The sequence below is a fragment of the Saimiri boliviensis genome, chromosome 19 (genome assembly GCF_048565385.1).
Source record: "Saimiri boliviensis isolate mSaiBol1 chromosome 19, mSaiBol1.pri, whole genome shotgun sequence".
NCBI classification, from domain to species: Eukaryota; Metazoa; Chordata; class Mammalia; order Primates; family Cebidae; genus Saimiri; species Saimiri boliviensis.
Window position 1 is genome coordinate 26,670,643 of NC_133467.1, and position 101,092 is coordinate 26,771,734.

The window sequence follows — 101,092 nt, forward strand, 5'->3', positions numbered from 1 at the left end:
TAAAAAAAATTTAGAATGAAAAAATCTCAAAAAATATATATATAGAGAGAGAATATATGTGTATATATATATATATATATAGAGAGAGAGAGAGAGAGATAGAATGAATAAACACCTAGGTACCCATCCTCCACCTTTGACAATTATCAACTTGCTAATTTATGTCATCTCTAATCCCACTTGCTTCTGCCCTTTCTGTATAATTTTAAAGTAAATCTTAAAATTTATCTGTAAATATTTCAGAGCTTTAAAAAATGTGTATAATCTTAATACCATTTTTACACATAAGAAAATGAACTCCTTCATATTATAAGTTGTCTATAGATGTCAAAAATTTTTGCAGTTTTTTTGGGATCAGGAACCAGATAAAGTACTGAATATTGCAGTTGGCTGATACACATCCTAAATATCTTCTATTATTGTGGTCCTTAAACTAGAGTGTATCAAAATCACTAGAGCCTTGTTAAACTGCTGGGACCCACCCCAGAGTTAGTGATCTGTAAGTCTGTTGTGGAGTCTGTGAATTTGCGTCTCTAACAAATTCCCAGGTGATGCTGAAGCTGCAGATTTGGGGTTTACTTATGTATTGGTTCATCACCATCTCTCTGCCCTCCACAACATATTTCTTGAAGAAGTTGTGTTGTTTACCTTGTAGAGTTTTTCTTAGTTTGGATTTTGCTGATTGCATGCTGTTGGTTGTCTCTTTGTAATGTGAGCAGCTTTTGATCTATTAATGAGTTATTAAAAATGATGGTATTCTAATTATAGTATTCCTTCATTTATTATCTAAATACCTCTGTAGATAGAAACTTCTCCTCATCTACTTTTTGGGGGAAAGTTAAGAATAAATGTTTAACTCCTTGGTCTTCAAAATAATGAGTTGTTTATTAATATCTTCCAATAGTGAATAATTAATGTGTATGTCATTAGCAATTCATGCATTTAAACATATTTGATGTACTTCAGTCCACTGAAACTATTTCTCTTATGAATGCTCAAATTGTCCCATTTTTGGCCACCGAGAGCCTCTTTAATTGGCTCCTGAGTCCATCTGCATGACCCTTGTTGTCACTGGTAGCATCTTTGCTAAGTGATATTACAAGATGTTCTAAGGCTCATCTTGTGTATTTCCTGCCTGACCTGAAAACAGTTTATCCAAAGAGGCTTATTTCCTCTTTACTGGAAAATGGTATTTGGAAATTGCAATCAGAGCACTAGAAATGTTCATTGAGACTGGGTTTGGAGGTTTCTAGGCCTTTCTGTGAACTAACATGGTATTATTTCTTGTTTTAATATAAAATACAGCGTGAAATTATACTGATACGGTCGGGCGCAGTGGCTCATGTCTGTAATCCTAGCACTTTGGGAGGCCGAGGTGGGTGGATCACCTGAGGTCAGGAGTTCAAGACCAGCCTGGCCAACATGGTGAAACCCCATCTTAAAAAAAAAAAAAAAGAAAAAAATTATACTGATACTCAGTGCTACAGAATTTTTACTTAATTTCTTTGGTCTGTGTCTCCTTATCAAACCATACTAAATTCCAGTTTTCAGCACGTGACTGATAGAATATTACATAATTATTCATTAGTATAATAAAAAACACACTCAGAAGTCTCGGAATATTAACGTAAATATTACCAACAATATAGTTACTGGAAATAGTTTAAATTTTGTTTTTTGGGGGATAGAAGAGAGGGAGGATTGTGTAAGCTATATATATCACACTATGGGTTCACAGTCCCAATACTGAGATTTCAAGTTATCTGGAATAGTTTCTTTAAGGTTATTGCCAACAGAATATACATTTACATTTGTTTGATTTTACTTCCAATTGTTAGAGATAACTCTTTAATCTTACTTTATATGTTTTGATGGGTTTCTAGGCTTTGCACAAAAAAGCATACTTAAGCTACATAGAGATGGGCACCCATTACCACACTTCTCTTATGGGTTTGACCCCACTCATAAGCCCTATAATGTGTGAAAAGATGGGCAGGTAAAATTCTTACCAGAAACAATTTAATTTTAAGCCAATAGTGGGGCTGGCAGGGTCACTCTGCAGTGACATTGCCCCCTTACATTTCACATTTGTTGGCTAAAGGGAGGAGACCTACTGGGACAAGAGTATTATGTTAGATGTCACCAACACTGACTCAGGTCCTTACCACTGTCCCCTTAAGTTTTCTGCAATAGCCTACCAGGAAATCTTTATTCTAGTTTCCCTGACTCCAGTTTACCTTCTATTTTGCTGTGGCAATGTTTTTTTTGTTTTGTTTTGTTTTTTGAGATGGAGTGTTACTCTGTCTCCCAGGCTGGAGTGTAGTGGCATGATCTCGGTTCACTGCACCCTCCACCTTTTGGGTTCAAGTGATTCTCCTGCCTCAGCCTCCTGAGTAGCTGAGATTACAGGCGTGCACCACCACATCTGGCTAACTTTTGTATTTTTGGTACATATGGGGTTTCACCATGTTGGTCAGGCTGGTCTTAACTGCAGGTGATCCACCCGCTTCGGCCTTTCATATTGCTGGGATTACAGGCATGAGACATGCACCCGGCCTGGCTATGATCTTTGTAAAGTATAAATCTGATTGTGTTGCTCCTCTAAGGAAAGTTATCCTGTGGCTCCCAGTAGCTTTTAAGTAAATTTAAACTAATTAGCACACAAAATCATCCCAACCTATATCTCCATCCTCTTCCTATCTCTGTACCCCACTATACCTTGTCCTCTAACTAAGATTTATTAAACAAATTATGCATTTTTCATGTTCTTTTTTATTTTTATTTTTTAAGATAGAGACTGGGTCTCACTATGTTTCCCAGGCTGGTCTTGGACTCCTAGGCTCAAGTGATCCTCCCACCTCAGCCTCCCAAAGTGCTAGGATTAACGGTGTGAGCCACAGTGCCCAGCCTTTCATGTTCTTTTTGGACTTTACTACCTTTGTTTTCTCTGCCTGGAATATTCTTTCTCTTATTTGCCTGATTTTCTTCTACTTTTCCTACTTAGCATCACCTTTTACATGGTTGGGTTAGATTTATCCTTCCTGTATTTCTGTTAGAGCCTTTCCTATATGAGTCATTCATTTAAAAATTGACAATTAACTTTCTAAGCTTCAATAGTCTCATCTAGAAAACGGAGTTAATGACTCAGTCAAAGCTTGCGTATCTGATTTCCACTTATCTGAGTCTTCAGATGGATCCTCCCAGTTCCCTATGAAAAGGTAGATGACCAACATCCACATCATGCTGAATGCTCTCAACCAGGAAGCACTTCCAGTCAATTGTATAACATAATTTATCTTACTTGTTATTAAATGCATTGATTAAATATATTAAGTTATGAAATATGAATACAAAAGGATTATTTCTATGAAAATTAAGCTGAATGACTTGGAATAATAAAAAAGTTTCTAAAAATAATTGCTGTTGGTGAAATAACAAAGACTAAAAAAAGTAACAAAACATGTAGAAAGATTCAGCACTATTTCTTAATGTCTTAATTCATACTCCACTTTAAAGAAACCAAAACTAGAAATTAGAGATGATGGGTTTGGTTTATGCAGAAAAAAACAACAGTATTTCAATCAGTAGACTCATACTCAAGGAAAAGGCCTTGGCCCTACATCAAAAGTGAACAAGTATATATTTGTATGTTTTAAGTTAAAATAAACATGTCTAAAGTATGTATATATGTATTTTTTTCATAATCTGACCCTTTAATTAACTTTTTAGATTAACCTACAAATTACTGGTTCTAGTTCATATCAGATAAATAGGTTTTTACCTTATAATGTTCTTGATGGATTCTGTAGAGCAATTGATACTGTATCTGGCATATTGAAGTCATCTGCTCTTCAAACAGAGAAATCCTATGAGGGAGATAGGATATCTTTTTATTATTTACATTTTATAGGTGACAAATCATGATTTATCTAAGATCATACACTAGTAAGTGACAGAACCAGGAGGAACCCAGATCCTTAGTTTTCAGGGTCCATGCTTTTTCTACTGTAGCATCTAATAGGGCTGCCTCCACTGGGGCTACAAGGTAAAACTGCTCAACTTGAATCCCATCTGGACCTGTTACCCTACATGCAAAAGCTCTTCAGAATATCTTTACATAAGACCGGTTGGGGTCTTCAGAGTATCATTTAGATGATTATCACTGTCTCTATTCCATTTTTTGTAAAACTTTCTCACATTACCTTCATTGTCTAAATAGTATATTTTAACGACTTTTTGAATCTTAGAAGAAATTTAAAAATTATTCCACTGTCACCAGATAAGTCAGGAAGAGGATAAATGTAAGTCTACTTAAGCCTACTAAGAGATGATATTTCAAATTTCAAATGGCCCTCTGCAGATGGAGGCTAAGCACATTTTAAAACCCAGAAACTTATATTGGATCCAAAATTCATCTAGCTGCTCAGGAATCCTTCAATATAATCAAAACTTTTTTTTTTTTTTTTTTTTTTTTTTTTTTTTTTGAGATGGAGTTTCGCTCTCGTTACCCAGGCTGGAGTGCAATGGCGCGATCTCGGCTCACCGCAACCTCCGCCTCCTGGGTTCAGGCAATTCTCCTGCCTCAGCCTCCTAAGTAGCTGGGATTACAGGCATGCACTACCACGCCCAGCTAGTTTTTTTGTATTTTTAGTAGAGACGGGGTTTCACCATGTTGACCAGGATGGTCTCGATCTTTCGACCTCGTGATCCACCCGCCTCAGCCTCCCAAAGTGCTGGGATTACAGGCTTGAGCCACCGCGCCCGGCTTTTTTTTTTTTTTTTTTTAATACAAAAGTGATCTTTAGGTTTATAGCTATGTTAGCCATTTGCTCAACCGTCAATTGGATCTTAAACAGGGGTCAGACATATCAAGAAAGTAGAAAAAGCCTGAAACCTTGATCTGGTAATAAATTGTTCCATTCTAGAGAAAATTTTACAGTTTTAAGCAAAATGGGGCAATACTTTAGTGCAGTGGTCTTCAAACTTTTTTGACTGTAACCCCACAGTGAGAAATACATTTTTATTATTACATCCCAGATATAGAAGTCCTATGAAACAATATTTACCTCTTATATGCACTTTGATATTTTATTTCATTCTTCAAAAAATTTGGCCATAATACACTAATTTTACCACTCACTAATGGGTTGCACCAAGTAGCAACCTTTTGGAAAAAAATAAAGTTCTCTTTGGAACTTGAAGAATAAGGAAATTTGGGTGAAATCAAGTTTGGAGCACTAGAGGACACTTTAAATTAGATGTGGTGGACTTATCTAAGATTTTGACTATATTATAGTAATGAATAACTCAATGAAAAAAATCAAGAACAACTAATTTTCTAGAAAGGCATTAGCCAAGAGTATGACTTCTTTCCTTAGATATACTTTCTGGAAGACCAGAAAGTGCAAGAACCTAACATTTATATCATGATATAATTGCATATATTTGTTCACCTATTCACCAAGCACATTTAAAGCACGACCTATGTGCAAGACCCTGTGCTAGGGGCATTGTGGATGCAAAGGTGAGTTGAGTAGAATCTGCTCAGAAATCTGACAACTGGTAGCTACTGTGAGCATCAGTTTTCCTTATCTAACAAAAGAGGACAATAAGTCCTGCAATGGCCTGCATACTCATAAAATTGTTACAGAGATGAAATGAGAATAATATATATAAAGACCCTTTGTAATTGAAGGGAACATTACTAAAAACAGTTGAATAGCGAAGTGTTCAAAAAATTTAGATTCATATCCTTTCTATATACACTAAGCAACCATTTGACAATTTGTTTTTCTTTTTTCCCCATAATCATTATTTTATAATGACTCTAGAATGGAGTTAGATTATTTTTGTTAAGATTATTTTCATTTGTCGGAAAGCTTGAACTTTATCAAGTAAAGTCTTGCTGATAAAGCGCTAGATTTCTGGATGAACACATTTCATTTTCTTCTAGTCTTGGCTGTGCTCCATGTTCACTGAGTAATTTAAGGTATATCATTTAATTTAAAATCTTATCTTCTACACCAATAAAAATAAATAATAAAATCAATTTTCTGTTTATCTTACTAGATAGGACTTATTGATGCATAATAAAAATTAAAACATTCAGACGACTTCAAATAACACAAAGTACTCTTATGTCTACTCAAAAAATGACAGGACTACAGGTACAGGGATTGTAATCTCTGTAACTGATATGATGCAATCCTTAAACATCCTAGTGATATGAATGTCACCGCCCCATTGTGATTCTTCACGGTGATGTCAGAGCAACTCAATAGCACCAGCGTAGGTGCAGGGATGGATAATAACAGTCTGTATCCTCTAGGAGCAAGGGAAATACACATTAATGATTGTGATGTATACTGCCATAGAGGTAGGTACACAGAAGGAAACCATTGATTCTATTTGGTGAGGACTTTGGGTACTGTGTGAACAAAAGTTTGCAAAACAAAACCCTTGCTTTCAAGGATCTTAGAGTATAGATGGGATGGCTCTTGGATGAACCAACAAAGTATGGTAAGCAGAGATGAATACTGTGTTACAGGAGCATAGAAGACATCTGACAGGTCCAGGAAGGGTTTCTGAAAGAGGTGACAAAAACCAAGTTCTGAAGGCTTTATTGAAATTGGCAAAAAGAAAACTGAAGGAAAAGCATTTGAGACAGAATGAATAATATACACAAAAGTAAAGAGGCAGGAAACGTAGTTTAGGATGGTTGATGAAGCATGGGGGACACGTCGGGAGGTGGTAAGTAGTGAGGCCAATCAGGATAAGTGAAAAGGTTTAGTTTGAAATCTCTGAGAAGTCACTGACTACAAGCAGGGAAGTGGTATAATTAGGTCTACATTTTAAGATCACTCTGGTAGCAGGATGGACACAGATCAGGAAAAGACAAGGCTTTGCAAAGGCTAGGAGGATTTTGGTCAATGTTAAGTATGCCAGGGGATACCATGGTCCATCTCGACCTCGTGATCCACCTGCCTCAGCCTCCCAAAGTGCTGGGATTACAGGCTTGAGCCACCGCGCCCGGCCAAGGTGGGCAGATTATGTGAAGTCAAGAGTTCAAGACCAAGCTGGCCAATATGGTGAAACCCCGTCTCTACTAAAAATAGAAAAATTAGCCAGGTGTGGTAGTGTGTACCTATAATCCCAGCTACTCAAGAGGCTGAGGCAGGAGAATTGCTTGAACCCAGGAGGCGGAGGTTGCAGTGAGCCAGGATCACCCCACTGCACTCCAGCCTGGGTGACAGAGCAAAACTGTCTCAAAGAAAAGGGGAAAAAAATGACTTTTGGATAATATAAAAATACTAAAGAATATGCACAATGATTTAGAGAGACCATTCAAGATAGAAGTGGGCTGCTCAAAAGGGTGATTAGGCTCTTAGTTCCTTTGGCTTGTTGGCTTCTCTTATTCTATATTTTGCTTTTTGCTGCCACCTGGTTCAGGGATAGTTCTTTCTATCATGACCAAGTAAATACCCTGCCTCAACTTCTGGGGCACCAGAAAAAGCAAGATGGTGATAAAGATTTCAAAAAGGCAATTTAAATGTTTACCTCATTCTTTTTTGTTTGTTTTGTTGTTGTTGTTGTTGTTTTTAGGCAAAAACCGCATACTAATTTACCTCATTCTTGAAGTTCCTTCTTTGTTGTTGAATGAGTTTGCTTTTTCTAGTTTTCCTTTATCTTTTTTGCAACTCAACTCACTGCTTATATGTGCATGCCACCTAGTGACAAAAATTGGCCCTGCCTGCTTCTTAGGGAAATGAGGAGTTTTGTATCCACTGTTCAGGGGAAGGGAGACAGAGTAGATCACACACTGAGAAAACTTGAGAATGGGTCCCCTGGGCTAGGATTATAGCTCACACCTGTAATCCTAGAACTCTGGGGGGCCGAGGAGGGCTGATTGCTTGAGCCCAGGAGTTTGAAACCAGCATAGGTAATATGGTGAAACTCTGTCTCTACAAAAAAAAAAAAAAAAAAAAAAACACAAAAATTAGCTGGGTGTGGTGGTTGGTGCCTATAGTTCCAGCTACTCAGGAGGCTGAGGTGGGAGGATCACCTGAGCCCAGGGAGGTCGAGGCTGCAGTGAGCCGAGACCATGCCACTGCACTCCAGCCTGGGTGACAGAGTGAAACCCTGTCTCAAAAAATTAAAAAATAAATAAGAATGGGCTCTGAAGGGGTCAATGGGTGGCTTCCTGTGGTTGAGCATGAATACACAGACCTGGTAAATGCACAGCAAGTATTATTACAGTTTTTTATTCCTAGACTCTCCTTGTGCCACTCCTCAAGCCTCTCAATCTCCTTCCATGCAAAAACAAAACAAAACAATAAAAGAGCTTTGTTTCCCCCTTGACAAGGTAAGAAATCTTAAAAATAGGAGCGAAAGAGGGCAGGTAGATCTGGGAAGGTCTCTCTGGCATGCCTTTTGATCCGCTTGTCCCTCTTGTCCTGGGACCACTGCCTTTCCTCTTACCATGTCTTCAGTCTGCCAAGGCCTTCCTCCTTCCTGGCTCGCCTTTGCTCCGTGTTTAATTTCCAGTGTGTCCTCTGCGGCCCTGTTCTTTGCTGAGACTTTGCTAGATTCTCCATTTTATTATAGAATGCTCCTACCACTTGAACTAAAAACCTAACTTTCTCATGAGGGAAATGTCAATGTAATTACATAAATATATCTGATAATCCAAGATAATTCACAACCATCTTGAGCAGATGCTGCTATTTCTTTGCTCCTCTTGTCTTCAGACCAACAGGTGGGGGTGATGCACTCTTAGCTACTCATTGCCTCATCCTTTTTTACAAAAAAGCCTTTTTTTTGGCCGGCTGTGGTGGCTCACACCTGTAATCTAAGCACTTTTTAGTTTAGGAAAACACCTGGGTTCTATTTGTTTTTCCTGTTTTTAGGAAAAGAACTGGGAAACTTGAAGAGCTTACTTTGTTGCCCTTCTCTCAGCAAATTCACTGTGCTTCCAGGGCCCCTTTCCCCATTCTTCATGGTTGGCGAGGCTAAGAACCTCTTCAGAACTGGGAGCTGAGTACTCTCCCCAGGTTACATCTTTTGGCAAGCCAGCCAGAAGAAAGTTGTACTTCAGAGTGGTAGGTGATACTGGACCCCTTTCACTTGCTAATCTGTCCTTTCCCCTCTTCTAAATTTGTTAAGGAGGTAAAAACCAGGTGCCCATCAGCCATCTAAAAGCGAATAGTGTGGTCGCTGGTCTAAAGACTCAGGTGTCAGGCTTTCTGGGAACTGACTCTTCAACAGCCCCCCGGCTCTTTGGAACTGGGAGAATTGGTCAGCCCTGAACCAGCTTCCCTCTCTCACTGTTCTTTCTCTGGGCCAAGCCGAGGGCTGGCCGGATGAAAGGGCAGTGGTTCTGAACTCCCCATTTCAGTCTGGTTGAGGTTAGAGCCCTGCTTAGACCTCCTAAGAAAAAGCCGCCTATGCGAGCCACGCCCAGCCTTTCAGCCCCCAACCTCCTGGGTCCAGATTTCCATAAGGTAAACTTCTTCCCGGCTCTTTCCTTTAAGATATTTCCTACACAGGAGGCCATTACCCTTCTTGCTAGGACTTTGAGGCCTTTGGGGTGGCAGTCCAGGGTCCTTTGACAGTGGTGCCCTTGGGCTTATGCCTATGAGGACCTGCTATAGTATAAATACACAGGGCCAGTTCCCTTAGTCCTAACAGAGCCAGAGTCTATCAGTGGGTACTGGAGGCTATAGGACATTGTGTTTTTGTCACCTGCAATTTCCCAATCCAACTGAGTGGTGCCAGAATCTAATAACATACAATTTGTCTTGCCTAGGATTGGATCTCCATACAGCAGAACTTCTCCATCTAGAATACCATAGCCAGACCTGGTCTGAAGCTCAAATAGTTAATTACAGGCCCTACAACCCTAGGGCATATTCTTAGAATGGAAAGTGGGGTGGGGGGCCCAGGTCCCCAGGGCACAGTTCCCGCTTCGCTTAGGCCCTGCGGCCAGCCATTACCTTCTTTAAGATTGTTGTGCTTAGAGGCCCCTCTCAAGGAGTTTATCTTCCTAGGGCAGTTTTATGGTCAGGCCTATGTTAATTGAACCCTTGTTAGGGAATATTGGCACCCATTGCCCAAGGCTCACTGGCCTAGTTCTTCAAGGACATGCTGGTAGGTCCACTAAGCCTGGCAGTCCCCATGTCCTTAAGGTGGCCGTAAGGACATTAGACAGTGAGGGTGTGCCCATGATGCCAGTAAGCATGATTAAATCGGCACATGGGGGGACCCAGAAGATGATCACACATCTAGGGTGCAAGGAAACTGCAAGGTGCTATAACTGGGGGACACTCCAGGGCTAGCAGTTACAAGGAATAACCAGGGATGTGGGCATCCCTATGTTCAATTTCAGATGGATGCTACTCTTCCCAAGGCAAAAATCACCCTTAAAGTGTGTCCTGGATAACTGGGACCAATTTGACCTACGATTTTTGAAGAAGCAGCAGCAGTTCATTTTTTTCCCTGCCAAACAGCGTGGCCATGATATCTTCTGCCAAGTGAAGAAACCTGGCCTCCTAAGGGAAATATAAATTATAACACCCTTCTACAATTAGACCTTTTCTGTAGGAGGGAAGATAAATGGATTGAGGTCCCCTATGTGCAAGTCTTCTTTTCTCCAAGGGACAATCCTCAGCTATGTAAGGCTTGTTTCCTATGCCCTACTGGCCCCTCCTCAGGACTACCCCATATTTAGGAATCCCTGTGGCTCCTTCCTCCACTGATCCTGACCAGGTCTCCTCAGCTCCTATTACTCAAGAGGAGTCAGGGAAGGCCAAAGCGGGCAAGGCACCTCAGGTCACTAGGGTGCCCCATCTCTGCCCCCTACAGGCAGTAGGAGAAGAATTTGGCCTAACCAAAGTACAATCCACCTTTTCACTTTCTGACTTAAGGCAAATCAAGGCAGACTTAGGAAAATTTTCATATGACCCAGACAAGCACATAGATGTTCTGCAGGGCCTGGGTCAGTCCTTTGAATTGGATTGGAAAGATATCATGTTATTGCTTAGTCAGATCCTAACCAGCAATGAGAGAGAGGCTGCTCTAGCAGTGGCTCAACAGTCTGGGGACACCTGGTACCTTAGTCAAGTACATGACCAAATAATGTCAGAGGAGAAGGATAAATTCCCTACAGGTAGACAAGCAGTCCCTACCATGGACCGTTGCTGGAATCCTGACTCAGAACATGGGGACTGGAGCCATAGGCACCTATTAACCTGCATACTTGAGGGATTAAGGCAAACTAGGAAAAAGCCCATGAACTATGCAATGTTATCCACCATAACTCAGGAAAAGAAAGAAAACCCAACAGCTTTCCTTGATCAGTTATGAGAGGGCTTAAGAAAGTATACTCCCCTGTCACCAGACTCCATCGAGGGTCAGCTAATACTAAAAGACAAATTTATTATGCAATCAGCAGCAGACATCAGGAGGAAGCTCCAGAAGCTGGCCCTGCTGCCAGAACAGAGTCTAGAATCTAGCAACCCCAGTTTTCTATAATAGAAACCATGAGGAACACGCTGAAAGGGACAGGAGGGACAAGAGAAAGCCCACAGCCCTAGTCATGGTCTTCAGGCAAGCAGATCCAAGGGGCTTGGAAGAGGGAAAGGCTTGGGTTAGCCGCCAGTCTGGCAAAGCTTGCTACCACTGCAGCCTACCAGGACACTTTAAGAAAGACTGACCCCAGGGGAATGGACCACCTCCTCATCCTTGCCCACTGTGCCAAGGGGATCACTGGAAGGCACACTGTCTCAGGGGACAAAGGTTCCCTGGGCCTGAGGTGGCTAAACAGATGACCCAACAGTAGGACTGAGGGTACCTGGGGCAAGCGCCAGCACAAGCCATCACCCTCACCAAGTCCTCGGTAAAGCTAACTACAGAAGGCCAAGACGTTAATCTTCTTCTGGACACTGGTGCGGCCTTCTTAGTTTTGCTTTCCTGCCCTGGATGGTTGTCCTCCAAGTCTGTAACTGTCTGAGGAGTCCCAGGACAAGCAGTCTCCCGATATTTCTCCCAGCCCTTAAGCTGTAACTGGGGAGATATATTCTTCTCCCATGCCTTCCTCATCATGCCAGAAAGTCCCACTGCCTTACTAGCACGGGACCTGTTAGCCAGAGCAGGAGCCATCATCTATATGAACATCGTCAGGGAGGAAATCCCTCTCTGCTGCCCATTATTAAAGAAGGAATTAATCCTGATGTTTGGGTAATGGAGGGACAATTTGGGTGGGCAAAGAATGCATGCCCCATTCGAATAAGGCTAAAGGATCCCATCTCTTTTCCTTACCAAAGACAGAATCCCCTAAGACCAGAAGCCAAAAAAGGGGCTACAGGATACTGGAAGGAAATTAAAAGCTCAGGGTCTAGTGAGACCCTGTAACAGCCCTTGTAATACTCCAATTTTAGTACAAAAACCTAATAGACAATGGAGGCTAGTGCAAGACCTCAGGCTTATTAATGAAGCTGTGATCCCTTTATACCCAGCCGTACCCAACTCGTACACCTTGCTCTCTCAAATACCAGGAAAGGCAGAATGGTTTACAGTCCTGGACCTTAAGGATGCCTTTTTCTGTGTTACATTACATCCTGACTCCCCGTTTCTGTTCACCTTTGAAGACCCTTTAGACCATAATTCTCAGCTCACCTGGACAGTGTTACCCCAGGGCTTTTGAGATAGCTCCCACCTGTTTGGCCAGGCTTTAGCTCAGGACCTTAGTCCTTTTTCACATCCAGTTACCTGGTTCTTCAATATCTGGATGACTTACTTTAACTGCTAATTCAGAAACCCAGTGTCAGCAGGCCACCCATGACCTCCTAAACTTTCTAGTCACCTGTGGATATAAGGTTTCCAAATGAAAAGCCCAACTTTGTAGGCAACAGGTAAAATACCTAGGGCTTGTCTTGTCTAAGGGCACTCAGGCCCTTGATGGAGAATGTCTCCAACCCATACTGGCCTCCCCCCATTCAAAGACCTTAAAACAGTGTGGGGATTCTTAGGACTAACTGGTTTCTGATGACTGTGGATTCCCAGATTCGGTGAAATAGCCAAACCCCTATACACTCTGATTAAGGAAACTCAAAAAGCTAACACTCATCTAATACAATGGGAGCCTATAGCTGAGGCAGCCTTTCAGACCCTAAAGCAGGCACTACTGCAAGCTCCAGCTCTAAGCCTTACTACAGGGAACAACTTCTCCCTATATGTTACAGAGAAGTCGGGAGTGGCACTGGGGGTTCTCACCCAGGCTTAGGGGACCATACCACAACTGGTGGCATACCTAAGTAAGGAAACTGATGCAGTAGCAAAAGCCTGGCCACACTGCTTGGTGTTGTAGCCGTGGTGGTTATACTGGCCTCAGAAGCTGTTAAAATAGTGCAAGGGAGGCCGGGCACGGTGGCTCACACCTATAATCTCAGCACTTTGGGAGGCCGAGGAGGGTGGATCACAAGGTCAAGAGATCGAGACCATCCTGGTCAACATGGTGAAACCATGTCTCTACTAAAAATACAAAAATTAGCTGGGCATGGTGGCGCGTGTCTGTAGTCCCAGCTATTCAGGAGGCTGAGGCAGGAGAATTGCTTGAACCCAGGAGGCGGAGGTTGCGGTGAGCCAAGATCGTGCCACTGCACTCCAGCATGGGTAACAAGAGCGAAACTCTGTCTCAAAAAAAAAAAAAAATAGTGCAAGGGAAAGATCTAACTATGGACTTCACATGATGTAGCTGGAATTCTGGCCTCTAAAGGAGGCTTACAGCTGTCCGACAATCGCTTACTCAAATATCAGGTCTTAATGCTTGAAGGACCTATACTTCAGCTGCGCACATGCACAGCCCTCAATCCAGCTACTGTTCTTCCTGAGGAAGGGGAAAACAGAGAACGTGACTGTCAGCTGGTTATAGCCCAGAACTACGCAGCTTGAGAGGATATCTTAGAAACTCCTCTGGCCAATCCTGATCTTAACCTATACACTGGCAGAAGTTCATTCATGGAAAATGGAGTTCGGAAGGCAGGATATGCAGTACTCAGTGATCAAACAGTGCTTGAAAGTAATTCCCTTCCTCCTGGAACTACTTCCCAGCCAGCAGAATTAGTAGCCCTCACTTGAGCTCTAAAATTAGGAAAAGGAAAGAGAATAAACATACACACCGATTCCAAATATGCTTACCTGGTTCTGTATGCCCATGCTGCCATATGGAAGGAAAGGGAGTTCCTAACCTCGGCAGGAACTCCCATAAAATATAAGGAAATTTTAGACTTATTACAAGCTGTCCGAGAACCCAAAGAGGGAGGATTCTTACACTGCTGAGGTCACCAGAAAGGAGATGAGAAGGAAGCAGAGGGCAATCGCTGAGCTGACCTAGAAGCAAAAAGGGCAGCTAGACAAGAATTTATAGAAGGACATTTAATATGGGAAAACCCTCTCCAGGGAACTAGACCTCGATACTCATCAGAAGAGGTAGAGTGGACAATCTCCTAGGGACATAATCTTTGTCCTTCAGGATAGCTAGCAACTGAGGAGGGAAAAGTGCTCCTATTTGCTGCCAGACAGTGGAAAGTACTTAAAACCCTACATCAAACCTTCCATATGGGTATACAGAATACATATTGAATGGCCAAATCTATATTTACAGAAAAATATCTCTTCAAAGCTGTCCAACAAATAGTCAAAGGATGTGAAATATGCCAGAAAAATAATCCTTTGGCATTTCACAAAGCTCCTCCTGGGGAACAGCAAACTGGTTATTACCCAGGTGAGGACTGGCAAATGGACTTTACCCATATGCCTAAGTCTCAGGTATATCAATACCTGTTAGTATGTGTAGATACCTACACAAATTGGGTTGAGGCTTCCCCTGTAAAACAGAAAAAGCCCAAGAGGTAATAAAAGTCCTGATCAGTGAAATAATCCCTAGATTCGAACTCCCTGCTTTTAAAGCGATAACGGCCCTGCCTTCAAAGCTGCAGTAACCCAAGGAATTTCCAAAGCGTAAGGAATACTGTATCATCTCCACTGTGCTTGCAGGCCTCAGTCCTCAGAGAAAGTGGAGAAGATGAACGAAATTCTTAAGAGACACTTAAAGAAACTGGCACAGGAAACCCAGCTCCCGTGGCCTTCTCTATTATCAACAACACTCTTAAGGGCTCAAAACTCTCCTCAGAAACAGGACTCAGCCCCTTTGAAATGCTTTATGGATAACCCTTTCTTACTAATGATCTCATATTAGATAAGGGAAAAGCAGATCTAATAAACGATATAACCTCCTTGGCTAAGTACCAACAGGCTCTTAGGAACTTACCTGAAGAACACCCTAGGGAAAAGGGGAAGAGGTGTTCTGCCCTGGAGACTCAGTGCTTGTCTCTCCCCTCAGACTCTCCCTCTCTAGGTCCATCTTGGGAAGGACCATTTTCAGTTATTCTGCCTATCACAATGGCAGTTAAGGTGGTGGGAATTAACTTGTGGATCTATCACACTCAGCTGAAGTCTTGGACACCTGAAGGAAATCATAGGCTCTCCACTCCACAGCCTGAAGTTCCAGGAGACGACCCTTCACACACCTGCGAGCCTTTAGAGGCTCTACATTTGCTCTTCTGATGAAATCCCCATGAAAGTACTGAGTCTAACTTACATCCTGGCATTAACAGGACTATCACTGTTAACTTTACTATTTGCAACCAGAGTCTATGTGGTTGCCTCTACGGATTGGCCTAATAGCTCTCTTTCTCTAATATTACTACTCCTTCAAATCATATGGGGCTTACAGGTCCCTTGGTCACCATCTACAAATTCCATCTACCTCAAACTTCACTTGTGTAAACTCTCTACTAACAACTCCAATGCTTCCCTATGCCAAAACTGGGTCGCCTGATCCCCAGACCTCAGCTGCCTAGCACCACGCTTATTCTTTGTGGCACCTCAGCTTACTGCTGCCTGAGCAATACCCCTGGGAAAATATGCCTCCTCTCCTTCCTAGTGCTCCTCATGATAATTTACACCGACTCTCAGGTGCAGAGTCTTCTCTTGCAAAGGCCACGCCATAATCGAACCCCAATTATTCCTTTCATAGTGGGGCGGGAATAATAGGACGACTTGGTACTGCCATTGGAGGAATTACTACCTCTATTCAGTTTTACTACAAGCTATCTCAGGAGTTAAATGATAACATGGAAAAGGTTGCCAATTCTCTCTGCAGAAGCAGCTTAACTCTTTAGTTGCCGCCGCTATTCAGAGCCTTGGATCTGCTAACAGCAGAGAGAGGAGGAACCTGTCTCTTTTAGGAGAAAAATGCTGCTACTTTGTAAACCAATCAGGTATTGTCTTAAACAAAGTTAAAGAACTCAGGGATCAATCAAACACAGGGCTAAAGACCTTCAAAAAACAGGATTGCAGAGCTTAATAACTGGCTGTCCTGGCTCTACCCTCTTCTAGGCCAGTTTATAACCATTCTATTATGCTGGCCTTTGGGTCTCTCTCATCTTTAACCTTCTTGTCAAATTCATTTCTTCTAGAATTGAGGCCATGAGACTACAAATGGTCCCTCAAATGAAACCCCAAACATACTTGGCTCGTGAGTTCTATCGTGGAGCTCTGGATCAACCTGCACCCCTGGAAGACTCCCCTCTGGAGGAAACCTCAACTACACGGCCCCTTCTATGCCCCAATTCAGCAGGAAGTAGTTAAAGAGCAATCAACACCTGTGTCCCAACAGCAGGTGGACTTTCCTGTTCAGAGGACTGAGGGACTTCTCTTCCTGGGTCCATGAAGGGTGTGGTTTCAAAGGCAGGAGTTTCCCAGCTCCACGCCTCCATCCAGGAACCAGAGGGGTTGCAAATGTAAAGTTCTCTGTCTGGGTTTCTCATGGGTGGGTGAGGTAGGGAAATCCAGGTGAAGCTCCTTTGTCCCAAAAGCCCACTGAAAGTTCTGGGAGGAGGGGGCTCTGTAACTCAGGGCTGTGGACCAAGTAGCCAATCCGGTATCACACTCAAAGATCGATCACTCCGCAGGAAGTTTGAAAGAACTCCTCTCATTGGATGAGGACATAAATAGGGTGGGAATAACTCAAAAGTTAAAACTCCAGCTACTCCTTATCTACAGGTATTCCTTTTCTGGGTCCCCTCCCATGACAGCCTGGGAGCTGTCTTTCTTTCTCTCTCTGTCTAATAAATCGCTTTTTGGCAAAACTCTTTGGGTCCACAATATTTATTTGAACGGCAAACTCACTGTGCCTCCAGGGCCCCTTTCCCCATTGTTTGGGATTAGGGAAGCTAAGAACCTCTTGAGAACTGGGAGCTAAGTATGCTCCCCTGGTTACACTGGCAATTCCTCTTTTAGGATTCTGCCCTAAGAAAACAAGCCATATGGGCAAATTCAGCTTGTAAGTGTGGCAAAACTCCACCTCTGTTCTCTTAAGACTCCTGATTGGGCTGGATAATCAAAATAACATAAAACAGATTAACAGGAGAAAGCATCCTAATTTTTTTTTATTAGTGCTTTTCCTTTTTCTTTTTTGGAGACAGGGTCTTTCTCTGTCACCCAGGCTGTAGCACAGTGGCTCGATCTCGGTTCACTGCAACCTCTGCCTTCCGGGTTCAGGTGATTCTCCTGCATCAGCTTCGAGTAACGGGATTACAGGTGTGCGCCACCCTAACTGGCTAATTTTTGTCTTTTTGGTAGAGACAGTGTTTCACCATGTTGGCCAGGCTGGTCTCGAACTCCTGACCTCAGGTGATCTGCCTGCCTGGGCCTCCCAAAGTGCTGGGATTACAGGTGTGAGCCACTGCACCTGGTCTCTTTGAGTTTTTAATTTTTTTTTTTTTTTTTAAGAAATGGGGTCTCACTGTGTTGCCCAGTCTGGTCTTAAACTCCTCAGCTCAAGTGATCCTTCCCCCTCAGATCCTCTCACCCCAGACTCCTAAGTAGCTGGGACTTCAGGTGAATGCCCAGAAAAAACATATATACAGACGATGGCTCACACTTGTAATCTCAACAATCTGAGAGACTGAAGCAGGAAGACTATTTAAGCTCAGAAGTTCAACACCAACCTGGGCTACATGGTGAGACCCTGCGACCTGTATTTCCTGCTACTGAGGAAGGTGAAATGGGAGAATTGATTGAGCCCTGGAGCTTGAGGCTGCAGTGAGCAGTGATCACACCACTGCACTCTAGCCTGGGTGACAGACTGAGACCGTATCCTAAAAAGCAAAAATCATATCCCTTTAAAAAAAAAACAAAACAAAAATAAAAACAAAAAACCTTCGGAACCTCTCATTTTTATATCTTATACATTTTTATATCTTATACATTTAAAAGAGTTGGAATAATTTCTTTTTTTTTTTTGAAAAGGGGGGGTGGGGGGTTGTTGCTTTGAGGGAAGTTACGCTTATTTATTTTTTGTCTTTTTGTTTTTTTCCTTTTTGTGGAGAACGGGGTCTCGCTATATTGCCCAGGCAGGCCTCGAACTCCTGGGCTCAAGCTATCCTCCCGCCTCTGCCTCCCTAAGAGCTGGGATTACAGGCGTGAGCCACAGCGCCCGGCCGGAATAATTTCTATATAATGCTACTGTCTTACATAACAGACAGATTCTAAATTTTCCTGTAAGGTCACTAACCTTTCATCTTTAGCTGATTATCAACTCCAAGAACAAATTCCAAAGTCAATGACCCTGAATTTCATTTGAGAAAAACAGGAAAGCACTACAAACTATGAACATTGTTATTATATAGCAATTGTATAGTGCCTTCTAATTTTTAGAACACTTTCACATACTCTGTTTCATATTACCTGAGGTTTATAAATTAAACCTATTTTTGAAAATATGAGTATTACAGCCTAAAAAGCTGTTAAAAATGAAAAAGACTAGATTATCCAAGCAGAGATGCCTAACTAGCATTAGAGGGAACATCCTCATCAGGGCAGTGATTTCAAAGTCCAGGTTTGTAAAACCTGACTTGAATTACTGTTCGTGTGTTCACTCAACAAATATTTATTATGGACCTAATCCTAGTGTCAGGCTGCCTATATTAGGAAACCTGTTAGGTCTTCAGCAAGAAAATTATATTCTATATATGAAGAATGTGAGGACACTCAGGCTTAAAATCAATCTATAAACTATGGTTAAGTGAAAGACCCTGTTAAAATGGGCAGGAACAGGATTTTGAATAATTTTTTCCTTTCTTTTTCTATGGATGGTTTTCCGGCTCCCGGATGTAGTAGTTATAAGAGTAGTAGACATAATATTGTTCAGGTAATAAAAATAAATGTGGTGTGTGCATGCGTGTTTAATGTATTAATAGTTCTAGAGGACAAAGGTAATCCCTAAAGATCTTTTCTTTCTTCTTTTTTATTTATTTATTTATTTATTTATTTATTTATTTATTTATTTATTTTGAGACGGAGTTTCGCTCTTGTTACCCAGGCTGGAGTGCAATGGCTCGATCTCGGCTCACTGCAACCTCCGCCTCCTGGGTTCAGGCAATTCTCCTGCCTCAGCCTCCTGAGTAGCTGGGATTACAGGCACGCGCCACCATGCCCAGCTAACTTTTTGTATTTTTAGTAGAGACGGGGTTTCACCTTGTTGACCAGGATGGTCTTGATCTCTTGACCTCGTGATCCACCCGCCTCGGCCTCCCAAAGTGCTGGGATTACAGGCTTGAGCCACCGCGCCCGGCCTTATTTATTTTTTTGAGACAGAGTCTCGCTCAGTCACCAGGTGTCAGACTGGAGTGCAGTGGCACGATCTCGGCTCACTGCAACCTCCACCTCCCAGGTTCAAGCAGTTCTCCTGCCTAAGCCTCCTGAGTAGCTGGGACTACAGACACGCGCCACCAAGCCCAGCTAATTTTTGTATTTTTAGTAGAGACAGGGTTTCACCATGTTGGCCAGGATGGTCTTGATCTCTTGACCTTGTGATCCGTCCACCTCAGCCTCCCAAAGTGCTGGGATTACAGGTGTGAATCACCACGCCTGGCCCTTTCTTTCTTTTTTGTTTTTGGAGACGGAGTCTTGCTATCACCCAGGCTTGAGTGCAATGTTGCAATCTTGGCTCACTGCAGCCTCCCCGGTTCAAGCAATCCTCATGCTTCAACTCCACTAGTAGCTGGGACTACAGGCGTGTAGGTGGGACTACAGGACCACGCCTGGCCTTTGTGTGTGTGTGTGTGTGTGTGTGTGTGTGTGTGTGTGTATTTTTAGTAGAGACACAGGGGTCTCACCATGTTGTCCAGGCTGGTCTTGAACTCCTGAGCTCAGGCAATCTGCCCACCTCCACCTCCCAAAGTGCTGGGATTACAGGTGTGAGCAACTGCACCCGGCATTTTCTTTTACTCTGAAGGTTGTACCCAATAAGAGTACTCCTAATGGTGAAACTAAGCCAAATCAACCAATTGGCAACTGGATGACCTGAGGGAGAGGCCAGTGAAGGACCCTGGATGACACAGTATGAGTTCCCAAGGACTTCCGTCTTTGGGAGGCTTGGAGATTGGGAAAGGGGATCCAGTTGCGTTTCTTTTCCTCCTCTGGTTGTCTGGGGAAGGAAATGTGGAAATGGTGGGGGCTTTAGTGGCAACCAAGCTCGGCTTTAAGCAAGTTGTGAGGTAGGCAGTTTCTCCTTGGATCTTCTACCCCATTAGCAATGATTCCACTCCTTTTCTATCTCATTCTATCCCCACGTCTGCCCTCCAACACACACACACCTAAGGGGTGCTTCTCTTTTGGCATTCTTTCTGCTCCTTGTGGCATGTTTGTCCCTTTGAATTTCACCCTGAACTTGTAAACTGGCCAGCATCCTCTGTGGTTTCAGGGCTGCTTACTGGGTAGTGCTGATAAACATCCTAAGAAGTTTACATGTCCTTCAAATCTTCTCCCTAGAACCAGATCTCTGGGTTTTCTCAGAGATATCCACTAAATGAGAGTGAATGTTTATAACAATCTTCATGGGGTCAACATCTGGATCTGGTACAGTAAGAGGAAATTGACTTTGGATTTGCACAGAGCTAGACTCCAGCCTTATCTCTTCTATAGGGAAGCTCTATGATCTTTCTACCAGTTACCTCATCTGTACCATGGGAATGATAAAACCTATCTTGTGTGATTGCCACTGAGATATTTACCAAAGTGCCACATACTACCTGCTAGCTCAATCTGTGTTAGTTCTCTTTTCTTTTGTAGGGTTATTATGAGCATCATGTGAGAAATTAAATGTGAAAGGGCTCTGTAACCTATAAAGCTCTTTCTACATGTTGGATTTTGTTAATGAAAAATACTATGTTAATAATCTAATAATAAGGGTGGAAGGAAGAAGAGGATCAGGAAAAAATAACTAATGGGTACGAAGTTTAATACCTGGGTGATGAAATAATCTGTACAACAAACCCCCATGACACAAGTTTACCTGTGTAACAAATCTTCACATGTACCCCTGAACTTAAAAGTTAAAACATAATAATAAAAGCACAGATATGTAAGAGGAACAGCTAAATATTTTGGAGATCTGTTCTTTGGGGAGGAAAGGTCTCACTCTGTTGCCCAGGCTGGAGCAGTGGTAGCTCACTGCAATCTTGAACTCCTGGGCTCAAGTAATCCTCCACCTCAGTCTCTTGAGTAGTTAGGACTACAGGCTTGTGTCATCATGCTTGGTTAATTTTTTTTTTTGAGACGGAGTTTCGCTCTTGTTACTCAGGCTGGAGTGCAATGGCGCGATCTCGGCTCACCGCAACCTCCGTCCCCTGGGTTCAGGCAATTCTCCTGCTTCAGCCTCCCCAGTTGCTGGGATTATAGGCACGCGCCACCATGCCCAGCTAACTTTTTGTATTTTTAGTAGAGACAGGGTTTCACCATGTTGACCAGGATGGTCTCGATCTCTTGACCTCGTGATCCACCTGCCTCGGCCTCCCAAAGTGCTGGGATTACAGGCTTGAGCCACGGCGCCCGGCCCTAGCGTTCTGTTTTTATCAATATTTGTCATTAATAGCATTTACATTGCTCCTTCAGAATTTATTTTGAGACAGGGTCTGGCTCTGTTGCCCAGGCCGGAGTGCAGCGGCACGATTATGGCTCACTGCAGCTTGGAACCCGGGCTCAGTGGATCCTCCCACCTCAGCCTCCCAAGTACCTGGGACCACAGGCATGTGCCACCACGCTTGGCTTTTTTTTCTTTGAGTTTCGTTATTGTCGCACAGGCTGGAGTGCAGTGGCGCAGTCTCGGCTCACTGCCTTTCTGGTTCAAGCGATTCTCCCGCCTCAGCCTCCCGAGTAGCTGGGATTATAGGCGCCTGCCACCACACCCATCTAATTTTTGTATTTTCAGTAGAGACGGGGTTTCACCATGTTGGCCAGGCTCATCTTGAACTCCTGACCTCAGGTGATCTGCCCACCTCGGCCTCCCAAAGTGCTGGGATTACAGGCGTAAGCCACAGTGCCCTGCCCAGCTGGTTAATATTTAATTTTTTTTTTGGTAGAGACGGGGTCTCTATGTTGCCCTCAAACTTCTGGGCTCAAGCGATCCCGCAGGCTTGGTGAGAGCCACCGGGCCCAGCCACTCTTTAAGAATTTAAAAAGCAGTTTCACATCACAATATCGTCTATCTCTTCCACAGTCCTCTTGCTTTTTACTGTCACCCTTTAAAAAGTATTATGCAGATAAACGGTGGTTTGTCAGTGAAGAAACCACCAAAAACTCTTGGCACTCCAAACCTCTGCCTTCTTCAGGCGATAGGATTAAGAATGGGATCCTAGGATGCTTACATGCAATGAAGAATCCGAAAACGCTTGCTAAGTGGCGCAAATACTGATTACGGAGAAAGAGGTCTTCTTCCCGCCTAGAGACAGCGTGAGACGTGGCGTGTGAGGCGGGGAAGGGGCGGGCGGAAGAAAGGAGACAGCGGGGCGGGCGGGGTGGAGGGGGGACGGAGAGGAAGGGGCGGGGATAGGGAGCGGGAACGGAGAGGAAGGGGCGGGGATAGGGGGCGGCAACGGAGAGGAAGGGGCGGGGATAGGGAGCGGGAACGGAGAGGAAGGCGCGGGGATAGGGAGCGGCAACGGAGAGGAAGGGGCGGGGATAGGGAGCGGGAACGGAGAGGAAGGCGCGGGGGAGACCGCTGTCTTGCCCCACCTTCCTGGAGAGGCGAGGGCCTGACCTGGACCGTGGAAGAACCCAGTGACTGACTGCCCCTAGAATCTCCTAGAACAGATTCTCGCGGCCCCTCCCCTCCCGCGACCCCGCCCCTCCGAGGCCCCGCCCCTCCCGCGACCCCGCCCCTCCGAGGCCCCTCCCTTCCGAGGGCCTCAGCGTCGGCCCGGGAGCCGCGCCCTCGTCCTATGTTTGTCCTAGCGGGCCGGGCGGCGGTTTCTCCGTTTCTTCGCAGTCTTCTGCTGTCTCCTGTGGTCACCATGAGCACCGGCACCTTTGTTGTGTCGCAGCCGCTCAATTACCGTGGCGGGGCCCGCGTGGAGCCGGCGGACTCCTCTGGCACGGAGAAGGCTTTGGAGCCGGCAACCGGTAACTGCACGGAGCCCGGGGAGGCTGGGGCGCCGCGGGGCCGGCGCGCGGATTTCCCGGCCAGCCCTAGTTCCCTTGTGTTCTGCAGGTTGACTTGAGCACAGTGACGGTGGAGAATCTAACGCTGTGCCTGTAGGCAGCTAGAGATTCTGGGGCAACGCGAGTTCCTCTGGGCGGGAAGGGAGGAAAAGGAAAAGCTGGTCAGCTGCGTGGTGGGATCGTTAGTTTTACCCGGGCCAGAACAGAATTCGCAAAGTCCTTGTGCGGAAAGTCGTGCCTCTGTTAACTGTTCCTTTTTGTGTGTGTCGTCCAGACTGGCGTGACCTCAACTCACTTGCACCCTCGACCTTCCGGGCTCAAGTGCTCCTCCCGCTTCAACCTCCCGAGTAGGATTACAGGCGCCCACCATCATGTCCTGCTAACTTTTGTATTTTTAGTAGAGACAGGGTTTCATCGTGTTACCCAGGCTGGTCTCGAACTCCTGAGCTCAGGTGAACCTCCCGCCTCAGCCTCCCGAAGTTTTGGGAGTACAGGCGTGAGCCACCGCACCCGGCCAACTGTTTCCTTTTAAAGCTAGGGCTGATGTATTATTGTTTTCAAATGTGTACGTAGGAGAAGATTTCTAGAAGAACGGGTTGGGGGAGATAATCATCTGTGTTGGGAATGGAGGAGCGCTCACAGATAGTTTCTAATGGCTACGAATGAGGACTTTGTCTCCACATTCTAATATTAAAATATTTCTACACATTAATCAGAATTGGGAAATGAAAAAACCCCACTCTTATTCAATACTTTCTTCTCAAGCTTTATTGAAGTGTAATTAACAAATAAAAATGGTATATTCTTAGGGTGTAAAACGTGATGTATGTATACCTTACAAAATGATTACCACAATCAGTCTGATTATCCATTGCTTCTACATAGTTAAGACTTTTTTGGATAGTGAAATATTTAAGATTTTTTTTTAGCAAATTTCAAGGATGCGATGCAGTGTTAGTAACCGTAGTCATTTATTCATCTTCCCTAAATAAAACTTTTATCCAGTGCTTAATGTGTGCTAAGCACTGTGCTGGGCATTGGATTTGCTCTGGGAACTCTGAGGGTTGCAGCGATAAGGAGGAAGAGGCTTTTTTTTTTTTTTTTTTTTTTGGTTTTGTGTTTATTTTGCTGGGTTTTATGGAATATATGTGGCGAGAAAAATGTAAATATTCTGTGTAAAATGTAGCTAGAGCAATAAAACTGGATTGCAGGGGACTGGAGAATTTAGTATTTGACCATCCACACTAAATCAGCGCAGTGACTTGGCAGAACCAGAAGGCATTATCACATTTCTTCTTTATGTAGGAGGAAACAGCTTCTATACTACGACCTAATCTTGGTACAAAAGGAAGAAAAATTGCTCTTTAATTGCCTGGGGTGTGTGTGACTCTCAGCCACCGCCTTTACCAGCTGGCTATTCAAATTTGTAACAGAAGTTGCAGATTTGTGAAATCTCTTTGGAAAGAGTCCCAGGAGTTCTTGTGAACAGGATTTGTTGATTTGGCAAACTTAATGAATTCTTGTTGGTAGAGGCAGTACAATCCTTGGGATATGGGTCCAGAATAATTGTTTTGTAATTTGCACCAGAATAGGGAGGGAGAGTAAAGGTGGAATAAGAAAAGGAGATCTTGGGTTTTTTGAGGGGAAAAAAGTTCTTTTACGGATGCCTTATCCTGATATTACTGCTTATTAACTAGATCTATCAAGTACCAATAGTATAACATACTTAGAACATTTTAGATGAGGGATTTACAGTCAGAGTTCATAACCCAATAGACTGATTACTTTTGACTTTCATTTTGCAAGACCCCTGAAATTGTGAGATAATGTTTAAGAGTGTTGCAAAACTTTATAGGAAGTTAACGTTAATAAACTCAATTGTAAAATAGTAGAGAACAGGGGTTCTTAACCCTAAATCCATGATGAATTTAGGGCCGGGGACATGGCATCCCTGTAATTCTGTTATGTGTTTAAGTACATTTTTCTGGAGAGAGGTCTGCAACTTTTATCAGACTCCTGAAAGGTGTCAGTGACTGCAAAATACAGTTAAGAACTGCTAGGCTGGGCACGGTAGCTCACACCTGTAATCCCAGCACTTTGGGAGGCTGAGGCGGGTGAATCACTTGAAGTGAGTACCAGACCAGCCTGGCCAACATGATGAAACCCAATCTGTACTAAAAATACAAAAATTAGCCAGGTGTGGTGGTATGCACCTGTAATCCCAGCTACTCAGGAGGCTGAGGCGGGAGAATTTCTGGAACCTGGAAGGCGAAGTTTCAGTAAACCAAGATCACGCCATTGCACTCCAGCCTGGGCAGCAAGAGTGAGACTCTGTCTCAAAAAAGAACTGCTAGTATAGAGGTGGTCACTAAATCAAACCATACTGAAAAACAAAAAGGGAATACTAAGAGAATTTTGATACATAATATTTTATTTAAATATGTGGCAACAATTTGAGATAAAACTGACTTTTCCCCTCTTTATAGGCCGAGTGATAGCTACTTTCACATGTTCAGGAGAAAAGGAAGTAAATTTGGCTGTTCAGAATGCAAAGTCTGCTTTTAAAATATGGAGTCAAAAATCTGGCATGGAGCGTTGCGGAATCCTTTTGGAGGCTGCCAGAATAATAAGGGTATGTTCCAATTTATTCCCTTCCAGAAAACTCAGACATTGCTCTGAGGGTTCTTTGTGATGTTTGCAGTTTGACTTTGGTGCAACAGTCAGAATGTTTTTATGAAACAAAATAATTTCTACATGCTCACCTTAGTATACAAAACAAGTTTTTGTTCAATACTTCCCATCTGGATCTTGGCTCTTGGACATCTCAGGTTTTCATGTTTGTCATTGTTTTGAATTATAATGCACTCTTTATAGCTCATCTTTCTTTGTTATTTTTATTTTTTGAGATGGAATCTTGCTTTGTCACCCAGCTGGAGTGCAGTGGAGTGATTTCACTCAACTGCAACCTCCGTCTCCCCGGCTCAAGCAATTCTCCTGCCTCAGTCTCCCAAGTAGCTAGGACTACAGGTGCCCACTACCACACCTGGCTAATTTTTGTATTTTTAGCAGAGACAGATTTCACCATGTTGGGCAGGCTGGTCTCAAACTCCTGACCTTGAGTGATCCACCTACCTCGGCCTCCCAGAGTGCTGGGATTACAGGCGAGTTACCATGCCTAGCCTTCCGTTTCTTTTTAACCCATGTTGTTTACTTGTTTCCTTTTTATTCTTTGTGCTGATGACCCTCAAGTCTACCTTTCTTTTTTAGATTTCTTTTCAGATAGGGTTTTAAGTAAAGTTTTGTTGCTTTAATTGTCTGGGAAGATTTCATAAATTTGTGGATGTTCTCTTTAAAAAAAGAAAGTTAAACTTTATATTGTCTTAAAGATCGGAAGTACCAGATGCTCATTATAGAAAGTTGGAAAATTCAGGGCCGGGCGCGGTGGCTCAAGCCTGTAATCCCAGCACTTTGGGAGGCCGAGGCGGGTGGATCACGAGGTCGAGAGATCGAGACCACTCTGGTCAACATGGTGAAACCCTGTCTCTACTAAAAATACAAAAAAAAAATTAGCTGGGCATGGTGGTGCGTGCCTGTAATCCCAGCTACTCAGGAGGCTGAGGCAGGAGAATTGCCTGAACCCAGGAGGCGGAGGTTGCGGTGAGCCGAGATCGCGCCATTGCACTCCAGCCTGGGTAACAAGCACGAAACTCCGTCTCAAAAAAAAAAAAAAAAAAAAAGAAAATACATCAAAATATGCATCTTGGATATCTGAGTGGTAGGTCTGTGATGACTTTTCGTCATAAGCATGTTAAGTCAAACTGTGAAGGGTCTGAGAGTTACCTACTTTTAAGAGTGTGTGTGTATGTGTGTATATATATATAGTACACACATATGTAATGTATGTATACGTAACTATACATGTATAATTATAATCTATATAATATACATATCTGTTATATGTGTATATTATATAATTATGTATAATATATGTATATAATATACATACATATCCTGGCAAGAGACAGGAGGCTTTTTGGATATAAATAATAAAAAAGTTAGTTTATTATTCATAGCAAAATGCAGCAGCCATAGCAATACCTTAGCACTAGTTTCTGTGTTTTTTTTTTTTTTTTTTTTTTTTTTGAGATGGAGTCTCACTCTGTTGCCCAGGCTGGAGTGCAGTGGTGCAATCTCAGCTCACTGCAACCTCTGCCTCCTGGGTTCGAGTGATTCTCCTGCCTCAGCCTCTTGAGTAGCTGGGATTATAGGCATGTGCTACCACCCATGGCTGTTTTTTGTATTTTTAGTAGAGATGGGGTTTCCCCATGTTGGTCAGGCTGGTCTCAAGCTCTGGACCTCAGGTGACCTGCCCACCTCGGCTTCTCAAAGTGTTGGGATTAGTGACGTGAGCCACCATGCCCGGCTTAGTTTTTTGTTTTCAAAGCACCAGTCCCCACGGTAGGTGAGGGGATGTGGTGAGAACCAGGTGAGATCCCTGTGCATGCAGAAAGTTGCAGCAAAGAAGAACCCTAAAATTCTGAGATTCATTTAAATAGAGGCTACTGGCACGTCTGCCTATCCTCTCCTTTAGGGAGAAAGAGAGAGATTGAGATTACTTACTAAGCAAATCTCCAGGGTTGAGAGGGAAAGTGTCACTAAGTTCATTATCGTGGAGTGTAAGCAGATGTTTCCAAGAACAACAAATATGGAGGTTTACAATTCTACATTTCTCCAGAGTTCTCTATCTTTAGGGAGATACTGTCTCTGCCTTTCAGGGCCTTTGCTATTCAGTCAGCCTGTCAGTGTCCTTTGCTCAGAAGGCCCTGACCATTCAGAAATACCAAAATATTCGTGCAGAATTTTCTCCCAATGAAGTATTTTCCCCTGTTATTAAAAATTTATTTTTGGCCGGGCGCGGTGGCTCAAGCCTGTAATCCCAGCACTTTGGGAGGCCGAGGCGGGTGGATCACAAGGTCAAGAGATCGAGACCATCCTGGTCAACATGGTGAAACCCCATCTCTACTAAAAATACAAAAAATTAGCTGGGCATGGTGGCACGTGCCTGTAATCCCAGTTACTCAGGAGGCTGAGGCAGGAGAATTGCCTGAACCCAGGAGGCGGAGGTTGCGGTGAGCCGAGATCGCGCCATTGCACTCCAGCCTGGGTAACAAGGGCGAAATTCCGTCTCAAAAAAAAAAAAAAAAAAAAAAATTATTTTTAATTCAATAAACCAAAGTTAACTCACGGCAGATAATTTAGTATTTTCATTTGTCCATTTTTTTTTTTCCTTTGAATGAGCAGTATTGTAAGGCTGTTAAGAATTGGCTCCTTTATTGTTAAGAAATGACTTTTATTGATCCTAAATAATATCTAATAATAGTTTTTGCTCCGAAATCTATTGTCTGATACTAATTTTCATTGCTTTTTACTTTACCCTCCCCTTTGTATTTCCTTTGATACCTGTGTGGTGTTTTATTAATCAGAAACACACTGCTACCTTTCTTTAAAGCGCTTGTCTGATGATCATGTTCTGGTCCTGCCTTCACCTCAGTTTATTCTGTAACTGAAGAGATCCTACTCTGTGACCATACCTATAATCATATTAGCTCTCAGTTTTCTTTGAGTGATTTTTCTAGTTAAGATCTGCAGTTCTTTGCTCCTTCCTTTTTTGACGGGGTGTTGCTTTGTCACTCAGGCTGGAGTGCAGTGGCACAATCATGGCTCACTGCAGCCTCAACCTCCTGGGCTCAAAGGATCCTCTTGCCTCAGCCTCCTGTAGGTATGCACCATCATACCTGGCTAATTTTTGTTTGTATTTTTTGTAGAGATAAGGTTTTGCCATGTTTCCTAGGTTAGAATTTAAAAAAAAATTACTGCTCTAAACAGTTAATTATTTTTTTTTAAAGATTTTAAGAATAAGGCCGGGCACGGTGGCTCAAGCCTGTAATCCCAGCACTTTGGGAGGCCGAGGCGGGTGGATCACGAGGTCAAGAGATCGAGACCATCCTGGTCAACATGGTGAAACCCCGTCTCTACGAAAAATACAAAAAATTAGCTGAGCATGGTGGCGCATGCCTGTAATCCCAGCTACTCAGGAGGCTGAGACCGGAGAATTGCCTGAACCCAGGAGGCGGAGGTTGCGGTGAGCTGAGATCGCGCCATTGCACTCCAGCCTGGGTAACAACAGTGAAACTCCGTCTCAAAAAAAAAAAAAAAAAAAAATTGCAAAATTTATTTAAAATATGCTAACTTGCCCTTTTTTTGTTTACTTGTTTGTTTTTGAGACAGAGTCTCACTGTCACCCAGGCTGGAGTGCAGTAGCATGATCTTGGCTTATTGCAACCTCCGCCTCCCGGGTTCGAGAGATTCTGCTGCCTCAACCTCCCAAGTAGCTGGGATTACAGGCACACGCCACCACGCCCAGCTGATTTTTGTATTTTTAGTAGAGACGGGGTTTCACCTTGTTGGCCAGGCTGGTCTCAACCTTCTGACCTCGTGATCCACCCATCTCAGCCTCCAAAAGTGCTGGGATTATAGGTGTGAGCCACTGTGCCTGGCCTGAATTTTTTTATCCTTAGTAAGTTGTGGAGGCCAGAACTAGAAACGGTATTTGAAAAACAGTATTGATTGAGTGCTAAGTATTAGAAAGTATTAGAGTATATGTTGCAATTCTTTGGGTGAATTAAAGTGATGCATATTACAGCCTCTTAAATACAATTTCCCTAAGAACTGTTTTCTCTTACCGTATATGAGCAAACATACTTAGATATTTATATACATATATGTATTATGTTCATTTCCCAAAATGAATTACTGTTCCACTTGTGAGCCACCCATTCTCTCCGCATTCTGTACCCCTCACCTCTTCAGTAAACACATACTTCAAATCAGAATGAGCCTACCCTGTGACATTCAGAGCCTCAGAGAGCATGGGTTCATTCCTGCCTGGTCTTGCCCCTTCTTTTACTAACTGATTTTGGCATAAAGTTGTGGTCTTAAATCTCTGTCAATTAATTAATGAGGGAAGAACAGGGCTGCTGTTCAGCTATAAGCTTTATCTCTTCTAAATGTAACACTGCCATTTCTTCCCACTTGAAGTGAAAACTATTTCTAGCTTTAAAAATTGAGCAGTGTATTCTGTTTAAGCATTAACTAGATCAAGTCATACTGGAATATGTCTTAAATCTAGTCTCCTGTTTTATCCAAAGGAACGGAAGGATGAAATTGCCACTGTGGAGTGCATCAACAACGGCAAGTCCATCTTTGAGGCCCGCTTGGACATCGACACTTCCTGGCAGTGCCTGGAGTATTTTGCAGGCTTGGCTGCATCCATGGCTGGTAAGTCCTCATCTGGTGTCTGTCACCAGCTGACAATGAGGCAGAAGTGGTAAAGGGCAGAAGGGCCTAGTGGTAAAGGGCAGAAGGGCCTAGTGGTAAAGGGCAGAAGGGCCTAGTGGTAAAGGGCAGAGATTTTAGAATTAAGACAGACCTGGGTGAACCTATTGGGTTTGTCACTTTCTACCTGGGTGACCTGGGAAAAATGTTTCCTAATCTAGACTGGAGATAATAATTCCTAGCTTCTTGGGTTGTTTTAAGGATTAAATGAGATAGTGCATATATAGCACTTAGCATGATACTTAAGCTTTAGACCAAATTTCTGAAAAATCCGTTTTTACAAGACTCATTTTGTCATATTCACCACTTTTATCTATTTAGCAAACTTTTTTTTTTTGACAATATATAAAGTTGTCAACAATTGATATTGGATGGTTTATAGGGCCTAGGAAGGTTGCAGGAAGCTCAGAACCTTCTCCTCCTGTTGTGTCTTCCTCTCATTTCCATTTTGTTTCATCTAAGCTATCTAATGGAGGCTCAGTAAATTCTTAGAGAATTAAATCAAGTTGGGTGAACATGTGTTTGAAGGATAGGCAGGATTCTCTATGTGGAGAGAATATGTGGAAACCAGTGGAAGAATGACTGGAAAAAATAGAATAATGGAGACAGGGTGAGCCTGGTGTACTGGGAGCAGTGGGGAGGCTGCGCTGACTGGAGTACAAGTCAGACTGCTGCAGACGTTGGTGAAATCTTGGGGAGGACAGACCTGCATCCTGCTTTACTCCTGTTTTCCCTGTAGGTGAACACATCCAGCTCCCAGGTGGATCCTTTGGTTATACCAGAAGAGAACCACTTGGGGTATGTGTGGGAATAGGAGCGTGGAACTACCCCTTTCAGATCGCCTCTTGGAAGTCAGCTCCTGCGTTAGCCTGTGGTAAGAATGAATTATCCCTCCATTTGAGAACCATTTGTTCTCTCCACATTCTCTACCCTTCACCTCTCTATGAATTTAAATCAGAAGGGACCTGCTCTGGGATATTCAAAGCCTTAGAGGTCATGGCTCATTCCTGCCCTGTCTTGCCCCTCAAGGATCTTACAGTTTAGATTATACACAATCATGTCTAGATGGTCCCAGTTTTTATTTATTTAATTTTGTATGTGAAAAGGAAGAAATATAATTTTCTTTTTAAATTGAATTAGATTTGTGCTACTTACAAGTTCTCTTCCTTTCTGGACAAGAATTTTAATGTATGAGTTAGCACTTAGGAGTTTGACTTCATTTACGAAGCAGAGGATAAACTTCTTTCTTCATTTGGATCTTAAGAGAAATAATAAACAAGGCTTCCATCAGATGAGCTTTGGCTGATTCGCATCAAACAGTTTTCCTGCAGTATTTAAAGAGAAGAATCTGTGGGGAAAGAAGACTAATTATATATTAGAATAAAACCATAATGTTATAAAGCATTACTGTTAGAACGTTACATTGAAATGCAGCTTTTGTCCTTTTGCCATTGCATGTTCTTGTTTTAGCCTGTTTCTCTTTGAGAAACATCTGTGAAAGAGTCAAAATAGTCCCAGAATTAAGTCACTAGCTTTGAGGACTCTCATCAAGTGAACCTTTCTGGTCTTCAATGTCAAGTTTTATCAAACGGAGCTAATTATACCTACTTCATACTGCTGTCGAAAGTGTTAAGTGAAATAATATACGTGAAAAGGCCTAGATAGGCAAGTGTGAGACTGGGCAACGGTAGGGTTTGGGATCCGTATGAGAGAAATCAAGATGAAAAGGACAAGATTTGTTTATTGATTAGGTTTGGCTGTGTCCCCACCCAAATCTCAACTTGAATTGTATCTCCCAGAATTTCCACGTGTTGGGAGGGATCCAGGAATCAAATCATGAGGAAATCAGGAATCGTGAGGGCTGGTCTTTCCAGTGCTATTCTGGTGATAGTGAATAAGTCTCATGAGATCTAATGTGTTTATCACATTAGATAAACAGGAGTTTCCGCTTTTTGCTGCTGCTTCATTTTTCTTTTTTTTTTTTTTTTTTTTTTTTTTTTTTTTTTTTTTTGAGACGGAGTTTCGCTCTTGTTGCCCAGGCTGGAGTGCAATGGCGCGATCTCGGCTCACCGCAACCTCCGCCTCCTGGGTTCAGGCAATTCTCCTGCCTCAGCCTCCTGAGTAGCTGGGATTACAGGCACACGCCACCATGCCCAGCTAATTTTTTGTATTTTTAGTAGAGACGGGGTTTCACCATGTTGACTAGGATGGTCTCGATCTCTTGACCTCGTGATCCACCCGTCTCGGCCTCCCAAAGTGCTGGGATTACAGGCTTGAGCCACCGCGCCCGGCCATGCTGCTTCATTTTTCTCTTGCTGCCGATATAAGAAGTGCCTTTAACCTCTTGCTGTGATTCTGAAACCTCAGCCTGGTGGAACGATAACTCCAATTAAACCTCTTTCTGTTCCCAATTTTGGGTATGTCTTTATTAGCAGTGTGAAAACGAATTAATACACTTATTAATAACATTTGGTCTAGGATTTGATAGGGGAAGAGGAAACAATTGGAATCATTCTTTTTTTTTTTTTTTTTTTGAGACGGAGTTTCGCTCTTGTTACCCAGGCTGGAGTGCAATGGCGCGATCTCGGCTCACCGCAACCTCCGCCTCCTGGGTTCAGGCAATTCTCCTGCCTCAGCCTCCAGAGTAGCTGGGATTACAGGCACGCACCACCATGCCCAGCTAATTTTTTTTTGTATTTTTAGTAGAGACGGGGTTTCACCGTGTTGACCAGGATGGTCTCGATCTCTTGACCTTGTGATCCACCCGCCTCGGCCTCCCAAAGTGCTGGGATTACAGGCTTGAGCCACCGCGCCCGGCCGGAATCATTCTTTTTATTTTTATTTTTATTTTTTTTGAGACAGTTTCTCTCTGTTGCCAGGCTGGAGTGCAGTGGCACAATCTCGTCTCACTGCACCCTCCACCTCCTGGGTTCAAGCAATTCTACTGCCTCAGCCTCCCGAGTAGCTGGGACTACAGGTGCACGCCACCACGCCCAGCTAATTTTTGTATTTTCAGTAGAGACGGGGTTTCACCATGTTGGCCAGGATGGTCTCGATCTCTTGACCTTGTGATCCGCCCACCTCAGCCTCCCAAAGTGCTGGGATTACAGGCTTGAGCCACCGTGCCTGGCCTGGAATCATTCTTGAATTGTCCTCTAGTCCTATTTTCCGGGGATCATTGGTCTTAAGAAGTCTTTTTATGTTTGTGTCTTGGGTTTATGCAGGTAATGCCATGGTCTTCAAACCTTCTCCCTTTACACCTGTTTCGGCATTGCTACTAGCTGAAATCTACACTGAGGCTGGTGTGCCTCCTGGGCTCTTCAATGTGGTGCAGGGCGGGGCTGCCACAGGCCAGTTTCTGTGTCAGCATCACGATGTGGCCAAAGTCTCCTTCACTGGAAGTGTGCCCACTGGCATGAAGGTGAGGATGAAACCAGTATTGATCAACACAAACGGCATTTGGATAGGGCAAAGCCGGTCCTACTCAGAGTATATTTTGGAAGCTTCTGTTTTGATTTTGCCTAGCTTGTATTGGAAATGGGGAAGGAGTTTTTATTGGGCAAAGGTGTGAAGTTTCCTGTAAAAGTGTGAAGGGGCAAAGGGAGTACACATGGGGTGATTTGTGGTAGGCCAGGTAGAGGTGGAAATACCAGTTCCAGCCTAAGGAGAGGATGTGTCTGAGTGGATGGGGCGTAGGCTGCCACTTGTATTGTTTGGTGATTTAATTTTTTGTATAGAAGGAAGGATTTTTACTCAGGCTATTTCAGATTTATTATTTTGACATTAATTTGTGTTCTGAACTCTGTCAGCCTTATACACAGTAACAGTAACACAAAAGAATTTCTGACCATGATAGTCCTGTGAATTCACAATATTTTTTATTTTCATTTTTTTGAGACAGAGTCTCACCCTGTTGCCCAGGCTGGATTGTCGTGGTGCAATCACAGCTTACTGCAGCCTTGAACTCCTGGGCTCAGGCAATCCTCCTGCTTCAGCATCCTAAGAAGCTGGGACTATAGTCATGTGCTACTGTGCCTGGCTAATTTTCTTTTTTTTCTGTAGAGGTAGGGTCTTGCAATGTTGCCAAGACTGGGACAATATTTTTTAAATGAACTCCCTCTTCCAGTGTCAGTGCAACTCTGTGGATTCTCTTCAGTTTTCTGGAAAAGTATATTTTAATAGACAAAATGCAAAGGATATAGACAAGAATAAGGCTACAGGTCACACACAGTTCAAGATGATTTTGTAGGTTCAGGGTCTCATTGACCTCGCATGTGATATAATTTTGTGTTAAAGTTCTGAATACCTTATCCGTGTTCTGTAAGATCATGGAGATGGCATCTAAAGGAGTCAAACCTGTTACCTTGGAACTTGGAGGCAAATCTCCACTCATCATCTTCTCAGACTGTGATATAAACAATGCTGTGAAGGGGGCGCTGATGGCCAACTTCCTCACACAAGGCGAGGTATGTACCTGCCCCTGGAAGAGGTGTAAAAGGAATCTCCACCTCCTCATCTGACAGCATGTTTTAAAGCTTTTTAGTTTGTAATACTTTCTGACTTACAGAAAAGTTGCACTAACAGCACAAAGAATTCCCAGGTACCTTTGAACCAGATTTCCCAAATAGTAACATTTTAACACATTTACTTTATCATCTTCTTTATCTGCCTGTACATACCTAGGCATATTAAGTTTTTCTGAACTTTGAGAGTAAATTGTAGACATAAGGCCTCTAACCTCTAAATATAAAGTTCCTTAAAACAAGTGCATTCTTTTACATAAGCACAGTACACTTAGTAAGATTTAAAAAATTAACACTGATATCATACTGTTACTCAGTCTATGGGCCTTACTCAATCTATAGCCCCTATTCAAATTTGCCATTTGTTTGACTAATGCCCTTATAGCAAAATAGAAAAAAATGTTTTTTTCTGGTCCAGGATCCAGTCAGAGAGGATGAATTGCTTTTAGTTGTATTGTCTTTAATCTCCTTTAGTTGAGAACAGTTCTTTTCTTATAGAACCTTGACGTTTTGGGAGAACAGACCATTCATTTCGTAGAATGTTCTTTAGTTTGGGTCTGTCAGATGTTTCCTGTTAGATTCATATTTTGAATTTTTGGCAAAAGTACCACAAACATGTTGTATACTACTCACTGGTGACTTAACTTTGATCACTTGCTTTAAGGTGAATCTTCACTGTAAAGTTACTGTGTCTTTCTTTGTACGTAGTTAGTAAGATCTTGTAGGAGTATTTTGAGACTATCAAGTTCCTCATCAAACTTTCATGCAGTAAATACCTTTATCGTCACTGATATGTCTTGCTAAAAGCAGTTTTTATTATGGTGGTTGCAAATGGTGTTTTCCAATTCCATCATTTCTTCTATATTTGTTAGTTAACCTTCTACTGTAAGAAAGAGCTTGCCTTTCGCCGGGCGTGGTGGCTCAAGCCTGTAATCCCAGCACTTTGGGAGGCCAAGGCGGGTGAATCACGAGGTCAAGAGATTGAGACCATCCTGGTCAACATGGTGAAACCCTGTCTCTACTAAAAATACAAAACGTTAGCTGGGCATGGTGGCGCATGCCGGTAATCCCAGTTACTCAGGAGGTTGAGGCAGGAGAATCGCCTGAACCCAGGAGGCAGAGGTTGCGGTGAGCCGAGATTGCGCCATTGCACTCTAGCCTGGGTAACAAGAGTGAAACTCCGTCTCAAAAAAAAAAAAGAAAGAAAGAGCTTGCCTTTCATCCCTGTTTGTTTTTCATTCATTTATTCATACCAGTGTGGACCCATGGATTCTTACTTCAGTCTATGGGTTGTAATCCAGTACTATCATTATTTATTTATTTATTTTTATTTTTATTTTTTTTATTGAGATGGAGTCTGGCTCTGTGACCCAGGCTAGAGTGCAGTGGCACCATCTCGGCTCACTGCAACCTCCGCTGCCTGGGTTTAAGCAGTTTTCCTGTTTCAGCCTCCGGACTAGCTGGGACTACAGGTTTGCACTACCATGGCCCTCTAAATTTTTTTTTTTTTTTTTAAGATGGGGTTTCACCATGATGGCCAGGCTGGTCTTGAACTCCTGACCTCAGGTGATCCACCCACCTTGGCCTCCCAAAGTGCTAGAGCCACTGCACCCGACGGCCCTCTTTTTATTATTTTATTTTTTTGAGATGGAGTTTCGCTCTTGTTACCCAGGCTACAGTGCAATGGCGCGATCTCGGCTCACCGCAACCTCCGCCTCCTGGGTTCAGGCAATTCTCCTGCCTCAGCCTCCTGAGTAGCTGGGATTACAGGCATGTGCCACCATGTCCAGCTAATTTTTTGTGTTTTTAGCAGAGGCAGGGTTTCACCATGTTGACCAGGATGGTCTCGATCTCTTGACCTCGTGATCCACCTGCCTCGGCCTCCCAAATGCTGGGATTACAGCCATGAGCCACTGTGCCCGGCCTATTTTTTTGTATTTTTAGTAGAGACGTGGTTTTGCCATGTTGGCCAGTTTGGTCTCGAACTCCTGACCTCAGGTGATCTGCCCACCTTGACCTCTCAAAGTGCTAGTATTACAGGTGGGAGCCACCATACCTGGCCTCAATATTTATTTTGATGCTCAAATAATTGCGTATTGGCTAGTGGGAACCCCTTTCTGTGACCTTTTGTAATGTCCTCATTATTCTTTGAATACTTCATTACTTTCTGGCATAGCAAAGTGTTCTAGACTCATCTCATACTTCCCCTGGCTGTGCTCTAGAATCAGCCGTTTCTCTAAAGGAGCCTTGTTTCCATTATTGTTTGTTTGTTTGTTTATTATTGTTATTTTTGAGACAAGGTCCTACTCTGTTGCCCAGGCTAGAGTGCAGTGGTGTCTTCTTGGCCCATTGCGACCTCGGCCCCCACCAGCTCAAGCGATCCTCTCCGCTCAGCCTCCCGTGTAGCATGCCATCACAGCCAGCTAATTTTTGTATTTTTTGTAGAGATGGGATTTCACTGTGTTGGCCAGGCTGGTCTTGAACTCCTGGTCTCAAGTGATCCATGCACCTTGGCCTCCCAAAGTGCTAGGATTGCAGGCATGTTCCACTGTGCCCATCCTGTTTTTTTATATTTTGTAATTTTTTTAAATGACTATTTAGAAGGACTATCTTCAAACCAGTTATTTCATAAATAACATGTTTGTTTGTTTGTTTTAACAAGTTGAGTAAATTGTTGCACAATAAGCCACCTCACATCCTTCAGCAAGAAAAACACTAAATCCGAACAGTAAAGATGTTCATATGCAGCCAACACCACTGATCATTAGGGAAATGCAAATCAAAACCACAATGAGATACCATTTCATATCCATTAGGAGGATGACTAATGCCACTGCACTCCAGTCTGGCGACAAAACCAGACTCCATCTCAAAAAAGAAAGGCAATATTGTACACATTAAAGGAATGTGTACTGTTCAAAAAGGGATACCCTACAAGCATTACCACAGAAAACTGGAAGAGCCTACACTGTTACCCAGCATGTTGTTGGCACTGTTGTAAACAAATAAAGGCAAAATTCTGGTCAAGAGAATTAATGTGCACATTGAGTATATCAAGCACTCTAAGAGCCAAGTTGGCTTCTGAAATGCATGTAAGAAGATGATCAGAAAAAGAAGGAAGCCAAAGAGAAAGGTACTTGTGTTCAGCTGAAGCACCAGCCTACTCCACCCAGGGAAGCACACTGTGTGAGAACCAATGGGAAGGAGCCTGAGCCGCTGGAGCCTCTTCTCTATGAGTTAATGGCATGATAGGTGCAAAAAATTAAAAGACCTCTGGACTGCGAAATTCTTTCTCTTCATTGAGTAGAGAAGTATGGTGTCCTTTCCCTCCAAGAAATATTTAAAGCAAATTTTAATTGTGTCCCAACTCATTGTGAGATTGTCTCGATCTCTTGACCTTGTGATCCACCCATCTCTGCCTCCCAAAGTGCTGGGATTACAGGCTTGAGCCACCACGCCCGGCCTGCTATAGTCATAATTCTAAATTTTTACCAGATAGATAAGACGTGGTATTTCAGCATAGTTTTAATTTCACTTTGTCTGTCTATCCGTCAATCAATCAATCAATCAATCATCTGTCTAGCTTTGAGATAGGGTCTTGCTCTGTTGCTCAGGCTGGAGTGCAGTGGTACAATCTCGGCTCACAGCAACCTCAGTCTCCCAGGTTCAAGTAATTCTCCCACCTTAGCCTCCAGAGTAGCTGGGACTACAGGTGTGCACCACCACACCGAGCTAATTGTATTTTTAGTAGAGATGAGGTTTTGCTGTGTTAGCCAGGCTGGTCTTGAACTACTGACTTCTAGTGATCCACCTGCCTCAGCATCTCAGAGTGCTGGGATTACAGGGTAAGCCAGCATGCCCAACCTAATTTCAGTTTTATAATTATGAATGACATTGAACATCTTTTTCAAAATTCACATATAATGTTCACATTTTTGGTGTGTTATACTATGAGATATAATTTTCCATTAATTTTTAAGAATTTTTTAAAATTAGTGATCATAGCCTTTTATTTGATATAAATGTTGCAAATAATTTTATGCCAGTTTTTCAATAGTCTTGACTTAGTTTAAGGTATTTGCCATGCAAAAGATTTTTATTTTTTGTAGTCAAATTTATCGATTTTTTTTTTCTTTAATTTTGTCTAGATTTGGGATAATTGAAAACTTTTTTCTACACCTAGGTTTTAGAGGAATTACCTGTATTTTCTCATTTTTTTTTTCTTTAAAAAAAAAAAGTCTCACTTTCTCACCCAGGCTGGAGTGCAGTGACGCAGTCATGGTTCACTATATCCTTAATGTCTTGGGCTCAAGTGATCCTCCCAAGTAGCTGGGACCACAGGTGCATGTCACCACACCTGACTAATTTTTGTATTTTTTGTAGAGATGGTGTTTCACCGTGTTGTCTCAGTTGATTTTGGACTCCTGAGCCCAAGTGATCCTCCAACCTTATATTCCCAAAGTGCTGGGATTACAAGTGTGAGCTACTATGCCTTGATTTCTTATGTTATATTTTGATTTTTGATACATTGGGAGTATGTATGAAGTAAGATACGTATCTTATTTTATGTTTTCCAGATTACTAATGATTTGTTCTGGAACCATTTATTTAGTCCATCTGTGTCTTAATGGTTTAACTTTCACCTTTGTTATAAACTAGATTTTCATGAGCACTTGGATCTGTTTTTGGGCTTTTGTGTTCTATGTTCTTACAACATTTGAACAGTGTTTATGTTCCTTTCTATAGGAGGGTCTGAATAGTGATTATTAATGATTTCAAAGACAAGCATGGATTGAAGTCAATTTTTTAACACTTAGATTTAAGACCACAGTTCTTAATACAGTTTTACTCTTCAGTTCCTTGCCATCCTTAAAATACACACCCAGATTGAGCCTCTGATAGGGGGAAGTAGGAGAGGTGCTGTGGGTTATATGGATCTAGCAATGGCCTTAACAAAATTTAAACAAGCAAAATAAGAACTTTTACCTCAAAGGTCAGATTTTGCTTATGGAGTGATATGTCCACAATTATGTGTGTGATCCTTCTTATTCAGTATGGAGACAATTTTTTAGAAATGGAAATACCCTTTTAAAAAAATGTATAGTGTCTCTTTTCAGTTTAAAGTTTTTAGATTGCGTTCCTTTTTCCTTTTCCCTTTTTTCCCTTTATACACATAGAAATTGATGTCTGTGTTTGTCCTTTAGGTTTGCTGTAATGGCACAAGAGTATTTGTGCAGAAAGAAATTCTTGATAAATTTACAGAGGAAGTGGTAAAACAGACCAAAAGGATTAAAATTGGAGATCCGCTTCTGGAAGACACAAGGATGGGTCCACTCATCAACCGACCACACCTGGAGCGAGTCCTTGGGTTTGTTAAAGTGGCAAAGGAGCAGGTAAGAAATAATTTGTAGTAGGGTGGGTTGGGGAAGATTAAACTAGTCCTAAATCACTTGCTTTGTGCCCTTTTCATGTTAATATTCATTTGACTGTTAGCATTCCTGGCTGTGTTCTGCTTTGTGCCTGCACTGTGAAGACTAAGTATGCATTTGTTCAGGATACACTTAACGTTTCAGGAATGCATTTTGGGATTGTATTTTTAATACAAAAGTTTTTTTTTTTTTTCCCCTTTTCGGCAGGGTGCTAAAGTGTTATGTGGTGGAGATATATATGTACCTGAAGATCCCAAATTAAAGGATGGATATTACATGAGACCTTGTGTATTAAGTATGTCTTCTTTTTGCTTGCTTTTAGATTATTTGAATTAAATACTGAATAGATAGAGGTGAATATTTATAAAATATGTATATGGTATAAAGCAGGGACTGGCAAATTATGTGGTCCTGCTACCCAGGTTTAAGAAGTAACTATGGCAAGGTGCAGTGGCTCATGCCTGTAATCCCAGCACTTTGGGAGGCCGAGGCGGGTGGATCACGAGGTCAAGAGATTGAGACCATCCTGGTCAACATTGTGAAACCCCATCTCTATACTAAAAATAAAAAAATTAGCTGGGCATGGTGGCACGTGCCTGTAATCCCAGCTACTCAGGAGGCTGAGGCAGGAGAATTGCCTGAACCCAGGAGGCATTGGTTGCAATGAGCCGAGATCGCGCCATTGCACTCCAGCTCGGGTAACAAGAGTGAAATTTCATCTCCAAAAAAAAAAAAAAAAGTGAACTACATACTCCATTACCTTCAAATCCTTCTGTGTGCCCCCTTTTTAGGGCACCCATATGTATTAATTTATACAGGACCACAACTATCATTCTGGAAGCAAGGGACTAAAAAATATTAAAGTGCATATTTGACTTAAAAAATTAAGTAATTTGCCGGGCGCGGTGGCTCAAGCCTGTAATCCCAGCACTTTGGGAGGCCGAGGCGGGTGGATCACGAGGTCGAGAGATCGAGACCATCCTGGTCAACATGGTGAAACCCCGTCTCTACTAAAGGTGCAAAAAATTAGCTGGGCATGGTGGCGTGTGCCTGTAATCCCAGCTACTTAGGAGGCTGAGGCAGGAGAATTGCCTGAGCCCAGGAGGCGGAGGTTGCGGTGAGCCGAGATCGCGCCATTGCACTCCAGCCTGGGTAACGAGAGAAACTCCATCTCAAAAAAAAAAAAAAAAAAATTAAGTAATTTAATTCCTTGAGAAAGTATAGAATGTTTTTCATGTGACATATAGGTCATTGTATTAAACATTTTGCATTGCTATGAAGGAGTATTTAAGATTGGGTTAGTAGAAAAGATGTTTATTTGACTCATGGTTCTTCAGACTGTACAGGAAGCATGGTGCCATCATCTGCTCTTGGTGAGGCCTCAGGAAGCTTTCAGTCGTGGTGGAAGGTAAAAGGGGAGCAGGCGAGTCACATGGTGAAAGAGAACAAGACAGGTTGCAGGCTCTTTCAAACAGCCAGGTCTGTGTGAACTGACAGAGCCAGAATGCACTCATTACCATGCGGAGGGCATCAAGCCATTCATGAGGGATTTGCCCCTGTGACCTAAAAACCTCCCACGAGGCTCCACCTCCAACAATGGGAATCATACTTCAACATGAAATTTGGAGGGGAAAAGCATCCAAACTGTGTCAGTCTTCAGTATAACAAAACCAGTTTGTCAGATAATGTATTAGTCTTTTTAGAAATTACATAATAATTTTTAGTACCTCCAGTCAGTCTTAAAAATCGAGTTTTGACAGTCAAGGTATATATAGTCATCCCACTCCCAACCATCTACTACCTCCTTCAGAGGTAACTACTATTCTAAATGTTTTTAATCATTCTTGGCGTTTTGTCTATCATTTTATAGTGTATGTTAGTATCCCTTACAGAAATATTGATAGTTTTGTAGGCTGTAAACAATTATACATAGATTGAACCATGTTGTATAATGTCTTACATCTTATTTGGAGATAAATTAAGCTGGGTTTTGCCCCTAAGGTTGATAGTGGTGTCAGTTTTTAACAGCTTTATATTTGATGCAATGTATAGCCTTTCACCCTCACTAAAAAGAACCACTGATGTTTAAAAGCTGAGAAACCTAATGTCCATACTATGAATTAGATTGCAGTTATTACATGAGTAGGAAAAGCTTACAATATATTGTTAAATTAAAAATACTGGGGCCAGGTGCAGTGGATCACTCCTTTAATCCCAGCACTTTGGGAGGCTGAGACACTTGAGTCCAGGAGTTTGAGGCCAGGCTAGGCAACATAGTGAAACCTCATCTTCGAAAAATTAGCCGGGGGTGATGGTGCACGCTATGGTCCAAGTTATTCAGGAGGTTTTTATTTTAATGTTTGCAGCTAATTGCAGAGATGACATGACCTGTGTGAAAGAAGAGATCTTTGGGCCCGTTATGTCTATTTTACCATTTGACACTGAAGCTGAGGTTCTAGAAAGAGCCAATGATACCACTTTTGGACTAGCAGCTGGCGTCTTTACCAGGTATATGGAGAGGGACACTGAGAGCAGTTTTGGAGTGGGGCTACAGTATCTGCTCAGATATATAATTTTTTTTTTTTTTGAGACGGAGTTTCACTCTTGTTACCCAGGCTGGAGTGCAATGGCGCCATATCGGCTCACTGCAACCTCCGCCTCCTGGGTTCAGGCAATTCTCCTGTCTCAGCCTCCTGAGTAGCTGGGATTACAGGCACATGCCACCATGCCCAGCTAATTTTTTTGTATTTTTAGTAGAGACAGGGTTTCACCATGTTGACCAGGATGGTCTCGATCTCTTGACCTCGTGATCCACCCGCCAGCTACTCAGGAGGCTGAGGCAGGAGAACTTCCTGAACCCAGGAGGTGGAGGTTGCGGTGAGCAAAAATCGCGCCATTGCACTCCAGCCTGGGTAACGAGTGAAACTCCGTCTCAAAAAAAAAAAAAGAAAAGAAAACACACATCAAGGAATTAAGAAACCTCTAAGCATATAAACTGTGGGCGGTATTCTTCAAAAACATGATTTTTAGTGGCATTATTGTAGCTCCTAACTGAAATGCATTATAACTCATGTAGCTATATTTTCTGTGGCTGGATATTTAGGATATTTTTTCCAGTTTTAACTGTTACAGTAATGTGATTAATACCTTTGTGCATAAACTTTAAACCTCTGCTATTGCAAGTGAAAATGATTTGGGAGTACAATTTCTTTGAAATTAATTGCAGATTGCTTGGTTTTATGCACACTTTGATTAGTCTTTGGCAGTAGTAGGCAGTTTTCTAAAGCTGCTTTACACTGGGGATTATGCTGTTTCTTTGGTGATACATTAAAGTTAAAAAAATTTTTTTTATAACTTTATGGTGGGAACTTGGGAAGAAAGCCCAGGTCTCAATTGAGGACCTGATGTAATTGCTTCTCTTTGAGCTCTGAAGAAAAGATTGAGGAGCTGGTCTTTTGATTTGGGGATTGAGCAGGTTAAGTGCTCTTTCTTTGCTTTGCCACCCTAGCACAGACAAAGTGCAGCTACAAAGGAGGGGAACTCCAAGGTGCTATTCCTTTTCTCTTACCAGCTTTGCTGGGATAATGAACATACAATTCACCCACTTTTTAAAGCGTACAGTTCAGTGGTTTTTAGTATGTTCATGGAGTTGTGCAACCATCACCATCATCTAGTTTTTAGGACACTTTCATCATCTCAAGAAGAAACTTTGTGCCCATTAACAGTTGCTCTTCATTCCTGCTCCCCACCCTCAGCCCCTGGCATCCATTAAACTACTTTCTATCTCCATGGATTTGCCCATTCTGAACATTTTATGTGAATGGAATCATACAATATGTATTCTTTCATGACTGGCTTCTTTCACTTAGCATAATGTTTTCAAGATTCATTTTTTGTGGCATTTATCATATTATTCCTGAATAATATTCCATTATATAGATATGTACCACTTTGTATTCATGCATTCATCCGTTACAGACATTTGGGTTGTTTTCACTTTTTGGCTATTATGAATAATGATGCTATGAACATATATGTATACAGGTCTTTGCGTGGACATATATTTTCATTTCTGTTGGGTATATATCTAGTAGTGAATTGCTGGGTCACATGGTAACTTTATGTTTAACTTTTTGAGGAACTGCTAAACTGTTCCAAATTGGCAGTGCCATTTTACATTCCTCCCACCAACATATGAAGGTTCTAATTTGTCCGCATCCTCACCAGCCCTTGTTATTATCTGTCCTTCTGATTTTAGCCATCCATGTGGGTGTGAAGTAGTATCTCATTGTAGTTTTTATTTGCATTTCTGTGGGTTTTCTTTTCACTTTCTTGATAGTCTTATTTGTAGCACAAAATTTTAAATTTTGTCCAATTCTGTTTTGTTTGTTACTTTTGATGTCATGATCTAAGAAGTCTTTCCCTGACCCACAGTCGTGAAGATTTATTCCTGTTTTCTTCAAAGATTTTTATAATTTTCAGCCTGACCTTTTTAGGTCTATGATACATTTAATTTTTGTGTATGGTGTAAGAAAGGGCTCCACCTTTTTTTTTAGCATGTAGATATCTACTTGTTTCAGCACCATTTGTTCAACAGACTGTTCTTCCCCCACTGAATTTTGGGTGCCCCTATTGCTGCTACTTATTTTAAAGATGCCTTGTGTATGGGACTATAAAACCTAGTCCATGTCTGTTTTGCCTGGATGATAAAAGATTTTAAAACATTTTGAAGGAATGAGAATTTACTAAGATTTGAGAACCTAGAACTGGCCATGTAACTTCTCCTGTTAAAGTAGTAGCCTAAGAAACTCTGAATAACCAACACATTTTTTTTCTTCATAGGGACATCCAGCGGGCTCATAGAGTGGTAGCTCAGCTTCAGGCTGGAACCTGCTTCATTAACAACTATAACGTCAGCCCAGTGGAGTTGCCCTTTGGTGGATATAAGAAGTCAGGTAAGGAGCTGGGAGGTGTGAATGCAAACCAGGTCTCTAAAGATAGGTCATAATTCAGACCTTACAGACTAGTGTTCCTAAACCTGTTTGCCTATTGGAATCATGCAGGGAAATACAGGTTCCTGGTCCTTCCCCAGATCCACTGTAGCAGTCTCTGGGAATGGAAGTCAAGCATCTTCCCCTACCCAACACCCCTAGAAGGTTCTAACCTATAGCCTGGCTTGTGAACTGCTGATATATATCTCAAAAAGGTTTAACTTATGGGTAGAATTACTTCTTCATAACCTGTGATTACTATAAGCATAAAATCACTCCCTTAGGGGTTCTGTATCAGGGATGTCCATCATCATCCACTGTGGAGTTTTTAGATTCCATTTAGGTAAAGTGTCTCTAAAGTAATATCTCAGTAATTTTGTTTCCTCTGTTATGTCAAATTAACAAAATCTTTAAATTTATCATTAAGTAATGAATTATAATTGTTTTCATTACACTTGATGGCATATGGGATTGTTTTTCCTTAGCCACTGCTCATTCATTTCGTTTATTCAGTAGTCAGACATACGTTACCACAACATACAAATGTGTAAGTCTGGTATAGTGTATCAGGAGAAGTTTTGAGGCATCGGGAGTATAGCCAGAACCTTGAGGTTCTTTCTATGGAGTTTGTTGCCTGTAAATATTCATTTACATATTTCTCATACCGTTCTTCTAGAGTGAAAATTGGTTTGAACTTTGTTGAGGCACCATTCTGAGTCTGACCTCTAGTTTCTGTGGCACATATTTACCATCATCACAGTGTTGGTAAATATATAAACCCTGATGAACACTGATGAGATGGTGGGTGTTAATTTGACAGTCTTATTTATCCTTGTTGGGTACTCAGAGGAGCCACATACAGAGGCACGAGTGTTGGTGGGAACCAAGGTGCATCTTATTAACATGTAATGTCAGTGCAGGGAATTATTTTTTGGAATCGGCAGCTTAGGCCTTTGGAGGGTCTTCTAACTTTCCCTTTCCTTTGGACCAGGCCATGTTATGTGGGATGAGAGAGCAAGAAGGATGGTCAGATGTGCAGAGCAGCACCTGGCCTAACATGCCTGACCAGCTGTGTCCTTAGAGGATTTGGAAAGGAACAAACGTCAGAGTGAGGTCTTCCCAGGACCTTGTGTGTGATTCCATTTGAGTGGTGCTCCCTGGAAATGTGCCTTTTTGGGACCCTGGCCTTGCCCTTAGAAGGCAGAGCCTACCAAAGTCTAGCGCAGGGTGTACAGGCAGGGCCAAGGGTGGGATACTACCCTTTTAGCACAGTAACCTCCCCCACTAGTAATTGGCAGTGTCTTAGACTCTGAGTAATCAGAGAGACGTTCAGTGCCTCCTCCCCAATATGAGTTGGTAGGGTAAGATAGTAGGTTAATCTTACAGCTGTAGAAGAAGTGGTGAATAAGCCTATTGTGTGGAGTTAAGTTTTAAATTAGCATCAGCTTTCAAGAGTGTCAAGTTGATTGTTGTAGAGATTGCCTTTAACACTTGATATAAAATCCGAGCATTTTTTAGACCTCAACCCAGAATAGTAGGTACTTGAAGTTAAGATTTATATTGGTGGTAAGAAATGAGACCTGTATATTTTCCTATCCCCATCCCCAAAGGCCACTGGGTCATTTTTCCCCATGCCTAGCTCCATCCACAGCTAATACGTGGATTGAGGACTTTATTCCAAAACATTTAGGTTCTGTGTTCTTCTTCCCTAGCTCTGATAAGCAGTGCTCATCTTTAAAGATCATTATGACTTTTGACTGTTGTAGTGATGGCTCATCCCGACCCCTTCTTCTCCTTTCAGGATTTGGCAGAGAGAACGGCCGTGTGACAATTGAATATTATTCACAACTGAAGACTGTGTATGTGGAGATGGGCGATGTGGAATCTGCTTTTTGAAAACCTGCAGTGAAACCTGTTGACATGGCCAGGCTGTGGAATGATGCAGTCGGTCCTGTTGACAGAGGCAGTACAACTAAATGCCATTTTAAATCCGGAATTTTGGCATTCAAGATAAGAGAATGGTTCGGTTCATGTTACTCTTTTTCTCTCAATCAGCTTCCTCATTGAAAATGTGCGTAAGTGCCTTATAGATACTAATCAAGAAAGTTGTGATTTTCCTCAAAGTATATTTTTGTGAACTCTAAGTGCCAGTAATGTACTTCTAGGGAATAGGAAAGGGGACTATACATCTTCCACACATTTGGCCAGTTGTCATTATTAATTCTCCGGTGTTTTTCAAGGAACTTGGTCCTGGCTGATCCAAGTGCGGTGTTATTTACAACTAATTGATCTCAGTCAGTTTGTAGATTTCTTTGTTCCTTTTCCATTCCCACTTCTTCACTTGACTAGTCTTGGGGAAAAAAAAACAAAAAACCAACTTTTGTTTTTTTGTAGGTTCTTGGTAGAATCAGTAGAGATGGTTTCAGCTTACTGACATTTTTTAAAACTGTATTTCCCTTGTCACTCTATTGTGAAACCTGACAACTGGGATAGAGAGGGGATTAGATAATAGATGGGGTCAAATTCTGTGTGAAAGGTTAATCTGCCTAGTCAGCGCTTTGTCTCTGTTCACTACTGTGATGGGAAACCTATCTCCCTATCTTGGGCCCTTGAACTACAGCCTGCTGTCTTACACCAGCAGAGCTACCCTTTAAATGTACAGATTACTTGTATGCCAATGTAATATAGTGAAATTAAAATCACGCTGTTAATTCTTTTGCGTTAGTGTTTTGAAACTAAACATATCTTAAGGTTATGAAAGGACAGAGAATAGGGCTGATGTGAAAAGCACAAGACGGGGAGATTTGATCTTTGCAGTAAGAACAATGGGCAGATTTAGTTGTGGTGATGAACTTTTTATGGTCCGCATAAGCATTTAGGCTCCACGTTCATTCTCACCCAGAATAAGCAGTGCCTGCCTGTGAAGAGCATTCACATCACTGGCTTTTCAGCCTGTTGCAGTCATGCCTCACTCTGCCCCCTTCTCTTCCTTTCAGGGGAATAGTTTATAAATAATAGATAATTTAGTAGTCAGAGATAAGGGATGCTTATCACTGGGCCTGGATCTAATTACGTATTATGATGAGCAAGTACTGCAGTTTTAGAGCATAGGAACCACCAAATCAGCCTTCTTTGGTGTTTCTTTGCACAGAGGACACATGTGGTACTGGACAAAGCCAATGGCATTATCTTAACCCTGTGTCTGAGGGGATCCTATGTACCTTAAACAGTAGGAGCTGCCTGGGAGAAGATAAGTTTCTGATAGTCCCTCTAAAGCAAGCTTGTCTAGTCTGCAGCCCACAGTCCATAGGCAGCCCAGGACAGGTTTGAATGCAGCCAAACGCAAATTTGTAAACTTTCTTAAAACATGAGATTTTTTTTTTAAAGCTCATCAGCTATCGTTAGCGTATTTTATGTGTCTATGTGTGGCCCGAGACCATTTTTATTCTTCCAGTGTAGCCCAGGGAAGCCAAACGATTGGACACTCCTGCAAGAGAAAATAGCAGGGGAAAGGGAAGCAACATTTAAGTGCTCACTGTGCTCCTACTGCTACATTCCTTCTCATTTAATGCTCACAGTAAGCCTAAGAAAGGGATTATCTCTGATTTTCTTTTTTTGCATTTTAGGTTTTGGGGTACATGTGAAGAACATGCAAGATTGTTGCATAGGTACACACATGGCAGTGTGGTTTTCTGCCTTCCGTCCCCTTGCCTGTATCTGTCCTTTCTCCCCATGCTATCTCTTCCCACCTCCCCACCCCCCGTCCCTCCCCCATTTCCCCCCAACGGACCCCAGTGTGTAGTGCTCCCCTCCCTGTGTCCGTGTGTTCTCATTGTTCAACACCCGCCTATGAGGGAGAACATTCGGTGTTTGATTTTCTGCTCTTGTGTCAGTTTGCTGAGAATGATGGTTTCCAGGTTCATCCATGTCCCTACAAAGGATGTGAACTCATCGTTTTTTGATAGCTGCGTAATACTCCATGGTGTATATGTACCACATTTTCCCTATCCAGTCTATCATCGTTGGGCATTTGGGTTGGTTCCAGGTCTTTGCTATTGTAAACAGTGCTGCAGTGAACATTCGTGTGCATTTGTCCTTATAGTAGAATGATTTATAATCCTTTGGATATATACCCAGATTTGGAGACGTCTTGGTCCCAGGCAAGCGTGATATTTTATGCCTACATATAAAATTATGTATCTTTCATCCATGATTCCTGGCTCATAACTCCCTTGGCACTGTTTTTTGTTACTATGTTAGGGCACTCTAGGACTCAGAAAACAGAACATCTCTCTCTGACCTTCTGCCCTCCTTTTCACCTGCCCAAGCCAGGGCTCTAATCTTCCACCACTTTTCTGATTATGGGTCTTAAGACGCTCATTTCAGAAGGGGTCCTGCCTGCTGCCCTGCAGGAAGAAGTGGTGCATAGAGAGGCCAAAAATCTGAAGACAGGCGTTGCTGGGTTTCCCCACTCAGTCTTCTTTGTATTAGATCATACCCCTTTAGTCTAGTCACATTTCTACCTGGTGCCCATGCTTCAGTCATGACTATCTGATGAAGTCTTTATAAGAGGCTCAAGAGAACAGGCTTCAGGGAGCTTCTGGAGAGCTGAACATGTGTGGGCTTACAGGAAGGTAACTAACACGCATGTACCAGGAAGATGGTGTACCCTAACCGCATGGGAACAGAGGCTCCTATGCTTGGGACCCTTCCAGACCTAGCCCTGTGTATCCCTTCATTTAGTTATTTGTATCCTTTAAAATACTTTTTTTTTTTTTTTTTTTTTTGAGATGGAGTTTCGCTCTTGTTACCCAGGCTGGAGTGCAATGGCGCGATCTCGGCTCACCGCAACCTCCGCCTCCTGGGCTCAGGCAATTCTCTTGCCTCAGCCTCCTGAGTAGCTGGGATTACAGGCACACGCCACCATGCCCAGCTAATTTTTTGTATTTTTAGTAGAGACGGGGTTTCACCGTGTTGACCAGGATGGTCTTGATCTCCTGAGCTCGTGATCCACCCGCCTCAGCCTCCCAAAGTGCTGGGATTACAGGCTTGAGCCACCGCGCCCGGCCTAAAATACTTTTTTTTTTTCTGGAAACAGGGTCTCGCTTTGTCACCCAGTGTCTTGCTCTCTCATGTCACTGTACAGTGGTGTGATCATGGCTTACTGAAGCCTTGACCTTCCCGGGCTCAAGTGAACCTCCCACCTCTTAGCCTCCCCAGTCGCTGGGAGTACAGTCATGTGCCACCAGTTCTGGCTAATTTTTGTATTTTCTGTAGAGACAGGATTTCACCGTGTTGCCCAGGCTAGTCTTGAACTCCTGGGCTCAAGTGATCCTCCAACTTCGGCCTCTTAAGAGTGCTGGGATTACAGGTATGAGCCACTGCACCGGGCCTAGGATATTCTTTGTAATAAACCAGTAAATGCATTTCTGAGTTCTGTAAGCCACTGTAGCAAATTAATTGAACCTCACCTTCAAGCCAGTGGGTTGAGATCCAGAAGCGTGGACTGGCAGCTGGTTGGGTGGGGGACAGTCTTGTGGGACTGAGCCCTTAACCTATGGGATCTGATGCTCTCTCCAGGTAGATAGTGTCAGAATTTAATTGAAGGATGCCCAGCTGGTGTCCTGCAGAACTGATTGTCTGCTTGATGTGTGGACAGAAAACCCCAACATTTGGTCACAGAAGTCTTCTGTGTTGATTATTGTATGAGAGCAGAGGAAAAACAGTTTGTCTTTCACATCAGCAAGTCTCCAAGTTAAGTGGCAACTTCAAGCCCGTTGTGAGCCTCCAATTCCCGTGTTTTCTGCTACCCTCCCTATTTCCTAGAACTGAACCCAGTATATTAGTTTCTATGCTTGCGGTAACAACTTACCACCAACTTAGCAGCTTAAAAGAACACACATTTATTATCTTACAGCTCTGGAAGTCAGAAGTCCCAAAATGGTTTTACTTGGCGAAAACCAACAAGTTGTCAGGGCCGTACTCCTTCAAGAGGCTGTAGGAGAGAATCCTTTTCCAGCTTCTAGAGTGGCATTCCTTGCAATCCTTGGCTGGTGTCCCCTACCTCTTAGATGCCAGCAGCTTAGCATCTTAAAATCTCCCCCCTCCGGCTGCCTTCTTCCCTGTGTAGTCAAACTTCCCTTTGCCTCCCTCTTAGAAGAACACTTAAAGGACATTTAGGGCCTACGCCTATGATCTCAGCAGTTTGGGAGGCCAAGGTGGGAAAATTGCATGAGGCTAGGAGTTTAAGACCAGCCTGGGCAACATAGTAAAACCCTGTCTCTAAAAAATAAATAAATAAATAAAAGTGTGGCAGCAAACGTGTAGTCCCAGCTACTTGGGAGGCTAAGGCTGGAGGATCACTTGAGCCCTGGAGTTTGAGTCGCAGTGAGCTAGGATCATGCCACTGCACTTAGCTTGAGCAACAGAGTGAGACTCTTCCTCCAAAAAAAGAAACGAAGACTTTTGTTTCCCTCCTCAAACCTATGAATCCGAATCTGCATTTTAACAAGATCATCAGGTGACTACTCATAAGCACAAGAGAGTCTGCCAGCACTGCTTTTTAGAGCAGTGGTTCTCCACTTTCACTGCACATTAGAATTGCCCAGAGAGATCTCTAAAATACTAAGATTGTGATTTAATTGATCCGGGCATCTGGATTCTTAAAAAGTCCCCAGGTGAGCTTAACAGGCAGCCGACGTTGAACACTGTTGCTTTAAGAGCTGTGCTATCCAAGTATAGTAGCCTTTGCCATATGTATCTAGTTAAATTTAAACTCATTAAAGATTTAGCTCATCAGTTGAGGTAGCCACGTTGAGCTCTTCAGTTGCTCAGCCACACATGGGTAGGGGTTGTATTTTATTAGACTGTGCAGACAATATTTCCATCATGTCAGAAGGTTCTGTTGGATAGTGCTGCTTACGTGGGAAGGGACTGAGAGACTACTGAGTTTTTTATTAAGAGCACCTTTGGAGGCAAGTGCTATTTAGGGCTAAAACGGAAAGCTGGGCAAACTCTGTGGGTCCTAAGAACATAAAGAAGAGATAAATTAGTTCAACCATTGTGGAAGACAGTGTGGCAGTTCCTCAAGGATGTAGATATAGAAATTCCATTTGACCCAGCAATCCCATTCCTGGATATATACCCAAAGGATTATAACTTGTTATATTATAAAGACACATGTACATATATGTTTATTGCAGCACTGTTTACAATAGGAAAGACATGGAACCAACCCAAATGCCCATCAGTGAGAGACTGGACAAAGAAAGTGTGGCACATAAATACACCATGGAATACTATGCAACCACAAAAAAGGATGAGTTCGTGTTCTTTGTAGGGACATGGATGAATATGGAAACCATTCTCAGCAAACTGAGACAAGAACAGAAAACCAAACACTGTATGTACTCACTCATAGGCGGGTGTTGAACAATCAGAACACACGGACACAGACGGGAGCATCACACATTGGGGTCTGTTGGGGGGGCTAGGGGAGGGACAGCAGGGGTGGGGAGCTTGAGGAGGGATGACATGAGGAGAAATGCCAGATATAGGTGATGGGGGGTGATGGAGGCAGCAAACCACATTGCCATGTGTGTACCTATGCAACAATCCTGCATGATCTGCACATGTACCCCAGAACCTAAAGTATAATTTTAAAAAAAAGGTAACCTGGTTGCTGACTTTTGCTGTACAAGCTACACCAGCAGGTGGCTTTTCATGCTTCCTACCACAATTTGTGTGGCTACAGGACTCCTGGTAGGCGCTGTGCATGTATTATCATTTGATCCCCCCAAATTTTATACGCTAAGTATTTTTTTAATTCTCAACTTAAAGCTGTGTAAATTGAGGCTGTTTGCTCAAGGGCACACAGCTACCTGAAGGTGGGAATACTTAAGGGGTTCGATATGGATCAATTAGGCATTTATAGGTTGGTATGGCTGATGTTCATCTAGCAAAACTCGGAATGTTCCCCTTATACAAATAAATAGACACTTTGGAACATACACTGCCAACAGATTAGTATTAAATCGTTAATTAGTATTAAATCGTTAATGGTAGCTGTACTTATGTCAAGTTTTTCTCCACAAGACAAAGGACTAGCCTGTAAGAGAGTTACTCTCTGAGCAGTCTTTACCAATTGGATTCTGCCAAGCCCTAAGATTCCCTAGAAGTACAGTGAGCAGAGATCTAGAAACTGAAAGGCAGAGCTCTCGGTTCTGCACTTGAACCACAGCGCCCTTTATGTACTGAGCTTCCTTACAAAAATCTGAGTCCAGTGTGCAATACCAAAATGACAAACGGATCACATGAAAGACGCGCCTCGACTTACGATGGGGCAACATCCTGAGAAAACCAGCCTAAGTTGAAAATATCCGAAGCCGAAATTGCACTTAATACACCTAACCTACTGAACATCATAGCTTAGTCTAGTGACCTTAAATATGCTCCGAACACTTACATTAGCCTACAGTTGAGCAAAATTATCTGACACAAAGCCTCTTTTATAATGAAGTGTTGAATATCTCATTTAACTTACTGAATACTGATAGTGAAAAACAGAATGATTGTATTGATACTCCAAGTACGATTCCTATGGAAAGAGTATTGGTTTTTTTTTTCTTTTTTTGAGGTGAGTTTTGCTCTGTCGCCCAGGCTGGAGTGCAGTGGTTTGATCTTGGCTCACTGCACCCTCTACTTCCTAGGTTCAAGTGATTCTCCTTCCTCAGCCCCCCAAGTAGCTGGGATTACAGGTGTGCACCACAACACCTGGCTAATTTTTGTATCTTTAGAAGAGATGGGGTTTTACCGTGTTGACGAGGCTAGTCTCGAACTCCTGATCTCAGGTGAGCCACCCGCCTTGGCCTCCCAAAGTGCTGGGGTTAATAGGTGTGAGCTAGAACACCCAGCCTGATTATTGATGTTGCACCATTGTAATGTTGAAAAATTATTAAGTCCAACTGTCATTAGTTGGGGACCATCTGCAGTTTGCAAAGTATACTCTGTTAAGACTTTTAAAGGTGAGAAAGCCAGCTTCATCTCCAGGTCTTCCTCGGTCTGCTTCACTGACGCCTGCTGTTCTCTGTGCAGTGAGACAGGAAACCTCAGCAAGTTCTCTGGCCTCTCTAAATGTGTTTCTTAGGAAGCAAAAACCAAAAACCTGTCTTATTACAAATTCTCAATTATATCATTTTTTCAAGTCAGGACCAGAAATCCTTACCATTCATCATAACCATCATTTCATAAAGGAACATTTTAATGTAAAAAATACAAGTGAAAACTTAAGAAAAGCAGTCTTCCTTTTCCTTATTTTCCTCTCCATTGGTGAAACTTTCTCATGAACTAACACTGGAGTGTGTGCTGATCTGGTCCAGCCTCCTCATCAGATGCCCCAAGAGCTCCCGGTGGCCATTTGGCCAAGGCTGACCGTCTTCAATGGCTGGCCGTGGCATTCTACCTTAAATGCTTCATCTTCAGAGCTTATGCAATGAACTGGTCCGAATGAAAATGCATGGGTTTTAGAGTCAGAACTACGTTCAAATACTGTCTCTTATCCTCACAGGCTATTGAGCATTTGAAAAAGGGCTAGTACATGGCCGGGTGCGGTGGCTCAAGCCTGTAATCCCAGCACTTTGGGAGGCCGAGGCCGGTGGATCACGAGGTCGAGAGATCGAGACCATCCTGGTCAACATGGTGAAACCCCGTCTCCACTAAAAATACAAAAAAACTAGCTGGGCGTGGTGGCGCATGCCTGTAATCCCAGCTACTCAGGAGGCTGAGGCAGGAGAATCGCCTGAACCCAGGAGGCGGAGGTTGCGGTGAGCCGAGATCGCATCATTGCACTCCAGCCTGGGTAACAAGAGTGAAACTCCGTCTCAAAAAAAAAAAGAAAAGAAAAAGGGCTAGTACAACTGAAGAACTGCTTCCTTGTTTTATTTAAATTTTATTAATTTAAATTTAGATGACCACATGTGACTAATTGGACAGCGCAGGTCTAGACATTATATTTCCTATTAGGGTAGTTTATGGCCACATCTGTGTTTGCAGTAACTGCCTTATTCTGCCAACTTGGCAGTGTTCTCTAAACCAACTGAAATCTAAGTCTTCCTCATTTGTACCCATGCAGTTAGATCTTTGTTTCTAAATGTATAAAGTTACCTTCATCTCTAAATTTCATCTTACATTTAGTCTGTTGCTTCAGTTTTTAAGCAACAGAAACAATTTTCAATAGAAACTGAATTTTTTTTTTTTTTCTGAGGCAGAGTTTTGCTCTTGTTGCCCAGGCTGGAGTGCAATGGTGTGATCTCGGCTCACCGCAACCTCCACCCCCAGGTTCAAGTGATTCTTCTGCCTCAGCCTCCCGAGTAGATGGGACTACAGGCATGTGCCACCATGCCCAGCTAATTTTGTATTTTTAGTAGTGATGGGGTTTCTCCACATTGGTCAAGCTGGTCTTGAACTTCTGACCTCAGGTGATCCACCCACCTCGGCCTCCATAGTGCTGGGATTATAGGTGTGAGCCACCGTGCCCGGACTAGAAACTTAATTTTTATTTGTTTGTTGGAGACAGGGTCTTGCTCTGTAACCCATGCTGGAGTGCAGCAGTGTGATCATAACTCACTGCAACCTTGATGTCCTGTGCTCAAGTGATCCTCCCACCTTAGCCTTCCAAGTAGCTAGGACTACAGACGCTTGTCATCATGCCTGGCTAATGGTTGTATTTTTTTGTAGAGACGGGGTTTTGTCATGCTGCCCAGGCTGGTCTTGAACATTTGGGCTCAAGCATTCCTTTCGCCTTGGCCTCACACAGTGCTGGGATTACAGGAGTAAGCCACTGTGCACAGCTGACATAAAAAAAAAAAATCTTTACTGTTAGCCTAAGTATCTGTAGCAAGTATCTCCTAAGAGCTACAAGATTTTTCTTTAATTTCTCATCACTGGTATAACTATACATATATCACTACAATCAGACTTTTTCTCAACTTCACATACTATGAAAGCATCTGCTGGCAGGATGAGGAGAGGGCACAATGCTTGTGGCTCCTCTCTCATCTAGTAGGACTGGGCTACTGACTTCAGATACAGACTCAAACAGAAACGAGTGGTAAGAGTCAGGAGGTTTAGCTAGGAGGCTGACGCCACGTAAGTTTATTATATTTAGGAAAAAATATAACTGGAAATAAAGGTAAGTCATTTGAATGAGAGTTTTGAAAGCCCTATAATCTTTAATGGCAGCACTTGGATCCACTGCCCAAGCCACTTTTAACCCAACCAAGATGCTGGAAAGCAGAACACACAGTTGTGCCCATCAAACCCAGGAGGGCGATGGACCCCAGGGCTCCTCGACTACGCTTGCTGGGGTCTGAAAAAGAAGAAAGAATGGAAGTTACCAGGAATGCTCCAGAATTAGGATGCTTTCAACATCCACAAGCCAATCTATCATGGCATCTGAGGTTGTACATTAGACAAACTAGCCTTAGGAGGTTAACTAATTATTTAGCCTGAAGCTATCGGCAAGTCAGATACTACATGCCAAGTAATGTGTCATGGTAGCATTACCTGGACCTTAGAAAATTATGGGATGATCATTACAGCAACTTTGCTCTAGGACCTTTGAAAGTAGTTCCCTCTTTTTCAAAGAAGTACAGCCCAAAATGGTTTTCCCTCCTCCTCACTCAGATATAGCAGGTATAGTAATGGTTAGGCTCTAGAGTCAGACTGCATGGGCTTAAATCCTAGTTTATGCCTAATAGCTCCGTGATCTAGGGCTTTATTCGTTCTGAGCACCAGCTTCTTAATTTGTAAAGTGGATGATATCTGCATTATGGAATTGTTGTAAGGTTAAAAAACATATGCAAAATTCTTAGTGTAGTGGTTGGCACATAGAAAATGCTCAATGAAAGTAAGTTTTGTTACAATTGAAAGATTAGTCAAAAGAAAACAGACCTTTCACTTACAAGAGACTTCCCCTTTTCTCAAGTTTCCAAGAAGAAAAATATAGCAGCATAAGATTTTATTTAGTTTTTTGAGATAGGATCTTGCTCTGTCTCCCAGGCTGGAGCGTAGTAGTGCAGTCATGGCTCGCAGCAGCCTGAAATTGCTCGGCTGAAACAATCCTCCAGCCTCAGCCTCCAAAGTAGCTGCGACTACAGGTGTGTACCACACATCCAGCTAATTTTTGTAATTTTTGTAAAGACAGGTTTTCACCATGTTGCCCAGGCTAGTCTCCAACTCCTGAGCTCAAGCAATCTGCCTGCCTTGGCCTCCCAAAGTGCTGGCATTACAGGTGTAAGCCACTGTGCCTGGCCAGCATAGGACTTAAAATTTAAAATCTGTTTTCTTGGCAAATGTCAATATATACTTACCTCCCGTGTAATAGCCATAAGCATAAAGAACTCGTCCAACAATCCAGGCCAAGCCCAAGCCAGACACTATACGCTAAGAAAAAAGGGCTACATTAGTGTTTGCATGAAAGAAACAAGCGTACCTTTATTAACGACTTGGGTTGATTATAGAGTATGTTAGCAAAAAGTCAATAATTTCATGGATCTGGCCAACTACTCCCCACCCAAATTAGGTAGAATTAAGTTACTTGTTTCAGTCAGGAAAATTAAAAAATCTGTGATTCTTCTAAGAACAGCTTGGCTTGTGGACCCGGGAGATGAGTACCGGCCTTCTCCTCGACAGGTGTGATGGAAGGAATCCCTCCACTTGCCCTGGGCATCTTGGGGGACTTGTGCTAGAGCAAGAGAAGGACGTGTGGGCCGGGGGTCTCAGGGTAAGCCAGAAGAGAGAACTGCCCCAAACTCGGGACTAGGGGAAATGCCCTGTTTTCTCAAATGGGCCTCTGAGCATGAGATTGACTGAAGACTCAGTTGCTGTTCTGTGTGAAGTCAGTCACTGGCAGGGCTGGGAGCAGGCGCTTCTGCAGCCTACACTAGGGGTACATGGTCTTGGAGGGAAAAGTCTCCCTATGCCCACCCAATGCCCTTGAGAAGACAGAGTAAAAACTTAGATTAAAAAAATCCATCCCTTCGGCCACCATGCAGGGGTGAACAATGAGAGTGTGCGAGAAGGCTGCCTTCCCCAGTGTTTTCCAGTGCTACCGGTAGGGACAAAGTTACTGCATCAGGGTTTTTATTTGAGTTGATTTGGGGTAACATTAAATATCAACAGGACGGTGAAACAAAAGAAAATAAGCGCCAGTCCTTGAGTCACGATTCAGTAGCTCTAGTCTCTGCCAGGCCCTTCTTTACTATAATGTTGCCTAACGATTGGTAACCTAGGAACAACTGTTAAGTGCTTGCCCCCAGACTGGCTCTTATTTTTCAGAACTACCCACAAGAAATGGGATCCAGGGATGTGGGACAGGAATGGGGATGGAGTCGGAACACAAGTGAGGCCTAATCTAGAGAGACCTGGGCTATTCAGATCAGCTAGTCTGGTCAGTTGCTAGGAACAGGGATTTTTAGAGGCATCAGAAAGATACCTTTTCTACGAGATACAAGAGCAGTAGATGTTTCTTTGAAAAAAAAAAAAAAAATGCAGGCCTTCAAGGTCATGAGCAGTAGGTGTGGCATTCTGGCAGCTTTTTAAGAAAAGTACAAGGCATTCAGGTATGGACCAGATGGTTAGGAAAGCCTTAGAACCAGAAGTCTGAAGGGCCACTGCTCTGGTCAGAACTGTTTCAGGAGATAATCTGGCCTCAGAGAAGGAAACACTTCTGTCCAAGACAAGACCCCAAATGACAATTAATTAGAGGCAGATAAACTTGCTTTAGTTGGATATGTTTAAGTGCAGACGAAATCTGCAGCCCACAGGGCCATGTACATTGCAGAGGCCGGCAAGGCCCTGGTGAGCTGCCTCATCACCCCTCTGCCCTCTGTAGCTGCCCCTCTCCTGGCTCCACGGGCTTCTCACTGCTCACCAAACAAACCAGACAGGAGCTTGCCTCAGGCCTTGCTCTTCTGGCTGGAGGTCAGGAGACACATGCAGCACCTTCTCCCTCACCTCCTTCTATACTTGCTTAACTATCATCTCAGCAAAGCCCTCCTCCCTGACCACCCTATTGAAAATTACCCCACTCCACACCCCCTTTCCAACTTCCCTGCTTTGTTTTCTTCTGTGCGCTCACCACCTCCTAACACATGATGAATTTACTTAGGTTGCTCTTTGTCTGTGACCACCCCACACCCGGCAACAAAAAGACAACCTCTGTGAAACCAAGAGTCTTTGTCTGCTTTGCTCACTGCTGTGACCCCAGGTGGTGAGTAAACGTTTGTTGTGTGAACGAATGAATATGACAAATGAACTCTTACAGACATGAAACTAGAACCAGACAGACCTGGGTTCAAATTCTGTTTCTCCTACTCTGTAGCTATTTGACCTTGTGAAGTTTAAATAGTATCTGAGAGGCTTTTCCTTATGTATAAAAAATGAGGAAAATCCCACCTACTTTAAAGAACTCTGTAAGAAATAACTGAATAAAATCATTTTAAATATATAGTGCCTAGACACTGAAGATATTCCTTGAAAGTTTATTTCCTCCTTCTAACTACATCCAAATAGATGAACACTTCCTGGAAAACTTACCGGGTGGTAAACACCTCCAACAGCTAGAAAAAATAAGAAGGGAGGATACACTTCCAACCTGGAATTGACAGAAAGAAACTTTTAAAAAGTGCCCCTTTTAAGGATGTCTCTGTAGAATTAAAAATCTTTTTTTTTTTTTTTTTGGAGACACAGTCTGTTGCCCAGGCTGGAGTGCAGTGGCATGATCTTGGCTTACTGTAACTTCCGCCTCCTGGGTTCAAGCAATTCTCCTGCCTCAGCCTCCCAGGTAACTGGGACTACAGGCACACACTACCATACCTGGCTAATTTCTCTATTTTTTTTTTTTTTTTTGAGACGGAGTTTCACTCTTGTTACCCAGGTTGGAGTGCAATGGCGCGATCTCGGCTCACCGCAACCTCCGCCTCCTGGGTTCAGGCAATTCTCCTGCCTCAGCCTCCTGAGTAGCTGGGATTACAGGCACGCACCACCATGCCCAGCTAATTTTTTGTATTTTTAGTAGAGACGGGGTTTCACCATGTTGACCAGGATGGTCTCGATCTCTTGACCTCGTGATCCACCCGCCTCGGCCTCCCAAAGTGCTGGGATTACAGGCTTGAGCCACCGCGCCCGGCCTTAATTAATTGATTTTTTTTTTGAGACAGAGTTTCGCTGTTGTTACCCAGGCTGGAGTGCAATGGCGTGATCTCGGCTCACTGCAACCTCCGCCTCCTGGGTTCAGGCAATTCTCCTGCCTCAGCCTCCTGAGTAGCTGGGATTACAGGCACGCGCCACCATGCCCAGCTAATTTTTTGTATTTTTAGTAGAAACGGGGTTTCACCACGTTGACCAGAATGGTCTCGATCTGTTGACCTCGTGATCCACCCGCCTCGGCCTCCCAAAGTACTGGGATTACAGGCTTGAGCCACCGCGCCCGGCCATTTCTCTATTTTTATTAGAGATGGAGTTTCACCACATTGTCCAGACTGGTCTCAAACTATTGACCTCGTGATCCATCCGCTTCAGCCTCCCAAAGTGCTGGGATTACAGGTGTTAGCCACTGCACCCAGCCAGCATGATGAATCTTTACATCTTCCTTGCCAAGTTAGAAACTTGAGAGTAAAAATAAACATTGACTGCAGGGAGAAGAGCTAGTCACTAACATCCACCCTCCTTTGTTCTGCATGGGATTAGTGGTCACTTGGAACATGCTGAGTAAAAGGACCTCACATCTAACAAATGGAAGTGGAAGGTCCTGGTGAGTCAAAGTGGGTTCCCTTACAGCACTCAAAACCTCTCCACTCCCTGGGCCTGCAAGAGGCTTAAACATCAGTTTAGATGGGTCATGCTGCAAAACAACCATGAAAACGTTTTTTGAAAAGAATAGTAAGAAATCCCACCATTCCAACCACTCTTAAGTTTGCTTAATAGTCAATCTGTTCACATACACATTTTTTTTTTTTTTTCTGAGATGGTGTCCCACTCTGTCGCCAGGCTGGAGTGTAATGGTGCAATCTCGGCTCACTGCAATCTCTGCCTCCCAGTTTCAAGCGATTCTCCTGCCTCAGCCTCCCAAGTAGCTGGGACTACAGGTGCGCACCATCACACCCAGCTAATTTTTGTATTTTTAGTAGAGATGGGGTTTCACCATGTTGGCCAGGATGGTCTCAATCTCTTGACCTCATGATCTGCTCATCTCAGCCTCCCAAAGTGCTGGGATTATAGGCGTGAGCCACCACACCCAGCACCCATATATAATCTTTAAATACTTTTGATGAGGTGCCTATGTCTGTCACCATCACTATAACTCAGCAAATACAGAGCACTAAGGGATGAGGTGTGAGACAGAAAACACCCACTCTCAGATGTCTTTGGTGCCTGGCAGGGCCAATACTCACGTGTTCTGGTGGGCTCGCTGAATGCAGTTGAATAGGTGTCCATTTTCAGGGTCCGTGCTGTACATGGTAGGATACTGTCACAACAAAGCACATATTCATCAGATGGTCAAGAATAGTGTTCACTGTTGAAACTTAAAATCAACCTTAAAAATAATATATTGCAAAGTATCTTCTTTCACACCTTTGATAGATGACCATTCAATTTTTGCTTAAATGTTTATAGTGGCAAGGTCTCAATTCTCGTAAGCAGACCCAATGTTTCTATTAAATACCCAGGAATAAGAATGTATGTCTGTGCTGTAGTTGCACAAGCCCAAGGGGCAGCTTTGTGCCAAACTCAGTTCTTTTCACTGATGTTAAGCATCAATGGTGGATTTACAATGATACTGTAGGGAAATAGAGCCTTCCTAAGAGTCATCAAATACCACATCATTTTAAGATTTCCCTTAATGGAAGAACAGAAATAGAGTATGTAAGAATCGTAATGGAAGTGTCGATTGGAAGGAAAAAAAAAAACCTAAATATAAAAACATAAAAGAAGCTCTAGTAAGGGAGTTTAATTATTAAGTTGCTAAACAGAAACAGACATTTAAAATTGCTCACCAGGGACAACTTTAGTAATTATCCCTTCTAGATCCCCTAAAACTAAAGGAAGTATTTAATAGACCACCTTCCTATGTCTAAGTCCAGGATGACCTCAGCACCCCATACCTCTTTTCTACTTGGAAAACAGGAAAATCACCTTAAGACATCATTTTTAAAGTGGCACACTGTGAAACAATGTAGCCATGTAACCTCTATAGAAAATGCAGTAACTCTCTTCCTAGCAAACAGCTCCAGCCAAAAGTGTACTATTTGAATCCCAGCATACCTGGTCCTTCCATAGAAAAGACAAAGTCAAACAAGATGGAAACCACCCCTAGCAGGGCCTCATTATTTCCTGCCTCTTTGCTATCATGAAGAAGCAGAATCGCTAATAGATAGTCCTGAAACTGTCACTTTTCACAACTAGTTCCTCATCTCTCCCCTAATGGCTGAAAACAAGCTCTTGGCTAAGCCTGTAGCCCCCAGACAAGCTTACTCAGGGCGCCGGCCTGTGTTCCCACTTACCTCCACTTTGTACTTCTTGCGGGCCTTGGCAACATTGATGGCTAGGTGAGCCACCATGATAAAGCTGGCAGCACCAGTTAGAAGCACGAAACCATATTCCTTAGAGAGGACAGCCATCTCGTGTCTGTAGAGGGAAGAACATGTTGAGACAGGGCCCCCAGCACTGTGGCCATTTCACAGTGTGAAGCCTTAGGGAGCAAGAAGCTTTACTACTGGCAAATGCATAAATAGAGACCAAAAAAAGGTGTGAGTCAACCTGACGTTTCTAAGAAGTCCTCAGAGATATTACCATATAAAATGATTTGGCTGGGTATGGTGGCTCACGCCTATAATCCAAACACTTTGGGAGATGGAGGCGGGCGGATCACCTGAGCTCAGGAGTTTAAGACCAACCTGGCCAACATGGTGAAACCCCACCTCTACTAAAAATACAAAATTAGCTGGGCATGGTGGCATGCGCCTGTAATCCCAGTTACTCAGGAGGCCGAGGCAGGAGAATCGCTTGAACCTGGAAGGCGGAGGCTGCAGTGAGCTGAGATCACGCTATTGCACTCCAGCCTAAGTGACAGAGTAAGACTCCATCTCAAAAAAAATAATAATAATTTATAAATTACTCAACTATGCAGTCTATATACAGAAAAGTATACAATCATGTATCACGTTTTTCTCTTTTGTGCTTGGGAGATTTTGATCAACATCATGAGATTTATTTACACCACTGTGGTAGTCATTGCTATAGAATAATATAGCCAGCAAAAAATCACATCATTGAAAAAATATCGGCCGGGGTGCACTGGCTTATGCCTGTAATCCCAACACTTTGGGAGGCTGAGGCAGGAGAATTGCTTGAAACCAGGAGGCGGAGGTTGCAGTGAGCTACTGCACTCCAGCCTGGGTGATAGAGCTAGACTCTGTCTCAAAAAAAGAAAAAATATTTAACATGGCAAAATGCTTAAGTAGGCCGGGCGCGGTGGCTCAAGCCTGTAATCCCAGCACTTTGGGAGGCCGAGGCGGGTGGATCACAAGGTCAAGAGATCGAGACCATCCTGGTCAACATGGTGAAACCCCGTCTCTACTAAAAATACTAAAAATTAGCTGGGCATGGTGGCGTGTGCCTGTAATCCCAGCTACTCAGGAGGCTGAGGCAGGAGAATTGCCTGAACCCAGGAGGCGGAGGTTGCGGTGAGCCGAGATCGTGCCATTGCACTCCAGCCTGGGCAACAAGAGCGAAACTCCGTCTCAAAAAAAAAAAAAAAAAAAAAAAAAAAAAGCTTAAGTATACATCATAGGGAGGGGGAAGGGAGGTAGGGAGTGATGGGGGAGAGGGAGGGGGAAGGAGGGAGGGGGAGACAGAGAGTGTGAGAGAGCACATGAGCAAGAGAGAAACAGTATCCAAAAATAGCTACATGTACAGTAGCAGACATCTCACACAGGTTAAGTACTTTGAAAGCGGAGCATGGCTCCTGAGCCCCTGAGGCTTTGGGCAGCTCCTGAGGAACTCAGATTGCCCATCAAATCATCACTTCAAAACCAGCCCCATGTAGTGTTCTGATGGCTACAACTTATTTTGAAATGCATTTTAAAAAGGATGATGCAAATCAATACAGCGAAGTGTTTGCTGTAGACTTTAGGTGGTCGCTATATGGATAGTCAATGTCCAATTCTTTCAACTTTTCTGTGTGTTTGAAAATTTTCATGATAAAATGTTTGGAAAAAAAGGTAATCCCAGCTCATTTCCCAGCGTTTAGCAGTTTTGGCTAGGCTATTGTACTGTCCCCTGGAGGGAAGAAGAGAGAAAGAAAGAAAGAGCCTGGGCAGCGAGGAGAACAGAACTTGGCAGGTGGGAGTGACAACAATCCCATGGTATACCGGTGCTGCCCCTCCAACCTCTTTGAGCTTTGACCACCAGACAGAAGAAGGGTCAGAGCATGGCAGGGCCCAAAGGAGCAGTCAGCATGCTTCAAGCGATCGCTCATGCGCTGCCTATGGTGGGCAAAGCGCCCACGAGCCCGCAGCTCCGGTGTGTGTTCTGCCTTCAGCTCTAAAATTTCCACCCCTGGTAACAGACTGGCTTCAATCCTTGCTTTTAACCTAGGAGGGTTACCCTGCTTTGGAATGTATCTAGTCATCCTTACAAATCAACCAACAAGATGGTAAATCCTGCCAGGCACGGTGGCTCAAGCCTGTAATCCCAGCACTTTGGGAGGCTGAGGCGGGTGGATCATGAGGTCAAGAGATCGAGACCATCCTGGTCAGCATGGTGAAACCCCGTCTCTACTAAAAATACAAAAAATTAGCTGGGCATGGTGGCGCGTGCCTGTAATCCCAGCTACTCAGGAGGCTGAGGCAGGAGAATTGCCTGAACCCAGGAGGCGGAGGTTGCGGTGAGCCGAGATCGCGCCATTGCACTCCAGCCTGGGTAACAAGCGCAAAACTCCATCTCAAAAAAAAAAAAAAAAAAAAAAAGAAGGTAAATCCTTATTTTCAAAAGAGGTTAAGTAATGTTCCCAAGGTCTAAAACAGACAGCGACAGACTGGGGATTCCCATTCAGATTCGTTTGGTTCCAATGCTCCCCTTCAGCCTCACTTGAAAAGTTAAAGCTGAACTGACAATGTGGTCTAAGCATCTTCCTTAAAAGAGAATTTGGGGTAAGCATGTAGCTCAGTCAATAAAAATAAGTTTCTCTTAGCTCAGCAAAATAGGCCTCACTTTTTTTTTTTTTTTTTTTTTGAGACGGAGTTTTGCTCTTGTTACCCAGGCTGGAGTGCAATGGCACGATCTCAGCTCACCGCAACCTCCGCCTCCTGGGTTCGGGCAATTCTCCTGCCTCAGCCTCCTGAGTAGCTGGGATTACAGGCACGCGCCACCATGCCCAGCTGATTTTTTGTATTTTTAGTAGAGACGGGGTTTCACCATGTTGACCAGGATGGTCTCGATCTCTCGACCTTGTGATCCACCCACCTCGGCCTCCCAAAGTGCTGGGATTACAGGCTTGAGCCACCGGGCCCGGCCTCACTTTTTTTTTTTTTTTGAGTTGGAGTTTTGCTCTCGTTGCTGAAGCTGGAGTGTAATGGTGCGACCTCAGCTCACAGCAACCTCCATCTCGTGGGTTCAAGTGATTCTCCTCCTCAGCGTCCCAAGTAGCTCAGATGATAGGTGCCCACCACCATGCCCAGATAATTTTTGTATTTTTAGTAGAGACAGGGTTTCGCCATGTTGGCCAGGCTGTTCTCGAAGTCTTGACCTCAGATGATCCACCTGCCTCAGCCTCCCAAAGTGCTGGGATTATAGACATGAGCCAACAGGCCTAATTTCTAAAAACTCCTCCTCGCCACCATGGTTCACAATAACTCTCATCAGTTTTCTCTTTCTACAGTCTTCATCCTGGGCTGCTCTCTGAGGCACACCTGCTGTTCCTCCAAGGGCTGGAGGCACACACTGCAGTGGGCTGGCTCCATCAGTCAGCGGATCCTGGCCTGTCTGTACAGCTGCAGAGAGCAAGGAGTCGCTGGGTGCCTTCCAAGCTTCCCTGCCCACATTCTCTTCCAAAGTGTAGAAAGTCAGCATGAGGAGGAAGCCACCGTAGTTATTAAAACAAAAAGAGTGTGAATTCTGAACACTTCTTTGAAAATAAATAAAAATGACTGACCCTCCAGCCTATCCTTGAAATTCAACACATTTGGGGCAAACAGGCCTTTTAAAATTAAGCCACCACCTGGGCATGGTGGCTCACACTTATAATCCCAATATTTGGGAGCCAAGATGGAAGGATCACTTGAGGCCAGGAGTTTGAGACCAGCCTGGGCCACACAGGGAGACCCCTCATGTCTACTTGGGAGCCTGAGCCCAGGAAACTGAGGCTGCAGTGAGCTATGATTGCACCACCGCACTGCAGCCTGGGGCAAAGGAGAAAGACTCTGCCTTAAAAAAAAAAAAAGAAAAGGGGCCGGGCGCGGTGGCTCAAGCCTGTAATCCCAGCACTTTGGGAGGCAGAGGCGGGTGGATCACAAGGTCAAGAGATCGAGACCATCCTGGTCAACAAGGTGAAACCCCGTCCCTACTAAAAATACAAAAAATTAGCTGGGCATGGTGGTGCGTGCCTGTAATCCCAGCTACTCAGGAGGCTGAGACAGGAGAATTGCCTGAACCCAGGAGGCGGAGGTTGCGGTGAGCCGAGGTGAGCCGAGATCGTGCCATTGCACTCCAGCCTGGGTCACAAGAGCGAAACTCCGTCTCAAAAAAAAAAAAAAAAAAAAAAAAAAAGAAAAGAAAAAAGGTATCTCTGCCAGAAGCTACCTGTTTACAGACAATAAACTTAAGGATACAGTATTTGCTTTAGGTCAAAGTTTACAAATCACAAGAGTCAGCTTCCAGACTCTAACCTTTGGACGGGATGCTGGGCTCTCTGGCCAAGTACAGGGTTACCTTGTGTCGGCCCAGCAGTTTTCAGCTCACTTTCACTGTTCACAAGAATCCTATTAGCTCCACTTTATAGAAAAGGAAATGGAGGCTCAGGTAAATGACTGCAGAGCTAAGGCCAGAGCAGGTTTTAGAATTCTCCCCCAAACCACTCCAGGTAGCCCAGAAAACACATTCATATTTGGTGGCTTAGTCACTGACTTCTATTTTTCTTTTTTTTTTTTTTTTTTTTTTTTTTTTTGAGACGGAGTTTCGCTCTTGTTACCCAGGCTGGAGTGCAATGGTGCGATCTCGGCTCACCGCAACCTCCGCCTCCTGGGCTCAGGCAATTCTCCTGCCTCAGCCTCCTAGGTAGCTGGGATTACAGGCACGCGCCACCACGCCCAGCTAGTTTTTTGTATTTTTAGTAGAGACAGGGTTTCACCATGTTGACCAGGATGGTCTCGATCTCTTGACCTCGTGATCCACCCGCCTCAGCCTCCCAAAGTGCTGGGATTACAGGCTTGAGCCACCGCGCCCGGCTATTTTTCTTAATGTAAGAGGCTAGGGTAGGTAGGTAGGAAGACAGAGAAGTGCCTTTTGCATAGATGTCTCTGTCACAGCAAAGTGACTGCTCCACAATCTACAGTTAGAATCTACAATTAGAAATTAATATTTCCTACTGAACTCTTCTTTTAAAGTATCAATGCATTAGGTTAAACCTGATGGGCATTTGCACCCTAGTGAAAGTTACTCTCCTCATACTGTGTTAAGTTATCTATGGCATATGAATCTGGATGGGGACAAACAGAGTCAGGAACAGTTAAGGCCTTGGAAGGGCAGTGAATTCACAGTAAGGGAAGTCAGAGGCTGATGCTAAAGCAATGGTTTGCAGAGGGTGCACACTCAGTCATAGGGACAGTGGGCGTGCCTGGGGCAGCAGTGTGCCTGTTCTCCCTGAGGGTCCCCCGCACAAAGCCTTGAACACATCTACAGAGGTGCAGGAGCAATGCCTGAAAAGATGTCTTCGAGAAGGGTGGCAGAATAGCCCTCTCTGACACCTCCTTGCACTCCTACCAAGTGAGGTGTCCTGCTTCATACACCGTAACTACCTGCATGTAAAACAGAGCAGGACCACGTTTGTCTGCCATCTTCCATGCCAAGCACAGCGTGCATGCTCATAGATACTTATGGAATAAATGATGGGAGCGGCAACTCCAGGTGTCTTTCAGAATGACCACCACCAAGCACCCCATCCCCTGAACACACACCTGAGATCATCTCCATCATCTGGCACAGTGTCTGGTATAAAGTACACACCTAACCAATTTTTTTTTTCTTTTTTTTTTTTTGAGACGGAGTTTCGCTCTTGTTACCCAGGCTGGAGTGCAATGGCGCGATCTCGGCTCACCGCAACCTCCGCCTCCTGGGTTCAAGCAATTCTTCTGCCTCAGCCTCCCGAGTAGCTGAGATTACAGGCGCACGCCACCATGCCCAGCTAACTTTTTGTATTTTTAGTAGAGACGGGGTTTCACCTTGTTGACCAGGATGGTCTCGATCTCTTGACCTCGTGATCCACCCGCCTCGGCCTCCCAAAGTGCTGGGATTACAGGCTTGAGCCACCGCGCCCGGCACACCTAACCAATTTAAGAGTCTGTTTCTTCCCTCAAAAGTATCCGTTGAAACCACAGAAGACACTGGATGTATTTAAGAAAGACTGGTTTATGACTAATCCAGAAAGAGAAATTCTTAAGAGGAATTCAGAACACAGAGAAAACTGTCATAGTTGCTGAAAAATATAAATGCAATAGGGAGAGAAAAGTTGTTACACCTTCTCTTTCAAGGAAAGAATCAGCTCAATTAAATCAGCATTCAAAAAAACCATCATTTGCTAAATCATTATTTTCTGACGATTCCAAGGTCAAGAGATGGACATTCCCACTCCTCAGAGAGTGGCTTTTGTGTGTGCGGGTGTGTACCAGGAAGGGGATACAGCTCTGCTCATGGTGGCCACACCCTAGGCAACCACAGCCACACCCTGGGTTGTGCCAGCCCCAGAGGTAGCAGATAGCCTCCAAGGACAGGGTGGAAGAACTGATAGCTGGCACCCAAACGATCTCTGGCGTGAGCACGCATGTGAACTTCACACCACATTTTGCTGATTATATACCTGCTCTGTGTCACCAGAAACCCTTTTATGGACCCAATAAGATAAGGTTCTTCAGAGTGGGACATTTGCCCTCAACTTTCTCTCTTACATAGTGCCAGATACACAGTCCAACAGTCCTTCCTGAGCTGAACTTTAATACAAGTGTAGAGTACTTTGCAATTCACTTGGTTATATCACAGCATTTGTTAATCATTATGCAGTTTTCTAGATTAGTCACAAACCAGCAGTATAAATTATTATTTATGAATTGAAAGCTGCTACCACATCAGTCATGCGTTTCAGTGATGGACTCCATATTTAACAATGGCCCCATGAGATTGTAATGGAGCTGAAAAATTTCTATTGCTTACTGACATCGTAGCCACTGTGCCATTGTAACATCATAGTACAATGCATCATTCACGTGCTTGTGGTGATGCTGGTGTAAAAAGACCTACTGCTCTGCCAGTCATATAAAAGTATAGCATGTAGAATTATGTACAGCACATAATACTTGATAATGACATAAACTACATAAATGACAGTTACTGGTTGATGTAGTTACTATACTATATTTTTTAGCATTATTTTGAGTGTATTCCTTCTACTTAAAAAAAAAAGTTAACTACAAAATAGCTGCAGGCAGGTCCTGCAGGAGGTATTCCAGAGGTATTCATAGACGAGGACAGCGCACACATGGCAGGTGTGTCCATGTGACTTTCCAGTGGGGCAAGATGTCGAGGTGGAAGACAGGGATACTGATGATCCTGACCCTGTGTAGGCCTAAGCCAATGTGTGTGTTTGTGTTTGTGTCTTAATTTTTTTTAACAAAAAAGCTTAAAAAGTAAATATGAAATAAAAATAAAAGCTTTACAAATAGAAAAAATTTCGACAGAGGCTATCAGCTCAAAGACAGTGTAAGTGTTCTGAACTGAATGCTGTGGCTTCTTTAGAAAATAAAAAAAAAGCCGGGCGCGGTGGCTCAAGCCTGTAATCCCAGCACTTTGGGAGGCCGAGGCGGGTGTATCATGAGGTCAAGAGATCAAGACCAACCTGGTCAACATGGTGAAACCCCGTCTCTACTAAAAACAAAAAATTAGCTGGGCATGGTGGCACGTGCCTGTAATCCCAGCTACTCAGGAGGCTGAGGCAGGAGAATTGCCTGAGCCCAGGAGGAGGAGGTTGCGGTGAGCCGAGATTGCGCCATTGCACTCCAGCCTGGGTAACAAGAGTGAAACTCCGTCTCAAAAAAAAAAAAAAAAAAAAAAAAAAAGAAAAAGAAAGTATTTAAAACATAGAAAAATCATCTTACAGAATAAGGATATGAAGAATCAATTTTTGGCTGGGTGCGGTGGCTCATGCCTGTAATCCCAGCACTTTGGGAGGCTGAGGTAGGCGGATCATGAGGTCAGGAGATTGAGACCATCCTGGCCAACATGGTGAAACCCTGTCTCTACTAAAAATACAAAAAGTCAGCTGGTGTGGTGGTGCACAACTGCAGTCCCAGCTACTCGGGAGGCTGAGGCAGGAGAATTGCTTGAACCTGGGAGGTGGAGGTTGCAGTGAACCAAGATTGCACTGCACTCCAGCCGCGGTGACCCAACACGACCCTGTCTCAAGAAACAAAACAAAACAAAAAACAAAGAAACAATTTTTATACAGTTACAATGTGTGTTTTAAGCTAAGTGTTATCATAAAAGATTAAAAAGTTTAAAAATTATAGTAAAAAAGGTTCAGTAAGCTAAGGTTAACATTATCGAAGAAAGAAAAATATTTAAAAATAAACTTAGTGTAGCCTAAGTGTACAGTGTATGTAACGTCTGCAGTAGTGTACAGTAATGCCCGAGGCCTTCACTCACCACTCACTCACTCACTCACCCAGAACAACTTCCACACCTGAAGGCTCTGTTAACGGTGAGTACCTTCTACGGGGGTACCATTTTTTGTCTTTTATACCATATTGTTATTATATCTTTTCTATGTTTTTAGATATGTTTAGACACACAAATACCACTATGTTACAATTGCCTACGGTATTCAGTACAGTAACATGCTGTGCAGGTTTGCAGCCTAGGAGCAACAGGCTGTACCATATAGCCGGGGTGTATAGTAAGCTATACCATCTAGGTTTGTGTAAGTACCCTGTACGATGTTCCCACAATGACAAAATCACCTAACACATTTCTCAGAACATATCACCATCATGAATGAACACATAACTGTAGTTAAAGGTACCTAGTTTTCCCTCTTACACACTGTTGGGGGAAGTGTAAGATAGAACCATCTAGAGAACAGCCTGGCAATAGGTAAATTTTTTTTTTTTTTTTTTTTTTGAGACGGAGTTTCGCTCTTGTTGCCCAGGCTGGAGTGCAATGGCGCGATCTCGGCTCACCGCAACCTCCGCCTCCTGGGCTCAGGCAATTCTCCTGCCTCAGCCTCCTAAGTAGCTGGGATTACAGGCACGCGCCACCATGCCCAGCTAGTTTTTTGTATTTTTAGTAGAGACGGGGTTTCACCATGTTGACCAGGATGGTCTCGATCTCTCGACCTCGTGATCCACCCGCCTCGGCCTCCCAAAGTGCTGGGATTACAGGCTTGAGCCACCGCGCCCGGCCTTTTTTTTTCTTTTTTCAAGACAGGGTCTCACTCTATTGCCAAGGCTGGAGTGTGGTGGTTCTATCAGAGCTCACTGCAACCTTGATTTTCTGGGCTCAGGGGATCCTCCCAACTCAGCCTCCCAAGTAGCTGCGCTACAGGCACGCACTGACATGCCCAGCTATTTTCTGTATTTAAAAAAAAATTTTCTATTTAATTTTAATTTTATTTATTTATTTTGAGACAGTCTCACTCTGTCGCCCTGGCTGGAGTGCAGTGGTGCAATCTCAGCTCACTGCAACCTCTGCCTCCCAGATTCAAGGAGTTCTCAATGTCTCATCCTTCCAAATGGGATTACAGAGGCCCGTCACCACACCTGATTACTTTTTAAAATTTTTTTAGTAGAGATGGCATTTTACCATGTTGGTCAGGCTAGTCTCTTAACTCCTGGCCTCAAGTGATACACCTGCCTTGGCCTCTCAAAGTGCTGGGAGGCCAGCCTGTATTTTTTTGTATTTTTATTTTTTTAAGAGATAGGATCTTCCTGTGTTGCTTAGGCTGGTCTCAAACTCCTGACCTCAAGTGATCCTCCCACCTCAGCCTCTCAAAATGCTGGGAATACAGCCATGAGCCACAGCACTCAGCCGGTAACATTGTTCATGTTCTTTGGCTCATTAATCCTACTAGAAATCTATCCTGAGGTAACAATCAGAAATGTAAACAAATTTGGTTTACATTTCAGAAACATTCACTTCAGCAATATTTTGCCAGCAAAACCAGACACACTACATATGTCCAATAATAGAGGGCCAATTAAATGAATAATATCCCCATTAAATAGAACATTATACAACGATTAAAAATGGTGTGTACAAATATTAAGGATGTTAAAACAGGCTCAATACACAGCAGGTTAAATGCGGAAAAAAGAAAACAAAGTGTATGTTGGATAATCTTGGCTTTCTTAATAATAGAAAAAAATTAAGAAAGTATTAAAACCATAAGCATAGTTATTTCTAGATGGCTAGATTATAGATTTTTCTTTGATATTTTCTGTAATTTCCAAAATGAGCAGATATATATTTTTAAAAGTTATATTAAAAGTGGCCTGACAGCCGGGCGTGGTGGCTCAAGCCTGTAATCCCAGCACTTTGGGAGTCCGAGGCGGGTGGATCACAAGGTCAAGAGATCGAGACCATCCTGGTCAACATGGTGAAACCCCGTCTCTACTAAAAATACAAAAAATTAGCTGGGCATGGTGGCGCGTGCCTGTAATCCCAGCTACTCAGGAGGCTGAGGCAGGAGAATTGCCTGAACCTAGGAGGCGGAGGTTGCGGTGAGCCGAGATCGCGCCATTGCACTCCAGCCTGGGTAACAAGAGTGAAACTCCGTCTCAAAAAAAAAAAAAAAAAAAAAAAAAAGTGGCCTGACAATAATTATTCATTGAGAAGACAGAAGAACAGGCAGTATGGAATGATGGAACCGAAAGATCAGACCTGACTTCTGTCACTTATCTGCTTGCTATGTGCAGTGTACACAAGACAGCTTTGCAGCTGAATATGGTTTTGGAATCAAATCATCTGCATTCAGAACATGGTTCTCATATTTCCTAGTTGAGTGTCCTTGGGAATATTATTCAATAGCTTTCAGCAGCCTCAGTTTCCTCCCTTGCGACATGGAGATAATAATCACCTTGGAAACATGCTGAGGGAATTAGATGGACATACTGTCTATAAACATTCATCATGGTGCCTGACACATAGGAACGACTCAATAAATGTTATATATTATGTTACATCTATTACACATGTTAATGTTTGGTTAACTGTCCTTGACCTAACTCAGTGGGGATATTTGGCTGAATGATAATGAATATACATTTAGAATTTATAACCGCCATTTTAAAATAGCAGCACTCAGAACCACATATATCCCCCTCTTTTTCTGAACTCTCAGGAGCCAGTCATGTTGAAATATATACTATTAGGTGAAAGGCACAAGCAGCCAGAAGGAAGGAGGACTTTAGCACTGACTATGACAATTGCAGTCATTCAAACCCCTCCTGCAGCCAGAACTGCTCAGCACTGCATGAGGGTGACCGTGCATTCATTTACTTATTCAGGCTTACTGAGTGCCTGCTATGTGCCACGGACTGGGCTAGTGCTGGAGACGAACAAGGAACAGCAGAGGTTGGTTCTTCCTGACACTCATTGTCTAGCAGGGGACGCAGGCAAATAAGTAAACAAGTATCCTGTTCCAGATTTTCCCCTTCCTAGCAATGATCACAAACTAGGTATAACAGAACAAAACAAAAACAAAATAAATAGGTAGGGAAAGGCAGAAATAGGATGAAAGAGTTTCTATTCTTACTTTCCTTATTAGCCATTGCAGAGGTAGCCACTCCTAGTTAACTGTCTGTCGGCAGTCTTAAGTCAAAATAGATCAGTCAAGAGAACATTAAAAGGTTTAACAGGAATTTGAATTATCTATTTTTTTTAATTAGAAAATTTGTCACTTATTTAAGAGTAGAGATCCTTTTGGAAATGTTTTTACTCCTAGTGGACTTCAATACTGTTTTATGATTCATTTTTCCCTGTGGAAAACCTACAAGACTAGAGATAGCAGGAATAGGGGAGTCAGACAGACTGGATTCATAATCGCCTCTGCAAGCTTTAGGATGTATCTAATTTCTCTACAAAACAGGGTAAACACTATCGACTTACATCACAGTGTGGTTTGGAGAATTAAATTAGATAAACTAGATATGTACCTGGTAGAAACACCTAATAAATGTTGGTCCAAATATGAAGAAATAAATACTGGTAAGTGTACACGTCTGTCTACATATATAACAGTTCCTAAATGAGGAGATATTGGTTCTTCTACACATCAGTTGTATTCTCTGACTTACATATTAGTTCTGATATTGTTTAAAATAATTCAAATTTGGGCCGGGTGCGGTGGCTCACGCCTGTAATCCCAGCACTTTGGGAGGCCGAGGCAGGTGGATCACCTGAGGTCAGGAGTTCAAGACCAGCCTGGCCATCATGGTGAAACCCCATCTTGATTAAAAAAAACAACAATATACCCCAGTTCCAGAGTTTCTGGTTCAGTCATGTTAGGTGGGGCCTGAGAATTTTCATATCTAACTCGTTCCTAGGTGATGCTGATGATACTGGTCAAGGACCACATTTTAAAAACCACTGTTCTGAGCAAAAGCAAAATTTGCCGGAGGTGGTGATTCTATACGATTCAAAACCACAGGCAGCGTCTTGTCTTGGTGGTCCATATTCTACCATTATCTTTGGAGGCTCCTGAGGTGTTCCTTCTGTACCACTCCTGAGAACAGAATGGAGCTGATGAGATCAGAGGCTGTTGTGCAGAGTAAGCTCCAGCTAAGCCCTTCACAATTACACACTGACAGTGTGCCCAGCAGAAGCCTGATTTCTTCTTTCAGCTTTAACAGAGGCTCAAGACAACAAAGCAAGTATGTAAGCCAGCTCAGTATCTTCAGAGTCTTTATTCTGTGACCACCATTGGGTTCTCAGATCTAACTTCATGGTCATGGTCACTCACCAGACCAGATTTTCCCAGAGTCAAATGAGTCAGAGTTCTAGGCGCTCCATCCTTCAAAAGTAATGCTCATTATGCTACAGAATGATCTCTCTGGGATCATCACTTCTAATACCATGGATCAGGCATACCTCAACTTCTGAACAATCAGCGACATGACTTCAAATGAAAGGCCTGTTTAAGGATTCAGTGGGACTTCCAACTAACTTCTCATGGCATTTTTCATTCCATCTGGCAGAAATAGTAAAACTGAAAATATCACTACTACAAATATAACACCTAACTATAAGAACTGGTATCCATAGCATGCTTCTATTTTTTTTTTTTCTTTTTGAGATCTGTCTCACTCGGTTCCCCAGGCTGGAATGTAGGGGTTCGATCTCAGCTCACTGCAGCCTCTGTCTCCTGGATTCAAGCAATTCTCATGCCTCAACATCTGGAGTAGCTGGGATCACAGGCATGTGTCACCATGCCTGGCTAATTTTTATATTTTTAATAGAGACAGGGTTTTGCCATATTGGCCAGCTGGTCGGAACTCCTGACCTCAAGAAGTCCACCCTCCTTAGGCTCCCAAAGTGCTGGGATTACAGGTGTGGGCCACCGTACCAGGCCTAGAGTGCTTCTTTTATGACAGGCACTGTAATAGAGTTCAGAAAAATTAACATTTTCCATCCTTACAACAATCCCATTTGGTAGTTACTATTATCATCCCCATTCTATGGATGAGAAAAATGAGGCAAAGAGAAATTCAACAAGTTGCCTAAGGTCCCACAGCTGGTGAGTGCACAGTTGGGGTCCGAATGTAGGCAGACTGATGCCAGTGTCCATGCTCTTTGCTACTAACCCATTGCTGGGTTTGTCCCTTACTCTGAAGTTAAGTTACCTTTTCCCATGGGAAGCACAGAGGGGGAAGCCCTTCGAAACGTTCCATTCAGGGGCAATACTGCTGCACCCTGGGCTTCTACTCCAGGAGCAAAGGGAAAGAAATAGCCAGGACACAAGAGTCTAGGGGAGGGGCAGATCCACGATCTTTGGAATACTTTACATATAGGATCATACAAAGAGAGGCAGTTTTACTTTCTCCTTTCCAACGTGGATGTCATTTATTTATTTTTCTTGATTAATTGCCCTGTTTAGGGGCAATGGAATGTTAAATGCAAGTGGCAAGTGCAGACATTCTTGCCTTGTTCCTCATCTTAGGGGGAAGCATTTATTAGTCTCTCACCTTTAAATATGGTATTAGTGGCTGGTTTCCACAGATGCGCCTTTTAATAATTTTTTTTTTTTTTTTTTCTGAGACGGAGTTTCTCTCTATCACCTAGGCGGGAGTGCAATGGCACGATCTTGGCTCACTGCAACCTCCATGTCCCGGATTCAAGCGATTCTCCTGCCTCAGCCTCCTGATTAACTGGGATTACAGGCATGCACCACCATGCCCAGCTAATTTTTGTATTTTAGTAGAGACAGGGTTTTGCCATGTTGGCCAGGTTGGTCTTGAACTCCTGAACTCAAGTGATCCACCTGCCTTGGCCTCCCAAAGTGCTGGGATTAACAGACATAAACCACCGCACCTGGCAGGGATTTTGTTTTGTTTTGAGACAGGGTCCCCCCTCTGTCATCCAGGCTGGAGTGGAAGTGGCCCAATCAGGGCTCACTGCAGCCTCCTTGACCTCTGGGCTCAAGCAATCCTCCTGCCTCAAAAATATCTGGGATTACAGGCATGCGCCACCAAGCCTGGCTAATTTTTTTGTATTTTTAGTGCAGATGGAGTTTCACTGTGTTGGCCAGGCTGGTCTCGAACTCTTGAGCTCAAGCAATCTGCCTGCCTCGCCTCCCAAAGTGCTGAGATAATAGGCATGAGCCACTGCTCCTGGCCCTATGATGTTTTTTAAAAACACTTCTATTTGTAAGTTTTAAATGTATCAGTGTATTACTTGCCAAACATGATTGTTTTGGAGGACATTCTCAGGTTAGGGGAAGAAAGCAAGGTATAGGTTGTTGTGGGCAGCAAAAAAGCCCTAGGCCATGGTGGGTTTTCAGGTGTAGATTAGGAAATATGCTCTGGTAAGCAGCAGGGCCCCAAGGTCTGTGGGTGGTAGAATAACCCTCAGGGCAAAAACTTCAGTGTAGCCAGAGTCAGCGGACATCCACTGGGTTTTAAGTAAGCTACAACACACTCTTACAAAGTTTCAGTTTAGGAGTGATCAGAGGTGGGCTTAAGATGAAGCAATGTTGGTCTAACTCCTAAAACATATGCTCCATTCCAGTGTTTGAGTTAGCAACACAGGGGTTCATTATGGCACCTGACTAAGGTACTTACCTCTAGAAATTTAACTGACAGAGTTTCCTGGGAACATAGCTATTCTAATGCCAAAACTTTGCTCAACCTTTCCTCTAATTCTTGCTTCTGCTACCATTTGCCTTATCTCACTGAGGCAGGGTTCCTTCAGTTACAAGGCTTACCCAGAAAGCTTCCTGAACTACATTGAACAGAACACTCTTGGGGTAAAGTTCTCCTTCACTACTTTCCAAGTCCCTCTTGGCTGCCCATCAGAAATCCCCCAGGGCACAATCAGCATTTCACAAACAAAGCAAAGGGCAGGCTTTATGGGTTTGGGTACTTGCCTCAAATAATTTACCACTTCTGAGCCATGAGGTGACACTACCTTTTATTTTACTAAGTGACAATGAGATTGGGGAGAGAAGATTGTCTTTCAGCTCTCTCTCCTTGTTCCCACATACATAAAATCCAGCTTGGACAATGGTAGTCCCTATTTCTGTGTGTGATTTGCTCTCCTCAAATTGTACTGAAATGTTTAACTTTTTTTTTTTTTTTTAATGTATCCAGGGATGGGACAATGACAGAGCATTCACAGATTAACTTGAAGCCATTCTCCAATGTTTCATTAAAATCCTTATTTGACTGCCTGTGCTATTCCAATCTTCCTTACATGGCAAAAATCAACATTTTAATAAGAGTAACACAAAAGGATGGTAACATAAAGGGCTGGTCTGATCATACCAAATGGACTTCCCTGAGTCCCAAACACCAGATGGTAGATCTGAACACTCTGAGGTGGTGCTGGGGGTCCACCTGGCTCACTTAAAGCTCCCCTGGATGGTTGTCCAGCCTCACTTCTGCATCCAGATGTTTCCACCAAGGAACAGGCCTCAAAATTATCTCCAGCCAGGGGAGCTGACCCTCCATATAATGCTCAATGGAGCTCATACAATGCTCAATGGAGAAATTAAAGAGCCTAGAGGGAAGAAACATAAAAACAATTCTTCTTATTTTCTGAGACAGAGTCTCACTCTGTCACTCAGGCTGGAGTACAGTGTTGCCATCTCAGCTTATTGCAACCTCTGCCTTCCAGGTGCAAGTGATTCTTAGGCCTCAGCCTCCCGAGTAGTTGGGACTACAAGTGTGTGCTACCATGCCTGGCTATTTCAAAAGAGATGAGTTTTCGCCATGTTGACCAGAATGGTCTTGAACTCCTGATTCAGGGGATCCACCCACCTTGGCCTCCCAGAGTGCTGAGATTACAGGCATGAGCCACCACGCCCAGCCCATAAAAAGCAATCCTCTTGTTCACTGCACAATGTATATATGTACTAAAACATCACACTGTACCTCATGAACATGTCCAATATTAAATGTCTACTAGAAACAAAACTTAAGCTGGGCACAGTAGTGCATGCCAGTAATCCCAGTTACTTGGGAGGCTGAGGTGGGAGGACTACTTCAGCCCAGGAGTTTGTCACCAGTCTGGGCAACATGGTGAAACTCCACCTCAGAAGGACAACACACACACCCACACACAACATCTTTAAAAATGTAATTATCTGTTTCTATGATAGGAGAGAAAAGGGAAGTCATGGGGTTTCTTTGGGTTCAGACTACATTTTCAAAATGCTAGTTCCAGTCCACTTCTGCATTAAACAGATGCTAAAATCTGTTTGAGTGTCAAACTTTCACATGACTGCCAGATTTCAATTACATTTAAAAGAAGGAAAAATAACCTAGGTGATGAGAAGTAACTATCCCCCAACAATTGCACTAAATATTCTGTAGATTGTTTTCTAAGGGCTAAAAACAAAAAGTTGAGGCTGGGTGCAGTGGCTCACGCCTATAATCCCAGCACTTTGGGAGGCCGAGGAGGGTGGATCAAGAGGTCAAGAGATCGAGACTATCCTGGTCAACATGGTGAAACCCCATCTCTACTAAAACTACATAAAAATTAGCTGGGCATGGTGGCGCGTGCCTGTAATCCCAGCTACTCAGGAGGCTGAGGCAGGAAAACTGCCTGAACCCAGGAGGTGGAGGTTGTGGTGAGCCGAGATCGCCCCATTGCACTCCAGCCTGGGTAACAAGAGCGAAACTCCATCTCAAACAAAAAAAACAAAAAACAAAAGTTGAATAGAAATCATATTACTGACCCAGCACTTGGTTACTGGGTTCAAGTGAGGCAAACCGCAGCAAGCAGGTCATAGAGTGGGTCTTTCCCAATATCTCATAGTCCATAGTCTTCAACATGCATCAATGTTGCTTGTGGAATATCTGAAAAGTGGAAGCTAACTATACATTAGGAGGAATGGAAGATCTGTCCCTTTAAGAGGTAAATGTGTTGTTGGCTGGGCGCAGTGGCTCAAACCTGTAATCCCAGCACTTTGGGAGGCTGAGGTGGGCAGATAACAAGGTCAACAGATCAAGACCATCCTGGCCAACATGGTGAAACCCCGTCTCTACTAAAAATACAAAAATTAGCTGGACCTGCTGGCACACGCCTGTAGTCCCAGCTACTTGGGAGGCTGAGGCAGGAGAATTGCATGAACCTGGGACACAGAGGTTGTAGTGAGCTGAGAGCAAGACTTTGTCTCAAAAAAAAAAAAAAAAAAAAGAGAGAGAGACAGAGATAAATGTGTTATAATCCAAATATATTCAGCTGTATAGTTAAATAGCCATAGTTTGACCTTATAAAATTTTCAAGTTTCAGATGTCATTTTTATTCCAACACTTGGGTAAATTGTTAGTACTGAAAACAATTGCTTAATACATGGCTGCACTGGCTGGGAGTAGGGGAGGGAAGATCAGCAGGAGCTCAAGTTCCAGTGAATGGTTCTTGGTTACAGAGCACAAGCTTGCACTCATACAAACTCTGTTAAAGCCAAATAAGCAAATTACCTGCTTTCTTCTTCTCCGGAGTGTGCCTTCTGTGTAGTAAGGCACTAAACACACATGCCTGAATGGAACTGAAATATCCTTTGAGAAAAAACTGGCAATAATGTTCTTCAGGAATCTAAGAATACTAGATTTATAACAAGAGAGAAGAAATCCCAGGTTCCCCTGCAGGTGTGAGGACAAACTTTCCCAGATTCCTGACACAGAAGGTTTTATGGGAGAAGGTCCCCTGACACCTAACCTAGAAGCCCTGGGCTTTGCTAGACCCTTTGGAGCTGAGCTTCCCAAGAGATGTGATCCCAGGGACAGTCCACTGGATGATTCCCATGGTCTGAAGGCAGGAACCTCAGAGGGCAGATTATGTGCCCAAGGTCATACAGTGATCACAGAGCAGAGCCCGGATCCTCACACCCCCAGGGAGTCTGGCTCCCGTTTGTGCTCTCAGCCCTTTGCTATGTTGTCTCTCAATGAGGTTGAAAAGCAAGTTTGACCACACCTGACATCTTCTAAAACATTTCTCTTTTTTTTTTTTTTTTTTGGAGATGGAGTTTTGCTCCTGTTACCCAGGCTGGAGTGCAATGGCGTGATCTCAGCTCACCGCAACCTCCGCCTCCTGGGTTCAGGCAATTCTCCTGCCTCAGCCTCCTGAGTAGCTGGGATTACAGGCACGTGCCACCATGCCCAGATAATTTTTTTGTATTTTTAGTAGAGATGGGGTTTCACCATGTTGACCAGGATGGTCTCGATCTCTTGACCTCGTGATCTACCTGCTTTGGCCTCCCAAAGTGCTGGGATTACAGGCTTAAGCCACCGCGCCTGGCCATCTTCTGAAACATTTCTACTTCTCCAGACCCTCTACTGAGTACAAAATGTATTAACAAGAAGATAGAGCAAATAATTAACTTCAATTTTACCATTGATTAAAGTCTAAGATGTTTCTAATTGGAAGAAGAAGAAAAAAAAACCTTTGGGAAAGGAGAAACATTTTCTTTTTAATGATGTCAGCACTGCAGTATGACTATAGAAAGGAAAAAACTTCCTCCAGTCTTTCAGGATATAGGTTTGCAAGGAGCAAAGTATCAGAAACTGGCACTTCATTTATACATCATGATTCCCATATAGCTGTCCCTTAACTGGCATTACACACATTACACAGGAACCAAGAGTTATTGAGAAACTAAGCTATGACTTCCAGAAGGGAAAAAAAAAATCTCGAATGAGTCACATTGACACCACTTGGTAATTTTCTGTTACAAGAAATACAGGCAGACTGTAGTTAATTCATAGCAGCTGCTGAATCCGTTAGGGTACCAACCACTCCAAAGGAAGGAACCACCTAGGTTTGACCTTTTCATGCCTGTCTACACTTAGAATGAAGCTGTGGTACAACTGCTCACATTGCTTATTTGTTTTTAAAATAAAATATCACTTATTTATTTTTAAAGAGTGAAATAAGGTAACTAAATCTTAGAACTCAAGTTACAGTTCATGAACAGATTAACTCTAGAAAGAACTCAGAGGGTAACAGCAAGATCTATGATTCTAAAGGATAAAAATCCTTAAAGGCATTTGTGAATACATGTGAAAGAAAGTACAGTTTTCCTGTTGCCTCATTACAGTGTTTCTCCTCAAAGACAGAAAGGCAGGTAGGTAGGTAGATAGATTGGTAGGTAGGTAGGTATTGTAAGAGAGAGTGAAGGAAACTCAGTCAGGAATTTTATTATACATAGCAATAATTTACCTGCTGCTAACTGCTAAATTCTTTTTGTTTAGCAAGATGGTATGCTCATAGTAGCATTAACAAATTGGGATGCAAAAAACAAAAACAAAAACAAAAACAGTAGCAGTATATTCTTCTAAACAAATATTGCTTTAAAGTGTGAAATGGTTCATGGTCAATTGTGGTCGGTAATGGTGTTCCAAATATAGATTCAGAAGATTTAAGCATGAACACAGGGCACGATATGTTGAAATACAGATAGATGTGCAGTAGGCACTAAATTGCTTTTGATAGATTGATTTGACATCCACCTCATTCCAGACTGCTCTTGGGGCTTTCCGGCATGTCTTTGAACAGTGGATAAAGCCCTTCTTTCCTGTATGTTCTTTCTCGGTGCTAACCTCTAGGCAAGGAGGTTCTCTTCCAGGATCCTGTCTTTTCAGAACCCTAGGCCAACAGGAGGAAGTCGAAACAAAGGAGACGGCTGCGCTTCTTCAGTTTTGTTTCTTAATCTAAGGAGGCCCCTGTAGCGCAGTTTCTATGGTTAGCGACAGTCTCTCTGCCAATTTATATATAGTAACATTGGTTAAAAAAAATCACTTGACAAAGTTTTCTATTTCCGTAACATTGTGTCAGGAGGGAAGCTTGAGGGAAGCTTAACGGAAAGTCTTCCCAGGGATGAAAGTATTTGTTTTGATTTTATATATTAGTTTTAATTTCTTAAATTCATCTATGACAATAAACATTCTTGATCTGACTCAATGTGCTCTCAGAATCCACTGAAATAAAATTTAGCCTGTAATTCCGACCAATAACCTTGGGTGCCTCCCAGAACTGCAGGCTCCAGGTGATCTACAGATTTCCCAAGAGAAGCCCTGGCTGCAGCTCCCACCCACGAGGAAGCTAAAATCTGCAGCAATTCCGCAGGACCACACCTAGGCCCACAGCACACATCTGCAGAGCCGGAAGCGCCTTCCTCTCCAGGGCACCTCCTGTCCCCAGTGAAGGAATTAAAGTTCTAACCCCTGCCTCTCTACCCATCCTCATCTCTTGCTTTTCCTCCTTTCCCACAGTCACTTGTTCCCGACGCTACAATGTAGCTCGTAAACTCGTGACTCTCAAGGAAAGTATCAGCAGAAAGCCACAACTTCGGGGAATGACTCACTAAGTCTCCAGCGCCTTCCACCGCCCTGCAGCTGCCCCACTACAGTAGCCCTGGGGCTCCGTGCTTCAGATAAGGAGAGGCATTTTCTGAAATCGAAGGAAGAACCTGAAGAGTCCCCCACCCTCCCAGAGATGTCTCCCGCTCTAAGGCAGTGGTAGGAAATGACCCCCTTTCCAATACAAATGGACAAACGTTTCTAAGAGGCAAAGGAAAACAAACACGATTTCCTCCGAGGCTCTCCCGACCGTCCCTAGCAACACATCCACATCCGCAGAGGGCGCAGCGCTCACAGGCCACTTCGGAAACCAGTGATACTGCTCAGGCCTGCACAACCACTCCCACTGCAGGGTCTCGCTCGCTCTTCCTCTGCGCCGGAGCAGCAGAGGGCAAGGGCAGGTGCCTTGGGAAGGCAGAAAGAGGGAGCCCCAGACTGCACAGCCCGGGGAGAGCAGGAGAGGGAAAGAAAGGAATTGAGGAAGTGTTGACCTTGAGAATTTTCCTGAGTTACAGATAAATAGGTCGGGCCTCGCTTAGACGCTCCCAACCCACTCCACCAGGGAGAAGATGCAGGGCAAGAGCTCGGAGCAGAGGAGATGGAAATTCAGAGCTCTAATCTACTGAAAAGTGTTGAGGGAGGTTAGAGACAGCGAGCGAGTCTCTATTCAGCTCCGAGAGGCTGAAATATGGAAGTAACCTGCACAGAGGCTGAAGTGCCCCCGGTGGCCGGCTAATCACTGCTGCCCGCAGGTGCTAGTACTCACCCGGATCACCTACGAACCGCTGGTGCAGAACAAAACTGTGCAGTGCAGTGTGGCTGCGGCGCCCTCGCCTGGAGCGGGGCTAGGCGGGGCCAGGGCGGGCCAGAAGCAGGCCCCGCCCCAGAAGGCCAGCGCGTCACCACGCCCCCAGGGCGGGGCTCCCAGCACTGGGGAGCGCTAAGTTGCTGACTCGGGGCCACCGGTTGGGAGGTGGAGGCTGAATTTTCTTCCTGCTCATGGGCCAGACTTCACTCCCTCCATTCCCAAATACGTATATCTACTCACCCAAGTGCCTTCGTGGCCGTCTTCCTAAACTGTGCCAGCCAGGTCCCATCTCTCGGATTAGGTTTGCGGAACAGTGAAATTTAACAATTTATTCCCAGCAGAGCCACCGTAGCTTGGTTTTACATGCTCTGCGATAAGGGCGAAGCCCTGGCATGCACGGCGCGTGTGCCGAAGTAGCCGCGCCCCAATCGGTGTGTTCCTGAGGCGCGTAGGTGGGGTGTGTGAGGCGCTCGCTGTCCCAGGTTGCAGCACTCCTGAAGTGAGTGGATTTAGCGCTGTTAGGGCCTGTGAGATTAGGGCCTAACAAATATTGTTAGTTTTGCCGAGAGCCGTCGCCGAGCTCTGCCAGCTTGGTGGACCGCACCCACGCCTGCCCCCCGGCGCCGACTCGCGTGGCCCTGGAGATTTTTTTTGAAGGGAGTCTCCCAACAGTTCCTGGAGTTTTTTTCTGCCGGACCTGGGGTCTCTGCCTTCGCGACCCAGACTTTTTTTTTTTTTTTTTTTGAGACAGAGTTTCGCTCTTGTTACCCAGGCTGGAGTGCAATGGCGCGATCTCGGCTCACCGCAACCTCCGCCTCCTGGGTTCAGGCAATTCTCCTGCCTCAGCCTCCTGAGTAGCTGGGACTACAGGCACGCGCCACCATGCCCAGCTAATTTTTTGTATTTTTAGTAGAGACGGGGTTTCACCATGTTGACCAGGATGGTCTCGATCTCTTGACCTCGTGATCCACCCGCCTCAGCCTCCCAAAGTGCTGGGATTACAGGCGTGAGCCACCGCGCCCGGCCTTCGACCCAGACTTTTGATGTGAACACGTGCTCCAGTTACGCCCTGGGGTCCAGGGTCCGGGGCGGGGCTCGAGGCCGGGTGGCGTAAGGGCGGGTGTGGGCGTGGCGGGTCTTGGGTGAGACGTGCAGAAACAGGCGCTCTGAAGGTGTAGAACTTGCTTCTAAGTGCTGGAAAATCCTAAGAGGCTGCCTGCAGAAGACACGTTTCCAGGTTCCGCGCGTCTTAAGTGCGCCCCTCGCCACCTTTCCTGTGGTCATCCCTCATCCTCCCGAAGGTTGCCACACCTGGGCCTCCCCTAGTGTCTTTGGAGGATTTCTCACTTCCAAGAGAAAGTGCTTGGGAACCGACCCGAATGATTCCAAGTTAAGGTGTGGAAAGGCAGAAATCTAGATTTTTGAAGGCTCTAGGTTGTGTGTGTTCCTCTTTATTGGGTCGTCATATCTACACGTCTAGAAGTACTTTGAGCTCCTAAAATCTTTTACTGTTTCAGCAATTTCCAACCATTCTCATACTTTCTTCTTAAATACAAGAAGACCTTAGCATTTAGGATTTCTGTCATGTTGAATGTGGAGAGGGCTTTGTTTTGCTTGAACATTGAAAGGAAGTAAGTAGGGAGACATTTTTGCATTATTGAGGTACGTTTCTCCACTTGCTGGCTATGCTACGTGGGAAAAGGCAGTCCGAGGTGGTAGAGGGATGATTCGAAAATCAGGAGATGAGATGCACCTTGCACCCTCATTTTACACAGGAGACAACAATCTCAAAAAACAATAAAAATAATAATTCTGGCCTCTCCTTTGCCAGTTATCTCTGACCACAGACGAGTATTTAACCACTCAGGACTCTTTTTTTTTTTTTTGAGACGGAGTTTCGCTCTTGTTACCCAGGCTGGAGTGCAATGGCGTGATACCGGCTCACCGCAACCTCCGCCTCCTGGGTTCAGGCAATTCTCCTGCCTCAGCCTCCTAAGTAGCTGGGATTACAGGCACGCGCCACCATGCCCAGCTAATTTTTTGTATTTTTAGTAGAGACGGGGTTTCACTTTGTTGACCAGGTTGGTCTCAATCTCTCGACCTTGTGATCCACCTGCCTCGGCCTCCCAAAGTGCTGGGATTACACGCTTGAGCCACTGCGCCCGGCCCAGAATCCTCTCATTTAACATTAATAAACATTTGTTAAGTGCCTGTTAGGTACCAGCTACTAAGACAACTTATATTTTAATAAGGGACCTGTCAATAAAAACAATAAGGTGATCACAGATTGTGATTCTTTTAGCCTGTTCTGTACTGCTATAATGGAATACCTTAGACAGTATAATTTATTTTTTTCATTTTTATTTTTTTGTTGTTGAGACAGTCTCATTCCATCTCCCAGGCTGGAATGCAGTAGTGCAATCTTAGATCACTGCAACCTCTGACTCCTGGGCTTAAGCAGGTCTCCTGCCTCAGCCTCCTGAATAGCTGGGACTACAGGCGTTAGCCACCACGCCTGGCTAATTTTTGTATTTTTAGTAGAGACAAGGCTTCACTATGTCGGCCAGGCTGATCTCAAGTGATCTGCCTACCTCGGCTTCCCAGAGTGCTGGGATTACAGGCGTGAGCCACCTCACCCAACCAGACTGTGTAATTGATAAGGAACAGAGGTTTATTGACATTTTGCATTTGTTATTTATCATTTGTTACTTTGTCTACTTGTATAAAACTTTGTGTAAATTAAGGATATTAGCCGGGTGCGGTGGCTCAAGCCTGTAATCCCAGCACTTTGGGAGGCCAAGGCGGGTGGATCACAAGGTCAAGAGATCGAGACCATCCTGGTCAAAAAGGTGAAACCCCGTCTCTACTAAAAATACAAAAAAAGTTATCTGGGCACGGTGGTGTGTGCCTGTAATCCCAGCTACTCAGGAGGCTGAGGCAGGAGAATTGCCTGAACCCAGGAGGCAGAGGTTGCGCTGAGCCGAGATCGCGCCATTGCACTCCAGCCTGGGTAACAAGAGCGAAACTCTGTCTCAAACAACAACAACAAAAAAAATTAAGGATATTAGTTATTTGCTTTCCTATACTGAAAACATCTTTCTCCAATTTGTCAATGATTTTTAGGCTTTATTGATTTATTTTTGGTCAAAGAGAAATTTCGTGTGATTCAATTTATCTAATTTCTGCCTTGGTATTCTTCTTGGAAAGGTCTTTTTCATTCCAGGATTGTAAATAAATTGACTTTTGCTTTATTCAGAAAATGGATTTATTTTATGCAAAAAATAGAATTGTGATCAACATAATTATAATTGTTAATTATAATTGGTATAATTAATTATTATAGTGTATAATTATAATATAATCAATTACAATATTAATTATAAATATATACTTAGAATTAATAATATAATTAATTTCAGTGTAAATAGTGCTACAAATTCATCTTTTCTTCCCCTAACAACCTGTTAACCCCACACTGTTTTATTTTCCCCACTGACTAGGTTACATATAAATCCACTGGTTGGAAATGGTACCTTTATTACGAACTAAAATGCCATGTGTATTTAGGTCTGTTTCTGGATTCTCTATTCTTTTCTGCTGATGTCTTTTTCTTCTTCTGTAATAGACTATTTTAATTATGGTAAGACTATTTGGGTTTTTAAAAACTTAGTTTTTGGGTTGGTGCAGTCGGCATGGTCAGCAGAGTTGGGGCTGCGGCTTCAGCTGGCATAGTTGGTGGCTCCAGTGCCACAGAATTAGCCAGGGTGGTCAGGACTGCTGGGGCTGAGGATTGGACTGTTGGGTTAGCATGTTTGGTGGGACTGGGTGATGGTTCATCTAGTATAATTGGGGTTGGCCAAGGGGACATGCTGAGAGTCCAAGAGGTTAATTACATACTAGAGGATTGACTGAAAAAGTAAATATATTGAGAGTAAATGGAATCCAGGTTTCTCACTTTCTGAGAAGGGAATTACAAACCTGGAAAAGCAAAGGCTAGAAAAAACCCTGGAGTGTTAGCTGAGAATTGGAAATATTGGTGTGAACTCATGCTTTTGAATATGGTTTTGATAGACTGACATAAAAAAATATCTAGGCTGTGTGTGTGTATTCATATATTTCTAGCTCTGTCTCTTGTAATGGCCTAGAAGCAATAGTATCCCAGTAGCAATGAGCATGTATAATGCCTGGATCTTGGTTTCTCAATGCTGTTTTCTACTAAAAGGGGCCAGGGATCCTTGAATAAATTGCTGATTCCAGATATGGAACAAACAAGCACAAGATGACCCTGAAGGATATTTTTAGTGCCAGAAAGTAAAACTTGCTTGAAGAATAATAAGGGATGTTATTATTCCTTTTATTCATAAGAACACAGAAACCAACTTAATGAAGTTTCCACTGACCAAATCTGGGATAATTTAAGCATCAGAACAAATAATGATAATAACAGATATGATCCACTGAATAAAATAGAAATCCACAAGTCCATGCAGATATAAATAAATGCATGAATAAATAAATAACTGGGGCAGAGTGGAAACTCTACCTTGCAGTGAGATGCCAACTAATAATAAGAAAGGAAATGATAGAGTTAGGATTATTTTGTAACCATTATAGTAATAATTGATTCAAAGAAACTCATCAATGGATCCTAAAACTAGTGAGTGAACATTTGATAAGAAACAGACTGTTTACATAACTCCAAAGTTATTTCCACAGACTACATATTAATACCAAATATTTAATAGTTAATTTTACAATAGAGGAGTCAGATACTATCTTATAAAAGTTAAAACATCATAGTATAAATGGATATTGTATATATCTTGATAGGATGCCATTAGAACACAGCATCACTTTTGGGATATTTCTGCCAAAAATTATATAACTTAAATGTAATTATGAAGAAATATTAAACAAACCCAAATTGATGGATTTTCTGCAAAGTGAGTAACCTGCTCTTTTAAAAAATGTCAAGATCATAAAAGTAAGGTAAGACTCAGGAACTGGTTCAGGTTGAAGGAAACTAAAGAGAGATGACAGCTAAACATTATGATCCTGAACCTATATTAGATATTATTTGGACAACTGACAAATTTGAATGTGATCTGTGAATTAGATTGAAGTTCTTATAGAATCCAAGTTGGACAGAAGCATACTGTTTATAGAGTAATGCACAGCTTTGCAAGTTAGGCAACAAATATTGTAGAGCTGTTATCGCAGGTGGAAGCCTGATTTCATAAAAAAAAAAAAATGGTGGTGTACTCAGGGGTTGATTGATTAGCTACTCTCTATCTAAAGTGAAATCAAGGTACAGGAATCCGATTTTCCATTTTCAGCGTCTGTATAAAGAGTGGTCCAGCTTCAGAGTGAAAGGGGAACTGGGTGGAGTTAAGATATTGGTATTCTTACGTACTCAAGGAATGAGTATATAATAACTCTGATTTCTGAAAAGGCAAATGCCTTTATGCATCTAAATATTCTTTCTTTAAATTATTTTGAATTGGCAGCCATTTTTACATACTTTCTGTTTTTATTTTTTAAATTTCATCAATAGAATTAATGCATGTTCAAACTCAGATGAGAGAGACAGAGAGGACGGAGAAAGGGAGGGAGAAGATGTGATGTCTCTTCATTCCACTCCCTTTCTCCCATTTCTTTTCTTTCTCTCTCTCTCTCTCTCTCTCTCTGTCATCTGATTTTCCCACCCTCCAAAATGGTCCTATTACCTTTCTCAGTTTCTCCACTGGGAATCATGGCATCCTTAAGCAACACAATTAACCTTCAACTACTTCTTCCACAAACTAGAGACTGCATTTCTTCACTTTCCATGTTGGCTCTTGATGCACCTACTGCTTTTGTCTCTCTTTATCCCATTTCCACTTTGCCATCTCTGTCAACTATAGCTGTACTTTGACATACACAGATTAATAATATTTACACTATGTTCTGAAACTACTGTTAATTTCTCCATAATTTGTCTATAATTCAATTTTACAAGTTGTAATTCAATAACTAGTGTAGATATTATTACAGCAGTATAAATGCTATTTATAGTAGAACCAAATATTGTGTTGAGCTACCTCTCCTTATTTTATGTCTAGTATCATGATCCCCACACTTCTTAATGGACAATGGTGCTATACAAAAATATAGCAATCATAGTTTAATGTTCTTTAATAAATCAGGATCATAATTGTGAACGCTAATTTTTTTTTTTTGAAACAGAGTCTCACTCTCTCGTCCAAGCTGGAGTGCAGTGGTGTTATCTTGGCTTACTGCAACCTCTGACTCCTGGGTTCAAGCAATTCTCCTGCCTCAGGCTCCCGAGTAGCTGGAACTACAGGTGCATGCTACCGCGCCTGGGTAATTTTTGTATTTGCAGTAGAGACAGAGTCTCACCATGTTGGCCAGGCTGGTCTTGAATTCCTGACCTTCAGTGATCTGCCCACCTTGGCCTCCCAGTCTATGCTGGGATTACAGGCGTGAGCCACTGTGCCTTGCAAATATTTTGCTTGCCATAATCCAATGGTGTCCATAGGGTGTGCTGAGGTACACAGAGTGGTTTTCTTCTAATAATAATAGCCATAATTTATTGAGGACCTACTAAGTGTCAGGCATTCTGATGGGCAATTTTCTTATTTTATTTTATTTTAATAAACAACCCTGTATCACTCCTACTTTTACAGATGAGAAAATACTAGTTAATTAACTGAGAGGACTAGATTTGAGTGAAGGACTGACACTAAGTTGGATTGACCAATTCATTCCAGTTTGCCTACGACTTAACCTGATTTTATCACTGACAGTCCTGTATCCTGGGAATCCCCTGTCTTGGATAAACTAGCACTGTTGGTCACCCTACAAGTCCAGCCTTTCTCCCTGTTCAAAAAATTAATCATCATCATCATCATGATCACAATTTTCATGGCTTGGGCTTCATTGCTTTTCTGCTGGCCAGCTACAACATTTGCTAATGGATTGTTTGAATTGGGAGCTCTAACCAAAGCCTGGTTGTAGTGTTGTATGCCTCTTATTTTTCAATATATCAAAAAAAGTTCTTCTCAATTAGTCTACATTCCTCCTTCCTTCCTTCCTTTCCTTCTTTCTTTTTCTTTCTTTCTTTCTCTCTCTCTCCCTCCCTTTATTCCTTCCTGACATAGTTTTGCTCTTGTTGCCCAGGCTGGAGTGGAATGGCACCATCTCAGCTCACCACAACCTCTGCCTTCCGGATTCAAGTGATTCTCCTGCCTCAGCCTCCTGAGTAGCTGGGTTTACAGGCAAGCACCACCACTCCTGGCTAATTTTGTATTTTTTTTTTTTTTTTTTTTAGTAGAGACGGGGTTTCTCCACGTTGGTCAGGCTGGTCTCCAAACTCCTGACCTGAGGTGGTCCTCCAGCCTTGGGCTCGGATCCCAAAGTGCTGGGATTACAGGCATGAGCCACCGTGCCTGGCCAGTATGGTAACTTTTCTATACAAAGCATACCTTTGGAGTCTTCCCTTGCTGGTCCCCCATGTTCATCTACTACTGTGGAATATCTCCAAACTCAGACCTTGAACTTCTTTTCTGTCGACATACTTGCATGATGATTCATTTACTCCCATGACTTTTAATATCATCTTTGTGGGCTAATGACCCCTAAATATATATTGTCAATACAAAGTCCCCCCACAGACTTATGAAACAGATACTCAATAACTTACTGGACATCTTCTCTTAGAAGTGAAATAGTTTATCTTAAAATATTCAAAAATTTCTCATCTTCCTTGAAAAAATTCCTTCTCTCACAGCCTTCTGCATTTCAAAATAGCAACTCCATCCTATCAGTTGCTCAGGTCAACAACAGAGCTATCCTTGACTCTTCTTTTCCTCTTTTAGCCTATAGAAAAGTCTGGCAAATCCTGTCAATTATGCCTTCAGAATGCATGCAGAATTCGACCACCTTTCATTGGGCTCGCTCAAATAACACCTAGGGCCAAGCCAGGTCTCATTTGGATTATTTCATCAGCCTCTTAATTGATTTCATTGATTTCATTCTTCCCCACCTAAAGCCTGTTCTCAAGAAAAATCCAGAGTGGTCCTTTTAATACATGTGTAGGGTCACTCCTGTTTTTACAGCTGGTTTTCCATCTCACTCAGGGAAGCCCAGCTTGAGGATGGCCTCATGCTGTGTGCACATCACCCCGCTACTGCCTCAAGCCCACCAACAGTCACTCCGACCTCCTTGCTTCTTGAAAACTCCAGGTATGCTCATTGCTGTTCCTTTTGCCTGAAAGGCTCATCCCCCAGTTATCTGAAATCAGGACCACTACAGAATATGTTGGGCCCAGTGTGTAGTGAAAATGTGAGGCTTCTTGTTAGAAAAAATCATTAGGAATTTCAAGATGGTGACAGCAGAGAATCAAACCAAGTGTGTGTCTCTTCTGAGTGTGAGGCCCTGTGTGCAAGAAGTCTGAAAGTCTCCTCCCTTAGCACCATTCAAGAGTTTGTTCAACAGTCACCTTCTGATTTTTTATTCTTCTTCTTATTTTCTTTTTCTCTTTAGCATTTCTCACCCCTATTGTACATTTTCTGTCCTCTCCCTGCATTAAAATATATGAAGGCCAGGCGTTTTGCTTTGGTCACTGCTGTGTTTTTAGCTCCTGGGACAGTGCTTGGCACATAGTGAGCACTTGAATACTTGAAGAAAGAAAGATAGATAGAGAGAGAGAGAAGGAAAGAAAAGGAAAACAAGAAGAAAAGAAAGAAGAAGAATGAAAGGGAGGGAAAGAGAGAGAGGCAGAGAGGGAAGGAAGAGAGGAAGGAAGGAAGGAGGGCGGGAAGGAAGGAAAAAAGGAAGGAAGAGAGTATGTTGATTTTGTAGCTGTCGGGTAGGAATAATCAATTTTGAATCCATTCTTCAGAGGCAGAGTCTCACAGACCTGCAATATCTGTATAAAAATTACGTGAATTGTTTTTATTTGCTTCAGTTTTTACCCCACGACACACTTGGGCCACAGAGCAGCTGGACCTACTTGCCTTCTAATAATAAATACAGTCTCTCCATATGTACTTTTTTCTTATGCAATCCTGCCTCTCCTTATAAGGTCCTAAAACTGGGGGGTTCCTTCCTTCCTTCTTTCTTCCTTCTTCCTTCCTTCCTTGCTTCCTTCTTCCTTCCTTCCTCTTTCTTTAGAATTCTTGGCTCTTTTTATCTTTTATAGATGAAATGGTTTAGAAATCAAAAGTTATAAAAGTGAAAAGTCTCTATCTTTGCTTGTTCAGCTACCTAGTTCCCTTCCTCAGAAGAAAAAAAATATTATCTTTCAAATTTCTTGAGTCTTCCCAAAGATGCTTTAGGCAGAGACTGTACTAGCAAATACATGTGTGATGTATATGTCTGCCCCTGTTTTTCTTTCACAAAAATGATAGCATAATAGCATGTGACAATGGGACGATTTATGTCTCACTTTCGACTGAAGTGCCAGAACTACAGGTTCCAAATACTCTTATGTTTCCCAAGGAGATGGGAGGGGTCTGTTGTACCTGGAAAAAGGGTTTCTGAAAACAGGTATTGCAGGCCTTAAGTCTTCACCATGTGAGGGTATGAAAGAGGTTGGAAAGCCCAAAGTGGAATTAGAGATTGATGAGGAGGAGGCTGTTACCTTAAGCTTTGAGTGCCATATCCCTTCCCCCAGGGAAGCAGGATTTCCCAGGGCTGAAGTTGCTCACCCACTAAGGTGACTTTGCCTCACAGGGGACATTTGGCAATGTCTGGAGACATTTTGTGGTGTTCCAGCTTGGGGGCTGCTGCTGGCATCTATTGGCTAGTGGCTAGAAATCCTGCCTGTCTTAGTCGTTTGGGCTACTGCAACAAAACATCTTGAAATGGATAATTTCTAAAAAAAACTCAGAAATTTACTGTTCACAGTTCTGGAGGCTGGAAAGTCCGAGATCAAGGCGCTGGCAGGTTTGGTGTCTGGTAAGGACTACTCTATGCTTCATAGTTGGCACCTTGCTGTTGCATCATGTGGTGGAAGGGACAAGCATACTCCCTCAAGCCTCTTTTATAAGGGCATAAATCCCATTCATAAGTTTAGAGCCCTCATGACCTAATCACTTCCCAAAGACCCCACCTCTTAGTACTATACATTGGGGGTTCCAACATATGAAGTTTGGGAGGACACCAACATTCAGACCACAAGACTGCTAAACATCCTCAAATGCATATGATAGTCCCCTGCAATAACAAAATACAAGCCCTAAATGTCAGTGTCATTGAGGTTGAGAAACGTTAGCCTAGGGAAAGGGGCTTCTTTGGGCCCTCCTGGACTAGTTAAATGTCTTTTGCAGTTGGTGGATGCATAGGAGCCATGTCTAGAGGCTGCGGCTGGCTCTCTGTGCGAGTAGAGGAGAGAGATGAAGGTGCTGAATGGGGAGCCATCTCCATCCCCAGAGCGTCTGATAGAGGATGCTGAGCAATTACGGGGGCCCAGTAAGAATGGTGAGTGAGAGCAAGAGAGAGAGAGAGAGAGAGAGAGAGAGAGAACAGAGAGATTGAGGGAGCACTGCATGGAAAGGTGAGCTCAGGTGAAAGAGTCTGGAGGGATACAAGAAGCTCTGGAGGAAGGGAGCAGTCAGGATAACCTACACCAAGGGAGATAGAGGTGAGATATCTCCGGCTAGGGGAAGGTATGGCACATACGGGGTGCTTCCAAAGAACTTCCCAAAGTACGTCAGGAGAGAATGAGTCTGCATCAAACACCTGGAAGGCCCAGATAGCTGATGACAGTTCTCAACATTATTAAGAAAGTTAGAGCCTGGCTGACACTCCAGTAGCACACAGAGGATAAAATCCATAGCTCACAAGATCCTACTGGGTTTGATCCCTGCTGGCCTCTCTGACTTCATCTTCCCTTTGTTATTTTGCTCAGGCCACAGTGGATCTCAGGCTGATCCTTGGACACATTGAGCTATTCTGACGTCAGAGACTTCATGCTTACTTTTCCTACCTTGCATCTTCTCTGTTATCTCTCTTCATGCAAGTATCTGCCAAAATGCCACCATCTCAGAGAGGCTTTTCCTGATCAGTCCATCTAAAATCGACAAGCAACTGGCCACCATCTCCTTCCCTTGCTTTATTTCTCTTCAGACCACTTGCTATCTAATCTTTTGTTATAATGTATTCACTTTGTCATTCCTTCATTATAAAGTAATATTCCTCCAGGGGTGGAAAAAAAAACTTCACCTTTATATTCCCAGGGCCTATGGCAAATTTAACATCTGGTAAATGCCCAGTAAATATTTGTTTAATAAAGGAAGGAACAAAGATCTGAGCAAGCTGTTGTGATTTGCCGAGCTGTTTGATTTGGCTTCACCTTTGTAAGTGAGTGGAGTCTTAGCTCACTTCTGCCTCCTTGATGCCGAGCTGTTTGCTCAGGTAGTGTTATGAGCACACCTTCTGTCCAGTGTCTCCTCAGCAAAGATCAGCTTGCCTCAGCTCTGACCCTGCCCATCCACTGACATTCTCCTGTCAAATTCACTGGTCCCTGAGCAAAAGACACGGAGGGCAAGGGAATAGCATGGCTGAGCCAAACACTTCACACAGCTTTTCAGATAAAAAGCTCTCTAGAAGCTTCCTGTTTAAGCACTTTGGGTTAAAAGTTGAAAATTAAAAGAGAATAATGACTGCCTGTCATTATTTTTCTAAGTCAAATATGGCTGTGCTTTATTTATATTCTAATTTAAGAGATATATGTTTTTTTCTTTTCCTTTTTTTTTTTTTTTTTTTAAATGAGGCAGAGTATCACTGTGTCCCTTAGGCTGGAGTGCAGTGGCATAATCTCTGCTCACTGCAACTTCTGACTCCTGGGTTCAAGTGATTCTTTTGCTTTAGCCTCCCAAGTAGCTGGGACTACAGGCACCTGCTACCATGTCTGGCTAATTTTTGTATTTTTAGTAGAGATGGGGTTTCACCGTGTTGGCCAGGCTGATCTCGAACACCTGACCTCAAGTGTTCAGGTGACTCACATTTGTAATCCCACCACTTTGGGAGGCTGAGGCTGAGGAAGGAACGAATATCTGAGCAAGCCGTTGTGATTTGCCAAGCTGTTTGATTTAGCTTCACCTTTGTGAATAAATGGAGTCTTAGCTCACTTCTGCCTCCTTGATACTGAGCTGTTTTGCAACAGCCTCAACCTCCCAAAGTGCTGGGATTGCAAGTGTGAATCATGGCGTCTAGCCATATTTCTTTTGTTCTTATTTTATTGTGCTATATAATGTCCATAAAGTGCTGAAATACACACACACACATGCACACACACTCATTTCAGTACTGCCTAGGTCAAGAAATAGAACATTGCTACCACCCAAATGCCAAAAGTGGGGGCTCCTAATTGTGAGCCCCAAATATCTGAGATAGGTCTCAGTCAATACAGGAAGTTAATTTGCCAAAATTAAGGATGCACACCCCTGACACGGCCTCAGGAGGTCTGACAGCGCGTGCCTAAGGTAGTCAGGCTATAGGTTGGTTTAATATATTTTAGGGAGACATGAGACATCAATCAGTATTTGTAAGATGTATATTGGTTCAACTCCAAGCAGGGAGGGGGCTTCCAGGGTCATAAGTAGATAAGAGACAAATGGTTGCATTGTTTTGAGTTTCTGGTTAGCCTTTCCAAAGGAAGCAATCAGATATGCATTTGTCTCGGGAAACAGAGGGATGACTTTGTTTTTTTTTTTTTTTTGAGATGGAGTTTCGTTCTTGTCACCCAGGCTGGAGTGCAATGGCGCAATCTCGGCTCACCGCAACCTCTGCCTCCTGGGTTCAGACAATTCTCCTGCCTCAGCCTCCTGAGTAGCTGGGATTACAGGCACATGCCACCATGCCCAGCTAATTTTTTTGTATTTTTAGTAGAGACGGGGTTTCACCATGTTGACCAGGATGGGCTTGATCTCTTCACCTCGTGATCCACCCGCCTCGGCCTCCCAAAGTGCTGGGATTACAGGCTTGAGCCACCGTGCCGGGATGACTTTGAATAGAATAGGAAGCAGGTTTGCCCTAAGCAGTTCCCAGCTTTACTTTTCCCTTTAGTTGAGTGATTTTGGGGTCCCAAGATTTATTTTCCTTTCACATACTTAATTACTGCCGTATCCCTACCTATTAGAAGTCATTCATCCTGACTTTTGTAACAATACTTTCTTTGTGTTTAAAAAAAGTCATCATCTGTAGATGCATTTCCAAATAAGTTTATTTTCCTATTTATGAACACTATTTGAATAAAGTCATACTTTATGAATTTTGTTGTTTCTTCTTTTGCTCAATGTTATATTTATGGGAGTCATCCAAATTGTGGCACATAGCTGAGTTTATTCATTTTCATTACTCTAAAGTCCATTATAGGACTAAATCACACTTGAAAAAAATCAATTCCAATATGGGTAGACATTTTTGGGTTGTTTCCGGTTTGGGCCTACTATGGAAAATGCTTTTATGAATATACATACTTATAGAGGTATTTTGGTGCTGGTATACACCATTTTTTTCCCCTTTGAGTGAGCACAATGAACACAATGTGTACCATTTTTCAAAGATATATTCCTAGGCCTGTAAGTGCTCAGTCATACATATGTCTACTTCCTAGGTGGTACCAAACTGTTCCTATACGTTGGTACCTATCACCCACACAGCAAGCAGTGGAGGAGACTTCCCATTGCTCAGTAACTTTACCAACACTTAGTGTTGTCAGATTGTTAATTTTTTTCTTAGATTTTCTATTTTTTAGAAACAGGATCATGCTGTGTCACCCAGGCTGGAGTGCAGTGGCATGATCATAGCCCAGTGTATCCTTGAACTTCTAGGCTGAAGAGATCCTCCCATTTCTGCCTCCTGAATTGCTGGGACTGTACGTACATACCACCATGCCTCATTTTTAATTTTTTTTTGTACAGAAGGGGGTCTTGCTATGTTGCTTAGGCTGGTCTCAAACTCCTGGTCTCAAGTAATCCTCCCACTTTGGCCTCCTAAAGTGCTGGGATTACAGGCATAAGCCACCACACCTGTTTAAATTATTTTTTTAGGTTAGAAAAAATGGGCCAGGTGCAGTAGCTCGTGCCTATAATCCCAGCACTTTGGGAAGCTGAGATGGATGGATCACCTGAAGGTCAGGAGTTTGAGACCAGCCTGGCCAACATGGTGAAACCCTGTTTCTACTAAAAATATAAAACATTAGCTGGGGGTGGTGGCAGGTGCCTGTAATCCCAGCTACTCAGGAGGCTGAGGCAGGAGAATCGCTTGAACCTGGGAGGTGGAGGTTGCTGTGAGCCAAGATTCCTCCTGTTTTTCGGGGGAGGGTTTTGCATTCAAGGGACTCAGTTTAGAAATATTACAAAATAAAAACCCAGACTCTTCCAGTCCTTTAGTAATTCTTTTAATGGACTAGGAAATCTGTGTTTTATCCTTTTATGATAATGGCTTCTTTGCTTTTTAAAAATGCTTTATCACTCCAGTGTGCATCCCTAAACACTACAGTTAAGTTTTATCAGTTAAAAAAAAGATGTCTTTTAAATCTCTTTTAACTACAGTTCCCCATATTCCTCTTTCACCTTGCACTTTATTTGTTGAATAAACTAAATTGCTCTGTTAATAGATTCCCATTGCATGGTGTAGTTTAGCATGTTCCCTGTCATTTGTATTTTCTGTAAATTGGTAGTTGGATTTAGAGTTTTGATTAGATAGGTTTTATTCTTTTTTTTGGCAAGACTACTATGTAGATGATATTGTGTTGTGTCCTTTTATCAGATGACACACAATGTCACATGTGTGTGTGATGTGTGTGTGAGTGTGTATGTTAGCAGCCATTGATGCTGATTGCCTAGTTCTATTAACGTATTAGGAGTTTCAAATGATATTCTAATTCAATCACTGTTTCTTCATTTATTAGCTTTAGTATGTCTATTAAAAGACCTCCCCTGACTATTTGGCTACTGAATGATTCAGTTAATATATGAAAGGCAGAACAAGCATCTGGTTCTTTCCCTTTATTTAAAAGTTCTCAAAATAGTTAAGTTGCTTCCTTATCATACTCCACAGGTGACCAAATAGAGTTTTTAAAAAAGTAACATTTAATATATAACTGAAATCATTTGAAATGCACCAAATATGCTTAAATCCATTTAAGCCCATGGATTTAAACATATTTGGTGCATTTCAAATGATTTAAGTTTTTATTCTTCTTTATGCTTGTGTTCCAATTATTCTGTCTTTGCTAATAAGTGACTCCTAAATTCCACATGATCATGGCTGTAATGATCATGTGTCGCTTCCTTCCTTTCTATTATGAGATGTCTAGTATAAGACTCATCTTGAACCTTTCCTGCCTTAGACATGGAATCAGCCATGATTTCTTTTAATGGAATATAGATTTTAAAATCATGATATTGGCATTAGATATATTCATTCATACTAGGTTGATCATTATTTCTTGGTCTTTTCAGTGGACAGAGCAAGGGAATTTTTAAACATAAAATACCTTGCAAGTTAATATTAATACTTCTCTACTTCGAACTCAGCAATACAAGGTTGTAACTTAATCTCTTCAAATACTTTATCACCTTTCTTCCTTATTGAGAATTGGCTTAACTTGCCTTAACTTCCCAGTGGTTCTTTAGGGCTATGTATAGTTGGGTGAGAGCAGAACTGACTGATCCTGATGGAGTGAATGCTGGCGGCATTCTTTGGCAAAAGCTCAGTTCCAAAAGGGTAAGAAATAAGTTAGGCCTGAGCTTCTTCAAGTTATCACTGTATTAGAATTTAGACCATATTGGTAAACTAAATCTAGGTCAGGTCAATACTTGGGACTCAAGAACAGGTATAGGGCTGCAACCAGTAAGCAACCAGTAACCAGCAAGAACCAGGAAGGCACAGACTGACAGAGAATCCAGGAGAGTGGTTGGCAGAGGCTGAAGAGGCAGAATGGAACATGGAAATCAATGAAATTCTGAAGGAAGTACAGCATCTTTAAACAACTTATCTAAAGAGTGAAGGTAGGCAGGGGTTTGGAGGTCATGACAAT

The 101,092-nt window shown here is 43.1% G+C and overlaps 3 protein-coding genes across 4 annotated transcripts; 2 read left to right on the top strand and 1 right to left on the bottom strand.

The window, feature by feature from the left end:
- The first annotated feature begins 23,279 nt into the window (after positions 1 to 23,279).
- ALDH9A1 (aldehyde dehydrogenase 9 family member A1) lies at positions 23,280 to 48,608 on the top strand. Its single transcript, XM_010338680.3, has 11 exons — positions 23,280 to 23,520; positions 26,046 to 26,191; positions 30,768 to 30,897; positions 31,694 to 31,828; positions 34,179 to 34,375; positions 35,280 to 35,420; positions 40,682 to 40,870; positions 41,114 to 41,201; positions 43,273 to 43,414; positions 45,749 to 45,861; positions 47,699 to 48,608. Exons 1-11 carry the CDS (start codon positions 23,340 to 23,342, stop codon positions 47,791 to 47,793), a joined length of 1,557 nt encoding a protein of 518 aa, XP_010336982.3. The 5' UTR covers positions 23,280 to 23,339; the 3' UTR covers positions 47,794 to 48,608.
- Positions 48,609 to 57,019: 8,411 nt separating this feature from the next.
- Positions 57,020 to 85,107, bottom strand: MGST3 (microsomal glutathione S-transferase 3). Of its 2 annotated transcripts, XM_003928074.3 has the most exons (6): positions 85,000 to 85,107; positions 63,459 to 63,582; positions 62,349 to 62,422; positions 60,493 to 60,550; positions 58,266 to 58,338; positions 57,020 to 57,262 (listed from the first exon to the last, which is right to left on the bottom strand). In XM_003928074.3, exons 2-6 carry the CDS (start codon positions 63,573 to 63,575, stop codon positions 57,126 to 57,128), a joined length of 459 nt encoding a protein of 152 aa, XP_003928123.1. In that variant the 5' UTR covers positions 63,576 to 63,582; positions 85,000 to 85,107; the 3' UTR covers positions 57,020 to 57,125. The 2 variants fall into 2 exon arrangements, with proteins under 2 accessions (XP_003928123.1, XP_010336981.1); XM_010338679.3 differs by lacking the exons at positions 57,020 to 57,262; positions 58,266 to 58,338 and adding an exon at positions 58,357 to 58,639.
- On the top strand, positions 65,387 to 82,115 carry LOC141582171 (UPF0764 protein C16orf89-like). The gene is made up of 3 exons (XM_074389749.1): positions 65,387 to 65,478; positions 72,845 to 72,925; positions 81,977 to 82,115. The coding sequence occupies exons 1-3, from the start codon at positions 65,387 to 65,389 to the stop codon at positions 82,113 to 82,115; spliced, it is 312 nt and encodes a 103-aa protein (XP_074245850.1).
- Positions 85,108 to 101,092: the final 15,985 nt, after the last annotated feature.

Excerpts from the sequence above, each read along its gene's own strand:
- ALDH9A1 (XM_010338680.3), top strand. The coding sequence starts at position 23,340 with ATGTTTGTCCTAGCGGGCCGGGCGGCGGTTTCTCCGTTTCTTCGCAGT. Across the intron at positions 26,192-30,767 it reads AGGCTGCCAGAATAATAAGG|GAACGGAAGGATGAAATTGC; the intron begins GTATGTTCCAAT and ends TTTTATCCAAAG. Across the intron at positions 45,862-47,698 it reads TGGTGGATATAAGAAGTCAG|GATTTGGCAGAGAGAACGGC; the intron begins GTAAGGAGCTGG and ends TTCTCCTTTCAG.
- MGST3 (XM_003928074.3), bottom strand. The coding sequence starts at position 63,575 with ATGGCTGTCCTCTCTAAGGAATATGGTTTCGTGCTTCTAACTGGTGCT. Across the intron at positions 62,423-63,458 it reads GCAAGAAGTACAAAGTGGAG|TATCCTACCATGTACAGCAC; the intron begins GTAAGTGGGAAC and ends TTGTTGTGACAG. Across the intron at positions 58,339-60,492 it reads TTGGAGGTGTTTACCACCCG|CGTATAGTGTCTGGCTTGGG; the intron begins GTAAGTTTTCCA and ends CTTTTTTCTTAG.
- LOC141582171 (XM_074389749.1), top strand. The coding sequence starts at position 65,387 with ATGGCAGGGCCCAAAGGAGCAGTCAGCATGCTTCAAGCGATCGCTCAT. Across the intron at positions 65,479-72,844 it reads CCCACGAGCCCGCAGCTCCG|ACAGTCTCACTCTGTCGCCC; the intron begins GTGTGTGTTCTG and ends ATTTATTTTGAG. Across the intron at positions 72,926-81,976 it reads CTGCCTCCCAGATTCAAGGA|GCAATTCTCCTGCCTCAGCC; the intron begins GTTCTCAATGTC and ends TCCTGGGTTCAG.